Source organism: Calidris pugnax, unplaced genomic scaffold, assembly GCF_001431845.1.
Source record: "Calidris pugnax isolate Ruff unplaced genomic scaffold, ASM143184v1 scaffold197, whole genome shotgun sequence".
Classification (NCBI taxonomy): domain Eukaryota; kingdom Metazoa; phylum Chordata; class Aves; order Charadriiformes; family Scolopacidae; genus Calidris; species Calidris pugnax.
In genome coordinates this window covers 2,470,364-2,614,542 of record NW_015090936.1, presented here as the reverse complement: position 1 = coordinate 2,614,542, position 144,179 = coordinate 2,470,364, and the positions used below count along the sequence as shown (strand labels likewise).

Sequence of the window (144,179 nt, the reverse complement as noted above, 5' to 3'; positions counted from 1 at the left end):
AATTAATATATCAGGTGAGTAATGCTGAAGAGTTTCAGAAAAATTTGGTTTGTGAAAAGGAATATTTCTTTTTCTTGTATTTCTTACTTAGTATTTGACTTTAGGAGTGGTTTTAGGTTCTCTAGCCTTGAGAACAAAAGTATCACAGGACCTGTCTACCGACAAGCTAGATCTTGTGAGGCTAAATGAGCAATCTGAAGTCACTTTGTAAATTAAGACAGACACAAAATAAGAGACACAAAGGTCTGGTCTACACACCTGAAAGTGATCTGTAATCTGTCTGCCTAGATTACTCAAAGAAACTCTGATGCTCAGCAGGTCTCTCATTGAAGAAAGCTTTGAGAAAGTATCTGTGGGATGTGTATTGCTGTGTAACATTGGTGAAAATGCTGTTCCGTTTTACTTCCCAATCATGCAGCTATTTCCAGCTGTAGTTAGTAATAAGCATATGACAGATGTCATTGGCTTCAGTGCAAATATTTGCGTTTTTAAGATGAAATACAGGCCCAAGTAATTGTAAGATCAAGGCAACTGTGTGTGTGCATATATATATATATGTATGTATGAAGTCTGAGATTTTCCTTGTATACTCTGAACTGCTTTAAAGCTGATCACATACTCTGGAAACAATCTTGCAAACAGTCAAGGATGCTGTTTACTGCTTATGTAAATCATGTTGCATATCTAGGGGAAAGAAAATAACCAACATGTCTCCTGAGATTTTATTTTATGGCTAAAATTTTCCTGAGCAGGGTTATGACAAACAAAAAATGCTATGCAGAATTATGAATATATGAATTCCTATACTTCATAGACTTCAGCATTAGCCTCTTAATAAAACTTTTAAGTGCTAGTCACTCTCACTTCCATAATATTGTTTTGCATTTTTCTTGAAACCTCTCTGAACTACTACTAAAATCTGACTTTGGACAAGATATGAGGCTATGACCTTAGTCCATATGGTTGTTAGCAGCAATGTCATGCTGATTTTATTTGCCCCTGTGAGTTCCCAGGTATGAAGAAACCTGTGCACTGCACCAGTGTGTAACCAATGAAGTCAACAAAACGAAACATCATTTTTCATCAGAAGCAAGGTTATTGCATAACTTAGTTTCTTGCTTCTCCCTCCCATGCGAAAATGAAGTAAAACAAATGTTGCTATAGCCTGCAGTTCATAGGGCAGGAAACCAGAATCTGCTGAAGTGTATGAGTATAGGTGTGTGTAGGGAAGGGAGGGAGGAAAATAGATTCAAATCTACCCACTCAGTTACCTGGAGAGCTTAAAAACTCTGTGGACTTAGAATGGCAGGTATTGTGTGCCTTTTTTTGGTACTGTGCAAGTACAAGCCAGTGCTACTAGGAATTCAGTGGATGTGGATATACCAGTGCAGTCACTGTCTTTCATATCTCTCCGCTGGGCTCTACTCATCTACTAGTTGCGGGAGGTCAGTGTTGCAAAAATGCTGTGCTTAGTATCGAATTGTGTAGGTTTTGGCACCTGCTTTGATCCTGGGACTACTTAATTGGACTACCTTGAAATGCCTCCTCTGATAGTAGTATATAAATCATACAAAGAATTTGTTTTCTGCTTACTGCAAGGATACAAAGTGAACTTCTCTCTTTTTGCTTTTAGACTACATGATGGTAAGGATCATATAAACCACTGTTAGTGATATTCTTCTGACAGGGTGAATACAGAACATTTTTTTTTGTGTCTGCTGACAGTCTTCTAAACTTTGATAAGTTATTCTCAATATATAAAACTGAAATGGAACTCTCAGAAAAATAGATATATTCATGAGGCAGTTACAGGTTTGCAGATTGTGCTGAGATTTGTATGGGACAGATGCATTTGTTGCTATTTGGTTTTAATGTATTTTCAATTCTGTTTTTACTCTGTTGAAGAAAAAAGATGTCTTCATTATATGTACATTACATTTATTGTTTAAATATGATAATTAGATGTCAGATCTTCTGCAGAATTTCTGAATCAAAACAATTTAGCAAATATATTAGAGAAAATGGTAAATATCTGTTTTTCTCAGTTGCCAACTCATGCTGATGTCGAGGTCAGAAAATCCTAACAGACACATTTTCTCCCCCAGATCTGACTTGAATTACAGTTTTACTTGTTCGTATGTGTATAACATGTCCTCTAGCTACTTGCAGGGAAACTAAATTTTAAATGTATGATGAAGAAATACATGGAACTGAATGCAGAAATTGTGTACATAGTCTTCAGAACAGTTGCCCTCCCACCAGCACTGAATTGAACGCTGAGCTTTTTAATTATAAAAATAACGTTAGCTGTACTGAGAGTTATTGAATCAGACTGATCCTCAAATCAATCTTTTTAACTGTTGTAAAGAATGTAGTACTTGGATCCAAACTCTGAAACAAACCTGGATTTAATCACATTTATTTTGAAACCAGTGGTGGTGTGACTGTATTGACCTCAAAATGGAACATGTTGCAATGAGTTTCAAGAGAGATGGAAAATAGCAAACATGCAGAGATGCCACTTGGTTCAAAGTCAAAATCCTCGACCTGAGGTATATTAAAATCCATGAAAAAATTTAGTGCTTGGTCTTGCTTCACAGGATAAACTCTTTCTCCAGAAGAATATTCTTATGGCATCTCAGAATGAGTCTGTCATGTAGAGACATCCTGGATCATAATCTATTGATTTACTACACTTCCCATTTATTGGTACACGTTGGGGTTACCATCTGGAGCATATTCATTAGTTCTTTGCTTAAGTTACACTTAATGGCAAGGTCCCTCATTTTAAGGTTATTTTAGCTATTGAATTTTGGAATAGCTACAGCAAATCCACATAGTGAAGGAGAAGAAATGCTCTGACCTTGCTAGAAAATCACAGTTATGTGGCAGCCTTCTGTCTCTTTCAACTCTTAACTGATGTGAAAAAATGACTTTGAATGTGATCTTCAGGATGTGACTTTATCTGTTACTTGAAAGTAGTTGTTTTTATTTATTTGGGGGTGGTTCTTTTCTTGTTTTAACTGAAGGAGCTAAATGAGACTGGGTTTTTTTGGTTACTTGTGATGCCAGGATGAGCAGCTTTGCTGGTTTTAGTTAATTAGCTAAGTTGATAGTAGGTAAGGAATTGGCAACTGCGGCTACATGTTGGGGATAATTGTAATGCCAAAATAATTATGGTAGGAAAAGCTTGTATGTGACTATAAAGCATACTGCATATTGATGCTGCTTAGAGAATTTTCCCTATAAAAGCTAGATGAGCCCTGCAGCTGTTATATCATACTGTAAATTAATTTAACGTATAATTTGTGAAACACATTCAGATAAATGGTGGTTCTAAATTAGCATGTTTACACAGCATTAATTTTAATAACCATGAGGGACAAGTATGCAAAAATATGATACATATGAAAAAATGGTACATATTGAATCTTCGTTTGTTTAATACTTTAGATTTTTGAAATACCTAATGAGAAACTTACAGTATGTATATCATATTAAAAGAAATCAGATTCTTTAAAATATCTTAAAGTAAATGACTATGTGTTAACTCTGATAAGGTCTATTATGATGTTGCTTCATTTGTTGTTGGTTCTGGCCATTTGTCAGGATCAGTTAGCTGACATAGATTTATGGGGTGGATTTAAATGTTTTATTAATTGGCCAGTAACACAATGTAACAAGCAATATTTGGTTTTTTAAAAATTCATGTTATTTTCTTCACTTTTTTTTTTTTTTTACATGCTGAAAAGAGGATGCATATTTTTGAATAAGCCTATTGATGTGCTGAGTCTGTGACTTGTTTGTGTGTGACTTCTGCAAACCATCCCCACTGGACACATTTTATTAAATCATACTAACTTGACCTTTTGGCAGAGACCATGATTCACATGGCCTACTTAGAACTTGTTTTGAAACTAAATCTAGAAAATACTCAATCTTCTCTCACCCTAATTGCTTCATTAAAATGATAGATTGTCAAGGAAGACACTTGCAAAAAGATTAGACACTGCTTTCTGAAAGTGTACCAGCTGAAACAATTACGTTCCTAAACAGAATGTGGAATTGTTATCTCCCAGAGGACACATCATTTAAAAACTGGTTTATGTTTAAATCCAGTGAGATCTTTATTTCTACCTGCTGTTAACATCCAATCTAATACTTCTTGAAATCTTTATACTGATTGAATAGACTCAGACCCTGTTATCCTAGCAAATGCTGGGTTGATGATGACAAGATCCTCGTCAGCATCGCTGTTCCACACAGGTCTGAACACAGCAGGGTCTTCCACCTGGGAAAATCAGGGAGGGTTGTGAGGAACTGGAGGTCTGTGCCTATCTCTGGGCAGGTAGGGCTGTGAGTTCACATTAGGGAGACTGACTGTGAAACAAGAAGTAATTCTGAGGGTTTTTTTTGTTGTTTTGTGGTGGTTATTGTGTTTTGGTTTTGTTTTGGTTTGTTTTTTTTTAAATCTTGTGACGGTGCTCATTATTTTTCCTGTGTTTTTCTGTTATGGTGAGGAAAGCTTCCTATGATCTACAGGCAAATGTGAGAGTGGGTTTATTTGGTCCCCACCTGAATCCTTTATTATTTGTTCACAGTCTGGGCTGTTCAATGGCATGTCACTTCATTTACAGGCATCTGTTTGCAATGTGAGTTTCTGTCTGTATGCACGAATATGTGAGTGGAGTAATGCATGCATATATCTTTTATTTCGGTCTTTCACTGCACCCTTTGGAGGCTGTGTGACATTTTGTGTAAAAGTATGTATGAAGTAATTTGAATTCGGCATCAGTTTGCCCAGGCTATGGGTCTGGGCTATTCTTTGTCCTGAATGGCGGTATGAGTTGGTAAAAAGAAGTTCCTTTTTAAATTACTGTTAGATGAATATGACATCATTCAGCTATTGCACATTACAGTGAAACTGTGACGGTGATCAAAGAACTGACACAGATTGAATTGCTTTTGCGCTTTAGCTCAGTCCACTATATTGATGTCCTGTGTACCTGTTAGAAACAAACATTGGGCTAAATCCTGCTGATCCTGACTGTAGCTACAACTGTCCATACAGTCAGCTTTGCTGAATTCCATAGGGGAAAGCCTTATCTTAATGGGGGAAAAAATTAAAGTCTTATGCAGCAAGCAAAATGCAAACATTGTTGCTATTTCATGACATGTTTTTGGTCACTCTGAATGTAGCAGACACTGTAGTTTAAAAAAAAAAAAAAAGGAAAAAAGAAAGAGAAGGCCAATTTGGCAGCAGGGCTCAGACATGCTTTAGTTACATCAGCAGAAACCCTCTGATATTGGCTTCATTATACTTATAGTTACTATGGACACCTTCATTTAAACTACCAGTGTGCACCAAATATTTCTCACAGCAAGGAACTGAGTCTGAGGGACAGCAAGATCAAATATCAACTGTAATGAAACTAATACTCAGATAAATGCAAATGTGAAACAAACCTCTAAAACCGCCAGGAAAAATCTTCTGCTGAGTCATGTTGTTGATCCTCCAATAAATTCAGTGGAGCCACATGAATTTGTGCAAACTGAAGTTCTTGTGCACTTAGTATTATCTTTTTAAATAAACTTCCAAGCCACTAGAAAAGTAAGAGTTTAGTGGCCATGGAAAAAGTAAAAAAAGTAATCTGCCTCATGGCACCAAAGGAAGCCATTCCACTGGCTTGGAAAAGAAACAGACCTAACATTGTTTTGTAGTTCAGCTCTGGGTTACAACTGCCCACTATTTCAATGGGTAATGTGGGATATAAACTTTAAATGTTTGCTTTTGTCAAGCCCTACTGTCAGTAGGGTTTTCTGATCAAGGAATGGGAATGGTTTGCAAATGAAAGTGAGTCTTTTGAGAAGACTGGAAGAATGAGCTGTACTGTGAGTTTTCTTAAGACATTGATTTTTCCATGGATATCACTTGTGCAGGCCATGGTTCTGTGTAGAGGCATTGCCTCTGATTAGAGGCAAGAATATACCGTCACACAGGACCAATTGACAAAACTTTTACTGACTTCAGTGTTAAGCATTTTGGGGTATGTCCTAGCTTTTACTGTGACCCAAATGCCTGAGGGCCAAATCTGAAGATTAAGCAAAGGAGAATGAAGTAATCACATTCAGAGGTTTTCAACACAGAGGTTAGGAAAAGGGACTGAACAATTTAGGGCTCACTTCTAAAAAGACAGGACCCAGACACTGGTTCTGGTTTTTAAGGCCAGCTTCCAGAATCTGCCTGCAGGAATTAATTCTTTGTGTGAATATTTTGCTGTTTTGATGTCGATGGTAACATTTCTGTGAAGTTCAGTGGAGCCAAAATTTCACTCTATAGATTCTAGTAAATCTTTAATATAAATGTCACAACATCATTGGTGTATTCTAGGACCTTACTCACTTTACCACAATGAAATAGAGAATATTTGTTCTTACATTAAATGCATTGAGCTGAAGTTTGGCACATAACAGAAAAGCCATGTTTTTACAGCAGAATGTACTTCTTATCAGATTTATAGTACTGCTGACTGCAGAGGACTCTGTGCAACACTTATTTTAGCAAATACTCTATTTTTAGATCCTGTTTGTTTCAAAATCTAGGTCAGTTTGCTTGGCAAACTGGTAAGAAGGATATGCTGTAAGACTAGAAGGTGCAGTTCTTGCAGGCAATAAAGACATTGTATTTTCATACTGGTGATACCAGTTTTATTTCTGGATTAGAAATTTCTGAAAGCTTTTAGGATTTAAAGGTTATTACTTGAAAGATGGTAATTTGGTGGTGATGTGTCTCTGTTGAAAATATTTTCAATTAGTTACGTAAATTCCCAACTTCTTTTTTATATCAGAAAACATTGGAAAAATATTCCCAGAGGAATTTACTTCTATGAAAGATATGAAACAGTGAAAAGGAAAATTTGAAAGACCAGATTTTCAAAGAAATTTATGACTGTTAATGCAGACATCATCTGTTGAATAGAAAAGACATTGTATTTCATATGTTCAAGAAATTCTCATCTTTCACTTTTTCATACACTTAGTGTATATAACCTGCAAAAAATAGAACAGTAAGAAAAAAAAAATCTTTTTTTGTAAAAGTGGTAGCCAAAATTCCCATAAGACTTTCTGAGTGCTCCAAAAGCTTTGTAGATCAGGAGGAACAGTATTGTTCAGTACTCCTAACTTCTTACCAACTGATTTGAAGGAATCAAAGCTCTTTTTCTCTTGGCTGTATTTATTCAAATCACATAGTTTAACATAATATTGGGTTATGCCTCTCAAGAAAGAATATATTTTCCTCTGAAGTTAGAATCTTTTTTTCATCTAAGCAAACATTTTAGCAAGTATTTTCTTTTCGTAAACCCATGCCAATGGGCACAATGCAAATGCATTTGTAAAGAAATCCTAATCCCAACTATTCATAGAAACACGGAATTGTTTGGGTTGGAAAGCACCTTTAAAGAACATCTAGTTGAATCCTGAGCCATAAACAGGGACAGCTTTTACTATATCAGGTTGCTCAAAGCCCTGTCCAACTTGACTTTGAACATTTCCAATGATGGGGCATCCACTGCTTCTTTGGGGAACCTGTTCCAGTGTCTCACCACCCTAATGGTGAAAAAATCCTTCCTTATATCTACTCTAAATCTACCCTCTTCAAATTCAAAACCATTGCTCTTTGTCCTGTCTCTATAGGCCTTGGTAAACAGTCCTTCTCTATCTTTCTTGTAAGCCCCCCTTTTATATTGAAAGGCAACAATAAGGTCTCCCCAGAGCCCTCCCCTGGACCCACTCCAACAAGTCCATGTCTTCTTGTCCTGGGAGTCCTAGAGCTAGACACAGTATTCCAAGTGTAGCCTCACAAGAGCAGAATAGAGAAGGAGAGTCATCTTCCTTAAACTGCTGGTCATGCTTCTTTTTATGCAGCCCAGGATATGATTAGTTTTGGGGCTGCAAGCATACGTTGCCAGCTCATATGCAATTTTTTTACCACCAGTATCCCCAAGTCCTTCTCTGTAGGGCTACTCTAAATCTATTCATCACCCAGTCTGTACTGATACTGGGGGGTAACCCTGACCCAGCTGCAGGACCTTGTGCTTGGCTTTGTTGAACTTCATGAGGTTTGCATGGGCCCAGGCAGGGTCCCTCTGGATGGCATCCCTTCCCTCAAGCGAATCAACTGTGCCGCTCAGATTGATGTTGCTGAGATTACACTCAATCTGAGTATCTATGTCATTAATGAAGATATTAAATAGTATGGGTCTTAGTACAGACTCTTGAGGGACACCACTCGTCAGTGGACATTGAGCTGATGGCTGCGATTCTTTGCATACGACCATCCAACCAATTCCTTATCCATCTAATAGTCCATCTATCAAATCTGTATCTCTCCAATTGTTTGATTTATGCCTGCATTTTTGAACTAAATATTGTTTTGTTGCAAATGTATTCTTCAGTTCTCTTTGGAAGAGACTGTTCCCTTACACCTTCTTTGTTGGAAGTCAGTTGGTCCAGCTGCTTTTGCCTGTTGGAAAGGTTCTAATTTGTGCTGGATCTTTTAATTCTCAGTCATGTTTTCCTTTATTCTTTCTTTTCGGGTCTTTTGGATCAACATATATTCATAATAACAGGAATAACAGTAATTTGCAGAAACCAACTGTGGCTTCAAATGAGGCATAAGCAGAAGGAGCAGATGAGCAGTAAAGAAACATAGATCACATTTTCATGCAAATATGCCACTAATAAACTGAGGAAGCAGCCCTCCTCTTGAAAATAAACATAGTAGTTGGTGGAATTAGCATCTAAATTAAACCTCTTCCTAATTTTCTAGAAGGTTGTAATTTGTTTTTCAGCTCCTACCCTGTTACATAGTTTCATTTGTTTTAGGTACTGCAGCCTGATGTGGTTGATAGGTCTTCTTTCTTTTTGGAAAATACTATCAATCTTGACATATGAACCTGCTATCATAGGATCATAGAGTAATTCACCTTGAAAGGGACCTCAGGAGGTCTCTTGTCTAAACTCATGATCAATCAGCTATAAAATCAGACCAGATTACTCAGATTCAATCTGATCTTGAAAACCAAAAAGTATGGAGACCACACAGTCTCTCTGGTCAACATGTTCCACTCCTTGATTGTCTTTGAGGTGAAAAAAATTCTCCTCTCCTTATATTAAGCCTGAAATGCTCTTGTTTCAATTTGTATCTGTTGTCTCATCCTCCCATCATGCACCATTGTGAAAAGCCTGCCTCTGTATTCTTGATAAGGCTATCTGGAAGCATACTCTAGGGTCCTGCTCTTCTCCAGGCTTAACAAGCCAAGTTTCTTCAGCCTCTCACAGGCAAATGCTCCAGCCCTGAGCATCTTAGCTGACCCTCCACTGAACTCACTCTTGCTCAGTGAAGTCTTGTGCTGGTGGGCCTAAAACTTAATTACTATCTACAGCTCTAATTTTACAGAAATAATTTTGAACTCCTCTTTCAGCACTTTTGAGGTATGCAAACCCTGTAACTCAGAATTCAACTGCTCTAAGAACCACTACTACAGCTATTACAATGCAAAAAAACCCCATGTCTATACAGTATTGTAATTTAAGATTATGATTTTCATATGGCTTGCTGGGTGCTATTCCAAACAGCAAGTCCAATTCTGACATATAGGAAAACCCCTTACCAAGTTTTATATCCAACAAGATAATACAACTACAGTATGACAATTGCTGTGTCCGGAAGTCTCCTGAGAAAAAATACAATACATCTGCTCCCATGAGTTCATCAAGAAAGCTGGCCATATTCTGCTCCAGATTTTTTTTTTTTTTCCAGTGCTATTAGAAACATCATATTGATCCTTGTCAAGCCTAACTGAAGTCAATGATGGACTTGACTCAGACTTGAAATCTGTTATCCAGAAACTTATTTGCTGAGCTGCCTGGAAAAAAAAAAAAAAGCAATTGAACAGGGAGACTGGAAACTTCTCTGATTCTGTTTTCCTTCCTTCTCTTCCTTATCCTTACCTCCTACACTTATGCCTGACTGTTCTGAGAGCTGCTGGAGCTATAGAAAGTTCAGCAGAGTGTAGTGGGGCAGCTCAAAGAACGCCAGCCGTTGGGCACTTCTTGCATTGTGCATCCTCCTTTGCCAGCTCCCAGTTTTTAAAGTCCTACATACACAAGGAACTTGTGTTCTCCCATTTGTGCCTAGGACATTTTTGGGAAATGAATATCCCAAAATGATAATGTTACAATAATGCTTTATTTCTTCTCAGTTTGTTGACTTGGAACTTTTTTAGTCTCTGTCCAAAAATATTAGAAGTGAAATCGCAACTTGAATTTCTGCTTTGATTTTAAAAACCCTCTAAAGAAATTGCAAGCTACAAATCCCTATTGTGCCTCGGGTGTTGTATTCCGCCTTTGCTAATCAGACATACATGAAAGTCTTTCCAAATAGCCTTTGAAGACAGAACTGAAGGAACTGACGTATTCATTTCTTCCCCATGAAAATGACCTTTTGCAGGAGCTGAGACATTTCCATTAGTGGAGATTTTTCCAGTAAGTTGTTTCTTCTTTCTTTTTATTTTTAAAGGCTAACTTCTCATGTGCTTTGAAGTGCAGGTGAAAATGAAAACAAGTTTTCAGTATCTCCCTAAAATCATTCAAAATCTTGGAGGTAAACAGTATCTAATGATCTTCCCTACTTAAAACTCTCCAGGCTCTTCTGTAAGCTATTTTGATATTTCCTTACAATAACAAAGACTGTTTCTTTTTGTTGTTTTTTCCCTCTCCCCAGTGAAGGCAGAATGGAGTCTTACTAAGGAAAACTTATTTTGCTCCTTACAATCTGTTTGATGAACACATATTATTCCTTTAATTTGAAAGCAGTTTGCAGAATGGCAGTGACTGGGAAGTCCAATGACTGACAAGTTTTGTGGTTTTGACTTGTGCACTATGAAACCCATGTGTTCTTCTTCCAGACCCTAGGCTTCTGGTAGAGTTACTAAGGAAAAGGTTGCTGTAAGCAGCATGGAACCAGTTCTGATGTTGTCCCGTCCTGAGAGATGGTTTAGTTTAGTCTGATATCCTTGTGTGTATCTGTGTAACTGAGTCACGTATGTCAGTAGGTGTATCATTGTGGAAAATCAGTTTTACAAAGAGTTCAAGGATGTATGAAATCCTCATGGCAATAAGTAGTCTATAGAAGTAGTATTCAGCATGTTAATGCAAGTAAGAGATCAAAAATACTCATTGCCTTATTCAGTAAAAGCAAACCTCTTTCATCTGACAGGAAGAGAAAAACTGGTGTGGAAACATTCAGATGAAGATTTTCAAGGTGGAAAGTGAGGGTCCTTAAAAGTTGGTGGGATGATCTTACTTGAAAATTACATAGGCATTTTAGAAAACCGCTTCTTGATTAACAACATCTACATTGTACTGACATAACCAGAAATAAACTGTAAGGTTTCATATGTGTACTTTGTTGGCTGCACTTTCTTGTTGCCCAGCCATGAACTGACTGAATGCCAAGAACTACCACCAGCGTGAGCTGTCACCCATCAGTTCAGGCATATGAACAAAACCTCTGCTTTAACAATAGGAAATGAACTTTGGAATGCAGTATTCAGTATTGTAGAAATGCCATCCTTTTATTAAAAAAAAAATTAAAATGTTTCAATAATACTAGACCAGGCATAATGCTGTTCATCTATCAGGGGTCACAAACCACAGTTCAAGGACAGGCTGTGACGTTGGAGGATGTGCCCTTGGGATATACTGCCAGAAGAATATTGCCTTTCAGATATTTTTTCCTTGCTGTGTTCAGAGGGCAAGTATGATCAATGTATTGTAGGAAAGATAGCTTAAAATATTAATTTGGTTCTGATCAAGAAATATGACTGCTTAAAAAATGATGTGGCTTCCTAGAGCTTTCTGAACATCATTTTCCACCCATAAACCTGTCATTCCTTTCAAGTGATAATGCTTATTTCTCTGTTCAAGAGCCAAGATGATAATTTGGTTAGGAAGTTATATTTGGGTGTTTTGTTTTTGCTATAGAAAGTTAATGGGATTTATGCAAAAAATTCTTGATTGCTTGAATAAATGTTCTCCTAGGGCAATAAGCTTTGATCTTAATCTTCACATTTAGATATGTAATGCCCTTGGCAATGTACATCTACATGCATTTTTCATTCATTGTTTTATAATTGGAAGTTTAATTGAGAATTCTATGAGTCTGCAATGCATTCCTTTCAGGTGCACCTTGCAAAGCTTCCTTTCTCTATTTCATAATTATTCAAGGGTTAGCAAGTCCTACCTGCAACAAAGCAGAAATGAAGTTATGAACATATGCTGTATTTTATATTTATGAATAAATTACCTATAGGAACTACTTACTTTTAGGCTGCTAATTGCATGGCCTTACGGAAGCACAGCTGCGGTGCTTCAAGGTTAAGTGTGTGACCTCTTGAACTTCAGTGGTGGCAGAGGTAGTTGAACGCTGATCATGTGTGAAAATCCTACAGAGTATAGTGAAGGAAACAAGTAGTTAAGGAGAAATACACTATTGCTGCCAGTGTTGGATCAATGTGTCTGCATACCTCTCTCGGTTCCTTTATCCATAGGATGGCCTGGTTTTTTATACCAGAACCATCAATGTATAAATGGTAGATTATATTTTACACAAATTCTTGCACAGAAACAAGTCCAAAGTAGTTGTTAATTTCCTCTGTTACTAACTAGCAAAGTTTATTCCTTGGTTTTATGAGGTTAGATGAGAGTAGAATAAGCCAGGATTGGAGTTTTATCATCCTCCTTTAAAAATAAAAGCATTTGAAAAGAATGTTTGTAGTTTTAGGTTTTTATCTAGCAAACTGTTCCTTTTCTGCAAAGCACATATTCAAGTTTAACTTTTGAAATAATTTTATAGCAGTTATTGAGCAAATCTCATGTGAGGATGATTTAGGTTTTTGCTTCTTGGATAGCTCACCTTGCAGCAATTAAAAATGAAAATGTAGGTTTTTAACTTCAATCCATATTTGCTCACACGTCTAGAGCTCTTGGAGCCATCAACTGTACTTTAGCAATTCTGCTGAGAAAGGAAAAGTCCTGCTGAACTCAGTATTTATTAAATTTTATACTTTCATTATCAAAAGTCTGTAGCTTGTGAATTGTAATCAGAATAGCATTTTGATGCCCTGGCAGGCCTCAGTAAAATAAAAAAATACCTGTTTTGGCAAAATATTATTCACTTTATATCCTTCTATGTCACAATCCATAGCTTTTAAACCTTAATTTTTGAAGAGTATAATTTTTCTGCCTCTGGTTCGTTTTGGGTGTGCAATAAAAATAGGTAAATTCTGACTTTATGGTGGACTCTTTTAGATGTTTGCATTTCAGCGCAAAACTACATGCATCTGTTTGCAGAGCTTGTGGCAGAAACTAGTAGAGTGTAGTAGGGAGTGTTAGCAGCTATTCTTGTAGTGTGAGCTGGTAGAGTTGGGTCGTGTGCCTACTCTTCTCCTCCCTTTTCTCTGTCTGTCTGCTTTATGGTAGGTTGGCTTTATACAAACATAGTATCTTTTATCTGCTGTTAATGACATATATGCCAGTTAACATTAAGGATTTGCTCATTCCATCTGTTGCCTGGCACGATACCTAGTGTTACAGGAGCCTGCTTGGTTACTTGTCAGGAATGAGATGAGCCTTTTGTCTTCCTATCTGTCATGGCCTCAGAGCTGGTGCAGAAGGGCTTGGGACTCCAATGGACTAGGGCATAGCCTGAGGGAGTGTAAGGAGTGTTTGAAGGTGCAAGACTTGCTGGGATGCTGATGAACTACTGTGTAGAGCAAAGAGTGTTCAATCTGACAGAGCATCTTTTGCATACTGTCTATACAAAATGGTCCTTGAAACAAACTATCCCTGGATGAACTACAGCACTGAAAGGAAACAGGTTCATCCAACCCCAAAATAGGGCCCAAGTACAAACTAATATATGTAAAACGTACATGACCATAGAGGATCAGGGCATGGAATGAACTGAAGAGAGTAGTTATGACAAGGTAGATGTACCTTTTATCTTCAAGGAGTTTCTGTGTCTCCATCAACAGATCAGATGAATGTTCTTTTTCTCTGAGTGGCTGAAGATTTGTGTCTAATTTCTGGTTTGGCTTTCTTTGCCATCCAGACACCTCTTTCCCTATGATGCTGCTTGTTGGAGTAGAGACTCCTTTTGTACCTAACATTTTCCTCCTGTCTGACCTTTGTTCATTGGTGTGGTGACTTGATTACACCTTCTTTTTTTCTGATTAACATTTTTAGGTTACCACTTTGAAGGCATTTGCTATAACCCCTGGATTATCACTGTGACTGGTCTTTTGTTTCTTGTCCAATTCATTACTATCCTTCAAAAAGGGTGGCTGTATGTAGTTTTTCTGTATCTGTATACATGCCTGTGTTATGTGCAGTACACTCTAGTGGCTGACTGGCTAGAAAAAGGCTCTGCAGAAAAGTTTCTGGGGATCCTGAGGAATGCTGGATTGATCCTGAGCGAGCAATGTCCCTTTGTGGCAAACGTGGCTAACAACCTCCTGGACTACAATAAGAAGAGCATTGCCAGCAGGTCAAAAGAGGTGATCCTTATCCCTCTACTCACCACTGCTAAAACACATCTAGGGCGTCAGATATACTGGAGCAACAAAGGGTCATGAGGATGACTAAAAGCTTGGTTCATTTTTCAGGCAAATAGAGGTTGAGAGAACTGGGGTTGTTTAGCCTGGAGGGGTGTCTTATCCACGTGTAAAAATGTCTAACGGGAGGGTGTAAAAAGGATGGAGCCAAACTCTTCTTAAGAGTATTCAGAGACAGGACAAGAAGCAGTGGGTCCTATTTGAAATACAAGAAATTTCATTTAAGTGTAAGAAAAACTTTCCTGGACTTCTCTCTGCAAAGAAAACCACTTGAAAGTCCCAGTTGTATTGACAAGCAGTGTAGGAAAAGTTAATCTTTGATACTGTGAACCAAAGGAGAGTTTCTAAACATCAGAGGTGACTGACAATCTCTAAACAGCTTTTTGTACGTAAATTGGTATTAGTTATGGAGTGCAAGCACACAGCAATTAGTTTCTTCTGGAGAAGTTTGACAGTGGAGAGTACACAGCAAGAAGATATTTAGATAATTGCTTTCCTGTTCACGTAATTTGATGAGAAACCTGGAAAGGAGTGCTCAGATTCTGCTCACAGTAACACTGTAAATAGAGAAGAGCTTCTCTTGAATGCCTCTGTGTACCTTAGAACAGAACTTGCCACTTTTTCACCACTCTAAGGAGTTTAAGTGCTGGGTCTGTGCCTGTCTTCTCATGGGAATCTCTGGCAGAGAAAATATTTGTGTTCTGCAATTAAGCCTGCATCAAATTGTGTCTGCTAAAAGGGTTCAGCAAGAAGATGGGACTAACTTTACTCTGCCTGTGCAGATTTACCTAGGGATTGGAAGCTGATAGAGCTTTAATCCTGTCACTATAACAGGAAGGTAAGCGGTGACTACACACTGGACAATGCAGTTCCTCTTTCTGTACAGTCCATCCTGCAAACTATTTATAACTTCAAAATCCTTAGGGGATAGGGACTGTCTGTCTGGATGTACAATGTCCCTGGTAACTCTGGGACGCTCCATACAAGGTTCAGGCCAAGAATTTCAGCTGCCACCTGGACCTTTCCTCACACATCTCAGATACCTTTTCAAGATTTTCCAGTATGAACTTGCCTGAAAAATTTTCTCTGCAGCTAGTTCTAACTTTTGCATAAATTTCTGTAAGAGTTGCAGAAGGTCCTGCGTAATTGCTTGTTTTCCTGCCTCCATCTCCTAACAAACAGAACTGGAGTAACGAGAATCAAAGAGCAGGGTTGGGTCAATGATATGCTCTTTTTCTCAAATAAATTAAGGTGAAATGCACAGAAAGCTGGAACTACTCAGTGTGCTAAACATTCAGTAGAGCAATGTAGATGACTAAGTGCAAGAAGGTTAAGCTTTCTAAGCACTCCTGAAGATCAATTTGCCAGACACCTGCTGTTTGCTTTCTATTTTATGGAAGTAGGTCAGGAAGCAACTAACGGACATCTCACATGCTTGACATTTATTATTTTTAGTCATTTTTTGTTCCTTTTATTGATGGCTTTTACACACTGATCATGTTGAAAACTGCCCTAAGATATTTGCATTTGAATCGAAGTCTGGCTATTCAGGGAGAAAGCCAGGTCAGATAAAAGTCAAGATGTCCCCTCACAATGAGACAGTTTGCTCTCTGAAATAAGCCAATAACCCATTCACTTGACAGATTAAAATGACAGATAAAATGCCTGAGGCACAGTCTTATTATGTGAGTTCAACAGACTGCAGACATAAATGGTTTGCCTTTATACCTACATTTGCCCTCGGGACGCTTTGGTTTTCTTGAGCTATGAAGGTTGAAGCGATGATATTTATGTATCATTAATTCTAAAATAAAGGTGAGAACTTCAGGAAGGCTCCACTGGCATGCCCTCTTGGAATGACAGTGATACTGGCTAATTGGTGTTTTTAAGAACCATACAGATCTGTTGAATACATGTGGTCCATGAGCAAACATGGGGGTGGTGGTGGAGAAATGACTGCAAAACAGATCTGCATTAATACAACACATTAGTTGCCTTGCAGGGCAAAACAGAATTGATATGAAACTGTAAAATCAGCTGTTCATTGAGAATCGCTCAAACTCCTTGCTCACACCAGGAATCTATGCTGTAGCCCTCTGCAATAGATGCAAGGTAGGTAGAAAACCTAGGTGGTGGTATGCCAATGACTGTATCAAATATCTTTCTTAATGAGAAATCTTGAATTCCATTCAAAGCATTGGCAAAAGCTGAAGTTTTTTAACTTATGTAGGTAGACAATTAGACCTTTTATATTTAGCTCATTCCCATAGAGTACCTCTGGGATAAAGCAGTGTCATTTTTTCTTATCTGCATTAGTGTGTGATAACAACCTCATGTGGTATAGATGAAACTAATTGTACAATTTATCCATCATGCAGCAGACTAAAGATTGAGGAAAGACATTTGAAAATTCCCCCTGAAAAATCATAAAGAGAAATTCAGCATACCCAAACTCAACCATTTTTTCTAATATGTCCATATTGCATTGATGACAGAAGTGCTGTGGAATACTTAAAGATTGTCTCAAAGTCTAAATAAACAGTGTAACATATGTTTAGGTAGATAACCTTATTTTTTTGTTGAAATGGCATCATCATCATTGTGAATGAGTGGAATTGCTATGTGTGGTTTGCCACACCAGAATCTGGAATTCAAGGGCATCACGTCCAGGCTGATTTCTAAGCAGAAGCTTTGCAATGCCACTCTGAATCTCATTTATGGCCAGAGGAATGCAGGCTTCCCTGCTGGTCTGTCTCCTGTAGGTTCCATTTTAGGTTTCACAGGACAGGGTACTTCATAGAGAGACTACACTAGGATTTTTTTCTGCTTTTATCTTAATGTCAGGGAAAAAAAAAGTCAATCCATCAGGAGCTCTTTGAAGTAATTTTGGTAGGTTGGAAGAATAATATTCACTTTCTGTGTCAAGCATATTAACATTTCCAATTATGCTCCTTGACAGTGAGGATAAACAACCACTTTTACCTAAGAGTTTCTGCTTGCTACTGTAGAAGAGGATTCCTTGCTATAGGGATTCTTTTTTCCATGTCATTTCTGCCAATCTAAGCTAGAAACTTATTTCAGTGAGCATCATCTCCGTTTTGGGTGCAGACCTATCCCATTATTAACTCTTCTACTTCTCTGAGTAGCCATTAATCAGATTATATTTTTTAATAAAACACCCCTAGATTTTAAAATGAGAAAAATGTAGGTTTCTGATACTTTATAGGTAATTACTGTAATAATTAACGGAATTAAGACCTATTCTATAAGTTATCAAGTAATCCTAGTTAGCAATACTTGGTATATGTAGCCCTGAGTCATGAAGGCTTGAAAAATCATCAAATATCAGTCTTGACTACATAAGCACGTGACAATATATTTTTATTTTTAATTCTTTCAAGCTGTATCATGGCAATTGTATAACGCTAACAAAGGGTATAACCTGAATTAAAACCAGCTTTAGGCAGTAATAGAGTGCTGTCATAAGCTTTGTATGAATTGCGCTTTGAGGGAAAATGTGACTTTGGTTACTTTGTGGAACACATGGTATTTTTTCCTTTTAGTCAGTACAATACCACTAAGAAAGGGAGTTAAGCAGGTTCGTAGAAAATAAAGTGCAAAGATGGTGAGAGTAGCTTTGTTGAGAAAGACACTTTCCAAAGCTAGAAAGAGAGATGGTTAAGGAATAAGGGTGATTTGAAAATATCTGAATTATCCTGGATTGCCTTGGCTCACATGTATTTACTCCCAGATTGAAGGTGGCATCTTCAAATAGGAACAGAAGCCACATTTGTTGCTGTCCTATGGCCAGACGGCTATGTGTCCTAGGTTGGCTTTGAACCTGTCAAAATGTATAAGGATAATTTTATTTGGAAAAAATAGGTCAGGTGAGGTACTCACCATTCTGTTTCCTTCTGGCCTACCTTGTTTTTTAAGCTTTATAGCAAGGCAGTGTTGTGGCTGTAATGTAGCAATTACTGACCATATTCGAGATTTTATGTAGCATGTACTTATGCACTGCTCTAACATTGGCACTACTTTGTAGATTTACAGAGGGTAGTAGAATGAAAAGACAGTAACACAAGTTATGGGTTGTACCTGGACACAGAGTCAAAGCACGGCACATAAACCTTGGGTAAAAATAGGCATTGGAGTTCCTTCACCAGTGTTGCAGGAGAAGGGCAAGCAATTTGCAGAGATAAACTGAAGAGGTGGGCTCTGCTGTTTATGGTTTCTTGCTTCACACCTGAGCAGGTTCAGAGAAGCTACTTCAGAAACCTGGCTGTTTCTGAAAAGAGAGATTTGAGGATCTCTTCAGGGGGAGAATGAGGTGAAAACCATTCTGATCCTTCCATGGGCTACTCATGGAAGATCCTAATAATTTCTCAAGGTAACAAGCCTAGCATGTAGAATATTTTCTGGTTTTCCAGTGCTTCTTCTGATGTCATTCTAAGAGGCCCTACAACCATGTACAGTTCAGCCAGACTGATTGGATTATTACATAGCTGTAGAGTTTGCAACTATAGACATTGCTTTCAAAAGTAGCTTGAATAGACTTACAGTTCTATAGCTACATACCACGGCACTTGCTGATGTGCCGTCGTGTTGCTGCTAGTACTGGGTTGGTCCTCTTCAGTTTATGGCCCCATTCCCAGCACAACTTTCTGGGCATTTTTAGGCACATCACTCTCAGAACCAGCAAAATGTGGACAATATCACAACCTTGCTTGGTGTGGGAGGGAAAAGCATAGGTCTATAGATAATTAAGATGCGCTGTTTCTTCAGTTGATGGGGAAGCATTTGCTGGGAAAGAATTGCCCAGAGCGTTTTATGACTATTGTCTTTCTGAGCTGAAAGCAAGACTTTATCTTCAAATGAGAAATAATTGGTAGTTCGGTCTTTCAGAAGGTAGTTAAATGAATACCTCTTTTCCACCAAAGAGATAGTAAGGCATCATAGTCAACTCTGATCTTTCTCTGAGTTGTTACTAGCACTTATCCTCTGCTAAGGAGGAAAAAAACCTGAACAAACAGCGATAAAAAGTCAATGAGAAGTGGTAAGGTATATGCACGTTAGTTGTCTTCAGGAGAGAAACTTCTCTAGCAGGTTTTAATAAAATGTATAGACTGTCCTACAGTGGGTGGTAATACCTGCTTTTGTTACGGAAGGAAGGCTGTTACAGGAATGTGTTCTGAATAATGGTCTTAATATTAGGATAGAAACAGTCACTAGTTTCTTGCTCTCATTTTGAATGTGTGCTTAAATAAGTTTGAAGTTCCTTCTCCTCAGTTAAATCATATTTTATTCTTATTAAGAGACTAAATCTGTGGAGTCCTGTGTTCCTGCAGATTCTTCAGCACTGACAACAGTGATGCACATTAGAAACACTTCTCAGCACCTAGCAGGATAAGTCTTTAACTTTTCAGGCCTTTTTTTTTTTTTTCAATTTGACTTCAAGAGAAGTTTAGAAAGGCTTTGGTTGATGCTGTGTAGGACTTGTGGATAAGTGTCTATATGAAAGCAGACGGAAAGCAAGAGAAATGAAGCCCTGGAAATTGGAGATTCCTTCTTTTAAAATCCAATTATCTGCTTGGAAACAAGAAACAAGAGGAGAATAATTGAATGGGACAGTACAGAAAATCTATCTTTGTAGTGCATTGAGCAGGGCGTATTTCAGCTGCCTGGCTGTTACATGAGCATCGTTATTTATCTGTTAGTATCTTGCTTCTGACATTATCAATAAATTGGTACCACAGTCTGTTGTCCATCATCCACATTAATTTGAAGATGTGACATCTCCTACTTGGTCTATTTTACTTGAAGAGCACAACAAACCAAACAACCATAAGTTGTCTTGTAATATAACTCAGCTCCCAGAAATTAAACATGTATTTGCAAAATGTGTTTAATCATTTAAAGTTTTTATCTCAGAACAAAATACGTCTCAAATTGAATTGATTTTAAATGTCAGTTTTATTTTGGACAGTCAGGTCCCAGGTGAAAAGAGCAGCTCAGTGCTGGTCTGCCTTTGTAAAGGGTCTTTAGAGGAAGAAGGACTTCAGAGAGTCTGAAAGATATACTGTAAGGGCTGCTGTAAGAAAGCAGCAGAGAAATGGTGAAATCACCTAGTGTGTCAGTAGCACCCAGCATCCAGAGGGGCCATACTGAGTCTTAGTCAAACTTTACTCTTTTTGTTACATATCCATAAGCTGAAGTGGGGTTTGTGCTGAAGGAAGCATGCCGTTACTGGTTTGCTGTGTCTCTTCTCGCCATCTTCTTGTGTAGCCTATCAGGGGTTTGGAAATACCTGATGTAAATGTGACATTGACACCTGGATTGAAGACTTACTTAAATGTCACTGTGGAAACCATTAATAGCTTTTTGTTGTTGTTTTTTGTTGTGTGTCTCATAATGTTTGTTAAAGAGTTACCAGACACATTCACTATGTTTTACACCATCAGCAGCATTTTAGTGTGTGTTAAATGGTAGCAAAATGGGAGCAGTGTAGAATGATGCAGTAAAAGAGTCTCTTTGGAAGCTGAAAGAACAAGGAACAGCAGAATTTACAGGGCCATTCTTTAATAAGATGGATTACAGGTTTTTTGTGCCTGAGATACAGCACATGGAATACATCAGGAGTGCAGCAGCTGGATCTCCAGACGCAGCACAGCCATGTTGTTATGGCACAGAGTATGGCTAATCAGCCTTGTTGATACATTAATATATGCTGAGATATCTCCACCATGCTGATGGGGCTGAGTCAAAATATATTGTCAGTAGTCCAGATGGGCCTATTAGCTTGGTTTTAGCCCAATAACATTTGTTGGAGTCCTGAGTCTAGTAAGGCACAAGAGCAGGAAGGTCACGAAGATTTATGAAGTGATGTGCAAAGTGATACCAACTCATGAAGACCACTAATAATGCTGCTGAGCCAGACCTAATTAGTCTGCTCGGCATCTGAAGCACTGAGAAATAGCATGTGATGATATTATGGTGTGGTGTGCTGACACCAGCTGCCCCAGCACAGCCTCACTGCGAGCACTTCTCTGTACCCATGCATGGGTGCATGGCTCCTTAGAGCCATGCAGCTGTCTGCAGAACTGTGCAGGTGCAGGAGGCTCTTTAGGATGGTGTACCAGCTCTGTCTCTCCATTTGTTAAGGACATGAGAAGGTATTACAAGGTCAGGCCAGATGATCCCCTAACCTGCTGTCCTGTCTCCCAAGTGGTTACTCCCAGCTGGTCCAAGAGGGTTGGGAGGAGCAGAATAGGGTCTGTATTTGGCGATTCATCTCTGGGAAACTCTCTCAACTGAACCTTCAGAGAAGGTGGAGCAGTCTATACCTACTATAGAGTCCTAATTTGGATAGCTTATTCCCAGAGGGAAAAAAAAAAGGGATCAAGGCAACTATAAGCCTCTCTCATTCTCCCCATTGCCCTAGCTCTTGGGATATTGCAGGTGCATGAGTATTTTTGAAATCAGTTTTCTTATGTTTTACAAAGTTTACATTAAAATATATTTCACAGAACATTATTATGGTAGATTTATAATAGCAGCTTGTTTAGATAGATACTAAAATGTGACATTTAAATGTGAAGCAAAATATTGCTGCATAGTACGGTTGGCAATACTGTCTTTTTAATAGGGTAATACGTAAGGCTATTGCTGTCATCTTATTGCTGATGACTGGAAAATGGAGGGATGAGAATTGTCAACATTTTCAGCAAAGTTATTATTTTCATTGAATTGTAATGCATGTTCTGACCTTTGCTCCAGATGCAAATATAAAAGAAGATTACAAAAGATATGATACTGGCAGTGGTGTGGGGAGGGACTATAATCAGGTGGGTGTATTTGTTGCACATTACTTGGCATTTCAGTAAAAAAGAAAGTGTACAGATGGAAAATAAATTGGCAGTTGGTTAGTTGAGCAAAGTACTGGTAACAAATCTTCAGTCTGAGAATAGATTTAGCATAAATCTTTGCATTACTAGTAACATCACATTTTTGAAAATATATTGTTTCAAAGAAAGCACAGTGAGTCTTGAATAGATTCAGTGACACAAATTTCCTATCCCCTTATCTGTTTAGTTAAATGGATTTGACTGTAAAAAATAGTTTTGCTTTGAAGAGTGCTTTAAAACAAAATCTAGTGAGCGGAATTTATTTCCTATGAAGTATGAAGTTCTGAATACAAATCATCCATTTCTTAAACAGGAATTGACATTTTTAGTATTTATCTTTGGTATAATTATTAATACAAATCCTGATGTGCTCAAGGTTTAAACTACAGTATCAGGTGTGCATTATAAAGCATGTAAAAAAATGGGATAAGAGAAGGGTTAGAAAATCCAAGCCTGCGTGTGTTTATCTAAATTTTGATGTAGGATGACCTGTCTTGATCTGATGGTGTGAAAAGCAAAGAGTAACTTTAGTGGCTGACCACACTGGGCACAGCCCAACCCAACACTTGGGAGAGCTGGGAGGTGTAGAATGAGGAGCCCCAATGGCTCTGAAACACCAGAAAAGAAACGTTTTCTCTTTTGCAGCATAACCAGTCAGTATCACAACAGCATCTTGCATTTCAATTGTTTCTCTTTCTCTCTTTTCTTTTTTTCTTTTTAAATAATTGAAGTTGAAGAATGATGGAGGCAGAGCTACAGCATACTATGTAGGTTTTTTGTTCTAAAAATGTAAATTATTGTTTGCTTACATAAACACAAATAAATATGCATTACCTTTCAGTGTTTAATAAAATAATATCCTGGTTTGGCAAGCCCCCAGTGGCATGTCACCCCTGAGCAATGGAAACATACATCTAGAAAACTCCTTGGGTGAGCAAGAGTCTGCAAAATATGGCACTCAATCTTTATGCATAATCTCATCATCAAAGATAAAATGATTTTGTGAAGGACAAAATGCCTCTTGGGGTTTGCTGCTGTATTTACATTTCCATCTGGAATATAAATTGTGCTGAAGAGTGTGTTTGTTCAGTTCTTTATGAAGCTGCCAATGCTGAGCTCCTATCAGGCCAAGCAGCAGTTGACTCATCTGACCCTGGAGGAAAAATTGCCCAAAGCCTAGTGTACTTTTAATGCTCAGTCAAGGATTACATCTGTGCCAGCAACAGCATAGAGTCTTGGCTAGCTTATCAAAAGTGGAGACACTGGTAGGTTTCTTCTGGTATATTTTCCTCTTAAAGGTGTTACAATGATCTTTGGATTGCATTGACAGAATGAAGAACACTGCTACAGAAAGGGAAAACACTGAAGGGAGGTTTTTTTGCTTTTGTAATGGCTGATGAGATGCATGTACAAAGAATTTTATATTTGTACTGAAGGAACTGTATATGTGATTTGAGTGGAGAGGAAGGAAACTAGTTGGAATGAGATCAGAAATAATAAGCTGTAAAATATCATTTTGTAAAACCTTAGTATAAACTGATGTACAAACATTTTTATAGATATCTCACTTTACAAACTCAGAAACAATCAGGGTTACTTTAATGAAGAGCATAATTTTAATTTCTCTGCTTGAAAGAAAGATAAATCAGTCTAGTATGTATAATGGGGGAAAAAGGACTTTCAGGGTTGATTAGAGGATTGGACCACATAGTAAAAATTATCATCATAATGTGACAACATGAATGCACATATGCAATTCCATATAGAGACAAATAGACATTATGAAGAACAAATAAAAGAAATTCTGGATTTTTTAAAAAACATTCCTTAGCAAAATCTGGGAATCCTGGGCAGGAGAATAGGTACAGCCAGGAAAATGCTCTAGCTACAGTATCTACAAACATTTAAGCTCAGGCTGAAAAGGAGATGGCTGGGAATGGCACATATTTTAATGCTCACAGTGGAGAAAGCTTCATGTATTTAAATTAGTAGCCTCAGCTTGCAGATTTTAGAGTAAATTTGGAAATATAAGGACAGTGTGGTCCCAGAGCTTTTCCATGCATGCATTTTTGCATAGGCTGAAAGGAAGGCAGTAGATTCCCTAATATATCAAAAATGCACTGATATCCACCTTGATGCCCCACCCTGAAGCTATGGCATAGTGGCTAAGGCAGCCAGCTGAATCATTCAGTTTGAATAAATCTTCAAACCTCTCTCTATTTCCAGATCTCTTATAACAAAATCCTGTTCTTCTATGGATATATTTTCTGCTATTCACTTTTATTTACAAATTTACTTTTGAACATGTTTGTCAATTCCTATTTGGATAATAGCAATTGCCGCTTACATTTCTTGATAGCCTCCTGCTGGGAGAATTCATGGAACTTCTAAGCAGCAGAATAATGAAAGGTGAAAAGGTGATAGTAAGTAGTTAGTTTCTAGTCTGAATGATATGGTGGCCTTCCTGTTAAAATGCATTATTTTTTTTCCACTTAATATTCCTCTTGAAGAAATTCTACTTTAATGCAATAGTTGCACAAAACAAGAAGCTGTGGTTCTCTTTTCACCCCCTGAAGCTAACTTTTCATGTCCCCAGTCATGGGATACTTCTGAACCACTTGGCAACAAATCCATTTTTCAGAGAATCTTCTGTTGCTGGTGTTTCTGAGCAGCTGTGTGTTGGCTGCAACGTATGTGTGTGCGTACTCCTCTTTACAACCAACACACAGTTTTGCTTAAGAAATGAGGCACTTGTCTGCTTTGTATTTTAACACTGCTGGCAGCCTACAAAATGTTTATTCTGTAAGTTTCTACAAATCTGCTTGGAGAGGTATGTAATACTTCACAAGTGCTGATGTTGCCTCATAGTGACAGATTTCTTTTAGTCTTATGGCTCTTGCAGTGGTAGCAAATACAAAGTTCTCAGCTTCACTGCTCATCGTGTTTTTTCTTTAAATCTTACAGCAGAATAGATCTGCAATCCATTTGGTTGAATTTTACATTGCAGCTGACTAATATTTTTGCTGGTCTTGTGTATTCTCAACCATATCAGTGACGTTTCAGCCTGTTATGTCTGGTTACTTTTCCATTGCAAATACTTTCCTCTTAAAGACTAAAGGTTTGGTTTGTTTGTCTGTCAGAACTCAGTGATGACTTTGTTTTGCCTATATTTATTTTTCTTTTTTAATTTGGAGGTATGGACAAGAGGTGGCTTTACTATAACTTGTATAGCTTTAGTATGCACAAGGACTATTTCTGCCCAATGGATGAACTAAAATTCAGCTGCTTTGGAGTATTTGAAAGCTGTTTTGGTATTCATGGTTGTTTTGTTTCTCCTAACTGTATGCGAGACAATAAAAATGAACAGTTTAGTTTGTCAGTGTCAATTCCAGGACAAAGGTGTTCCATGTATGATGAAACTGTGCAGTTACTGTCACCTAATGAATTAATGTACAGCATTCACAGAGAATTTCAAGCAGCAGTAGCTCTAATTGCCTTGTTAATCTTACAAAATTATGTCCTTTTCTAAGTTTTGTTTAGAGTCAGTCAGCATAAAAGTATTCTTCCTGCTGAAATAACTCCATAGGCAAAGTTCAAGTGAGCAATTAGTGATGGCATCTGGTTTTGAGTTATTGTCCCAGCTTGTGGTAGTTCAGTTAATAACCTTTTAAAATTCTGAAATATATCCTCAGGCAGCTGTAGGTCTGTTTCCCAAATCTATTGCAATGTTCGAAGTGCTCGTCTTTCTGGGACCATCTGCTTCCTCCTCCAAAGACACTGTAAAATCCTTGGCAACCCCTTGAATGAACCTCATGCTTACTAACATGGAAGACTGCAGAGTGAATGCACAAACAGAAGAAATATGGGAAGACTCTAACTCTGATATTAAAGCTGGTTTGCATTCACTAACCAATGCAAGAATAAATTTTATGCCTGGAAGCACCTTAGTGAAGCATCACGTAAGTTTATCAGCAGAGGACAAAAAAATCCTTTCCAGGAACACTAGCAAACTTGTTAAAATTGGCATGCCATTGCAAAGTATCTATCACTATCCTGATTTTTTCACTTAACAGAGACATATAACAGCTAAACAGTATTGAGTCTACGCGTTTCTTAAATTATTCCATGAACATATCTATGGAATCATTCAAAAGCGTTTCTTTCTTCTCGTATCACTGTACTAATAACTCTTGGATGCAAGTCCTCTTGGTTGAATGATATTAGCCTTAATCTTGGGGTTTTCCCTAGATGTTGGCTACCTAGTGGTATTGTCAATCATAGATTTCTGGTTCTATATAATTTTTGAAGTTATGAGCATGATAAATCAAAACCACATTCGAATATACCAACACTAACTTAAAAAAATAGTGGAAAGAGACTCCAGTCCTGGTTAAAAAAAAAAAAAAATTGGATAGCAATTAATGCCTTTTAAAAGCTGTGTTATTTTTGCATACAAAAAAAATCAATGTTCAGAAACTAAGGATTTTCAATCACACAACAGTTTTAGTATGAGTTTCAAATCAGAGAGATGACTGTGTACTGTCTGTTTAAAGTTTAAAGTACTGGGATTACCCAGGTTTCTTCCTCTGTGTTCCAGAAAGCCGATGAGCAACTGTTTTCACTGAGATGGCCAGCTATCTATACAAATAGACTTACTCAAGGTTTTTTCTGGTTCTAAAAATAAGCTGACTGTTCACCATTGCCACCGTGAATTTTGTTAGGAAAAATGAGCTTTAGGATCAGCTTTTTTTTTCTTTTTTTCCCCCAGCACTTATTAAACTTTAGCTATGTACTCACTGAGTTGTGAAAGTAACATTTTTTCTGTCTCTGGGACCATTCTTGAATAACCATTCCTGCACTGCATTTGCTATTCCTAGGAATCCAGTTAACTTTAGATTCTTGAATTATATAATTTTATGCCTTTGGTTTGTTATTTCTTGTCTAAATCCACCATGAACACATGGAAGAATGCAGAGCACATTCCTGTTGTGTTTGATCTATTATACATCGATGCTAATGATGATTTCATGCCAGCATGTTCCCATAAACTGTGCTGAGTCTTTGAAGCACTAGGGTGGGGTGTGGGCATTTGCACCCTCAACATTAAATATTTGACTAAGATCCTAAGCGCTAGGCACCTAAGTTGCTGAGAAGGTTGATATCTCTAGCTATCATTCATGGCTTCTGCAGTGGGGCTAACACAGTAAATGTAGGCTTTTGATCCAAACTTTCACTGAATGTGTTTATCTCTGTTCAGTGATTATCCAAGGGAATTAAGGAGACTAGAATCCTAACTTAGCCCCACGTAGTGCAGTTATTTCCCTTATGCAACTGTGGTATAATATGATGGAAATACTTTTACCTCTGTTAATGCTTTTTAGCTTACGGATGTGTGTGTAATATCCGTAGACTAACCCAAGCTAGCGTGAAGCTAGCTGTTCTACGAGTCTGAGTCCTGACTGACAATATATCCTCAACTGACACCTCCTTTGTCACTGACTGACTTGGTGACATATTCCTCTTAAAATCTCACCATTGGAAACTGTCAAAGTGAGTTGTTTAGATCTGAAATTAAATCCTGTTGGTCATGTAATCTTTTGTTATCAGTAGTTTCTTGCATGCATAGACCTATGCAAATATATATATACGTGTGTATAGGTATAAAAATATGTAAGTATGTAAACAGAGTTTTGTGGTTTTTAACAAAGTATTCTTATGGCTGGTTTGCTCATGTAGCATCACCTAAGAATACATTATAGACTTGTGAATAAGCAGAGGTCAATTATATGGTGGGGTGTCCTGGCTGAGGTCCTTCTCTCCATATGTTTCAGCAGTACTTCTTGGAAAAGCTCTGCTTTCCAGCCAGGACTTCAGCCAGATCCTTTGTATGGTGTGTCTGTCTCAGACTGCAAACACCCTGTGGTAAGCCTTGCACAAGTGTGCTTTTGATTGAATATGCATTCCCACTGGTGGTATAATTTGGCTTTGAATTTGTGCAAACAGACATTTGTACTTCCTGTTCCTCCATGTTTCATTTCTGTGCTCGCTCAGGTGTGAGATCACATACCTCTCAGGGAGTCTACCTTTTTTAGTAACAGACCTTGTCATAGGCACTCTGCCTCTAGGGCAACTCACGAGTAGTTCTTCTGTTGGAAAACAGACTTTTGTAGACTTTGTTACATTTTACTCATAAAACTGACATCAATGAATGAAGGAGTTGCTTCAAACACAGATTCTGTCAAGCCTACCTCCCTGTAATTCATAGGAATCCTTCCACCTCACCTTTCATTCACTGCAATATTTCTTCTTCAGTTTTTAAAAAAATGTTGCCGTATTAAAATATTTATACAGTAATGCATTGTAGGAGATGTACTGGATGAAAAGGGACTAATTGGCACATACCATGTGTCTTAAAGATCTGATATCCTTCTTGCTTCGCTTCCCATTTTGGAAAACTTCCTTGAGTCTGCGTTTTGCACCCCTGGTGTTGAAAGTGGGTTAAGCCTTCTACCTCTCACTTCCTTTCTCCCTGATCACTTTTATAATGGAAGTGCAATTTTAGGAACAGAGATCAATTTTACCAAACACAGCTGTGATGGTCACTCTCCCCTTACCATTTACCTAACTCATTTGCTCCATGGAGTTGTGAGAAAATACAAATCCTTGGAGGTTTCTCTAAGTTGTCACACGATTTTTTAAAATCCTGTATCTTAAGAAGTGTTCATTTCATTTTACCTTCATTTTTACCAGCCAGGTAGGTTTCACAGCTGGGAGATGCCAGCACTACCATTTGCTATGCTTTTTCCAGTCATCTCCTTTCTACTTGTTATTACTTTGACAAATCAGGGAAGATTACATGAGAGTGCCCATCTTCCTTTGGGAGAAAAGAAACTGGTTAGAATAGCAACCCTAGTAGGTTGAGCTCCCTATGTTTTGAATCACATTCTTTGTTTAATAATGAAGAACCTGGATTATTGTGAAAGAGACAGTGCCCTTTTTTGCCCACTCACCAGATAAGACAAAAACTAAGAACTTCTAGATATCTTCATCCCTTGTACATTCTCTGTGAATTGGTATCCTGTGTTGAGAGATAGGGAAGTTTTTCACTTTAGGTTTCAAACATGCAATTACACTCATGAAAATGAATACCCATCTACAGATGCATGTCTTCTGAAATCAGCCCATTTTGATGAAGGACACATATTTCTGTTCCAGAATAGGCAGTGTGAGAGCCTTGGGAAGGAAATGTGACTTGGAACAAAGGATATTTTTTTTTCCCCCAGCATCATTTCAGATCTGACATAACTCTGCCACTTTCATAAACAGGCTTACTCATTTCTTTGATTTATCTGTATTATTCAGCCTCTAGACCTTGATTGTAGTTCCTTATGCAAAATTCAACACAATTGCTAAACTGGTGGACTTTGTGTTTTATTTTCATTAAAATACTTTTTTTTCGCTTCAGTCTTATAAAAGATTCTCAAAGGACAGAATTAATATTTCATGGGTATATTCAACTACAGCTAACATTACTGATCAGGAAAGTCTTTTTTTGATAGGAACTGTGTAACTCTGGTCAGCGTGTTCTTTATCCAAATCCTGTTGAGTAGAAAATGCCCAGGGACTTCATCAGTCTCTGACTCAGACTTTTATGTGGACATTTCTGTGTGTATCTAACAATCGAGCCTCGTTTAGCCTGTAATCTCTCTCTCACAGAAGATGAGAGCATAGAGAGTATATACACTTTTAGAGAGAAAGCGAAGGTTAGCTTAAGGAAAAAAATAGACAGAACCCTTGCTGATTATATATGATATTTGCAACAAAAAAAAACGCACTAGTTGTCTTCCTCCTCATACTGTTAGACCTAAAATAGTGATTATCACCTAGATCATTTTGTAATTTCAACATAGAAAGTGCAATTGCTGATTTCTGCCAAAATGTTTTTATTTGAAAACTAGGATTTTTTTCAATCTTATTCTATATGATTCATATTCATTTGTGACTGATAAGAGAATTAACTAAGACATATGTAAAAAATTTTATTAACTAGATGTGCTACAGGTCACATTTCTCTATAGAAGATCGAATTTTCTTTGAAAATTAGTTGATTAGCTAGGCTATTTGACTGGGAAGTTATAAGGACAAAGTAATATTTTTGTCTCCAAAATCTAATGTATATAATGGGGAGCATATGGATGATGGGTGAAGGCGCAGAAGGTATGAGAAGGCAGATAAGATAGAAACATAGCTGTTGATAAGCTTTACTTAGGTAGAAGTGGTCTAAACTTTCATGGGTGAAGACAGTTCATGTGAACAAAGCCGTTGGACTTTAGAAATAGTATGTCTTGAGTAGTGTAATGAAGGATGAAGGAAGTCAAGCCAAAAGTGACTTGATCTCAAAAGATGCAGTTGCCTCAATATTTATTAATATTTTTCAGGCTTATGATATGCTTTTTCCTAATGATTTCAAAAAAATAATCTTACATTTGTCTGCTAAATATTAAAAATCTTCTAGCTGTGAACACACTCAAGGCTCAGCCGGGATGGCTCTGGTTAGCTGATGGTTGGCAAATCTTATGATGACGAAGTATTTTCAATTTAGTAGAATTCTGATGTATGATAGGACACGTTTTGGACACTTAAATATTAATTGTTATTAGAGATGTTATTGACTTCTAGTGGTAACATGTAGGTCTGCTTCAGAATATGCCTTTTCACTATGGTCCTTACAAAAAGAAGCCCTCTGCCTCTTACTGCACAAATCTTTCCACGAAGTAAATTAGCACTGGCTAGACTAGTGTATCCTGCAAGTAAATACCTATTCCTACTTTGAGTCTGGTTGACTTCAGAACATCAGCCTGAGCAGAAGGGTTAGATCCTTGAAGAATGAACTTGTTTCATCTTTTAAGTTCAAATATTCTCATTCTTTCAACCAAAAATCTCTTCAGTTTAAGCTGTGTTGGCATAGCTTTTGATGCAAAGAATCTTAGGAAATGTGGACATCAAAAGAAAAATCAAAACAAAATATAACACAAAAATACAGTAATGATTGTTGATCCACATTTTCAAATTTTCTGCGTTTTGCTGCTGTTAAAAATCCCAGCCAAAGGCAACACTTAAGACTTTCTGAAGAACTTTGCTGACCAGTAGTTCCCGACTTTGCCTTTACTTAGCTAACAGGTGTCAGTGACACCCAAAGATTCTTTGAATGTAAAGAAAGAAAATGTCAGCTTTAAAAAAAACAAACAACTGTCTTTATCACAAAAGCCAAACTCCCACGCAGAAGCAGATGGTTAATTTTAAGGAAAATACTAAAATAAGAATCAGTGTCTCAGAGCTAAAATCTCTACACAAAACAAAAAAAAAGATGGTTCCTCTCTTGGGGATTTTCCTATTAAAGTCACTTTCAGGTTGTCGCCCAGTGAATACGTTATCCCTTGTGTTTCTGTGCCTACCATTTAAAACTTTTCAAATTTTGTGTGCAATGAAGCTTGTGTCAGTACAGCCTGTAATGCATCCCAACATGAACAGGAACAGAGTCCAATACACTGTTTCCCCATACCACTAAACAATCCAGGGTAGTCTTGGTGACTCATTCAGTGAGAGATTTTGCCAGCTAATCTCAGTGATGGAAAGTTTTAATTATAATAAGGTTGATTAAATCAAGCTCTGGAGAAGCTCCTCTGATCCTAGAATAGCAGCTGAACTGCATGAAGGGCTTTGGTTGCATAGGTCTTCTCTGTCTTTAAAACCACATCAACCTGGATGTGGTCCTCTCTTGCCTGATGAAAAACACTGTCCTTCAATGACTGTATGGTTTCATGTATTCACCATGGGCTGTCTTACTTCCACTGGCCTTGAAGTATTTGAAGCCTCTGGCTCATGTTCTCATGAAGCAGCTTCCAAGATTGTGCCATAATGATCTTCTGTAAGGTTTTATGTACCTTCTTGGGCCCGGTTCATATATGCTGTTACTGAAAGAAGGGTACTAGCTTTACCTGAAATATGGGTCTGGCCAAGATGGAAGGAAAGGATCCTGTGTGTCACATGATACTTTTCTCTAATGGAGGAAGTTGTTTGTCTTCTATTTGTGTTCAAAACGTATTTTGTAAATTGCTGTAGATACTCAGATGTATTTCTGAGAGTCTTATCTGCACTGACTATGATGGGTGTTTTTCAAGTGAGAAAAGATCTCCACAGAACTGAGATTCTGGAGCACTCTAAGCAAAAATTAATGACCAGCTATTCATTTTCTACAGAGGTTCTTCTTCTGGCATTATCCCTTCATTTGCGGACTGTCCATATAACTGATTATGGCTCCATTCTCCTTCATTATGTGCAATCTTCCTAGAAAATCTGTTAGATTGGAGGCATTATCATTGGGAAATACTTGAAGATTTTATTTAGCGCAGTCAAAAGTGTCAAAACAGCTAATTGAATGCTTTCATCTCCATGACTAATGAAAGATTAAGTTACTGCAGAAATATGTCACAGGATTCTTCAAATTGTAGCTAAAAATAACAACCTTGTTGAATTTAAAGATATTTAAATGTTAGCACAGGAAGTGTCTCACTGCAGAGAGCTTTGAAAATGCTTGAGAGCACCACAACTGTATACTTTGGTGTCTTAAAACATATAGACTAGTTCTAGGTAAATTCTTTGGATCTCAGACCAGAGCCTGTTTGTTTGCAGGTGTCCCAGTAGGTTTCCTGTAGGAACAAAGAATTGGGGATTAGGAGATTTTATCCAAGAAAAACAATTCTGTGCATGTCAGCTGGTAGTGAGTGTTGTTTAAGTGGTAGTATGCTCTTCTGTTGTTCTACGTGTACTTGTCCCTAATATTGGCACATAAGTTGGCAGGGCTTGTTGAAAGGGCTTTAAACTAGGCTTGAGGGGGGGCAAGAGTTAAATATAGGCGCACTAGAGGTGAGCCTAAGGACAGCCTCCAGCCTGCCATTTCACTTGAGGCGAGAAATGATGATACTATCAGAATGGTCTGTGGTAAGTGGCAGGATGACACATCAGGGCTCGAAGGATGGGATGACAGCAAGCACCTCCAACCTGTTGTACTGATGCATGCTGTGAACACTGCATCAAAGGCAAGGTCTTGCAGAACTGGACCAAGAGCCCCTGAGGTAATAGGAGACAGGAAGGCTGCTGCCATAAAGTGCCTTGGTTGATCAGTGGAGTGCCGAGAGCCCCTGAGATAATAGGAGACAGGAAGGCTGCTGCCACAAAGTGCCTTGGTTGATCAGTGGAGTGCCGTCTAAGAAGGTGACATGGCCAGCCGACCAGCTCAAGTGTCTCTACACCAATGCACACAGCACAAGCAACAAACAGGAGGAACTGGAAGCTATCCTGCTACAGGTAAGCTATGACATAGTAGCAATTATGGAAACTTGGTGGGATGATTCCTATGACTGGAGTGTGGCCATTGGTGGCTACAAGCTGTTCAGAGAGGAAGAAGATGTCAAAGTTGAAGGCAGCCTGGGCTGCAGCGATCATGCCCTAGTGCAGCTCACTGCCCTAAGGAGTTTGAAGCCCACAAGAAGCAAAGTTAGGACTTTACATTTTAAGAAAGCAAACTTGCAGCTCTTCAAGGAGTTAATAAATAGGACCGTGTGGAAAACAGCCCTCAGGGACAAGGGAGTGGAACAAAGTTGGCAGATCTTTAAGGATATTCTCTATAGAGCGCAAAAGATCTCAATCCCCCCATGTAGGAAAATGGGCAAAGAGGGCAAGAGACCACCATGGCTGAGCCATGAGCTGCTGGTCAAACTAAGGGGCAGGATGGGGCTACACAGGAAATGGAAGAAGGGACAGCATCCTGGGATGAGGATAGGGACGTTGCCAGGATGTGTAGGGATGAAGTCAGGAAGGCCAAGGCACAGCTAGAAATGAACTTGGCAAGGGATGTAAAGAAAAAGGTTTCTGCAGGTACATTAACCAGCAAAGGATGGTGAAATGCAGTGGAAGTTTTAAGCTTTTCAAAGAAATATGTCCATATGTGTAAACCAAATAGAAAATCTGTGGCATAAACCTATTTACTATGCTTAGCTGCTGCCTTAGTCTGTCATCCTAAACCCACTCTGAATAGCACCAATTCTCACAGCAAGACAAAATTTGATGAGCTGTTTATTCATTGTTGGCATCATTTTAGCTGTCCCTTGGAAAGTCACATTCTGATAATCAAGACAGAGGCATAGATTTTAATTGGAATTCCATTTTTTTCAGTGGGCTTTTACTGAAGGCCATTGTGAGATGAAACGTCTGGTGACACGGAAGATATAAAAATGGGTCAGAGGTGGAGATAAGAAGGGAAACCTTATTCTCCATTCCCAATCTACACAACTTTTCATATCTTACGAAAAGATAGACCTTCCTCATAGATTTCCTTTGTATTTCCTTTGTACTTTTCATCTTTAGGAAGATAAAGACTGAAAAGTTTGAAATAAATTTTTCAACAGCAGCTCTTTTAGCTACCGCTTGTTTGCAATAAGGGTATAAGCTTAGTTACTGTTTCTCAGTTACCATTTACTTAATTCTTCTTACTTTTCACCCAGGTAGTTTGTTCAACTGTTGTGGGAGGTATGACAAACATTTTTAATTGTTTTCTCTTAAAAAAGATGGTGGGGGGGCTTCCCTCAGAAGTCACCACTAATTTTAGTTCAATGTTTGATTCCTTTTTATTTGTCATTCTGTGTCTAATTTAGTTGCCTCACAGCTCAGGCGTGACATTTCTGGAATTATGTTAATGTATACTGGTATTCTCAAATCCACCCACAGACAATTTTGGTTTCTCTGCTTGATGGACAAAAATGCCTTCAGATTTGCTGATCTGGCAGAATTCAACTCAGATCATCAAGCAGTTTGGGACCATGTTATTGGGGCTCCACCTGACGGCAGATCAGAGCAGAATGGCAATGGCGTAACTTCAGCAGGTTACAAGTTAAGGAGAAGAAATAAGATTGATAGTTGATATGAGGAAACAGTAGCTTTTTTGATAACCATATTGCCTACTTTTTGTAAGGATATGAGTGCAGTGCATTTACTCTTGGAAATGCAACGCTCAGAGAAGAATATGGGAACTTAAATCTTTCAAGCCTCTTATGGACTAGTCTATTCACCATATCTTATTCTAAAATGTCTTCCTTCCATGGAAGAGGTCTCATTTACCAGAGTGGATTACAAAACAATATAAAGTATTTGTTGCTGAGAAGGAAGTAACTTTAAATTTAATTTCTGTTTAAAACTACAAGTTGACATAATCTCCGAGAAGAGATTGGTAGGAATCTCTTGAGGGCACTGTTTTAATTTCTGAGTAGAAATCAGAGGCATAATGTGTGTATCTGCATAAATGTGTGTGTAGATATATTTCCAGAAAAATGCAGGTTACTCCCTGAATTTGACTGAGCTTTGGGGTTTGGTTTGATGGGTTCTAAAGATTTAATAGATCAAAGTTTTCAATTTTTGCTGCAAGTAAATAATAATATTTAGGTCACAGAGGAGGGCTGTTAGGCTGTCCTAAAAGCCAGAATATTTCCTGTTACAGTGACAGCAGATCCACTGGCATTCCTTTGATGCATTCCTCATGTGACAGCTGATGACAGGAAAGTCTGAGAATGAGAAGTGTCCTGCATTCCCAGGCTGTTTACATCTCTTGTCTATGGTTTTTCAGTATTTCAGCTAACATTGAGTTTATAAGGTGCTCCTGAAAAATAGATTCATTTATAATTCAAGAAGAAAATAAAATATGTATAAAATTTGTGAGGTGACTTTTGGCCAAATTTTCTTCAGACTTAGTTATGTTGCAGATGAGCTTGAAAAAATCTGTAATATTTCAATAGTAAGTTTTGCCCTTCATAATATCACTTGGACCAGTTGCGATCAGCGTGGCAAATTCTCCACATAGCTACACCCCTAGTAAAAACCATATTTGTGCATTTACTTGAATTAAACCATAGTAAACAATTTTCATTTGCAGAATGCAATTTTGCTTTCTGCTCTAAGAATGAGTATTTGTAATAGTGCCCTTTTAAAAGCATCTTACATAATAGTGATTTATTTGGCCTGAACATCACTGTGCAGATAATTAACAAAAACCATCCCTTTTTAAAATATTTTGTAATCCATGGAAGATAGGAATGAGGTCTTGATTATTGCATTAGATATTTAAATGAAGAATAATGAACAAAGTAGATTCCAAAACATAATAGTAATGGCAGCTAGATATCTTTTGCATCATTACTTTCATGCTGGGTTCTTACTGAAGCTAAATCTCTGAGATTTTAAAGATTTTTCAGGCAATTATCATTATTGTTAATATTTGTAACTTCATATAGGCTCAAAAGGTCTGCTTTCCATTCTTCACCTACGTGAGCTCTATTTGGACACACAGTTACTGAATCCACAGTGTGAGTAGCCCAAGGTTGCAAGGAGCTTTGCAGTATCCCTGAAAACTGTGTGCCAGGGGTACAGATCTATGAATAAAGCCATCAAACAAACAGATAATGGCATAGAAAGCTGTAATTCCTTCTTGAAATATTGACTTTTTAAAATTTATTTTCTTGCTCTTCATTCATGCAGTTTTGTTCTACTCCTTAAATTGAGAATCATTTCCAGAAGACAGATTTCCCTAGCATTTTTGTAAAGAATACAAACAAGATTAAACTTCTCTTAGACTCAGAGGTTAAATCTAAACAAGTTAATGAAAATGGGTTTAAAAAGTTGATGGTTTAATTCTGTCTTCACATTTCTGAATGAGGCTCTTGGGACCCTCTGTAAGAGTGGTACAAATGTGGCTGTGCTCATAAATAGTTTTATCTTTCCTGCACATGTTCTCTGAGCATCTGCCTAACTTACGTACTTCATAGTGAAATACAGGACAACATTTGGTTCAAGTGAAAGGGCTAATATCACAGTATCACCAGCTTCATCTGAGAACTAATAATGACATTTATCATTTTGCTTAGAGTTTTAATTTCATTTTTATTAGATATTATATCTTTATTAGATATTATATCTTTTTTTTGGTCATCTTGATATAGTAGTATCTAAGAATTATGTCCACTGAAAAATCACCTTCTGTTGCCAACTTTAATCGTTGACTATAATGTAGGTAGCTATTGTTAGTATTCTGACAAGTGTATTAAAGAGCTTCCTTGCTTTCAGCCTCACTCTCCCCGCTCCCCTATTTCTTTACATTTATTTCTATTAAATTAATTAAAAGAAGTTGCTTAAAGATGCTGTAAGTCACTGTAACCTGCTCTATGTTGACCTCCCTTTGAGCAGTGGGTCAATCTAGGAGACCAATGACCTATATTGTGTTATAGTTCTGTGAGTTCAAGTTCACCAATGTTCCTGATATCCCACTTTATGATGCAATTGATTAAATTATGTTTGATTTAGTTTACTATGATCTGTTTCCTATGCTCCGGTGAAAAACCACCACCACATGCTAATACAAGGACCAGTCCAGCCTTGACAAGTCCACAAGAACAGGTGCTATAGGATATTAATTATTTTTTTTTCATGATATCACTTAGAAAAGAGAGGTCAACACTGAAACTACTCCTGGAACCCAATATAGGGCAGAAAAACAATTACACAATGAAAGATTTCTGCTAATAATTGTTCAAACTGAAAACAGCTGTGCCTGGTCTCTTGCCTACCCTCCAATTTGCTATTTGCACAGGTTAGGCATGCCATTTATTCAGTGCTTAGAGTAAATGAAAAAGTTGTCAGTGAATCTAGTCCTGACTAATGTTTGTGCTTTGTCTATTAGAGGAGCTCTCCTGTGCTTTTGAAATTGGAATAACTTTTTATTGAAAGGATTCTGCATGAGATTCTCTAAGAGTGAGGAAAGACATGTTTAGTTGTCTTTAACACTGATCCTGATAATATAGAGTATCACACGTACTGTGAATGATATTAAGTGCATATGTAACCAGTGAAATTGTACAGGCCCAAGGGAATACAAAGTTTCCAATCATCGTTTATGGTTTGCACTTAGGTTGAACTATGTCTTTTAATAGTTGCAAATTTTATAAATTCCTAAGGAAATAGAGATGCAAATTTTAAGATGTTTTTCTACTATTTCATATTGACAATAAACTCTGGGTATAAATGACTGCTAACATTCAGCTCGTAGGCATATATTTCAGAAATTTGGTGAATGAATTCACTTCTGACTCAAAAGGCTGTTGGAACACAAAACTCTATCTATTTATTTATTTATTTATCATTGTGTGGAGTTTTTCTGGGTGCTTGTGTTTTGCATCACATAATCTGTTTGAAGAAAAGCCTTGACTTTCAAAACACTGCACGGTTTAATGCTTTGGGGACTCTGCCTGAGTTCTGTGCAGCTCCTGCTGAGCACTTACTCAGACTGTGAGTAGGGGGAATGGGAATATCTCATTTTTCAATGGGATTATCTCAGATATGAAATCCAGCTCTTTAGTCATGCAATTGAATAGTTGGACAAGTTTTCACTATTGCTGTGCAATTTCAGTGTTTCTGGAGGATAAGCGTCCTCAATTCACCAGAAACAGCTTTCAAAGTTGCATCCAGGTTTGAAAAATTTCTGATGGAAAGGTGTGCCTTGAGAAATTTACTTCTCTATTTCCTTCAGGCTGAAGTAAACAAATATAATGATGTTTAATATGTAGTCTTCTGGACTACTTATGATCAAGCCCGTTGTGGGAATGCTAAACCAAGGAGGGCCTGCAAATGCCTGGGCATTCATTAGGAAGTGTTGATACTCATCCATCCTGTTGCTGAAGTGCTGAAGCTTGTACTTCACTGGAGCTGGCTCCTGGGACCGGGAGAGGTTTGCCAAAAGCCTGGAAACAGCTGAACTAATTGTATTGCAGGCAGCTCAGATGAGAGAGGTATTACATTTGCAGGAGACCAGTGCAGAACATCAGTTTTACTTTACTTTCTTTGCTAGTGAAATAGTCTTGTGACGAAATGCATGCTGTAGCTGTGTCTGCACATGGAAATACTATATATGTGGCTTGGTTTGCTCACCTGGCAATCATCTTCTATAAATGGAGATAGTTTCATAGTTTCAGTTTCACAGATTTATTTCTTTTTTTAGAATTTTTTTTTTACATTAACATACAAAATCAGTATCAATGGAGGAAGCATAATCTCCATGGAAGTCCTATATACATCTTTTCAGATCGGTAAATAAATACAGAAGCAGACACCATTCTTTTATAAGGTGCTGTGTATACTGGAGAAATCAGAGCAGATTCATATCCAGATGTATAGATATAGTTTACTTAATTTTCTCATCATCTTATTGATGTAAATTGAGAAATAGCAGAACTGTATTCTTTACTAGTGTTAGTATATGGTTTATTCCTGGAGTAAACTCTCTGTTTACCATCAGTTTCTTATCATGCTGCAGTACTATTCTTTTGTTTTGAGGTTGATTCAGTGCTTTTCTTGGGATGTTAATATAAAATATTCTTCTGGAATAGAAAAATGAGGATATAGCACACTGGTATAATAAATACCAAAGCTTTAATGCATTTTCTTAATGCTTTTATTTAATGCAAGGGAAAAAACACAGTCCAAGTTATTTAACTTTTTCATTATTTTCCCCCCCAAGGTTAGAGTCATCCTTCACAGAGGGGTTGAGGCTCACTTATCTATCTGAAATTTGGAAGTACCCTAAAAGTTATGCAGTAAAATATAAGTATTACTTCATATTACCTAAAGTAATAAAAATGAGAGAAATAAGATGAGACGCAGCTGTTAAGAGACTGGAATTTGTGTCTCTTGTGACTTTTGGTTGTTATTTTTGGCATTTTCCCTTGTCTCAGTTTCCTGCTGCTTCTGAGTCAATAGGGATTTGCACCTGCTATTGAAAGGGCACATTTATATCTTTCAGTCTTAGCTGACTACAGAGGCTGTGAAATCTTTGTCACCTACCTAATGGAGCAACCTCCTTTCCAGTTTGCATTCAGTTCTTGGTAGAGAGATGTACTGTTTGATCTCTCCAATCAAACGCATGTGATGCTTTTCAACAGTCATGCATTGCAGGGACAAATGTGCTGCTCACTGAGAACATAATGAACACTGTAGGAGGTGAGTGACTTTATTTGTATTCTTTTTTTTCCTGTCATTCATTTTTGTAACTCTAATGTCAGGCCATTTTAAAACCCTCATTTCTCCTAAAAATCGGGATATCCAGTATCTGCACAGAAGGTTAAAAGTGAACTCAAGTAAAGTCTTAATTTGTTTCCATAAACCACTGAACAGAGACTCTTCCAAAAAATTGCAAGATGCTGGAGAAACAATGTCTTGGGTTATATGATATAGTTTCCTGATGGCGGAAACTATGACATTTTAATTGTTAAAATGTTACAAAGTCAGTGAAAAGTTCTCTTAGAAACTGAGAAAAAAAACACTTAATACTAGCTTGTTATCCAGACAAGCTGAAAGCGGAGGGAGGTCCTTTACATTGATTCCTCTTCATTCTTCCAAAAAGCAGTATAAGTTGATGTTACAACAGTCTGAACAACCAAAACTAGAATGTCATCAAGGCTACACACCCAAGGCATAAGCAGAAGGAGACAATGCGTGGGGGGCACCCCTGACGCTAGAGCAGCAGCGAACGGCAGTCCCGCTCTCCTCATCTCTACCCGAGCCTCCAGCACACAGATGCCCTGGAGCATGTTTGTTCTTTGATGGGCAGGGGTGAACATTGAAGTGAAAATTGGTGAAACTTGAACAAGGTGAATGGGAGCTAGGAAGAGCTGCCAGGTGGAAATATGAAATTGTGGATCTTACTAAGAGAGCTGCCTGTTGCATGGAGGGGCAATCTGTTCTTCAGGAGTAACTGAGGCAGTTATCATTCCAGGATACTTGGGACCAATATTTGAATGTGACAGGTTACCTTTTTGCTTATGTTGTAGCTGTCAGCAGCAGATTGACACACAGAGCGTAGGATGAGATGCTTAATGCTTTTAACCCACATAGTTTCAAGTGTTCCTCTAATTTATTAAAGGTTTGGATACCAATTTAATGGTATTCCACACCATTGAGAGTGGAAAGAACTAAAGTACTAAACACTTTTTAAAAATTAAATGGGGTTTAAGTGCTTCATTCTTCTAGGATAAGGAAAGACTATCCAAAAAAGGCTGCCTGTGTCTTAATTTCTTGTAAGCTGCTTTTGCTATGAAATATTTGATAAGTATATCCATCCATTCATCATATGTGATTTCTGGTTGGAAGTCATCTTACTGCGAGAGGCTGGGATATTATTTTAGTTCATCCTTAAAATCTGTTATTGGTACAGAGATTTGCCCTGTTTGTTGGGTTTTTTTTAACCTGAGAGTACTCTAAAGCAAATAGGTGATGCCCTGTAAGTCCAGCAGGAACAGGATATACCTGAGAGCCGTTGAACCTGCAGCACCTGCTTTGCAGGTTTACTTTCCACTTGACAACTTCCAGCATCCTCCTTTTTTAAGCTACAACTGTTACTGCCATGCATTATATTTAATGCAGTGAATTCTTATGAGAGAAAGTACATCTGCAATTGTAGAACCAAGTTGTCGTGATAAAAAAATCAAGAAATTATATTTGCACATCACACTATTTGCTGTATTTGAAAGACCTGAACTTTTTGTCTCTCACATCTTCCTGTGATATACTACTACTCCCTTTCCTGTTTTCCAGAAAAAAACTCATATAAAGAGCTCTTGAAATTAATTCAAGGGGAAGTAGCCACAAACATGGTCTTGATGTTTCTGCTTTGTAGTTCCTGGATATTTGTCTGGCTTTTAAATTCCCCATGAAAAGAATAATCAATCTCTTCTATAGGCAACATATTTGCTATTAGTCATTCATTAGAATTCAGGGATGTTCACTCAGAATTTTAAATGTGATGTCTAGTCAGAGTTATAAAGGCACATAGCCAGGGGATGTAAAGCAAACATATGATAAGCGCAGAAGATCAGACTGGCTTGATCTATTCTGGTTATTTTAGTTTGGTTTTGGTTTTTTCTTTTAAGTCCTGCTATGCATGCTCTGTTAGCCTCCCATATAGGTTTTCTCTAGATATATGTAATACCATATGAAATAAATACATATAGGGTCAGTTGACAAAAAATGCTAAAAATGAGTGAGGTGAAAAATTGTTTTAAAGATCTTTATGGAGTTGTCTTTGGATTTTACAACTCACATCTGCTTCTTTATGTGTAGTTTTATATTGCTATGATTCTGAAATTCAGTGTTTTATAGTGTATGAGTCTTGAAAATACAGATTTATTCTTTAAGAATATACTGCACCCTGAATTTAAGAAGGTATGTAAATTACCATGCTTAGCAGCATCCTCTTCAGAATGCAGAATTTTTATATCTCCAAAGTAATCCCCACACTTTCTTCCAAGAAAGCTGTCACATTTCTTGGAAATAGTGTTACCAGTGTGTAGTCATATAAGCAAAATAGGTTATGGTGGAGAGACAATATCCTGTATTATAGGCAGTTTTTAAAAAAAGATAAGTTTTTTTCGCATAGTAAGTCTTTCCTTGCACTGAAAACATCAGTTAAATGTCTTCTATGCAATAAACTCCCTGTTTCCAAAGGTCATAGATTGTAAGGCATTTCCCTCTTTTCTGATTGAAAGTTTCTTCAGTAAGTAACCTGATTAAAACTTTTCTCCAGAGAATTTTGAAAAATAATGATATATTTGGGGAAGGAGTTCCAAAAATGTAAAGTGCAACCCTGGGCGAGCTGTAGTTTGGCTGGTGACACGTGAGATCAAAATCAAGCACTAGGTAGCCAGGGAATGGCAGGAAAGGTCCATATCTAGCAGGGGCTAGATGAACAGTACCAGATAGGCAACAGAACATAGTGAGCAAGTGGCCAAGGAAGCAGGAAAGCCACATCTGGCAGCCGATAGATGTGCAGGGCAGCTGCTATACCATTTTGATGTAATGTTTCCTTGGATAAAAGATTTTGTGGTACTACAGCCATACTTAAGACTCAGCACCCAGGATGGGGCCAAGGTTTTCAATTTGAACATAGGTGCAGCCATCACAGGTAATAATGAAGACAGAGTCATTGTGTTGCTGTGTCAGTAACATTTCATGAGCTTCTCATCAAGCTTTACCAATTTCTGCTGTTGCATCTCAGAACAATAAATATTATCTCTTGTTAGGGAGGTGAGATATCTGATCTGCTTTCAATTTCCCCACTGTAAATCATTGTTAAAGGCAAGAGAGATGGCTTAAAAAAGGAACTTCTGCTTTCTTGATGCTCTTAGAAGCTTCCACCTGAGGGCATCCCTCACCCTGTTCACCCAAATCTTATCTCCCTGTTGCTGTGTTTTAATCCCTGCCAGCACTTTGGCTGTCAGCAAATCACCAGTGGCCACTAGATCTCTTTTCAGAATTTCTAAATGAAGGCTTCTTCTGACAGCCCCAAATTATGGACCCATAGCTGAAAGCACTTCCTCTTCTTCTGAATAAATGCAATAGGCTCTGTTAAAATGCGTACACAACTCTCTCCCATCCCCAAACACTAGAGGAGGCTTTATTGAACACGGTGCACGAGGCAAACTGGAGAAAATGGAAGGAAGGTGAGTAGCTAAAGAGCTCTCCATAAGGTCTTGGTTGTGGAAAATATGCAAGATGGAGTGGAAATAATTGTTTCTTAGCCATTATGGGGTTCATTATGCATACCCTTTTCAATTTTTTTTGATGAAAGGAAAAGATTTTGTTCGCAATATTTAACTGTAGTTTTCTAGTCCATTGGGATTACAATTATTCATAGGCCTTGAGTATATAGAAATCAATGAATCTAATAGTGCCTTTATCCTGATATTTGTATATAGGTTCCCTGAAAATGGGCAGCAAAATGGTTAATATAATTCTATTTAACTCTACTGTAATAAAAATAAATGCCACCTTTTAGACATCTGGTAACGTACCTCTTTTTTCCTTCTTTCACCAAGACAACCAGAGGTATATTCAGGTAAACCATACACAATTTATTGTTTAAACCTTATATCACCACACTTTAATGCTGTTCTGCTGACAGGTTCCTTCTTGATAAAGTTTATCAGCCTTCATTTCCCTTTTTTTGCATTCTGATTAAATTATTTTTAGTTTTGAGTATACTTGGTACACCAGAACCCAGGAGCATAGATGATCAGTAATATTACAAGAACTTTTTATCTGTCAACCAATGATGCTCTCTGATTTCCTGCAGTTGGAAGGGACCTATTAGTATGACAAAATGCTGCATTTCTCAATAGGTTTTATTGGATGTGTGTTTCAAAGAGAATCTTTGGGATGAGTCACTCATAGATTGAGCACCATTTATCCTTTATTAACTCATCTGGAATACCACAGTGAGTAATTGGGATTTTCGGTGGTTTACGATATTGATATTCAGTGCAATGTGCAAGAGCTTAATTGTTTTTAATTGAGCAATAGTACAATAACCATTTCCTTTCAATTCAAAAGATCCTTTTGGGCCAAAAGCAATCAGAAATCCAAAATGCTTTTTATGATTCATTTTCCTCTGTTTATTTCAGTTTTGACAGTTGGAGCCTTTCTCTGTTGACAGGCTCCAAACTAAAGAATTTTGTTGTTCTCCTGTGAATTACATTTCTGAGCTCAGAGAAGGCATATGGATATGTCAGGATATCTACAGAACGAAGTAACTGTGGCAATACTTCTTAATATGTAATTTCAAGCACATGCTGTTTAAACCTTTACTTTGTACAGTCAAATGAGGTAGCAGAAAAATCAATGCAAACAGTGGAAAAACTATTTTGCCTATAACACTGTTAGGTAACAGCTAAGTAGTTTATAGATCCTGCGGGACCACCAGAATAAAATACCGAGAAGCAGAAAATCAGATGTTTTATTTCTAGCAAAGTAGTCTGTGCATTAAAGACAGGTAAATGTTAATCCTGGAGTCTCTGTAAAACACAACTGTGGGCAAGGAAAGAAAGTGAAAAGAACATTGCACTGAGACTTGCTAAAGGTGGGAGAGAGCATTAGCCTTCAAAGTGAAATATTTTGCAAGTTAACCAGCCAAGAACAATATTAAATGCCTGTACCAGGGTCTTAAGAAGCCATACAGATGGGCCAGTCATATATGGAAATGGAGGCAAAGCAGAAGCAGAGTGTGGATGTGCTCACAAGAATGTTTGTGTGCTATAAGGTGTGCCTAGATGGGCTGGTGTAGTAACTACCCACTACAATTAGACGATAAGCTTTGCCCTTGTTCTGCCGCTTATTGCTACTGGAGATGCTTTAAGCTGACAATGTTCAACCTGCCTGAGGGTTGGAAAACCAGATGTTTCCAGGGCACAAAGTTTAAGGAAGGGGACTACACCCTGGAAGAAAGGCTGTGACCTTCCTGAGTTTTGTCTGTTTATATGTTCTCCCTTTTTCTTGGATGTGGTTTCCTGGGCTAGGTGTCAGTCCATGCCTGTGCATGGTCCTGGATACACAGGCCTGCTCAAGTACTGGCCCATGGGACACCTTCAGGATGCTGCTACAGTGCATATTAGCGATGTGCTTAAGTCTTATAACAGAGTGTTTGAATTAGATTTTTTTTTTTCTGTCTTGCTTTCTGGTTCTTTAATTTCTTCACCTGTCAGCCATTTAAGAAGCGTCCCCTTTATAATTGAGATTTTTCCACTGTTTTTTACACACTGCTCTTAGAAACGGAGTTTCTGTTTGAAGAAGTGCAATCACTATCTAGTTTCAATCTAGCCACTGAGAGGGAAAAATGCATTAGTAAATTGTAGTGAAAACTGTTTCGAAAACGAATACTGTATCAGTCACTATGTGCATACAACATTCAGGAAAACTTCTCATTCCTTCAGTTGTGTCTGATAGTTGACTTATTATTTTAACACAATTACCTTTTTAAAAAGTTCGTTTGGATAATGAGGACTGCTTCCAATTTTACTGGCATGTGAATGTTCCAGCACTTACATCTGGACTTTCAGAGTCAGGTCTGTTTTGATGACTGCTTTTTTATGCTGTTCAAGAGATGTGTAGACCTGAAAAATAATTCATTTTACTTTCACCACATGACAGTCATTTAAGTTGAGCCCTTTCCCATGAACAAGGAAGGTGGGGTTTTTTTGTATTTGAAACTCTGTTTTTAAGAAAATGCTAATGTGTCTGACAGCAGTGAAAAATATAAGCTGCAAATGAACCAAATTTATTCCTCACAGAAGGGGGGAAGATGGAGGTTGTTACCATGGTCACAGGTGGAGCACAAGGGACAAGTTGGTTGTGTGCAAAAATACCTAGAAAAATATTCAGTCCTGCTCTTGGGCTCAGGTTCAGGATGTTGGGTAACTGAAGAGGAGGAAAACACAAGAAAGCAGGAGGAAAAGTGCAGTAGATGCATGAGGCTGTGGCCAGAAATTAGTTCAGTTTGAGGCTGGCTGGCTGAAGATGTTGATCTCCCCTTGGTGCACTGCTGCTGGAGCCACAGGCTCCTGCGGCAGCATGCTGTCTAGTAATCCATTTTAAACAAAGCTGTGGGTCTAATTCAAGCGGGCTGATTAAATTGTTTATATTGTTATACTAATTTATACTATTACACTAATTGCTGCTGGCTGCTTTGCCTGAAGGGCACTGGGGAGAGAACATGCAGCTGCTCATCTGAGGGAAACTGGTGACCTCTCACGGGTGAGCAGGACGGAATGGTCACAGGCAGCAGTGTCTTACCTCATGCCAGGCTACAGCTTTAGACAACAGGGAAGGGGCTGAATCACTAATTGATAACAAACTATTAATCATTATTATTATTATTATTGTAATGTTCAAAGGCTAATAGAAAGAAATCCTTGCTCCACTGGCCACTGAACCAACCAGAGAGGTAGCCAGTCTCTTCTGTAACCCATTAGCCACAGAGAGCGGTGGAAGCATTGGCACGACAGAAATGCAGTGAACTGCAAGTAGGATATTTGTCTGTGATCTTTATTCAGAGAGGTGTGGGTGTCTGCAGAAGAATGATCTGAGTAATACACTTGGATAAGTGAGATAATGGGCTAGTCTATTTTAAGAGGGTAGCTTTTCTTGTGTTGATTATTGCACCTACTCTTACTTTGAGCGGAACTTTGGCTTTATGGGAGGCCTAGAAGAGTTTATTTTAAAAACAAAGTTATGTTTAGGGTGAAATGTTTGTAATGGGGTCAGACTGAGACTGAAGATTTTTAAAATCAAGTATCTTCCTCAGCATAGGCGTTTTGTTCCACGATATTCATTAAATCCATATAATGCAAAATATCTACATATGCATCATGTGAGCCAAAGGACAGTACTATGGCAGTCCCTAATTCAGAGACTGAGGCAAGACACTAAAATATTGCAGCCTTTACTTGTATTACCATTTTGCATTATTTCTAAGAAGAGAAAAGTTCCTACAAATAAAAGGGTATAAATACAGTTTGCCATATTTGCAAGGCAGGGAGCTTAAGTATTAATTTGGATGGAGAATACATCCTTTGACAATAAAATTAATTTAAGTTAGAGTAGCAGAGTGGTGATAAAGGACACTATTTCATGTGAACTTGTCATGGGCAATGGTAACTGATTGGCTCCATGGGCAAGAGAGGATGATGGACCATGAGATGTTTTTGAATATTTTGCCAGCTGGGTCTTCTTTCGCAGCTACACTCAGCTTTGGGTTGCTTCAGTTTCTCAAGCTAAGAAGGATTGGGAGATGTGGGGTTTCAGCTATGGCTTTGTCAGGCTTTTTGTAGCTTTGAGAGATTGTATCATATCTCTATTTTTCAGAAACCTTCATACTGTGCAGTTGTAGTTACCCTAGAGTAGTGGCTTATGTTGTCAATTTGACTGGGCCAGACAAAATGGCCTAAATTTTTTTATCTCTTTTTCAAATAACCAAGCAAGCAAACTTCAATTGAAGAGTTTATTTCTGTATTTAAATGCTATATAGGATGGTGATTTTGAAAAATCCTGTTTATGTTCACACAGACTTCAGAGTCAGAATAGCTGGTTTTATTGCTTCCCAAATCTTGTAAGTGCATGTTTCTGTGTTCCCAGTGTTAAGAACGATGCAATCTTAGGCTTTTGTGGATTTCTGTGCAGAGAACTGTGATGAATATGGAATAAATCAATTTAATATGATCAGATATTAAGATAAACTCTACAGGACCCTCCACACAGTCCTGAATTGCACAAAAATTCTGCGATTCTGTGATTCTGTGAAAACTGGGTGAGATACTTTGGATTTCTGATTAGAAACTCATGCTAAGTGTCACAAAATCCCTGCTCCTGCAGATTGAATGTCACAACAGCTACACACAGAGCCCCCCAGAGCTGAGGGGACCTGCCAAATCCTTTGTCTGCCCATACAGGATACAGCAAACAGAGCAGTTTTTCCTTCCCAGGCTGTTTTTGTTCATAATCTCTTTATTGTGATGGGTATATCACGATATTTCTCATGATAGAGTGTTATTACTGTGCAAACTGAGTGCAAACCAATTTTTTCAGTTTTCCCATCAGACTAACAAAAGGATGCTATCAAGAGGCCAAGTGGGGACCAGGGGTGACACCGGGCAATTGCATTTTCTACTGCTCATTTCTATTTCTGAAAACTACATTTCAGCCAGAAAATGGAAATGATATTTGGCATTCTGAGAATCATCAGGAAGGAAACAGAAAGGAGAGAACAGTTTGTTTTGTAGGAAAATGAACAGGAACTATTCTAAGCCTCATTTGTTATGGCCAGAAGTTGATGTAATATCCAATATCAACAACGACAATGCTGTACATGCTCATAACTTCTGATGATGATCAGTACTAAGCAATGAGAAATAAAACTTGGCAGGGAAAGCAGCACAAGGAAAATAACCTCTATTTTAACCATGCAAACCCAGTTTTAAAATTACATATATATTGTGGGAGAAGCTAAATAATTTCCAAACCAGATAACGTACTTCTTTCTTCCAAGAACTGAGGGAATAAAGCTAGTTTTTCCTTGAAATCATTAGTTTACCCAATTTTCTGCATATTTTGCTCAAATGTCTTAGAACTGGATTTATATTTTATTCACAGGAAAGGACCAGAGCAGGATCTCAGGTCATTTCCTAGCTGTTTTGGTTAAAAGAACATTCAAAGATAAAACAAGCACGCTCAGGACAGAAATCTCAGAAGGTTAGGGGAATCTTAGACCAGATAGGATGAAAGACTTTTGAAAACTCAGATGCCTTATTTATTCTTCATTATTTATTCCTTTTGCTGGTAGCACCCAGACAACTGTATCAAGACCTGCACACTGCTATATATAGGCTCTGTGCAAGCATGTGGATGAGCAGTGAGTAAAGGCTTGCGTGGGTTGACGTCTGCATTGAAAAACAGTGCTGAAGGCTTTGCCAGACAGTGCCTGGGCCGCATCATAGGCTTTCATAGAAATCTCCAGAGAAGAAAGTAAGTCCTCAGACAAAAAAAACTAAAAAAAATCAGTTTCTATTATTTCTGTCTCATTAATAACCAAGAAAGGGACATGGAGCTGTGGAGAAGTTGTGCGATTTCTCTACCTACAGGTCTTCAGGGTTTCCAGAAAGAGGCAGATTCACTCTCCTCTGTCACTGTTCCCTCAAACAGCCCCATGTTCATTGCAACATATAATGTCAGTACACTTATGAATCTCCCTTCCCTCATAGAGGAAGGGATATGCAACATCAATCCTGTATAAGTTCTATGACATTATTAACATGATAAACTCAAGTTCTCCAAAGTCAGGCCATCTGCATGAAACTCTGAACTGGTACTCTTGTGTGTATACTATATGATATAATTCATTATTATAATCAAGCACAATTGTACTATGCTTTCATAGGTCTCCAGCTTCATTAAGTCACAAAATCAACAAAGCTATTAGTGCTTTATTTCCTTATTGTTCCATATGTGGCTCATTTACTAGTTGTGATTCTAACCCTAGTGTGAAGGAAAAATTGCTAGTAATTAATGGCCTTTCTGTGGTGCTACTCCCTGTCCCAGAGGGACAGATTCCTTTCCTGAATGCTGGATGAAGGAGTGTAGCATAAGATGTCTTTTATGCAGAAACAATACAAAGAGCATGTAAAGGCAATATACCCCTACACATTCATCATACAATTGGGATTTCTAGGGCCTGTTTTTTTTCCTTGTGTATCTAAATGTATGTATTTTTATGTACAAACTGCAGGTCCCAGGGATACCAGTCAGACAACAACTTTCAGACATGTCATAATATCAGGTTTGCTTTTATATTTATACCAGATTAAACAAAAACTCCTTATGTCTCTCTTTGTCACAAACACACTCCTTTACATGACTGGAATACTGTAGCTTTATATGCAAAATCCTCACAGACTATAGTGACTTGCAAAAAACCGCATGTTTCTTTTTTTTCTTTAAGAAGTTACACTTTTAATTTGTCTACTGAGTGTATTATTAGATTACTTTCAAATATCGAGGCTGAAACAAGCATAGGAATAGAGAGTTTTTCAGGAAGTGTCTAGGCTTTCAGGCGGTTATTCAGTCACATTGAAGGCAACAACTCAGTGCTTACTGTTATGAACACAATATTTATAATTTGGCCTTTTTTGGTATTATCTCTGAACTCTGTGTGCCTGGTCTGTAACTGCTCAACGCTGTAATTTAGGCCATTGAACAAAAAAAAAAAATTGAAGTAGTTCTTGTTTGAAAGCGATGGTTCTTCTGTCACAGGTTTTCAAGTGATGGAGTGTCATTGATTCTTTATTCTCCCTTGTGTGAACTCAGCTAGAAGATAACAGTTTTATGGTTCCAAATTTATTTCCCTTTTATTTTTAGTAGTGAGACAAGAAAAGTGATCATTTCAAGTCATAACATGTGAAAAGAAAATGTAGGGAGAATTTAAAAATCTGAGATTGTTCTGTGCCATCAGTCTAAATGTCCAAAATATGAAAAACAAATTGTGGCTTTTTTTCAAAAGAAACAAGTTTCCTTATGATTCTCCCTCCCATCCACCCACACTTTTCTGTTCAGTGTAGCCAGTCTTAATTAGTTATGGATTATTGTATTTACATGTAAAATTTTCTGTATTATTTAAGTCTGTAGTGGTTTGCCATTAAATCTAACATGAAATGATAAATGAAAAAACAATTCAATTAATTTTCTCCAATGAGCATGTTAGATTATGAAATGGAAACTATTTCTTCAGTCAATGACATTAAATACGAGATGGTGCAGATGAACACAATAGTCATTTCCACATTTTCCAAATATATCATAAATTAAATGTGAAAAAAACAGAGTAATCACATCTATGAGGAAAGAAAGACACGATATAGCATAAGTTCAGCAGCAAGAAACTATGGAGCTGAAAAGGTACATCTGAGAAAATGGGGAGAAAGTATCAGTACGTGCAAGACTTGCATTTCCTACATGCAAGAGTATAGAACAACCTCTGCTAGGCAGTACCTTTCCAGGTAGAGGTGACTCTGTCTTTTGCAACTTTGGTCAGCAGTTGGGTCTAGTCTCATTGTATTGGGTTTACTTGGCAAGGTTTTGGTAGCAGGAGGGTTACAGGGGTGGCTTCTGTGAGAAGCTTCCCCCATGTCTGATAGAGCCAATGTCAGCTGGCTCCAAGACAGACGCACGGCTGCCCAAGACCAGTGATAGTGGTAGAGCCTCTGGGACAACATACTTAAGAAGAAGGAGAAAAAAATAAACCCTATGCAACAGCAATCATAGCCAGAGAGGAGTGAGAATATGTGAGAGAAACAGCTCTCCAGACACCACGGTCAGTTAAGAAGGAGAGGCAGAAGGTGCTCCAGGCAACAGAGCAGAGATTCACCTGTAGCCAAGGTGAAGGCCATGGTGCAGCTGAAGGCTGTTGCCCTGCTGCCCATGGTGGTCCATAGTGGAACAGATATCCACCTGTAGCCCACAGAGGACCCCACACCAGAGCTGGTGGATGCGCCTGGAGAAGGCCGCCCTGGAGCAGTCTCCTGGCAGGACATATGGCCCCAGGGAGAGGACCAGACACTGGAGCAGGTTTGCTGCCAGGAATTGTCACCCCATGGGAGACCCACGCTGGAGCAGTTCATAAAGTACCCATGGGAAGGACTCATGCTGGAGATGTTAGTGGAAAACTGTGCCCCATGAGAGGGACTTCACACTGGAGCAGGGCAAGAGTGTGAGGAGTCCTCCTCCTGAGATGGAGGGAGTGGCAGAGACAATCTGTGATGAGCTGACAACAACCCCCATTCCCTTCCTTCCTGAGCTTCTTCAGGGTAGAGAAAGAAATAGAGAATTTGGGAGCAAAGTTAAGCTCGGGAAGAAGGGAAGGGTCGGGGAAAGGTCTTTTTAAGATCTGGTTTTATTTCTCATTATCTTAATCTGATATGATTGGTAATAAATTAAACTAATTTCCCCATGTCAAGTCTGTTTTGCCCGTGACAGTGATTGTTGAGTGATCCCTCCCTGCCCTTATCTCAAACTACAAGCCTTTCATTATATGCTCTCTCCCCCTGTCCGGTTGAGGAGGGGAGTGATTGACCTGCTTTGGTGGGTACCTGGCGCCCAGCTGGGGTCAACCCACCATTCTCATGTAATTTGTAACTGCACCAAACCCCCAGCCTTTCTTCTTGCTCGTGGGCCTGACCCTCAGAGACTGTAACTTCTGTATGCACACCCATGTGAAACCTCTCTGTGTGCTCCCTTTTGCACAAGAAATAACCCTAAATTGATGTGGAGACGGTAATGAGTTACCATCAGCCTTAGCTTCGCCTATTTTATGGTAATATATATATATATTTTGAATTGATGTGCTGTCATACATTGGAATAGTGAACTCTCTTAGGAAAACTATATTTTAACAAGATTGTTAAAGTTCTGTTGTTGTTTCCCAGTCTTTAATGGCACAAATATTAGTAAAGCTATTACTTAGTTACTTGGCACCATCTTCCCTGATGATTAATGTATTGCATGCAATGTCTCTGCCACAGGCACAGCACAGCTTTCCAAGTAGCAGCAGGGGGTTGAAGCAAGATGCTAAAAAACATTTATGCATGCAGCATTTAGTGACTATTTAGAAAAAAATCAGATTTTTTTATTGCAGAAAGTCCACTAAGGAGGAGGCCAGGAAATAAATGAAAGTAAGGATCGATCAATCATTTCATGAGCTGGAGGCCAATTATTCATTACTCTGACAGCATCTCTCATGTGCATTTGCAGGACTGTGTTTTAGTATGGTAGGTAATTAAGTCCATGCATTAAACATGAAAACAATTACCTACTCCTTTTTGTAAAGCATTCAGTGCAGGATAACTGCACTGCAATATTTTTTGGACTGAAAGAAGGAGGCTGTCATGGTGAGTTGGAGGAGATGGCTAGGAAACAAGATGTGGCTCACAGCTGGGGTAGGCTAGAGGGCAAGTAAAGGCAGCAGCATGGCGAGAGGCAGCATAACCCTGCTACAGCCTCAACACAGGAGCTGGGGACCAAACTAATCAGCTCCTAATCTCCCCTAGACTCCCTCTCTTTGCCTTCCTTGTACAGAGTGAGCTGTGAGCTGGGGCAAGAGGAGACTGCAGAATTCAGAAACTGCAGGCAGCTGCTTGAGGTGATCCTCACTGATAACAGCATTTGCGGAGTACAGCACATGAGTTTAGAACAATGTACTGAAAATACAAATACTGCATAAAAAAGAAATATAGCTGTTTCTAGATCTACTACTAAAGAAGTATGTCTACTATAAACCATGAAAAAACAAAAAGAAAGAAAGGAAGAAAAGGACAAGTGTATATGCTCCAAGACATTAAGGCTCTCTAGTAAGTGCCTGGCTATATAACATAAAAATGCACTCAGAGATACATTTTATTTAAGCCTTAAATATGATATTGCAAAGGAGTAAGGGTTTCATGGTGCACACAAGCCTGAAAGAATTCAGCTCTAGATAAACACCACCCTGTAGCACCACCATTTTATTACCTCATCTCAACCCAGAAATGCAGGCCAAAAACCCCCTACATTTGGAGGAAATACAAGCAAAAGGAATGCAGAAATAGAGTAAACCTTCAAGCACATAAGGCATGGGAATCTTGCCAGAAAGTCTGTAGGGCCAACAGATGATAGTGGCAGAAAGGCAACACCCGGAGAAGATAAAGTCACTGCAGAGAAGCTAAATGAATCTTCTGTTTTCATTGTGTAACAAACCAGAAGTTCCCTGTGGTGGAATCCTCAGGAATGAGATCTTCAGGCTGTGATAATTCAATAAAAACCTCCCATTGCTTGGCAGTGCTCAAAATGAAACCAAATGTTGAGGATCCTGAAGGAGGAATAGAAAACTTCTTTTTCCGTGCTCTCTGAAGCTAAGGTTTGTCTGTGTCTTGAATGCTGTTTACTTATTTTAAAAAGACAGATTAGAATTGGAGAAAGTGCAGAGAAAATGGAAGATGATTAAGAAAATTTACAAAATGGCTTCTGTATGAGAAACAACTAAATAAGATGAGACTGTCCTCAAGACATTGCAAAAGGATAAGCTCATTTCTTGCTTCCAACAGAAAAACTAGGGAGCATGACATGAAACTAGTAGCAACCAGTCTCAGAACAACCAGAAAGAGCGAGTTTTCATGGAAAAAAGGGTAGATAATAAGCTGTGAAGTTCACCCCCCAAAACAACTTCACAGAAAAGGTAACCACTGAGGCTTGCAAAATACATAGTGACTGCAGCAAGTCCAGAGCATCCCTCAGCTGAAATACCTGAAGCTGGGAAGAGTATTAGGAGAAATGTGATTTACACACAGTTCCTTTACTCTGGGCTAAGCACCTGCTCATGGCTACAACTGGACAAAAAACTCTGTGGAGGGCAGTACCATGCTCTGGCCCAGTTCAGCTCATCACAAGAGCTTTCTTAACGCAAACATAGTAAGAATTTACACATCAGCTTGTTCCCTGTGTGCGTATGAGCTAGGTACAAATGTAATCGAACATTATTCAGTGGCTTCCTGAACTAACGTGGTCTTGTGGTTTAAGTTTCAGATACGCAGTTTGATCTTCTTCTTGGTTTTCACCTGTGACCTCTTTTAATTTTTCTTTCTGTTTCCAGCCTGACCTGGGATAAGAAGCCTCAGCCTCCCTGCAAGGTATGTCCCCTACACGGGTATAAAGCATGTGAGGGACTACAGACAGGACTGCAGTCTGTTAACACTGCAGAGCAGGAGGCTTCTCTGTGCAGGTTTCTTATTTTCTTTCTAAAGCAAGAGAGTTACAGTTGGAGTCAGATAAGGGGAGGGTAGGGGAAATGGCGGGGGGGTGTGTTTTACGGTGTAATCAGGTCCTCGTTGGCATGTTTGGATAGCTGTGTCTCCTGTTGGAGCTACAGTCTTAGGTAGGACTAGGACTAGGGGAAAAAAGGTAAAACTGCTTCAACCATGAGGAAAAAATACCTACCAGTAATTCTTGGTTGCTATTTTCTCTCTAGATGGCTTCTGCTTCAGGTCAAATAGACCCAAAGGGTTCTGTCACCCAGGAAGAGAGGGTGGTTGGGGGGGCCGGCATTTTGTTGTGCTGGTCAGAAATTGAGGGGTGAATGTGGCTTCTGTTCAGCTCTCCAGGACCATCCCTTTATTGAGTGAAGAGCTACTAAGCTACAAGCCTCTAGCGTACATGTGGTACAGATGAGTGGTATGAAATTCCATCGTAGGGAGCTGCGAGTACATTCCACACCAAAAGTGCTCCTGTTTTTACTTCTGCTTGTTCATATTTCTTTTAAAAGCTTTTTTTCTGCTGGAAAACCCTTGCCAGCAGAGCAGATGGGAGCAGTGAGCCGTTGCCCTGGTGCCAGCACAGCAGCTTGGCTGCTCCACTGGGCAACCCTGCCCTTACTGCTGCAGCTGGCTCTGCAACTGCAAAGGTGCCTGTGAAGCACAAGGTGCCTGGTTCCGGAGGAGCAGGGAATGTTGTGGAAGGGCTTTGGCTTCTGTGAGCGACGTATACCAAGGAACGACAGCAGTCTCATACCTGCTGGATATAAGAGGCTAGAGGGAATTTCCAGAGGCTATTTGTGTCTTAACAAGAAAGAGGAAAACAAAGCAACCGAAAATTCAGTGCAACTAATGCACATTTGTAGGAGAATTTTTTTAATAATGCCTCTGAACAGCATAAAATCAAATGTATTATAATGAAATAACATATTTCACTCTTCAAATTATAGTGCTTGACCTTGATAAGCATTTCATAAAAAGCACATTAAAAATAAGTATTTTCATGTAAATTGCTCTGCTCCTTCAGAATTAGTGAATTGAAAAATGAGTTAATAGCAGATTTTAGTCATAAAAGATTCAGGTTTATAAAAAGACTTGATGAATAACAAATCTGTGGATTCCCTTTCTCTTACTCTACACTGTTTGAGAGCACTGGGTTAAAGTTAGCAAATCCATTTTAAATTGTAGATAAGCATTACCGTACCCTTTCAAGCCTGATTAATGACCAAGCTTGTTCAATATTATGAAAGGATTTCTTACTGATGTGAGCATTTCTTGTATGTTAACTTAGTGAACTGTTATACCTTACTCTCAATATGCATTTACTCGTCTTTAGCCTACTGATATACATGTATTCAGGGTTATTTTAGTAGCAAAGGATCAGTCATGGATGTGTAGATATGAAGAAATGGGAACTGTTAATAGCAAGAAAAAAAATCCCATAAATTCAACAGTATTCAGTATCCTTTTCAGTGTCCTCAGCAAACATTTCATATTAGAATTCTTTTTTTGCGAGGAGAGACTTGGGGTTCCTTGGATGGAAAAGTTTTCCATTAATATTTAAAATCTGGTGCTAGAGACAGATTCTACTTTGCAGAACTAACACAAACTTTTGCATAAACTTTTTATGGCATGACCTTAGACACAAAATTGTAAATATCAGCTAGAAAAGAGCTTCCTTGCTTTTCCAGTCAGACTGTTTCAAAGGGATGACGCAGAGGAACTGAACAGCAATTCTACAGCTCTGAATATGTTCATATGATGGAGGATTCAGCTTTGCTGTCTTGTCTGGAGATATTGTGACTCTGATTCAAATCATGCCTTCAGCATTTCTCATTTAAAAAATGAAAATGGCATTATTTTCAAACTAGCTCAAAAATGAACTCTTAGGAAAAAATTGTTTCAAAGGTAGCTGCTGAGATTTTCTGATTTTTTTTTTTCACGTTGGAGACAATTTAGAAGCTTCAGTAGAGTATAATGGATCATGAAGGTACTGCACAAATGGAAGTCGTTGTTTTAGGGCCTTCAGGACAAATACCTTGAGTTTATTCTTATGCACTTTGATAATTCCAACATTTGGCTTCACTCAGACTCTCAAAATGAACTGAGCTGCTGAATTTTATTGTGTTTTATTTTCAGCCTAAATTGTGCAATGCCAGTAGTAAAGGATTTCTACCTACGTGAAAAAAGAAAAAATATTCCCTTGAAGTGAGGCCTGATTTTCTGGATATATTTAAGAACTTTTGCAAAATGAGTCAGGGATGAATCAGCCACAATCCACTGATTTAATTGGAAAAATGCTGTACAGTTCTAGCCATGACACAGAAAGACAAAAGTTCTGCATTAAAACTGTAGTATTAAAAATGAATATAATAAAGATTTAAAAAGCAGAATGAGAAGTACTTTCCACAGAAAATGATACTACTGCTTATTTCCAGAAGCATTTTGCAAATGTAGCCGCTGAATTCTTGAGACAATTTTGTATCCTTTAAATTATTGCAGTTTTTGATGGGTACACAAAAGGTGAAGAGATAGGACAAACCTAGTCTTTGTCTAGTCTGGGGCAACAACATAGCTTTCTGTATCCGTGCCTTTTCTTCTGTGCAAGTGCAAGGTCTGAGTGTTTGACATCCAAAGCAAGTTAGTGTGACAATAACTCAGTATTGGCATACACACGCTTGCTATAGCACAACTGTCATGTAGAAACATATTATTGCTAGAGGCTGTTTATTATTTCTTAATATAATTGAAATGCCAGTACATTCCAGGGCCTTTTTTGCAGAGTCATCCTGGTTTATCATCAGCCTTGTGAAACTTTCTTGTCTGTGGTTGAAAATAATCTAATCTTGGTCATTGATTCTCTTTCTATGATGTTCGTTGACATCAGCAGTTTGGTAGTCAAAACAATGCTCTAAATAAACTTCAGTTATTTTTAGGTACAAAAATAGCAGTGGTTAGAGATCAGAGCTGATGCTGCAAACAAACCCAAGTTATTTTAATGCACACTGGAAATAGATACACAAGATGGAAATAGAGCTAGGGAAAATGCTTTGACGAGAGCCCTGCTCAGTAACAGCTCTCATTTATATCTGAACTGTAAAGTACAAAGGGAAAATAAATGCAGCTTTTCTGCATAATCACTGAGCCATTCGGTGTGAGCCTGCCTCTTTCCTTCACTTATTTCCCTTTCTTGTTTGTGGATTTGAGGGTTGCTGTGTGTCTGATGCTCACTAAGAGGAGTGCAACAAAACTAATAAGTTTGGTCCAGCGAGCTGTGAGCAGAATCACAGCTGCTTTTCTCAGGGAGCTCCCAAGCTGATGGGGGTGTCAGCCCACTGCTCCAGCTTGTCTGCTCCTCTTATATTAATATAAAAAAACTTCTCTCTCTCATTTTTCTAAGATTTTAAAATAAAAGGTCTCAAGTGTATCTAGTTTAATGGTTTCTACTGGGTTTTAACCTGCTGAAGCAGGATGGGCAGCAATCACTTGGACCCCATGGACAGAAGGCTATTTCACTCAATCTACCCAACTAATCAACTGTTCAGTATGACAGTAAGTGCCTCTTCACTACATGTCTTCAGGGTTTGTCTCATTTATTTCAATAGGCACAGATGTTAGTGACCCTTAGTGTCATAGTTACTATTTCATTGCTGGCAGTACTATAAATTACACCTATAGCTAAGTGGCTCCTCTTGTTCTGGAACTGAAGAGGTGGACCACTTGATTCGACATCAGTGGAAATCGGCTGAGTGTCGTTGGCTGCTGCGCAGTCGATGCTGACAGCTCCCCAGCTGCACAACCTGACACCAGGGGCTGCTTTGATGTGCTGGTTGTAGAGCCAGGAGAAGCTCTGATCTCAGTGCAGCCCTGGGTATGGCTGGCAACAGAAGCTGAGTCCCAGGTTATAAATATCTTTCATATAACCACTTTTCTAATTCTGCTGGAAAAGTCTACATTTTCCAGTAACGTTCTTAGTCCCTTCAGCATTATCTTCTGATTTACTTCCTTAAGCATAGACTGCATGATGTTAGAGTTGCTAAAATGTAACAGACCAGTTTATTTAGGATATGCTAACAGACAGCTCCAATTTTCCCAATGTCACTTGTAACGAAGCTTCTGGGAGTGAAATGTCTATAAACGTGCAGCAGTGTAGGGCTCTTGCCTCAGTGTGATGAAGTTTTCCCCAGTAGACTGTTGGTTCCAAGAGACTTAATAAAAGATAGATGCCGAACCTCATGTCCTCATAGGAAAAGTTTGGCAGTGGTTTACTTGTGACTTTGGAAAGACAGATAATGTGAAGGAAAGATGAGATGGTTTATGTTAATAGTATCTAAGGGAAGAATCTTCCTACGAAATATTCTTTTACAGAGCTAAAGATTATGTGAATTGCTAAAATTAAACCTCTGCTTTGAGCGTTTTTTCTGTTCTAAATGGTTTGAAACCTTTCCTGTTTCCATAGAAAATAACAGTCTTTTCTCAATTACTTTAATTTTCAAGCCATGAAGAAAGTTACTGAAATGTCTTTTGCTTTGTACAATTTTTGATGGGCTCATGTTGATGTTTTAGAATATTTTCAACAGAAAGGCTAAAGAGTATTCTGTCATTAGGATTTTTGTTCTTTGTTTTGTTGAGGTATTAGGTTTTCTTTTTAACATCAGGTGAGAAGAAATAGGTAAGTAAAAGAAGGGGGGAAGAGTTATTTTCTTACCTACTGAGAAGCAATGTTGCAACGTCGGGAACCACTGCAAGTGGTAATTTCAAAACACTGTCATTCCTCACAGTAGTTGTGGCAAATAACACATTTAATTATCTTGGTCTAATCTTGCTTACTGAGGTAGTAGAACTTCAGACCTGGGAAATTGTTCTTGAGTTTAAATGCCACATCAGTTTCTTTCTTTCTTACATATAGTTATTGAAGAAAAAGCTAAAACTAAATCAGCAACAAAACGTTGTGAGTTTTCAGAAGCTGCCCATCCCCTATCCACTTAATGTTGTGTGGTTTATATTTAGTTACACCTTCTTTTTTTTTTCCCCATTTCATTTGAGGCTTAAAAGTCTAAGAATTTGTTCAGTTGTGATGGCCATTATTTGCAATGATGGTAAAAGATTATAAAAAGTAGGAAATAACAAAGAAATGCTAATTGGTATTGGTGGGAGGACAAATGTATTGAACTAGCATATTCCATATGCCAGAGATTTTGATTCCAGCTTTCTCTGAAAGTAAAATGATAAAGTTAAAAGAGATGTAAGCACCGGTAGTAATGAAAAAAATCTTCAGAGCTTGTGTCTGCTACTTTTCATATAAGGACTTTTCTTACAATGAAATTGCAATTTTATACATTTTTTACTAAGTCTATGGCTACCTGTCTACCTGCAAATTGTAGATCAGTTCTGAAAAGTTTGTGCTAAAGGATAGTTGCTTTCTTGTTTCAGCAAGCGGAGAACATTTTCTTTACGCTTAGCAGTCCATCCAGTGTAGGAGATGTTTGGAATACAGTCAGCGTTCTCTGAAGATGTACAAGTCAGTACCATCTTACTTAAGTTCCTCATGATATCAATTTTTCCTGTGTAAAAATAGTTGTATTTGAAAAACCAAATGGAGTGATTGCTGCTTGGTTTTAGTTGGAATCAATGTGCATTTGAACTGGAACTCTTGAAGGGTTTTTGTAAGACCCACTCAGACTATAACAACAGGTTCCACTTGGGGTTCCTCTTCATGGAAGGGAACTGATGTTGATGTATCTATTTAATATGCTGTATGTTTGCAAGAGATATTCAGCTGATGCTATTTTTAAAGTGCCTATGTATGTGGAAGACTGGACGGCAAAGTGGCAGGCATGTCATATAAATCTTTACATTTCATGCTGGGAAAAGGAACGTTGCTCTTTGCATTTGAACTCAATCCCACCTGCCGGAAAGTTGAAATGTATGGAGAGTCAGGTTTTTATTTAGTATTATCTTGTCCATGGTAAAGTTAAGGACAGGACTACAGTGAAAATGGTGAATTGTCACGTGGAAAGCTGATGTGGTAACTCTGGCACAACTAAAAGACAGAAAACCTAGAGGATGGGGATTTTTTAGTTTTTCCTTTCGGAACAGTTTGTCTTATTCCAGTGTAGCCCCACAGGTACAGCCTCATGCCACCTCCTCAAGCACACAGTGAGACAACGTGTTGGGTGTTTGCTGTGTTCAGGGAGAAGTCTGAAGCCACAGTTACCCTGGCAGGGACGTCCCTTTGGCTCAGGCTCTTCCCTTCCTGCCTGCAGAGGTGTCTTCCCACCTGCAAAGGTGTCTTCCCACCTGCAAAGGAGCCTTCCCACTGAAGACCAGACTGACTGTGTTGGGAAGCTGTGTCAGAAGGACCGTACTAAAAGGCCCACTTAAAAAAGAAAAAAAAAAAGATAAAAAGAAAAGAAAGCCCTATTATTTCTCCAAGTTTCTGCAGGATAGGAGTAAGACAGACTGTTTAACTGAAATGTCCTCAATAGGTTTTTCCCCAAAGGGCTTGATATGGAGCTTCCAGAGGAGAAACTGCATGAATAAATGGTTGGGAATTTTATCCACCAGTCTCTGTAGAATTTTAAATATTTATTCATTGCCGGCTGTACTATTTGCTGTATACTACTAACTGTAACGTCTGTAGTTTTATATCCGGACCTGGAAGTAACTTTTATTTTATAATTTTTTTTTATTTTTATTAGAGTTCCAGTCATCCAAAATCTGATCTGTTCAAGTTAGCTATTGAGCTCAATGAGTAGCAAGTCTAGGAAGGGAATAGTTCATTACGAGCTCATTGTCTGAAACTCTTTCAAATAAATTGCTTGGCAAATATTTATGAGTGAACTATCCCTTTGATTTACTCAACAAAATGTGGATGTTGATCTTGAGCGAGAATTTGAAGATTCTGCTGAAATATTGGTTACACAAGCTATCACTGAAATCAACAACATTATTTCCAAGAAAAGTCAAAGTCCCTAGCACTTTATTTGAGAGCCAAAAATGAACAAGAATCATCTGTGCAGATACAGGGAAGGATTTATTATTTAGTTTCAATTTTGTTTTTTGACAAGGCACAGGCCTTCAATTCATTTTTCTTGTGAACATTAAAGAGTAAGATAACCTCCTTCAAAGAGCTTAAATTGAATATATGTAGATTTCTGAAAAGCATAACAATCTCCAAAACATTTACATTCATTATTAATAAAGGAAAGTGCTTCATGCTTTTGTGATGGCAGTAGGGATTTTGAATATGAGATTTTTCTGAGTTTCTGTGCTTATGTTAGACCATAATATGCTTAATAGTTTTGGCTAATTCTTTAATTTGCTTTAAATTAGCTTCTTATATGAGGATATTTTTCCAATCCTTTACTTTTCGTTTATTGTAGTAAATAACAGTGAAAAATTTTACTTTAATCCCTTTGACACAAGATAACTTCATTGACAGATTGTTTTATAACATTAGGAAGTTTAGTAAAGGGATTAAATTATCCCCTCTAGTAATTGCTGAGGATAACAATACTCTTCTGACCCAGCAGTTCCAAAAGCACGTAATTGAGTCTCCTTGGGCACTGCGCAAGTTTTATATGCTGTCTGTTAATGGTATTTTTGGAATAATTACACTACTGGGTGATAATGCTATGCAATTTTACTTGTCTACTAAGAATCTTTAAATCTTCCAAAGCTCTCCTTTCACTTCTAGAAACCCTTTCTCATTATATTATAACAGAAAGAAGGATAGTATAGAAAACTGAGCAAAGCAGCATTTTGCTTTCCTAGTGTTAGAATAATTTGATTTTAGCTACTGAATTATTGCCTGCCTTATTTATGGTACAGGCAAAACCTGTAATACCTATGCGATAAACAAAAAGGCATTTAAAATTTGTAATAGACTTCAGTTGCACCAACCCTAGTGGTAATCATAGTGGATTTAAGTGGGACCAGATAGAGACTGTCCAGAAGGCTCACAACACTTGCTCTCACAGTGTTGTTACACCTTTTGTCTATCCCCGTCATATTTTGTACATTAAATTCAAATGCTTCTTCCCTGGCAACAATCAGCTCACTTGTAGAATGGAACGGTAGAAAATAAGAGGCAAGAATGTTTCTGACCTGATCAAAAATGTGGGCTAATTACTTGTATAAACCAAATATTATATGATTAATTTAAACCTAAATATAAGTTTGGGGTCTTTTGTATCAAGTATGAAATAACTGGATTTAATGAAAGCCAAGTTGCAGAAGAAGTTTAGAGCCCTGAATTTTGACTTGCATAAAACATAATGGTGTTAATGTTAGTGCAAACATCTGTGTTTTACAGGTGAATCATTCAATTTCCTGCTGGAGCTGCAGCCCAGATTGCAGAAGACTTGAGTTCTTACCAGCAGTTGCAGGGTAGAAGCTTATATTTGCATGTAACTGAGTGCTCTGCTTCCATTTCCCTATCTGTTATGTGCTGCTTCCTAAAAATATTTTTTTTAAAAACTTAGGAACATCAGCTTTTTGTTTATCTTTCTCTACCTGCCTTTCTTTCTGTCTTTCTGTCTGTCTCTCATGAATCTCTACCATCTGTCAGTTGGTAAGGAGCACCATAGGGCCGCTCACCTATAAATGATAAAAGCAGAAATACTTTAGTCCTACTTGGTAACTCTTTGAAAAAATAAATTCATAATGACTTTCAAAAGAAAATTTGTTTTCTGCAGGTAAAAGATATAATTTTTCCCCACTATGTAATTTTTCTTTAATCATAAGAGATTAACTTAAGGCTGATGCATGTAACCTAATATCCCTATCAAAATTGCTATTATTCATTACCTTTTTTTCCATGTGATCAAGACTGAGAGGTAATAGAGGCACAGCATGGTAGTGCTAAGCTGGAAAAAGATCTTACACTGAAAGCAGAAATCTACAGGTAGCAGAAGAATGTTGTTGCTATATATATAAATCAGGTTAGAAGAAAGGTGTACTAGAAGAGTTTAAAATTCCCTTGTCTTGCATCAAGCTTAGTATTTGTTATAATCGATCTTTCTTTAATTCACTGCTGCACTCAGATGAAAATGTCGTGTATTTATTTCTATATCTTGATTCTGTTTAGTTTAGTAAGCCAAATAACTGAAATTCCTATGATTAGTTCTGGTAATAATAAATGTTTTGGTCAAACAAAAATATGACATATGTTAGCAGCATCAAAAAATACCAATTGCATATTATATTCTGTTTTTTCAGTTAAAAAGGGACACTTTGTTCATGTCAAGGCATTTACAAGGTGCTGTGTCATTTCCAAATGCTATTGACTGTGTTGCTCATTTCCTCAGTGTTGCGGTACTGCGCCCATGCCATCTTCTTGTCTAGACAGTAGTAGCCTCCTATGACAGATTTTCAAACAGATTTCGTCTGTGCTCCATTAAAAGGACATAAATATTTACCTGTAATGTCAAGTCTAAATTAAGAATACATTTCTCCTTTCATTATGAATTCAGAGTGTAAAAAAGAAAATATGACAGGCTGATATTTCACCTAGAATTTGTATATTTGTAAGGACGCTGCCTTTCCTCAGGGGTCTTGTGCCCTTTCTTTACCCGTTCTTGCCTGTCTTCCAGGACATTGATGTGATAAGCACTGTGCAGATTTTGAAGAAAAACAGCCACTGTGCCCTCAAACACCTGACAAGCTAATTGCAAAGCTGAGAGACACCTGCTAAATCCCTGAAAATGCCAAGCAAACCAGTGAAGAGTAAACCAGCTGCTTTTAAAAAGGTATGATGACATTCAGCACGCTTCCAACTCACGGGCATTACAATTTAGAGGATGGGAGCTGGAGTCTGGGGGAGTCTTTCCAGTCATGTCATCATGGTCTGATGGAACTCTGGTTAGACTCTTCAGCCCTTAACGCCTCTTGCACTAATGCATTCTGTCGATGGCGCAGTAACAAATAAGTCAAAATCTTTAAGGAGTATATTTGAAGAGAAGTGGTGGTAGATGGCACATGAGTAACCTCCTGTTGGGGAGGAGTGGACAAAGCAAGGAGGGAGGGAAGTTCCCTGTTGCTCTTAATGTCAGCTCCTGTTTTTTCTGCTCGTGTTTCTGTTCTAGAGATCAAGTGCTGTGATAATGAACACAGCAGTTTTGCAGGGCTATTGTAAACATCAGTCCACTAAGTTCTCCTGCTTGTGAATGGGAAAAATTATAAATTATAAGAAATGTTCTTTCTCTTAAGTAATACAACTTTGATAAAGGCTGGGGTAATGATCAAATGCTTACAATCCAGTCAAATATTTTTAGTGAATTCTACTCATTCAAACATTTTTAAGGGAGAAAGCATGCCTCTGGACTCCTATGTGAAGTGTTTCTCAAAGCCTGGCATGTCTCAGAGGAGACTTCTACCTTGCTTTTGCACTTATTGCTTTTAAAAACAAAATTTCCTTTGGCTCCGGTGGTATAAAATCAGTCTGTCAGATTTCCTCCATCAAAACTGTTCTAGATTCATATATTCCTCAACAAATTAACACTAACAAAAAGTTTAGGATTCACAGTACTGGGAATGGGAGAGAGAAAAATAGATGACAAAAAAGGCTAAATTTAACAGGCTTTAGCACATAACATTCCTGTTGAGATAAACACAGATTCTAAATTCAAAACAGTAGAATTTGGCCTAGTGAGACAAATTGATTTCTGATTCTTCTCAGAGAGCAGTGAAATGAGAAATCCAATTTATATTTGCTATATGGCTTTTTCATCAATGTTGGGAGCACAAACCGTTTTTAAAAGTGGACTGCAATTGCCCTTGGCTATATACATTAGTCCTCAAAAGGAAAAAAGATCTGTGTCCCACTTCTAAATTGTTAGTTTCTTGTACTGGCAGAAACAGGTTCATAAAAGCATCAGATTAATTATGTTTAATGACTGAAATGAAGAAGCGCTTGTGCTTATTTACCTGCAGTCTATTTAAATAGAAATACGGCTTCGTAAGTTACAGTTAGTTGCAAGGGACAACATCATGTTGATAAAATTGCAGAAATCTTCTCAAACTCTGTAGTTATAGAAATGTGATCGTAACACGGTAATCTTGTGTATTTTTATGTGCTGGTTTTGGTTGTGTTTGGTTTTGTTGTCTGCTTAATTAACTATTTTTTAACTGTGGATCTTTAAAAATAGGTATATAAAAGTATTTTCTAAGTCAGAAATACCGTTATATTGAAGATTAAATTAAAATAAACCTTCTGCTATTTTTATCAATAATTTTTTTATTAATTGCCATGCTGATCTAAGGAGAAGGAAGGTTGTTGTCAAGATTCCTTGAAGCTATTCCAGAAATTTCAGTATATTTGAGAGTCAACGTGTTGAAGAAATAAATGTTATGACAAAATATTTACAACAGAGTCGTCAGCACAGATGATAGAGCCCTGATAACCTTTACTGTTCCCAGTAAATGACCCATACGCAGTAATGCAAATGAGTGTTCATAGAGGCTTTCTAGTGGAAGAGAAAGATGCAAGTTCCCGCTGTTTGTATTTGGAATGGTCTATTAGTAAGCCTGTGTCGATTCAGAAGTTTCAGGCTGATATTGCCACAAGAAAGTCACCAGTAACACACTGTTTGGCTAGCGCTGACTGCTGATGTGGTTTTCCACAGTCAGAACAGCACCTAGGGGCTAAATGGGTTTTTTAAGCTAATATTACTTAAATGACAAATTTCCAGAGTCCCACACACTTTCGGCATCCCCACGCCTCTTAGCCTTTACTTTATTTCCAGCCTCCCACCACCTTTCAGCCTGTGACTGAAAGAGGGTGGGAGGCTGAAAGGTCATGTGAGACCAGAAATAAGCTAGTCTTAAAGTGGGTGGGAGGCTGAAAAGGGGTAGGAGGCCTAGAAACGAAGTAAAGGCAAAAGTGGGTGGTAGATCAAAATGGGTTTGGAGCTTGCTAATTAAGTAGAGGCCAAAAGGTCTTGAGAGGGTGAGAAGAGGGTGGGAGACCAGAAAAAAATGTAGTGGTAGAAAGGTGTGGGAGGCTGGAAGTTTGTGTGAGGCTGGAAATAAAGTCGAGAAGAAAGGGGGTGGTGGGCCAAAATGTTGCTGGAGTCCCAAAAAAAAATATAGGACAGAAGACAGCAGAGGACAAAAGTAAGTCAGAAGCAGAAAAAAAGTAAAGGCTGAAAGTGGGTTGGTGTCCCCAAAAGGGTAGGCTGCTGTAAATAAACTAGAGGCCAAAGGGTGTTGGAGGCTGTAAACAGAGGCTAAAAGGGGTGGAAGGCCCGGTGTTTGCAGAAATTTGTTTCTGCAAAAACTTTCCTCTGGGTAGTCTCCCAGTGTTGGATGGCAGCTTGTCTTCTTAATTCCTTTTCCTGAATAACTGCATGAAACTAATCTACATTAATTCGTCCACTTGCAACTATTGCTCGCCTTATCCTTCACACTCCTACTTTGGAAGTCATGCTGGAGAAGCCTCTGCTTGCAAACTACTAGTATTTTTATGTCCCTAGAGAAAATTAATTCCACTTACTCTTTAGCTTTGTAATGGACCTGTAGCAGTGGTTTTGATTTTTTGAAAAGGTCTTTAATATATATATATTTTACTAGAGTAGAAGTGATCTTGGCCTTCCTCTAAGCCCAGAAGTTGTGGATCTGAGCAGCCATTGTAAAAACCATGCAACTTGAGCGTGCTAGGAATGGCTGGGATCAGGTTAACTTTCTCCCTAACAGCCCATATGGTGCTGTGTTTTGGATTTGTGGCTAAAAGTGTTTATAAAACACCAGTGTTCTGTGTATTGTTGAACACTGCTTGAACAGTGTCCAGGCTTTTCTTGCACCAGCTGGGGTATCACTGTAGAGATTTGCATGCCATATGTAAGAAAAACAAGATAGTAGACATTATATTAAGTTGCCTTTGACAACACTGGGACTTATTGTATGTTGATGGTGTCAATGCCCTGGACAGAGCCTGTGTCAGCAGTAACCACCACTCAGTGTAGTACTTCTGAGTTATTTCATATCTAAGTTTTAGATTATAATGGATAATCTCTCTTCTGAACTGCAGAAGGGGAAAGGACGAGAATGCAGCTTGGGGCAGGTTGAACATGACTGAAAGCACTGTATCATGAAGCAGATGTACAGAAGGGGACGTTGCCCCTCACATACCCTTTAGCATTTAGTAGTGAAGGTTCTTGCACTGTTGATTCCACCCAAAGAATGAATACTGTTACTAACCTACTATCACTGCCGCTTCATATTAAGCGCACTGATCCCCATTTATTGAATGACTAATGTGTTCTTGAGAGTCCAGAGAAAATGGAATGAGTGACAAACAAGAGGGCATCTCGGGTAGGTGGTATGGATCGGAGGCTCCCTTATGTGTGTGAAAAGGATGAGAGCAGAGGCTGTTTAAGGAAAGTGCACAGAGTTGTCATGATACCTTCCTCTCTGAATTGTTAAGACTCAGAGCATCTGTTCTGAAGGAAGGATGCAGATTTTCCAAATTTAGAAGTCCATATAGAGTACATTTTCCTCTCAATGCTTTCCTGTGGCAGTCAATTTAATTCCAGCTGACAGCAGGAAGAAATGATATGTGCTGAATAAACCTTATTATATGAGAAGTTTTCTCTTTTAATCTGCAATGTCTGCATTTCTGGGAAAAAAACAAAAAGCACAAACAGCCAAATTTAAAATAAACCATAAAATTGTAATGTTTTGCAAGAAGTAATGCCATACGAAAACATTCAGAACCTTCCACACTATATAGAAAGGTGCAGAAAATTAGTTTTATTTTAGACAATTAAAGATGGGCTAATCAGTCCATCTCTAGGTTGTTTTCATTTTTAACCTCTTATTTTCTACTATGGAGAGGACACAAACAAAATATTTTCTTTAATGTTTTTAATGGATGCACAGTAAGCCCCTCAGCTCTACCAGAACTGCCACTTCTATTTAAACAAAAGACAGATTTAAGAAAGAAACAAAGGATAACAGTGACAGTTTTAACTCATTTCCAAGTCATCTTGCTTGTCAAATCAAAAGTGGATCAGTGTTTTCATTTTTAAAATGTGTTAAAAATATGGCAGGCTGGAAGTAAAAATAATCCTTATCCTATGCCCAAGGCGTATTAGCCTCTCCCTTCTTAGGCTCAGAAAACCAGGGAACAGAAATGTAACTAGTTGCCTGCTTTAAACACATGAGCTGTCCACTCAGCATCCTCGGGCAAAAGTAGCTGTACATCTTACATAAGCCCATAAACAGGCCAGGGAGCCATCAAGCTGAAGAGTGGCTAGATAGACACTCTTAAGAACCTGAGAAGTCTTTAAAAGATTTTTCTGTGGCAGCTGTGAACAGCAAGCATGTTCATGGAGACTTTCAAGCAATTTGTAAAGAGAAGAAAGGATCGAGTTAACGATACATGTTATCGCTCAGCTATTTTGACTGGGACGGTCCCTGAAGTAATAGCCAGGCCTGTGCAAAGCAACCATGAAATACAAAAGTGAGTAGAGTGCTGAAGCATTTTCTTTGATCTTCTAGAAGCACATATTTCATGTTTTCTTATATCGAAAGGTCTCTTTCTATGGCAGTTATTTCAGTTGGTTATTCAAGAGGCTTGAGTACTGAGGAGCACAGGGGCATACTGAAAACTGGCTATGTTTTTAGATAGGAACTTGAGAAGTATAAACAACTTTTCAAATAATGTCCATTGTTATTAAACTTACAGCCAAAGGCTGTGCTGATTATTGTCATAATAAATGTACAAAAGCTAATGTCAGAGGTAGAGTTCAGATCAAGGACGAGCACCTTGTTATTGCATGTTTTAACTGGAATAGGCGACCAATGAAGGGAAGAAAGGACTTGCTGGCATAACCATTTTTCTCTTTAATATACGTTTGCTTGGCATGTGATGCTAACACATTATTCTATAAAAATCTCACATGGGACTGACTGGCTCTAAGCCAGCTTGGATTCACAGTACGTCTTTACATGCTTACCTGTTCTTTGAACTTAAAGGTTCTCCTCTTCTGCTGAAGTTGTCATACATCCAGTAAAATCTTATTGCATCTAGAGAAAAGAGTGCAGTGCCTTTTTTTATTTCAAAGGTATTCTTCATTACAAACATGGCTGCCAAACAGAGTGGAATATATTGGCTCGAAGGTAAACATTTAACTCCATTTTATCTCACTTAGACTTTTCTCATTAAGATTCAATATTGATCTTAGCAAAAGTCACCAACTGCTTGTGTTTTGTAGTTTACAGAATTGTAGGGAATAAAGATGGATGGGACTTATTTTTGTCTTTTCTTTTCCACCATTTTGAAGGTATCAAGATTCAACTTGCTGCTGTAAGTCTGTTGTCCCTGAGTTCTGAGAAAACACACCTGCTTCAACTGGAATATTTTTCATGAAAAGTCAATAAAAACCATGCAGTAGAAGCACCAAGAACAGAACCAATTAATACATAACTGTAAGTATTGGAAGTACCTTTGGAGATATGAAATGATAGTAATTTTGTTTGGTAGTGTGGCTTTCTCTTTACTGCTAGGTTACCTTGAGTGATGTTTTAGAGCCTCCTAACTTGAAGTCTTTCTACACTCAAAAGCCATTAACCTGAGTACTTCAGTGACATTTTTCATTTGGATTGGCTGCTACAGGGAAGGCTGAATCTTGAATCAGCACCAACTGTCACCCATTTCCGTGAGTAGCCAAAGGCAGACACTAGTTGAATGCCTTTAATCCTCTACTCTCTCCTCCCCACAAATGACCAGCCATTTCTCTAATGATTAAAGGGGAAAGAGTATATATCAATTTTACTAGAATATAAAGAGAGATGTAGCACTTGAATTGTCATGAGAGTTGTAAATAATTCCCATACTAATGCTGACCTTTATGTCACCTTACTGTATGGCTTTTTACTGAAGTTAACCTTACTGAAGAGAAATACCCTGAGTATCTGGCTTTGGTTAACTGTGTAGTGAAAGGCAATGATATGAAATTACCTCGTTCCAAGGCCAGGCACTGAAAGAAAATCTACTGTACTACACATTTTTAAGTATTCATTTAGGAAAAGTGGTATCCTCAGACCTTAAAACAGATATTCAGCTTTCAGAAAATTGTGTTTAAAACCCTATCTAATGGCAAAGCTTGCAATAAAAGGAAAGATGTGTTAGATTAGACCTTTGCTGATGCAATACCATATTTTGTTAGCTATTGTTTCCTTAAATTCAGCCAAAAGCTGTTGATCTATATTAATTAGCTGTAACTACATCCTTAATACTCCATACCATATACACATTTTTATGCAGCTCAAAGATCTGTAATAGTTTTCAGGCCTGCAGTGCAGTTCTGTAGTAGGTTTCTTTATGAATTTTCTTTCATTTGTGAAAATGAAACCCAGTAAAAGCATGACTAAAAATAACTAGTTTTTCCCATCTAGGTCTTAGTATGTGGATTCTATTTTATAGCAGTTTTCTAATGCTACAGTTTAAACATTCATTTTCTTTTTTCTACTATTCTCTCTCTCAAATAAACAAGTGGAATAGAAATGAGCCTAAACCAACCACACAGTAAATTAAAGCCAACAATAATGGAAACTGAAGCTGAAGCACATTCCAGGTATTTCTCCTCATTGATTTACAGCTCATCACTCAGCTCTGTCTACCTGAAAGGAGGTTGTAGAGAGGTGGGGGTCGATCTCTCCTCCCAAGTCACAGGCGACAGGACTAGAGGAAATGGTCTGAAGTTACACCAGGGGAGGTTCAGGCTGGATATTAGGAAAAATTTTTTCACCAAAAGGGTTATCAGACATTGGAATGGGCTGCCCAGGGAGGTGGTTGAGGCACCATCCCTGGAAGTGTTCAAAAGACGAGTTGATGTGGTGCTGGGAGATATGGTTTAGTGATGGTGTTGCTTTTTGTTGTTGTGTGGGTCTGCTTCTAAGCCTTAATGTACAAGTCACTATCAGAGCAATGTGTGATTAATTTTGGAGTGAACAGTTTCCGTTGCAATATTCAATAGAAACAGCTCCTAGGAACCTATGACTTTTTCCATACATGCAGCATATTCGGAGACTGTATTGGGACAATACCTTAATGCCCTTTTGCAGACAGTGTAAAAATAGCTTTAATTACTCTATTGAACATCTAGATGCTGTGACAAGGGTTCTTATAGATATATAGAGAGACAGCATATAACTTTAGATTGTGAAGGAAATATTCTAGTGAAAGGAAATATCTGTCCCTACCCAACTCACAAAGACTACGAAGAAAAATCAAGATATGAAAAACAAAGAAAAAATTATCAGATGTAAACACTAGTTGCTTTCCTTATCCTTTGAAGAAAGAAAAAAAAATTATATCCTTCAAGCTAAGTTCAACAGAAACAAGGTACAGAGTGTGTATAAGTGATAATCATCCTCTCTGTTCCCTGTTGTTTCTTGTTGCTTTGGACCGAGCACTTTCACTTTGGCTTCCATTCTTTAGGACCTCTGCTCTATTTTAGGATCCTAGAGGCCTCCAGTAATGTGTTTGCAAAGCTAGAAACAAAACAGAGACACCAGAGGGGAGTAAGGATTTTGACTAGAGTTTTATTTAGAAAGACAATATGGATTGTATTAAGGTAAGGGAAGGGCCATATAATTAGAAAGATGCTGCTTGCCTGGGACCTCAGCAAACTTCAGCAATTGCAGTGATGGTGGTCTGACCTTAGAGGGGAACTAAAGAAATATCTTATTTGTTTTATGATTGAATGCCCAGCACCTTCTTCTCATTAACAGTAATTGTGTTTCTCAATTATGCTTATATACTTTTCTTGGGTTTGCAATATCTCATTAGTTGACTTTTGTTTGCTTTAATTATTAAGAAGTAGCTTTGAAATGGAATGTCCTCTTTGCAAATGTGACCTTACATGGGTATGAGCTAGAAACTACTGCTATCTGAACTGTCATTTACCACCACAACAGGAACTCTGCCTGCTGGGTTCTGTAATTCAGGAAGCAGAAACTTTCCAGACACAAAATTTGAGTTGAGCAATGGCTCATTCAGGTTCCCAGCTATATAATTTGCAACATATAAGTGCATATTTCTGTGTAAAAAGAAAAAAACAGAAGGAAAAATGGATAAAATTAAATGGAGTAGAAATGAAACATTTCAATAAATGTTTTTCTTTTTATATTACCAGATTTTATTTGCTTATGGCTGTTCAATAGTGGATAAAAAACATACCCAAATAACAACAGACTGTAAAAAATTGCGAAGTCTTAGTGTTTTGTTAACTGCTTTATAGTTGCAGTATATTTGTGTAGAGGTCAACTTTATTCAAACCAGAAGTACTAAATTTCATGGCTATGTAAGCAGAAAAAAGTACTTCTTAATAGATAAAAATAAATTTTGCTCCTAACATACACAATATCTTTAACTTACTCTAAGTTCCAAAACTCAGTGATTATAAGAAGATTGCAATAGTTTCAAACAGGGCTTCAGTGAACCCATATAATTCACAGTGAGGAGAGTTCTGACAAGCCAGCAGTAAATTCCTTTGATTTAGAATAATTTTTTGTTGTTTGGGGTTTTTTTGGCTTTTAAGGAGTAAAAGAAATTGATCTCTTCAATTATCATCCATGTAAAATTGTTACACAGGTTCTGAGTTTATTATCATAGCACTGAAATAAGTGGGACTGTAAAGCTAAGCAAAGACACAGCTCATGTTTTCATGGTTTCTTGAGTCAGGTCTCCGCTATGAATGGAACAATTCTTCTAAAACAAAACCTTTCTCACTGAGATCAGATAAAAATTATTATAAGACTTGCATTAATAACTTTTTGCACCATGCCACAAACAGATGAAACATACAGGCCTTCAGATCAACACTGTAGCCAAACACCATGATTCATGGTAGAAGACCAGATAACCCACAAAATCTATCCTAAAAATAAAATAAAAGAAATAACTGCATCTTTTCTGTTTGCATGTTACAAGAGACCTTTAAAAAACATTTTAACTAAGTATAATTAAAATATTCTTAGTGACAGTTCATTAAAACTAATTTTGTCTAGTAACATAAAATATTGTGAAACTATTAATGCAGATATTAGTGGCAAATTTAAAGGAAAATCAGATAAAATATGCATCACACTTACAGATAAATAATCTTTCAGAACTCTTATTCCAGGATATTATCACATCTGCAGCTTAAATTAATTTCTGTTGCTACAGAAACATATTTTTGTGTGGCACTGCGTGAATCATAAAGCTGTGTGTTTTACATGTGTATTAAGCTGTGAATCTCATTGACATTGACTTCACTCAAATATTGCCACAAGAGATAATAGTACAAGTCCTGTGAGTTTCCTTATACATAATGCAATTTGCTTAATATACACAGATTAAGGACCTGATCATCCAGGTATTTTAATGCAAGAGTAGTCTCATTTGAAGCAAGCAGGACAATCTAAATTGTTTAAATAAAGCAAAGTACTTAATAGCTGAAATTGTGACCTAAAATAGGAATCTGGAGATAGATCTGAAACTGCAGACTTAAACCTCTGTTATACCACCAGAATTTGCCTTAATTTGGAATTAACATTGCTATTTGAATCTCACAATTTCTATCTGCCTTTTTTTTTTTTTTTTGGATAGTTGGTACTGGTGTTGCTATGCATATTTTAAAATGCAAATCAAAATCAAATTTTAGGTAGAGGAAATGCCAGCTCAGCACCTGTCTCCTAGTGCCAACTGCACAGAGCCCTGGGGAAAGGGCAAAGCGAAGACCCACTGGTCATGCAGAGGAATTAGAGCTGCAGAACATATGGTTTCTGTTTATATTACTTTCCTACAAAATTGCAGATTACTTTCAGAGGGTAAGTGATGCAAATATTACAAATTTTTGTCCCTCAGAGTCCCTAGAATGGACAAGTTATAAAATGAAAACTTCCTAAAAAATGGTATATTTGTAGAAGGAGATACCGCAATAGGATAGATTATGGTTTCAATCTGAAATTTAATCTTGGTTTTAATCTGAAAAATAAAAAAGGAATCTTTCCTGCCCCATAAATCTGCCTGAAATGCTGCTGTGAAGTCCTACTTATCTTTAAGTTTTCCTTTTTCTATAGCCTCATTTGGAGCATATCTTCTCTGGGAAATCAGTGGAGAACCACCATATGAACCTCCAGTGTTTATGCAGTGCATTTTAAGCTCGCTTAGACATGGATGAACCCAATTGGGCACTAGGGACCCTTCATGAAAGACAAATGAAAATGCTCATGAAATCCATACAGAATAGCTGATGTACTTTTTTTTTTTTTCATTTCACAGTTTATTTACATTATCTTTTATCCCAGTACTTGTCTCTGCACATCAAGAGTTCCCAAGATGGTACAGTGGGAAGCATAATTCCCACTTGTTTGGATTGTTGATTTCTTTAAAAAAAATATTTTTCTTTCCAGCACATCATGAGAGAATCAGTCAGACTCCAATGTGGTGTTCAATGCAACGATGCCCTCATATCGACGCTGAATGTATGCAGCTCTCAAAATCCTTAAAAAACAGAAGTGCACTGTTCCATTCTGGAGGAACATTTTCTGTGACTGGGAAGTCTTGGCATGTGGTAAGTACTTCAAGCCTGGTTTTCCCTGGGCAAGTTCCCCTGCTGTGACCTTTCCTTCCATTCCCAAACCATGTCTCATGTGAAGATGTGACCTCAGTAGATAAGGCAATTATTTTTTTAATCATTTTTAGAGTGCCTCTAATGGTGCAGCCATGATGCTACATTGATACTCATTTTCTGAGGATTTAAAACTTCATTACCACTGATACAGCACCAGAGCAACCATCAAATTCACTTAGTGAATATTCTGCTTCTGGGAAAACTATGAATTCCTTTTAGGTTTTTTTGAGTATTTGTAAGCATGCTGAGATTCAGTAATCCCAGATCCTGTATGTTTTGTACAAATACTGCCATTTTATTATTCAGAATTGATGGTGGTTTTGAAAAAAAAAAAAAATCCAGAAAATGAAAATAGCAGTGAGGCCAGTCAGCTGAGCCACTGATTAAATCTGTGTTTAGATACAGCAAGATATCCTTTTAATTTTGTAATAATTTGGTAAGGAAATTGACAATCAATATTAAAGCATACTGTAGAACATATGGCCATCAGGCTCCAGCATATGGCTGAGCCCTGACTTTACCCTATTAGCCATCTATCCAGAGGCTAAATCAGGGCTGGAGTAATTTGCCATGCTCAGTGTTGAAGAGTTTGCAACCCAGACCAGATCTCTTTATGTCATTCTGCAGTTGTTGAGCTGAAGTTTATCTCCTTCCTGAGCCGTGCTACAATTAGCAGCTGTTCTAATAGGGAACACTGCTGGTTAGGGAAGAAGCAGAGCTCTACCTAGCCGAATGTGCAGAGGTTGTCAGGAAGCAGAATTTATTCTGAAGCCCATGAAAGAAACATCATTTTGTTTTCTAGAGATTACTTAGGAAACACATTTGACAATTTTCTGAAAGGAAGAAATGCAAATGGGGAGTTGAATCATCTCAGATTTTAAAAAATTTGAAACTTATGAAAGCATAAATGTAACTGATAGTTCTGGTTCATTTGCACAACTATTCCTGAAAAAATTAAGTGTACACAGACTTCTCTTTCCCCAAAACAAATAGGCTGGAGCTGAGAGTTTCAAAAAAACACATTTAACTTCAACCCTGCTATTCTATCCTTATCTGTTTGTAAATGAGAAATAGCTGTTGAGCTATCTTTAAAAAACAATGTCTTCACTCATCCCAAACTCATCAGATCAGTCTTAGACATTGAAGGCATTTGTAAGGGAGAGTAATTGGTCACAGCTGAGGAGTACAGACTCTTTTTGTAGTTGTAATATTGCTATGTGTGCTCAGGGTATCAATTTCCTCTGGTTAAAGCACAAAATACAGCCTATTTAGCTATTAGCGCTATTGTAACAAGAAACATATAAAGGCCACCATTCTTACCTCAGGTGAAAGTCCTCATTCTGTATTTCCTAAAAACCTTTTTTGTTCAAATAGAGACAAAACTGAATAGAACAATAAGTGGGAACATTTGTTTTATGAATATATTAAAAAAACTAAAATAGGAAGTTTAAGGCAAGCAAACGAGAAGAAAGCATTCCTGTCAAAGCACCTTTTGTGGGCTTGCAAATGCAAGCTTATTCAGCTATTTCTTCTCCAATTAAATATATGAAGTTTCCATAGCAACAGCCATTTTGTAAGATGCATATATTTCATGATGTTCCAGATAGTGAGCAGCTAACTAAAGGAGAAATGCCATAACACAGGACTTCTTAGAGTACTTTCTAGGGAAAGAAGCATTACCTACTGCCACAGAGCAACAATTTTCCTGACAGTAAAGTTAATTTTAAAAGTTTGGGTTTTGTTGGGTTTTTTTTTTCTTTTTAAGAATATGCATTACCTTCTTAATTTTTGTTCTGCTGTGTTGTGTGATGAGACATGACTTTTAGAAGAGAATTTTACCCCTAAAATTAAAATTAAATTTAATTTTATATTTTTGCGAGTCATGATGTTACAAAGCTAAATGTGCAGCAGGTCGAAGTCCTTTTCCAGTCACTGAAGTCACTGCAGAGATACCAGGTTATACGAGCTGAGGCTCTGCAGTCAATCTGTTGTCAACACACTTGTAAAAGCAGTTGAAAAATATAGTTGTAGCACAGCTGTTTGTCACAGCTCAGTAAATGCTGTGCCAGGGGAAGAATGCAACAGCTACCCAGAAAAGATTTAAACACTTATTTGGGTAATTATGTTTGTCGTCAGTCATATGAGGACTAAATGCTATGCCTTTTCTACACAGTGCTTATGCATAACTGGCATAGCAGATAGCAGACAGCAGTAAGAGTAGAGTTGATCCAAGCCCCACAGTTACGGGGAGATGGGTTTTGACACAAACCTTGGTACTATATCTGTATTTATAATTCAAACTCCACGCAATATTTTATCATAGATTCACAAAATAGTTTGCGTTGGATTGGAAGGTTCATCTAGTCCTTTGTGAGAGCCTGACCCTCTAAATCTAGTGGCAATATAACTCCTGATACCGATCTGCAGCAGTGTAGAGAGGGAACACTAGAGCATGGATTTTGGTTAGCTTTTCTGCAGGCAGTTTTCTTTGACAGTCTTTTCTCCAAATGCTCTACAGCATTAGGTTGATGTATGCTGCAATATGCAGTTTGTCTTCCAGATTCCTCCAAACAGCTGCATTTTACCTTTTAGAGTTTCTGAACACGACATGGGGAAGTACACCCAGTGGTAGGGAACTATTAGTGCTGCTCTTCAAGGCCCTTTTGAAACATTGGTGCTCGCCATGCATTCCTGACCAGCTGTGTTAGAGAGCAATGGGTATAAACTGAAACAAGTGAAGAAAAGTGTTTCTGAGATGACCAGGAAAGTGAGAGCTGATTTGGCAGGAAGATTGTGATAAGCTTAGCTTGTGTAGCCTGCCAAAACAGAAGCTAGGGGAGGACAGGCTTGCTTGCTAAAAATATTAGATACATGGCAGGCTGAGGGAATGGCTGCTTAAGCGGGAGGGCAATGCTGAGCACAGAAGCACATTTTTAAAAGCAGAATATAAGTGCATCTGGAAGGAAAACTGGAATTAGAATTCAAGGTTACCATAAATCTGAGTCTCTGGAGATGCTTTCCAGCAGGAATATCAGATTAAAAAAAAAATCTGATTAGCTTTAAGGTGCAGCTGGCTAAACTGATGACAAGTGCCAGAAGGTAAAAGAATGAAAAATTTTTGTTGATAAAGAGATAATGTAAACTCTGTGCTATGTTACCTTTCAGTGTCTACAAAAGCAGCCTTATCCTTTTTCTCCTGGTGCTGGGTGATCAGGGTAGCTTTGGAAGGTCACCCTTACTGCCAGGGTGAAGCTAATGTTAAGGTGCTGTTATCAGCAGTTTTTTGCATGTGTGTGAAGTTGCTTTAGAAGCGGACAGAATCGGTGCCCGCACCGTTGGGGTATGAAGCAGCCACTGCTGGATGCATGCCTCGATGTGTCTGCAAAAAGGGACTTTCCTTGGAGCTGAACCCTCCACTGCATTTTTATTCTCACACAACAAACCATGAGGTCCTGCACATTTTTTTTCCCCCTCATACTATTAATTTTTCTCATAGACAGCCCAGGTAGCAGCCTTGATTGTTCAATTGTAGTAGCTCAGTGTATTTCTCTGTGGTACATCGTGTTCTCCGTAATAATGTTATGTCCTTTTTCCTCTCCTGCATGGACTACAGGCCATCTTCTGCTCTATTTTGACTACAACTTCAGCAACAAAGTTTAACCAGGGAGAGACCTGTTTAGCATCGGTAAGACAACTGAAGCACAACTTTCTTTGAAATGAAGCAATTTAAAATGTGTCTTCCCTAGGGGAGCTCTGTTATTTTATTTTTTCCTTAAGTTCATTTGAGGTTTGTTTTTCTTTGTCTCAGCATGACAGTTTGTGTGCTAATCCTATCAGCCAGGTCCCATAAATTCCAACAAGTACATACCACACCTGAAAATGCCAAGTATGCCAAGTGCTGTGAGTGATATTTCTGTTGGAATTCGTGCTTCACACAACTAACCAGCTAAATACAGGGGATTCAAACAGAGGATTAAAGTGTCCTTTCTGCCAGGAATTGCCACAGGCACTTGTATTAACTGGATTATTAATCTCCCTGAAGTACTTAATAGCTAAATAGGGTTTTCTATGTTTTCAGATATAGTATTCTCAAAGTGTGTGTGTATATCAGATTTTCCAAAGGGCACATAAAATATCACCAAAGCATTTCCATTAAGGACCCCCAGGGTGTTAATCCAGCTCTTTGAGAGGCTGAAAATCTCTGGCAATGAGCATAACACAAGCCACTTCCCAACTTCTGGAACTTCATTTTCTTTTTTCTCCTTCACTGCATGTTGGGGCTGAGGGTGAGGGACAAGCAATAGTCTGGTCTCAGACAGCTCAGGATGAAGTTGTGGACCTCACACTTTCTCCTGGCTGGAGAAAGACCTTGCTATTAACAGCACTTTACTCCTGAGAAAGGAAGCAAGCCTGAGCTGGCTGGCAGGAGGCACCCAGCTAATCTCTAGCTCTTAAAGCTTTTGGCTTACTGAAATTCTAGCATGTGGTAGTATTTTATAGAGACAGGGTTCTTCTTTGATAGTTTCAATAACATTTTATGCATCCTTCTTTTCTTCAGAAGCCCTGAACTTTCAGATATTCTTGAGGGAATTTTCTGCTTGAGTAATACCTTTAATCTTAAATTATGCCCACTGTTCTTTTTTCTACCCTGCTCCTTCAGTGCTTGGAAAAATGAAATACCATTAAACGTCTCCCCAGTATTTAGGATATTTGGACATGACATGTAGGTTCTGACTAATTTTTGCTTCATGGTACTTCTAGTCTGTGATTACATCTTTCTTTCTAAGAAGGAGCCTGTTTGTTACTTTGGCAAATGTGTCAGTGCAGAAGAGTGGAGGTTTCTTGAACTTCTAAATTCATCTTAATTCAGTACCATACAGCAAGATTACTTGACATAAGGATCATTTAATAACACAGCAGGTTGTAGAGCAAACTACAGGTCAGAAGTGTCAGATGAATTTAGACAACTAGAAACCGTGGTCGTTTTCTCTAGAGAAAATTGCATTAGCCAACTCTCTTCCTGAATCAGTTGTGATGCTAAAATTCTTTAACGTTAACTGTAACCATGGCAATTTTTATGGCCTTACAGGGTACTACTCTTGCTCTTACAGGGTACTACTCTTGCTGTGTTTTGTAAACGAATGAAATTTAACATGTTTGGATCACATTAATTTTACAATTACATAGACTAAATAAAAAGACACTCCTTTAAAGCATAAAATTATGTTACTGTAATTTGTAACACGACCAACTGCTCTGAGCCTGTTCCTGTGTACTGTCAGTCTATGTATGGGAACAATAGCTTCATAAAAGAATGATAGATCTGAGTATTTCGAGTTCAGAGAATGGGTGCACACTTTTTCTAGGCTCATAGCATAATAAATTCCATACCACATTTCACTGAGAATGCATTGTTAGCAAAAAATATGCAATTGCTGTTGCAGTCTTTTACCTTGGTATTATTGCCCTTCAGCTTGGTCATTTATGACAACTGGCTCAAAAGTGGAGTCCTGTTAGCAAGTGTTAACAGATGGGCCCTATTTCACCATCCTTGCCTCTCCTCAGTAATCCAAGCTAAACCAAAGGCATGTTCCCTTATACATATACTGTGTCTTTATTGTTAGCTTGATCTTTACATGAGTTCCACCACCCTCTACTGTGCCAAAGCCTTTGTGGAAAACAACTGTTCTTACTTGATTATCACTTCAGTACAGCTTTATTCCATAGTTTGTGCTACAACTGAGAGAATACTAAATCAAAGTTTTGACTTTTAACATAACTCAGTCAGTTTAGACAAATCAGTACTCTGCCAGGTCTGGAATAGCCCCTTCTTAAGGTGTGGTTTATGGGCATCTTAAAAATAATAGCGTTCTTCAGCTTAAACATTGTAAAGTTGGGTCCACAACTTGTAAAGACCATGAGCAGAAGACATGAGTGGTGGGGTGGGTACCACATACTTGGATTGTATACGGAGAATTATCTACAGTTATATCTGTGTTGGTTTTGTGATATTGTTTTTCCATTTTCCTAACCCAGCTATTGATTACATGAATGTTATTTTAATGGTCATCTTCAAAACAACAAAATAACCATTAACTATATTTGTGTTAGTCTTTATTATTTATGATGAGTTTCTACAACCCTTACCTTTAAAAGTGATTTATTTATTCAAAAAAATACTTTTAGTGATCTTTGGGCTACCTGAGACATTAGACAGCTTTATCTGTAACTACAATATAAAAAAGAGTGGCACTAGCCAGTAAATTCACATCTAGATGAAGACAATTTTTTAAGGATTCCTGCAACACTCATCGTAAAGGAACCTTGGCCTACCTTTGCAATGCTTCCTCATCTGGGTTTCCTTTATGGAATATACTTACTCACCAGTTTGCAAAACTTGAGTAAGGGCTCTAGGATCTGGATTTTTAACCATGGAAGCTGCCTTATTTATAGCCTTGTTGCTTCTTCAAATTGTTGAAAGAGTTGTTACAATGACAAATATACCCATTCTGTAACTATTAACATTTAGGTTAAAGAAAGCAGCCTGCAGAGCCACCTGTTCTGTTGATGCTATCTGATCGGCAATACGTTGCGTACAAGCTGTGTCAGACAACATGTACGTGATTTAGAAAGATTTGCACAACGTAGTCAGAATTTTGACAGGATTTCCAGCTGTCCAGAAGCATATATCTAATAATCTCAGAGTGTCTTTAAAAGCAGAAAGGCAGTTTATCGCTACTGAAACCCACTCGCACAGCAGAATCACTTGTGCAGGAGGTCACAGCTCCCAAAGTCAGCATAACAGCACTTCCATTTCTAAATGAAACTAATAAACTTTCCATATTTTTACTTTACCAGGAACGATTTTTGAGCAAATACACGATCCTCCATCCTTGTGCTTTTGTTCTGCTCAGACACTGTGGGAAAGAACAAGGGAACGCTATCAAGCTTTACTTTCTGAAGGTCTCATCTGCATGGTGAGGAGTGACCTGTTACCAAACCCATTAAGATTTACTCATATGGAGAACTGAAATTCTAAACAGGAAGAAAACTATGGCAAAGAAAGTGCAGCAGTGGGGTTGTACTAGGCACACAAGGATGTTTCGCTTCGAAAGGCAGGTCATGCAAGGTAATTGAGAGTATGAATGGACACAGAACAGCTTAGAGTCAAATTTGATTAGTGCAAAGGCTGTCAATAAACAAGATCTGAGGACAGGAAAAGGAGGAGAATTAACATGAGGAAACAAAGTCTTCTTAAATAAACAGAAAGGTATGGTATTGTGAGCAAAATGAAGCAATAATCAAATCAATGCTTTTAGAAAAAGTTCTCGTGATTATTAAATACACAGCATAAATCACATGTGACAGGAGTCCCTTCTGGACCCACAATCTCTGCTATAATTTCTCATTAATACCATCTTAGATTATTTACTTTTCCAGTAATATTATTAGAAACAACAGTAAAAACAATAACATACAGCCTCAGGGTCGGTGCAGGACTCAGACCTTTAAAGATATTTGTTTGAAGCACTTTTAATTACTGTCATAGTATTTGCACCCCTTTCAGCTAACCAAAGTTATAAGAATATTACTTTTATCTTTCTAGCTGTGGTTTGGTCACCTTCTGGCAGATTCAACTTCTTGTAGACAAAGTAAAGAAGGTTTGATCTCTCCATCTCCTGCAATCCTGTTTCTTTGGGCTAAAACTCCAACATTCCATGCATTATGAAAAAGGTGTGCCTCTGCCTATATCTTGCCTCCCTGTTGCTTTTTTTGTTTTTTTAACTTCACAAGTTATCAGCTACAACCCCAACTTGTCAATAAAAATGCACTCAGTAAGCTGAATCATAACGAAATCTATAGGATATTATAAATAAGCATAGATCTAGGCAAATACTGTATCAGGATTTCAATCCAGCAACTCGAGATTATGAACCTCCAGGGCTCTCACTTAATTAAGCGGAATAAAATAAAATAAAAGGTTATATGTTGTTGCACTACTTTGAATCTATGTAAGACAAGCTTCCTAAATTGCTGCTAGTAACTGGCCCAGCTCTCAGTCCCACCCAGGCAATTTCTCAGAGATCAGTGCAGTCAGGAGCATCAGAATTAGGAAATCAGAAGGAAACAATTCAGGCTGTTGCAGTTGTCCTTAACATTTTGTGATGCAATTCCATGTTTTGCCACACTTAATTTTATTATTGCATAACCATTTCTTTTGTGCACCTAGACCTCTGGAACAACACTGGAATTTTTGCAAACAACTACCAAAGATGTCATGCTTGCTTCAAACTGCTTGTAGGTGAAACAACAGCTGGATGAGAAGTACAGTAAACAGGTAAGTAATGGAGAGATTATCCTTTATGTAATAAGCAATACTCACAGCCAAGTGAGTGCTTTGTTAAAGGAAGAGCAGTGGTGCTTTACAACAAATGTTCCTTTGTATTGCAAACTCCAGCCAGTCTTCTGTGTCAACAAGACCTATTTCCTCTGCCTTGGGACAGAAGCCGAATGACATGTGAGCTAGCAGATACACGGGGTAAGACAAGGTTGGCTTTATTTTGCTCTGACAGTGATTTTTACCAATTTCTTGCCTGGGTCAATATATATCCTCAGTTTTATTGTTGGATCTCAATGCTTTCTCTTCTGCACTAAGGAACAGTTTGACCTGTTAGCTTCCCCCTTCAATAGATGTTTATGTGAAAACCTCAAAATACTAGCTGCACAGCATTCTGAGATAAAATATCCTCTCCATGAAAAAAGAGGTATAATAATTAGACCTGATAAAGCCTAATCAGTTCCAGTACCAGCGACATCAGTTTTGGTATGCATCCTATTCTCTGTGAAGCCTTCTCCTTATCTGGATCTTGTTTTATCTGGCTGCAGACTGACCTAATTTTGGTTTGTAAGTAGAAAGAAGAAAAAGGGAGTAAAGTGATTGTGCCGGTGATAACTTGCAATCCGTGCCTGATTAGCCAGTCCTTTGGAGTTGTTACTGTTGTAGATAAGGAAGAATATTGTAGGTAATGGAGCAGGGTTTTGTGCTCCTGTGGTTTTTTGGTTTGTTTGATGCAAGTTGAATGCTGGTCCCTTCATACCTGAAGTCCATCTACAGTCTGTCTGTCCCAGTGGGGAGAAGTGACAGTGCAAAGATCTGTTTTTAACATTGTTTTGTAATTCATTAAAGGTGAGAAATGGAGCCTCTAGGAATGAAATCATTCTGAAGCTAAATATGCTCCAGCACTTTAGAAACTGGTCCCTTAGGGTTTGAATGTTAGCCAAAAGAGAACAAGCATTTGTTTTTACGTTGATTTCATAGATTCCCAGAAAAAATAAAACAAATAAGTTCTTTCTTTCTGCATCATGATTCTTCAAAGAAGAAAATATCCATGTCATTTGTACCAATATTGCCTGATTGCCTATTGAGGTGGTATGATATTCAGTAATTGCCCTTGTCTCTATGCTGCCGAGTAATTAAAATCATCTTTCTTTATTGATGGATGGTTCAAGGCCTGAGAAAAATATCATTGTGCTACATCTGAGTTTTTTATAAATAAATTACAGAAAGTGGGCAAATGATAATGATTCTTACAATAATTACATCAATTAAAATAATGAAACACTGTGGGAGCTTCATCTCTAAAGTTCTTCTTTTGGGTCCTGAAGGAATTCACCCCAGGTCTAAGGCTCTTTCAAAATGGTCTACATAAAGTTGAAACATGGTAGGGTTTCAAGGCAGTTATACAACAGTAGTTTGGTATTTAACTGCTCTCTTCTATTAGATCCTGTTGTTAAATGCACTTTATATGAGGAGCGTTCTTCATAACTCATACACATAGTGGTATTAAAACAAAACCAGCAGATTTAAAAAAGAAAAAAGGAAAGACATCCCTTCAGTGTTATTTCTAATTTATTCACTGGTATGTCATTACTTTTTGAAAGAAAGCACAAGGATCTCAGCTGAATTTTTAATAGCAGAATAGTTATGGTTCTCCACAGATTAAAAAGAAGGTTTATGAAATTAAGTTTAACAGGAGATACTGGCTAGACGTTAGTAGCATTCCTGTGTGTGCAAATCTGAATCAAAATCTTAGAGCATTTCAAAGCTACTGTCATGCAATTCATGGGATGTTAAAACCTAACAACCATAACCCACAACCTACTCCTAATCCAATTCTTAACCAAGGGCTAATGAGCATTTAGGTGCCCAAGAGGAAATGCTCTATCCTGGGCTACAAAGGCAGCAACCTCAAACCAAGCCAGACCAAGTAACTTGCTCAGGCAGAGGTCGTTAACTGTAATAATGAACCCCTGTAGTGTATATATAGAGGTAATATATACGCTATAGTAATGATCCCCTGAGGAAAAATGAGGGTGTTGGATGCTCTGCAGCCGTAAGATCTGCTCCACAAAGCCCTGCAACTCATCTGTTATTACATGCATTAAGTCTTGATTTCATGACAGTCAGGCAACTGGCCCTATCAGGCTTCCAAAGCGGGGTGCAAAGGTGGATTATGCCACTTGTAAAAATAACCTCTGACTTTGAAGAGACCACCGGAAATATATCACCTTTACTTCTGCAGGATAAAATCCTAACCTTTAGCCAAGCTCTAACATGGTTTTTCACCTGAGGCCACTAACAATGTGACTCTCAAAAGTTAATATACTGACCTGAACCACTAACTAAATTTTTAACGGAGTATTAACTGGAATCTGGAAATCTATGTTCAGCAAATGAGGTTTGTATTGAATAAAATGGCTGACATGGAAGTAGCATGAATTTCTTAGTGAGTTTGCTTTAAATGTGCCTTAGGATCTCAGTAACATAAATCACAGCACTTCTATTATTTAATTTTTAATCTCAGCTCTTAATAGCTGCATAATTCACTGCTGCTTTTAATTACCATTTATATCTCCAACAACAACAAAAAAATAGACTCAGAGAAAAAAGAATTAAACATCAGAACCTGGTTTTGATTTAGAAATATAATATTAAAATAGAAATGTTGCTTCTAGCTATACTGTTTGAATTATACATTAACTCATTTCATCTTGTTTCTGTGGTGCTATTTTGGATTATTTTTTCAATCGTTGATTTACATTTAATGTGCAAGCTGAAATTCCAGTTTTCATATTCAAAGATATTAGGTCAGTTTATAATTCATTAGTTCATCAAAGTAAACATCATAGTCTACCAAAAGTGCTTTGTGTTGTATTGGCTGCTCACTGACTAGAAAGTGCCATAGGGACAGTGAATCAGAACATTTCCAAAGGGGTTGCAGAAATCTAAGATTCAGAAAAGCAAATGTAAACCCTACTGCACTGTGGGTGACAGTCAGCCAGAAGGCATGTCAAAATCCAAACAGCCTCTTGAGGCAAATATGCATGCTGTTAATTATGCCATTTCAGTTTATACGAAGAAGTAAACTCATAATAATAATGCTTGGTCAGTAATTCATTTTTTCCTGATCTGAACTGCAGCTGATGTGTCTTGCATTGCTATAGGATCTGGACTGCATTGGAAAAATTCTTGATCCACTTCAGTGTGAGTACAGCCAAGACAAATTGTTCACTGCAGAGGAACAACTTGATTTAAACTTCCCATTTCTTTAAGTCTAGTAATGATACACCTGCTTTCAGTTCACCCTTTTATATTTTACAAGTAGGGAGAGGCAAGGAGGAGTTGCCATTTAATTTGTTGTCACAACTAGATTTCCCTCCACCCTGTCTCCCTGCTTTCCTGCTCTGGAGCTGGCTGGAAACCAGCAAGGAGAATGGGGAGGGAAGGAAGGCCACCCCACGCACCCACAGGAGTCCCTAGGGCAAGAACACCTGAGCACCATTTCCACCCAGTCTGCATCAGCCCTCCCTTGCAATGCTGACTGCAGTTGTCTTTGGATCAGACTGTCAGCAGAGACTAAACACCACTGCTAGGTCAGGAGTTAATCATGATGGATTAATTAATTAGAAATTAAACTTCTGTCATCACCCTTCCTTCCTTCCCATCAGAACTTCTTCTTTATTCATTTGCAAAAGAGTTCTGCCCAGGCACAGCAGAGCAGAATGCAGACATGTAGCTTGCATGACTACAGTGAGAAGTAGATGTGGGTATCTATGTATATAGACAAAGACATATGTTTTTAAATATATGTATATACATAGCTATATATACACTGAATAGATGTCACTATAAATAAATACTGTAAGGAAATTCAATGTTTGCATATAAATTTTAAATCACAAGCTCTTGCTTTCCAGAAACTAAAACAACAGCTTTTCTGTCAAATTCAGAGGAAAAAGTACAAGAAAAAATGAGGATTTATCGCCATCTGGAGGGTGAGTGTGTCCTTTACCTGCTCATAGTTGTCATTCTGGGCTCCACATTACAGGGTGTGTATGGTGTCCTCAAGGAGAAGGGTTTCAACTTAGATGCATGAAGTTTCTGATATTGGGGCTATCATTAGGGGTAATTTGAACCATCTAATAGAGTAGTTATGCTTTTTGTCAGTCTTTGGACCAGGATAAACAATTCTAAAGCCTGGATGGTTAGCTGTTTACTATTGTACTCTGCAGATCACATATCTGTACCTTCAGAAGAAACTCCTGTATTGTCTTGCTTAAGGGAGGAGACAGGAGGGATGGCATTGGCAGTGGAGGGGGTCAGAATTCAATGCTTCTTTTCAGCTTTTTTCCTTTAAATTTGGGTTGCAGTTTTAGGAGTCTTCTAGGGGTTACACTTAGAGAGTTTTGAAGGGAGCTCAACTTCAAAACAGAAAATTAATGCTAAAATTGGACCCTTTTTATTCACCCTGAAGAGTTATGAAAACCAAAAATAAAATTCAGTCAAAGCCATTAAGTATCCTCCCTCAGGCTGACAACTCTTCCCCTTCCTCCCCACTGCCAGGGAACTCACAGGAGAAGAAATGGTCCCTGCAGTAGAAATGACCCAAGCATGAGGTCAAATATTCTTTGGAGTATACAAGCATGGTCATCCCAGCATGGGCTGCACACGATGCACTTATCTTCCAACTGTATATTTACAGGGATCTCAGCGGTGCTGCCCTGCAAGTGCATCAGGATGCTGCAGCAATGGCATTACTGCGGTCTCCAGAATGTCTGTAAGGGACACAGCCCTCATCGTGCTGCTCTCCCCACAGCTTTTTCTGTTCCTCTGGCACCCAATGAAGATCTGCCATGAGGATGGTTTCACTGAGCACCAGGGACCACCGGTGAAGACCTGTAGACATCCTCTCTTTACCAGGTATGAAATGGGGATTTTTAGTTGAGGAGGCTCTTTAATAGAGGCAATACCAGAAAAACTTGTAAAAAAACACGGTACACCTTGAGCCTTTCCCAGTCAAGGAAAGAAATTACTGCCATTTCCCAAAGCAGGCGTTAGGCTTTGTAGGGCTGCCAAAACTGTCACCAGGTACCACTGACCCAGCAAGAAACATGTTAGTAGAAGCACTCAGTCATGCACATCAGACAGGTACACCTGGAAGAGCCAGTGCTGTCTTGCCAGGGGCTCAAAGCAAATATCCACGGCTGGGGACAGATAACTCATATAGAGAAGCAGAGCATAGCATAAATAATGCTGCCTATCAGCTATGCATAGAGGAAGAGAAAGGAGAGAGAAGATGAGCAGTGGCTTTGCAGCTGTGCACCCCTCTGCCTCTCGCCCCAGTGAGGAAGGCACACCTGGCCAGTGGTCTACTGGAACCAGGCCGCTGTGGTGGGTCAGAGACTCCGAGTCCGTGGGGTCAGGGTGAACAGCAGGCGCCGCAGGGTGTTGCAGTGATATGCATCAGTCAGAGCATTAAGGTGCATGGTAATTTATTTTGTCAGGCTCCCAACCCTCCCACCTGAGCAAAGTCCTGCCTCAAAACCACCAAACGCGTAGTGCAGTTCTACGTGATTGCTGGTCTCCTGTGCCACTGCATGGCCACATGTAGAAATGCAGGTCTGAGGAGTAAGCATCTTTTGTGTTCTTTCCCTGTGACAATCACCAGGAAAAATAAATAGAATGAAGCAGGCCGTGACAGTGACAGCAAAATGATGTGCACGCACAACTTAAAATGAACTATAAAAATTTCTAAGCACACATGTGCTCAAGTGTATGTGTGAGTCTTCCCATTATAATCTTACTGTTGACCATGATACGCTCTTGCTTAGGGAAATGAGACTTTTAACCTAAATCTCTTCATAAGGAGTAGTAATTTTTTTCCTTATCACTATTGAAACCTTTATTTTATTTATTTTTGTGTCTGGACAGATGGCAACCGTTCCTAAATATGTCTTTACAGTACTAAAATAATAATTTAAGAATAATGTTAGCTGAAGATAATACTACATAAAGCAATATTACATATTGTTGCATTTTATTTCCCCAGAAAAGAGATGCCAACAGCTGCAGGACAGTAGCTGAAGCATGTGTTAACCTAGTCATTGCAAGGGGGCAGCCAGCCACAAAAGGTGCTTCCCTGCAATTATTGTACTTCTCTAGGAAATAATCTGAATACTTTTATCTGAATACTTTTTTTTTTTTTTACTACAGAACACAACTAATGATGGCCCTGTAATTGGGACTGGGAAGAAAATTGGAACTGGGAAGACCCTACTAGGAAGAAAACCAGCAAAATTATGAGCTGCGTGCTGCAGTTGATAAGGTAACGCCGATAATGATGGCACAAATGACCTTCCAATGTAGCTGACAATGATGGCAATGAAAATAAAATACACCACTCTGTGCAGAAAACTTGGGTTGGAGAGAAAAAGTGACAAAAAAGTGGGAGGAAGACTAAATCTTTTTCTTTACATTATGCCTTCATGTTCCTATTCTCACATTTGGTTTTGTTTTCTCTCTTTTTTCCAGCTCTTAATTGGCAACAGTTCACTAGCATATGTGTTGTAGTTCAGCATGTAAGTTACCTCACAGAATTCAAAGGGACTCTTGTGGCACCTGCTTTAGTTGCTTGCTAAGAAAAGCCATTAGCACTGTCTTTTAACTGGTTCCCTGTTTTGCTAGCTTTCTCTAGGGTCATAGGTTTCTGCCACTGACTGCTCTTCCAACAGTTCTCATTTAACTAAGACAGTATATTTTAAATTAACAGTGTATCTATGGTGGCGTCTTAAGACAATTATTTGTGCAGTGATATTCCACAGTGTGAGAACTTACTGTTGTCTGTCTCACGTTGGCTGCCCTTTGCTTTCACCCTTGAAGCTTTTTTCTACGCCATGAGGAAAGCAGAGGTTTCCTGTGGGCATAGGGGTTGCCTCTTCTATTTTTTCTAACCAGAGAGCAACCATGAGCAAGAAAAGGGTGTTCACTCTCTCTCCCATGGGTAGTGCCCGCACTCATGTGTTCAGCTGGTGCAGATAGCTAAGGACTCAGTCAAAATTTTCTATAAACAGGTCCAGATCTTAGATCAAATTCTCTCACCAGCAAATAGAATACCACAAGATTCTTCCTTTTTCTGCTTGCCCACTGCCCTCTCTGTTTGACTACCACTAGGTCAACTCCTAACCAAGATGCTCAGTTTAATCTCTTGAGCTCAATGGCCACTCAGCAGACATCATGCTATAAATAAGAATATTAATTCCCATTCTCCCAGCCTGAAGCACATACTGAGAATACAATCTAGCTCAAGCATAGTAGTGCTCAACAAAAATAATTGTCTTGTATTTGTTAGTATCAATACAGAAATTTTCAGATAGCCATATAGATGTTGTGTAGAAAAAATTTCCCTGAAAAAGATTATAGCTGGAATGAAGAAGTGCCCACACAGGATATATTCACAGCTATCTTCCCAGTTGCAGTGAGTACCTGTAGTGAATATGGCTTGAGTTTTACTGCCCTTTCTCTTTGCTGTGAATGATGGTAGCAAAACCACTGGTCAGTATCAGGGCAAATATCAGTATGGTGGGCAAAGTAGCTGCTGAAATTATGGTCAGTTTGTAGAGAGTTTAAAAGTATACAACTGAGACAAATTCATCAGGCAAATAAATAATTAACACATCAGAGAATGATGCAAGAAGAAATTCTTGGCAGGAAAGGGTCTGTAAGGAATCCGAGGGTTTCACTTCACAGGGTTGTCCCCTGTAGCTGTTTGCCTTTATGGAACCACAAGTTTCTCAACAAGGGTCTCCCACAGGGGAAAAAAAATCTTCCTTTTGTAACCGACCTCAAAATAATTCAAGCTGTCTGCCAGTAATTAAATCCATTATATTAGCAACAGGTGGTGAAGCTGTAATTTTTTCACATCTGTTATCATTTTCATGAGTCAGTATGTATTCATTGCAAGAGCTGTGTAAACCACAGAGCAGAGAGAGCTGGGCTGATGGCTGTCATCCAGCCAGCCACTGTGCTCACTCCTGTAGTTATCTGAAGAGCAGAGCAGAGGGGATGTGAGAATATGTGGCAGGCAGGAAGGGGTTTGGGCAGGATCCCAAAGGGTAGGAAGGCGGGAATTTAAAAGAGAGTGAGATTTCATAGGTTCTTATTAGACTGATAGAGGAAGGGAAGAATAAGAAAGAATGAGGAAACTTGGGTTGGGTTTAGAGTGTTACCTTGATATCTGTTTCAATTCCCTGAGGTATACTGAGGTTCTTTGTGGCCTGGAGCATGTTTCTTGGCCACCCTGGTTCAGTAAATTTACAAATTAAAATTCCTGGGAAATTTCATAGTTGCTGAGGACAACAGGTATAGAATAGCTCACATGTGTGTTACTGAATTTCTCTCTGTCTCCAAAACACAATGCGTTTGTGCAAACTGGTTGTTGGGAATGGTGTACCATGGTGAAGGGGGCTCTGTAAGTTCTGAGATGAATTCTGGATGTCGAAGAGCTTGCTGGGACAGAAAGCTTTATTTACTGCAAAAAACATGTGGAATGGCCACAGTTCTGGGTTGATCTGTACTACAGCTGGTCATATATGTCACTTTTACATTGGCATTCTGTTGCCGAGATGTGTTGCGTCCTTGTATCAGCTTTGGAGAGCTTTGGAGAGCTGCCGAGATATGCTGTGTCCTTGTATCAGCTTTGGAGAGCAGCTGCAGCTCATTTTGCAGTGCTTCAGGATGTTGGACTTCCCAAGAACATTTTCCATGTCTTTTCCACCTTCCTCCAAACCCCACTTCTCCTTTGACTCAGAGGAGAGAAGTTCTGTAATTTCACAGAGCAGTCTTTTCCTGTTCTGAATACTGAGAATATGTATGGAGAGAGGAGGGAAATTCACAATCAATTTACTTCACTATCAATAGTGACACAAGGTTTCAATTTAGGTTTAGGACATGCTGCCTTTCCTTAAAGAATGGTTTTTTTCTCCCATAACTCCTTGCATGGCAATATTGAGGATACTTATTATTGTGTTGAGCTACTGTTTTGTGATTAATAACTTATTGTTCACTTAAGGAATCTTTAAAAAAAAACAAACCAAAACTGTTTAGAACAAAAAGTATATAACATCGAATTATTTTGGGGGGAATTTTTTTAACTGTGTCTTGTTCCATGACAATGAATAGATTACCGTAATTCTTTCCAAAGAATCATCATTTAACTCTGCCAAACTTTGAACCAACAAAACTTTGCAGGTTGGTTAATGTTAATGACTGTCATTAAGCTGAGGTTACTTGACTGAGTTCCATTGTGAGGGGCAGGGTCTACCCAACAGGTCGTGGCCTTGTTGGAAACTCTCCTGTGGTCAGGGCTGCACATCCATCAATTCCTACCTGCATCCTGGTGGAGATGTGTCACTGGAGACTCCCATGTGGTCAAAAGCCCTTCAGGGACCATGTCTTTTTCTCAAGGAACATAATTAAACAAACACCAGAAATTAATAACCTTTAAACTGTCTAAACCTCAAAACAACTATTGTGGAGTTCTATCTAGAGATAGAAATGGGTGAGACCCAGTCAGTCCAGGCATCCTTTCTGCCCTCCTCCTTCTCCATTTCATATCATCCTTAATTTTGCCTGATCTTGGAGCTGGGCTTGCAGGATATTGTTATACTTGTAGAGGACGGCCGAGGCACCGTCACAGTCTCGTCTGAACTTGAGAGGCCTCACTGTGCAAAAAAATTCTCATATCTGTTCTCCTTCTGTTCAGCTCCCTTGGATACACCAACAACTCAGCCAGCCTCTGCCATCACTGCAGTCAAACTCACAACTCAGCCATTGTTGCCCAAAGGCATCCAAGGTCTCCACGAACTCCAGAGCATCACCCCAGCTCCTGGTGTGTCATCTCTAGCAGTGGCTCACACTGACTCGTCTTCCAGGGCTGAAGCAAGGCCTCCAAGCATCCTCCTACTGTTATTCCAAGCGGAAAATGAGCAGGAGAAAGGTGGGACTGCCTAATGCCAATTCTTCTCTTTTCCAAAAACTGGATAACTAGCCCTTAATTTGTGGGACAGTATTTGCTCACAGGAAGCCTAAGTCATGATTCAATACCATTTTTCACTGAAATCATTAGCTTCAGAGTTTCATGTGATTGACATTTCATGCCATTGACTGATACAGGGAGTCTCTAGTTTTGCAAGGGAATGAACCAAACAGATTCAATGTTTTTTGGGGAAGGGTAATTTATTTGCGAAGTTAGCAGTGTTATTTGATTATTTGTTTTCAAGGGTCATGTGGTGGAGGCAGTCTTCCTGGGAAATCATTAGATGTATTTCAGTGATTCAGTGAATGCTGACTAGAGCACTGTTTGATTTATCTGAATCCTTTGCAAATCCTTCCCTCTATGAACATTTCAGCAGTTTCCTTCCTTTGTAAATTCCTGGTAGTTATGTGTTACTCAGGACGATTGTATGAAAATGGTTTCAAACACAATGATTACATATTGAGCAGATGAGCTGTCTCGGGTTTATGTCACGGCCCATCTGCCTGCTTTAAGTAGGCTTCCTGCATCGTGCCACTTCCTCTTCATTGGGTAGATGGTAAAAAAAAAAACTGCTTGCATGTAGCATCTTCATTCCGTTTGACCTTTCCAGAGTGTTATTTCACATACATACCTCAAAGCTGGCATTTCCTTTTGCAAATAAAATTTGAAACTCATTGTATTTTGGCAGCAGGTGCCGTTACAACAAAAGCTGTTCCTTCTTTATCCCACTACCTTTAGTGTGGAGGCTGAAGTACAACATGTCAGCCAGAGATGCTGCAGTCTGAGGTAAGTTCAGGACACATATTCTGGATCCCACAGAGATCTGAATTGGAGTGGAAGTGGGAAGTGTGTATGTCTTGGTCCTATGTTCAGCACTGAAGGACATATATTCTTGAATTTGGATTGGGATCAGACTAAAAGTTAAAATTGAGTTTGATCTAGACACTGTATCAGGCTCCCATCCACTGTGAGTACTCAAAATGAAAATATTTTCTCTACAGGTTTTATATTATAGTCCCTCATAGTTACGGTAGTCTGGATGAATACATTGCATCATGATGAACCAGCCACAAGGTGTCAATATAGTGTAGCAGATTCTTAGTAGGGTTTTGCTACTACAGCATCACTTGGCTGTTAATTCAATTAAAACCTGCTTTCTGGTGAGTTGTTTGAATAGCTATTTGCAAAAATTAAGAGCTGATCATATCTTCTGTATGTGATTTATTTAATCAATTAAGTCTTTTCATGCTAAGGGGTGGGGGAGGGATTAGTATAAATGACTGAAGTAAAAAATGTGACAAAACACAATCTACAAATCCTGTAGCATCGTGTTTTAGAAGGAAAGGCTTACAAAGTGGGATGTTATACTAGTGGGGGTGAATCAATTGTTGTCAAAATATGAGAAGTGACCATAAGCAAGAAACACAATGTATGAATTAATTAACTCTTCACAGCAAGGAGTCAAAATATGTAGATGAACTGGTGCCTGTGCTCATTTATAAGAGGCATAATGACTGGTGAGACAAAGGTGGAAAAGCAATATTAAAGAGTTTAATTTTGTTTCTTTTAGACAGATCTTTGTGTGTCATTAAATACAAAAACAAATGCCTCAAAAGAGTAAGAGCTAAAGCTGAGGTCTGAATTACAAAGGACATGGAAGCAATTTGGTTTTGTACCCCATCAGGGGGTTAGGATCTAGGGAAAAAGGGCCTATTAGAAATGAGAATGAAAGGTTGTTAGAAAAATGACTCCTAGAATTGTGAATATTATCTCTTTGAAGTATGCATTAATGGGTTTTGGCTAAGAATTTTCAAAGGGGTTAAGGACTTAGCTCCCATTGAATGTCAGTGGCTTTTGGACACTTCACTGGTATAGTCTGCTTTGAAAATCCCAGCTTAGAATATTAATTTTAATGTATCTTTTCCACTGCAGTAGAAGAGAGCTGATCCATGACACAGATGAACAGAGACACTACAAAAGAAAGTAAGTTTCTTTGTATTACAGTCTTTCTTTATAAAATATTGTACTTTACTTTACCTAATCTACTCAGTCAAGTACAAAAGTATATATAATAGGTGGCTGAGCAGAGGATATTACATTACATGACATCCTTCACTTGTGTTAATGACTCCGTATTGTGTTTTGCACAAAGTGGAGAGCAGTGGATAGCAGATAATACCATTAAAAATATATATTATTGGCTACATTTCTTAAAAGGACAAAGGGAAGATAGAGCCTGTTTATGCAAAGAGCTGGTTTTCTCAGGTTCTAAATGAGCTGTGACAACATGTCGTCCTTTGGGAGATATTTTATTGGGCAACAGATCAGTGTTGGAGGTCAAAAGAGCAACAGCAATAGATGCATCATGTTCCCTGGAGCTCCCTGGGGGCAGATTGGGACAATAGTTAGAAAACTGCAAAGTCTGTGGGAATAAAACACTTGCTGTTATTGTGCTTCTCTCTTTTGTGTTTCTTTTTCATATCATATATCTTAATGAGAGAAGGACCCATACACGATACTGGTGGGATGGTGAATAAAATGGTACAGGACAGCTTTAAGCTCTTCAGAATGAAAATATATTGAAAAGGTGGGTTTGCATATCAACAATGGCAACTAAAATTGATGGAAAAGCCAGCAGAGAAATAGCACTGCTATTCCCACTTCAGACCTCACTGTCAGAGACTTGATCTTCAAGTGGAGATGAGAAAATATCCTTGCTCCACTTTAGTGGTTTAGTGAAACTGTGGGTTTTAAATACTCTTTTTGTTTTAAGGAAAACAAGTCTGAGCATTTTCTGTCTTGGAATAAGCTGGGCACACACTAAAACAAGTTACCTGTGATGTGGTGGTATTAAATTTATCATACAGTGTTTGGGTTTTGGTTTTTTTAATTGCTGTTATGCTGAAGACAAGATAAATAGGTGTGTTCTTAGCAGGATTTAAGTAAAGAATTGAGGTTGACTGGCAGCTCATTTTAGGAATGGGAGAATGAACGTTAAAAAAACCCCACATACAGAAGATGGAATGTAAGAGACTTCTAGTGAATACATGATTTCCAACAGAAGTTTGTCACTTCCAGATTTTCACCATCACTACTGGTGTAAACAACAAAAGGGCTTTTTTAACTAAGAAATTTCAGGTGTACAATTGCCGAGCATAATTAGTTACTGTGACTAGACTGCTAATTACTAGACAGGAGCCCGAATCAAAGGCTTAGATCTGTACAAAACCAATGAATTCGTCTCGTGACAGATGCACAGGTTTCACTGTGTGTATCCTAGTCAACCTGTCACCAACCCCATCTGTTCTATCTGCCTCTGAAAAATGAACAACACTCAGCACATAGCACCGCTTGTTTGAGTTTTACTAGTTTTATCCAGCCTGGACTAAGGAAGCCCTTTTGTGAGATGATAAGGCTGAGTTTCCTTCTCTTACAGTAACGCTGTAATATGCCCAGGACACAGAAACTCTGTTACCTGAGCATCAGTAAGGGGTTTACAACACCAGAGAAGTACATGAGAACAGTTCTTGACATAAAGAACCTGAGAATCTAGTGGTGTGCCTTAATTACCATTTGTATCCAACCTAGTTTGCTTCCTGCCAGCTTGAGGCATGGATAAAATTTTCTCGTGTTTGTTTACAAAAAAGATTTATCCTGCAGGATGTTGATCAGTCTCCTCCAGATCCTCCAGGGCTGCTCGGTATGTTCTTATTGTTACTACGTCAGCATTAGTAGTTTTATTACTATTACGCCTGGGAGCTATTTCCTGGAAAATTATTTTATTTTCTTGGCTGTGAACAGAAAGTTTGAGTTCCTGCCACATTGCATTTACTGTCTCAGAGATAACACATGGGTCCATGCAGCTGGGGAACCACATGGAAATCACGAGCCAACATTTGATCAGCATGGATAGCAACCTACCAGCCCTAGTGCAAGGGCAAGCTTAACTGCTATCAAACCTCTGGTAGGGAAAGCAGAGCTTTAGGGAAGGATTGGAGGGAAGATGTTGTTATGGCTTTGTTGCTTCATTGAGTCACAGCAGCCATATGGAAGCAAAGCACAAGGATACCTGTGAGAAAACGTAACAGCTAAGCAGAAAGCACACTGGATCTACCATCCATGAGGTGTGTTGGTGCTTTGCTGCCTCAGGACCCAGGTCTTTTGCATTTTGAAGTAACAGACTTTCTATTGAAACAATAGATTATGAAGTGGAGAATGTCCCAACTTCTGTGTCCTCTGCTACTACAGATACTAACTTTGTGCCTATTAGTGTTTAACAGAAGTCAACAATGAGAAAATCATTTAACTTCCACCATAACTAGCCACTCCAGACTTCAAATTATCCTGGGCTTCTCCCAGCTTGGAGTGTTTGTCCTAAGAATGTGCTGTCTCAAAGCAAGCCACCCACTTTAAATTCAGTAGGCTGCATTTTTTCACAGATTTTAATGTTTTGGCAGGTCAGCCAAACACAGATTAGATGTGAGTGGCACTATTCACTGTGTGAATCACAGAAGGAAATTTATAAGTACGCTGTCTTCACGCACGCTTCTGCTTAATGATGTTACCCAAATTGTAACCTTAAGATCTCAGAGGCTTTCTTCCAGACTTTGTGTCTGTCAGCATCTACAGACAAACTTCATGAGAGAGGGGCTGCTTATGATTTCTGTCTGTTCATACTCCTTCACAGATACTTTCTACAATGCCTGACTGAAACCTTCATTTATAATTTCAGTGTGGTGTAGTCTTTAGCGAGACCTGTGAATCATTCCCGTGTCTACTGTTGTAAAGGTAAGTAAACATAAAATCAGAACTAGGGAATGAGTATTTGCTGTTTGTTGGCTACCAACACAGCCTTTGATAGCATTGGGTATGGCATAATTCCTTTCAAATTAGCAAGGGGACTGTGAAGGTAACTCAAAGACTTCTTTAATTTGGCTATGTTACAAATAGTTCACTTACTTTTTTCCTCTTAGCCTGAGGTTCTTCCAAGGCGTATTCTGAGTACCAACAGTTAGAAGTCATTATTCCTTAGTTTCCTTGCTTACAAATTCCATTTTTCTCGGTTTTCCTTCTTCTTCCTGTTAAAAAAGTCTTTGCTTCAAGAAGCCTGAATCCCCAGTGCCTTGCTGCTAGTGCAGCCATTGCTGGCTGTGCAGCACAGATCTGAAGCATTATCATTTGGCCAGTCTTGCAGCTCCTGCCAGTCACGTATCACTGAAGCATGTAGGGATGCAAGTCAGTGTATGTAGGCGGGATATAGGCCAAGATGTTGCTGGAAAGGGTAGGAGAGTTCTAACTGGTGCTGCCTCCCTGCCTCTATGTACACTGGGAATAGAGGAGACAGGGATAAAAAACATTTTTATAGTTATCTGCAATAATATATATATAATATATATATATTAAAGTTTTGAAGGAAACTCATTTTGAAATTCTTGCTACAGTTTGGAACAAACAGCTGGTGAAAGTTAGGGAGAATAGCTCTTTGCAAGTGCTTTTGGAACACAGCACTTCCTTTGCAACATGCTGGTTGTACTGCAGGAACACAGCACTGTGACCTGAGCGCATACCACCTTGACCTCATGACCATAAGAAAAGTCATCAAAAGTTGTTGTTCCTGAAAGCATCGTTCAGAACACTGCCAGACTTGGTGTCATTGACCATGAGTCACAAATCTGATAATGCAATTTAAGATATTGAATCATATCCTCAACTTGTGATTCATTACGGGATTTAAATGCCACAAATGGTGTTCTGGACTCTATTCCAATATATATGTGTTCAGATACCCTTCCAAAATAAGCAAGTGACTAAGAGCCATAAATTCAGCTCACCTCAACCACTAATAGTGCCCAGAAAGATTATGCTTTAGCTTTTCTGGCAAGGGCAAGGCAATAAACATTCCAGTACGTACTGCCCCCCCTCAGATCGCCTTGCTATTTCACTCTGAGGATGCCAAAACTAAATTTTCAGCATTTCCAAGGAGGTTAATTCTGTTTCAGGCAAAGACAGGTAAAGTGACCTTACAGCTTTCATTAACCAGTGTGGTAAGACTCCATTTCTTGAGACACAGCCTGTAGATAATTGTGTTTGTGGTAAAGGATATGGGAGAACGCAAGTGATCTGCCCCACATCTGCTCTGAAGGGAGCGTGCAGCACCTGAAGAAAGAGGATTTCAGAGCAGATCTGACAGAGCACACTGCTTATGCACACGGTCAATGTACTGCCTTCATCTCCTGGGAGTAAAATACTGTTTTCTGGAAAGCGAACATTGCCTGTCAGATGCAATGTCTCTTCCAGAGCAATATTTTTCTAAGTTTTCTTTATCGGTGCACACCAACACACACTATCTCCCATCAGGAAGTCATTCATGGTTTGGAGTTGGTAGAACCATAATTTTGAATGGACCATTCAACAACTTTTGGGCCTGTGTTCAACAATAGATAAACTAAAAATCATGCCTTGTTGAGTCTGCCACTGTCACTGAATACCATCTGCTGCATAAACTATTGTACCTACTCCATGCGGTTCCTGTGAGCTGTGTTGTTTCTATTTAAACTTGTTTATTTTCTATAGACTCTCTGAGCACTGTATGCCCTCAGGACATAGATTCCCACATTGCTGTTTCCTCTTTTAACAGTTCCAGTAATGGCTCCCAATTACTCAGCCTTGCATACAGATGTGGAATGCAAGCATTCAGCTAATTTCAGCAAGTCATTTTGACGGATGACCCATTTATCAAACAGCAAACAAGCAGAAGGTCCAAATGCTAAAGGTGGACACTCACATCAGAAATGAGGTCTCCTGTACACACCAAGTCACAAAGAACATTTATAAGCTGGGGAGAAGATACTACTTGAGATCAGAAACTCACACTTCTTAACACATACTACTCCAACTGTGATAGCTGCAGAGTGGCTTTAAGTGGCCTCAGCACTGTTGTATTATAATAACATGGGGGTTTTTTTAGAATTGGAAATTGACCTATACTGACATAGAAAGATTTGGTAGATGAAATCTGAGCAAAATTGTATGGGATTTTATTGTGAAGCCACAAAATATTCTTGGTAAAAGAAGATTTTTTTTCTATGACTACTATTTGTAATTTGTTCTGTGCATCTGTTTACATCACTGTGTTATATTAATTGGTTATTAATGCAGTAGTTGATATAAAGAGCCAAATCTGCTAGATGTGAATGTGACTAAAGACTAGACCTCGAAGCTGCAGCTACTCCTCCTCTTACAACTGAATCTAAGCTACAATTTTATTGGCTTCACAATAGTTACTCTAAATTTCCACATGTGGGTGTGACTGGAGAGTCAAGCACAGCAAATATTAAGCACAACTTAAATAAAACTAAATAAACCTAACAGACATCCAAAACACAGTATGAAGATTAAGAGGGAGAACTGCTTGAATTGGAGTAAAATTTCATTTCGGTCCAACTGGCACATTTCATGTTATCGAACTACATACAACTCCTGATCATTTTGAAATGGGAAGTAAAGGTATGATGAGAGTTTATAGTGCGTATTAACAAGGAGAAAACAAATTCATAGGTGTCAACATCAAAGCAGCTTAGTAAAAAATGCTTGAATACATTTGCTTTTGAACTACTGCAGACAAAATAGTCTGTCAGTCCCTGACTGAAATGCACTGGTTGCAGCGTGTATCATCACAGTAGGTGCTGGACTTATATCAGATATGATATTTTGCGAAAAACTGCAGAGATAGTGGAATTGCCAGAAGATCTGTCTAGCAAGAGGTTCCAGTGTGAGGGGGATGACTAATCACCATGTCATGTGCAGGACCTAAATGGAAAGGATCACAGTACACTCTCAAAAATCTAGCATCAGTACCAAGAGGAATTTGGGGAATACAGACAGTATTGATAACGAAATCACATCAACCAAGTGCAGCTCCAGCAAAAATGCCATTTAAGGAGCAGAGTTTGACTGGTATAAAATAGGTGAGTCGGCACAGAGTATCAAAGTTCCCAGGAAAACTCCCTGGAAAAGAAGGGAGTTGAAGGCATTTCTGTTTCTCGATAATGTTCTGAAAACACACCAGGAGGACACTAACATTACACCTGATTTAATGAGAGATAGCGACATGCACCAAGGGTCCTAGCGGAGCAGCCTTTCCCTGGAGCCAAGAGCAGAGCTGCCTGATTTGGGACTAGGTTGGAAATTGTCCCCATGATTCAACATGTCCGAGAGTAGCACATCAAAGAGATCTAGTAATTAAAATAATCACACTATGAGCAATAACCATTTAGTTGCCTTTCCAGGAGTGTTACCTGCAATTATCTTGCTGAAATGTTGAGCTATAAATAGCTGTCAGAAGGAGCTTGCTGACGAAGAGTCCCAAAGCGCTGAACGGCAGGCGAATGGAAGTTGATTTAGACTGTCCTTACGCACTGCTGACGGATGATATATTTCAGAAGAAAAAAAGAAATTACACAGTGAAATACAGACACTTCAAAATGTTTGAGCTAAATTTACATTCATTTCTCAAATTAGTTATACAACACTATGCAGCTCTTAAAATACAGAGCTCCTGTTCATGATAAAGTTTGTGTAAAATTAATGTCACTAAGTGAGAGAGTGAGTGACCTGGAGTGCAGTGTGCTGGTGGCCAATCCCCCCTTTCTCCATGAAGTATGTGGTCCAGGTCTAATGCAGTGCTGCTGATTCCTTTCTGGTTCCTTTCCCCTCTCCTTTTAGTTAATTTCCTTTTCTGCTTGAATTAATTAACATTATTGTTCTGAGAAGAGAGTCTAGGGAAAATGTATTGTGTTATATCACATATTTTCTTAAATTTAATCCAAAGTTTATTTCAGCAAACCAAAGTAGTTCTTTTTCCTTGTGATTCTCATTTTCAGGGAGTGTAACAGGACTTCATTCAACTTGTGTTTGATCTACAGATTTTTCTGTGCCTTCCCAGAAGTATTATGAATATGGCACAAAACCCCAAATCACTATTTTCAATATTTATGATGTGTTCTGGCATTCTGGTGCAATGTATGTGAAAGCCTCAGCTAAGCTTTGCTCTCTGGTATATGCTCAGTTTTAACCAGAGGATTAAGCTGAGGCTATCAAGAGAGAGTTAAGCAAATGCTGACTATTGGCTCAGGTGGTGCCAAGGCACAGACCATGCAGCGATACAAAATGTGCACAAAGAAAAACTGAACTGCAGAATCTCATGCACAAGTCTGAGCTGTGCTGTTATGACTTTTGAAGTTAGAAGTTAGCCAGGCAGGATATCACTTGTCTCTTGTACTTTCAAACATTTCATTTTGCTTACTTTTAGATTAGCTACTTCATTTCAAAGGATACATGGATTCAATTACAAATTAAATTTTTTTGCACCTCTAACTTGACAGACCAATTCTCAGTTTCAGTATTGACAAGCTTTTCTGCCTAACAAAATAATTCACTGCAAATTATTTAATATGACCTGAGAGAACATTGTAAGACAGTAAAAATGGTTTACAAAATACAGTGTAGCATTCTGTTCTCCCAAAAGATTACAACAGGATGTGTTTGACAGCCTTGGTTTGTAAAATCATTCTGGTAACATTTATATGTACAAGAATTGTCAAACAGTGTTACTAGAAGTCAATTTTCATGTTCTCGCTTAATACAAGTGTAAAATATAGGTGACAAATTTCATTGTAGCCTGACAATTTTAGATATGCAATAGATATAATATCAAAAGTATGTCTTAAGCTAGAAGTGGCATTTTTAACAATTCTCAGCTGCCTCACATCCTTCACAATGTTTTGATCTTTTTGTAGCAGGACATGAAAAAGGTACACCAGAAAGCTGCCTCATGCTCTAACAAGCTATTTCCTATGAGCCAAACTTTTTAAATGCTGCATTCTTTGTTATTTCAAATCAGACCTGTGATAGAATAAACCTCACGAGAGTTCTGGTATATTCTAGGACAAAGAAAATTTCAAGGAACTGTCAAATTTCATAGTTTTCTATATTAGTAGTACTAGGCTCTCCCCTTTTTTTCCTCCTACATTGTCTTCTACCCTGTTAAATGTTCAAATGGTTACAATTTCTTATTCTGATCCTAGCAGTTGCCAAGGATGGGCTCAACTCTACCTCTATTCATCTTCATGATGGTGCTCTAGTTACCTGCAGAATCATGAAATCTGCTAAATTCTCACATAAAAAACAAACTAAATAGTTGGCCTCATGTAGTCCTTGCATGCCATATCTACATAAGCTCCCCAAGACCTGTGAAAATACTAATGGTGAATAGATATCTTCCCTTTGAGCCTCTTTCAAGACAATGCCATTGTATGAGGCTAAGGGAAACTGCATAGCCAGCAGCAGACACTAAGAGATAAGATTCAGTAACTTCATCTCTACTGTATATAAAATACACAAACATGTATGTATTTAATCACACAGAAGAAGTTTTTCTGCATGTTCAAACAGAACTTCCTGTGTTCCACCTTGTCTGTTGCCCTTTGTTCTGCCACCAGGCTCTACTGGGAAGAGCCTGACCCCATCCTCTTGACACCTGCCCTTTAGATATTTATAAATGTTGATAAGATCCCCTTTTCAGTCTTCTCCAGGTTAAAGAGACTCAGGTCCCTCAGTCTTTCCTCATAAGAGAGGTGCTCCATTCCCTTGATCATCTTTGTAGTCCTTTGCTCTACCCCCTAGAAGCTGTTTCCTGTCCTTCTTGAATCGGGGGCCCCAGAACTGGACACAGTAGTCCAGTAGTCTACTCACCAGGGCAGAGTAAAGGGGGAGGATGACCTCCCTCGATCTCTGGCCATGCTCTTTTTAATGCACACCCATATATACATATATAATTTTTGATACAATGAATTACCTACCTTATTCTGAGTTATCATGACTTGGACAATAATACTTTTCCTGCAGAAGTTTAGTGTGGGAGCGAAGAATCTATTTCCAGGGACAGGTAAGGAGGTTTGATATTTCACCTAATGGCTAGATGAAAATGATGCTGGTGCCCAATTTCCACAATCTTTTGAAAGTTCTGAAAGGACAGAAATGTAAAATCAGTTATACAGCAACGTGGTACTCCATTATATCCCACATATTATATTATTACTAACAAACTGTGATTTTTCATTTTTTGGTGGTGTTTTTGCATCTTTCCCCCACACACACCTCCCATGAATATATTCCAAAAATATAAGAAAAAGTTTTGATTCTATTAAAATAAAATGAAATGCCTGAGTTTGTATTGAGGGGAAATTACATCATAAAAAATATTTTATTGGCTGTGCAATCAAACTTTTACAGTTCATAAGGATTTGTGATGGTTCATGGCAACCCTGAGAAGGGACATCTCTTTGTACCAATGATCATTAGGAAGGCTTAAGACGCCTTTTTCTTACCTGCCATCCCCTGCCTGTGTGGATATTGCAGTTGAGTCAATTAAAATTCAGTTGCTTTGGAGACAGAGGCTGAAATGTTGTTATCCTTGTAGGGGGACAGAAAGGACGAAGGAGCTATACTTCACGTGCTCTGGACAGTCAAACTTGCTTTCCATCTGGCTAATGAAAATTAGACAGGAAAGGATGAGGGAAGGGGTTTCTGTCTTGAAAGAAAAGGTGAATACAGTGAGTACCTTCCAAAGAGGCATGTGACTCAGTGGAGACTTCAGTCCTGCAGTGACAGAGGATTACTGCAGCCTTAATGGAGCAGTTATATCAGGAGGTTTAGCAACTGGGTCTGAGCGGCAAAGGAAGACCTGGAGGCAGATATACCTGCAAGTGTTTGTGCTGCAAGGCAGCAGTTATAAACAAAATAACTCTCTTGTCTAGATTATTGCTGGAGATCGGTAAAAAATCCCCCAGAATTAAGCGTTTCCTAGTCTAGTGGGAGGTGTCCCTGCCCATGGCAGGCGGTTTGGAATTCAATGATCTTTAAGGTCCCTTCCAACTCTAACCATTCTATGATTCTATAAGTTGGTTTTGTTTTTTTTTTTTAAATTATCTTTTTTAACTGCAGTTTGAAGTTGCCCATTAAAACTTTACACCTATGCTATTAATTACAGTATGTGGTAACAATATTTTGACCATGTTACATAGATTTTTTAGAGGGGAAAAGAAGCCAGATGATCCAACAGAGTGGTGCAGTCATCTCCCCAGCAAGCATCAGTGCCTCAAGATTGTCTGTCTTGACAGAATATTAGTGATGATCATTCAAGAGTAAGGCAGTGGCTAAGCAAAATCTTTTAGTTATGACTCTTACATGATCAAAACAAACTTTTCAAGTTAATATTTATAACTAGCATCTTTACAGATGAGGAAAAAGTGACAAGGTCATACTAGCATTTCTTCAATATGCATTTGCCAAATGAATAATTTATTTTCACACTACTTTAAAAAAGACTGTCATTACTGCATCCTATTTTCACATTTGAAGAAAAAGAATCATAGAAACTTCTCTTTTACAGTGCTTAAATGGGCTATTAATACTGTTTTTCTGTTTTGCTGGAAAGTTATTTATATTAATTATCAGTTTTTCTTAAAAGAAAATAAGTTCCTTGGTTATTCACTGAGAAAAGTACCTCACCAAGGTGCAACACCAAGGAGAGCCTTTTTGCCAGGAAACCTTCTCCCACATTAGCCACTGAAGCAGCTAAAAACTACTCCTTCCCAGCAGCCCATTTTATTCCTTACTATCAGCTGAAGACGGCTACATGCACTAGACTAAGAAGTTCATTGCACTTTTCAGTGTGAGCATTTTTTTTCTGGTTCTGTGCAGCTGCCAACCTGTCTGCTCTCCCGAACGTTATGGGACTCTGACAATTTCTAGTGATGACAAAGTAATTCAGCACTGTCTGTGTTTATTCCTCCAGGAATACGCCGCTTTAGCAGAAGCATATTTGCAATGTGCGTGACCTTTGCTCTCCTTAATAATTCTTTTTGACAAAATAGAGAGAAAGGGTAGCATTTTTAATGGAAGCTGTATTAACTGCTACATCTTCCTGATTTAGAAACGGGTAAAAAACCCCCTCAGATTTATTTAATCCCATCTAAAATGCATGCTTTTCATAAAGTTACCGAGCAAATCAGAGAAGCCCAAGAGGGCTAATTTGTTCTAAAGTTGATAGCTAAAGGTGGAGCTGGTTTGTTGGAATTGTGGGTCTGAGCTGCTCTCAAAGGAAACACAATCACTAGTACAAAGCCAATGCTTCTAGAAATCTTGGCTCAGATCCGTTGGACCACCATGCCTACACCAGGAGAGGAAGAAAATTTTCTTTAACATTCTATTTGTCTTTCTGAACTTCTAGGGCTGAGCAGTTCATTACTGAGGTAGTCCCAGGACAGTTCTGCCTCCATGCTCCCCTAGAAGTTATGAGCAGCCAAGAACAACTGAAGAACTATCAACCAGCATTAGCTGCACAATAAAGTTGGATGAAGATGCAGGCTAAAAAAAAATATCTCATACTACTGAGTGGTACATGCTAGCAAATAATGACATTTTAATAGTGGCCACCTGCCATTAAGATACAGTCTGGTTTAAGTGTTTTTTACATGCCCACCTTTGCCACAGTAGGACAAGAATACGGCTGTTGTCATGAGAGTGTAGGGCAGCTTCTCTGATCTGAGTGGAAGTTCAACCCCATTCCCTGAAGGTTTCTGTCATCGTTCTAAACAGCTACCTTTATATCTTTCTATTGAAAAACTGGAATGCTAAAAAAAAGAAATCATTTTTCTTATTTCTGCATTTTCAAATTCAGTGAGCGTCTCTTTCCACTGTTCCTAATGGACCATAGGCTGAAATTACTATCATCTGTTTATTCATCCAAGCAGCAGCATCATTCATTCTTTGAGCACAAATGTAGCCTCCTGCACCAAAGCAATACAATTGTCTTGCTCTGCATCACAGAAGAGATTCATTTTTATTCAGATTCTTATCTATCTAGTTAGTTAGGCAAATTTTGGTCAAACTAAGAGAATCAAATACAGATCTAGAGCCTGCAAAGCACTCCCTAATCAATAAGATTGTGTTTAAACGTGGTTTTTAAATTATTTGTTAAGGAATTGTTTTTAAACAGAGATAAAAACTGAAAAATTACTCCTAAGCATATTTCTGGCTTTAGGGGAGCCTTGACTGAAAACCCAAGATTTTGTGGCCTGTCAGACCCTGTGTCCTTAAAACACTCTGAGAAGATTTCAGTATAAAAGCACTTGCAAGTTTGGGGACTTAAGTACTGAGTTCTGAGCTGAACTTCTGTGTGTGGACTTATCACTATTTGCCATACTGGTAGTTGGTTTTGGAACAAAACGGGGAAAAATCCCCCCCAAGTCTTGAAAAATCAAGTGTTTTTTTGTTCAAAAGGAACTGCAGTTTTTTAGCAACTAATGCTGTTTAAATAAGCATGGGCTAACAGTGAAAATAATGTCTACGGTCTGGTTACACAAGTAAGCTATTTTAATTGTTGCTATTGGAAGACAAGTATCAGCATACTACATCTTAAATCATCTGGAAAAATGTATTCCTTGGCTTTTTTTCCATTGAATGAAATGTTGTTTAAAACAGAGAAAACAGTTCGACTTCCTTATATGTTTTTAGTGTGTCTTCAGGGCATTGCTATTTATTTTGCAAGGTCAGAGTAACTGTATGCTATTCATTTCACTGAATTTTTGAAATATGGCCTAGCAACTATCTATTAAAGTGACTGATTGACTAAAGTGCATAGTAGTTTTGTCTATTGTAGGCTACAGCCGGTGATATTTTAGAACTATTTGCTTTTACATTTACATTAGTTCTCTACTTGGCTATTTTGCCTAATTATAGCTTTAGAGGCATTCTAAAAGGCGAAAAAGGGTCCATATTAAAAAGTAACAGATGAGTAAGAATGATTATAAAAATAAATAATGACAACAACTAAAGGGTAAAATGTCCCATTGTGGTTTTCCCTAATTGCCAAATAGCACTGACGAAGTAGATTTCTCAGTTAAAACATCTTTAGGTTTTTGGTACCTGAGCATAATCTTGATGGCTGCACTTTGATAAATGGATTTAGATAGTTTTTTGGTCAGGTTGTATATATACTGGAGAACTACTGAGCCAATTTGTAATAGAAGGCGGCTGGGAAGGTCATGTAATCTTCACTTCATATTTTTATATATTTTCTCTTGCTTTGATTGCTATCACAGATGTATTCAGAATGCCATCTTCATATATTCGTTCATCCAAACCTGCATCCAAGTTACTATATTCAGGCTCACTACCTCAGAATTATGACTAATAGAGGACAAGGAGCCAAACAGGAGACTGTGACTTGCTGGGGCATTTCTGGGTAAGCAGGCTCAGCATAATTTTATACTGCACATTTGGCAGATGTGGTCACTGCCTACCCTGCGGCAAGTTCCCCTTTCACATCCTCTGATGTGGATAGTTTGAACCATTCTTTTAAGATCTATTTCCATGTCTCTTCCCCATCCCCACTGCCAACAGACTCCTACTCTTCATAGTGCCTGAGAAGCTCATAAAATTACATGAAGTACGCTTATGTATACAGATGTATGTATATAGGTGTATAAGGATGGATCATGGTCATGTCTCAACATGAGCCATGGTCTGTGCTCTGTTTTGCCTGGGATAACAGCAGCCCATCTCTGCCCCAGAGCCAACAGAGGTACATTACACAGGCTCTCAATTCCTCTAAGACACACAGCCCATATTACAACCATAAGCTACTGTATTACTGCAGATTGCTAAGCCTTAGGGTCTGTATGTCCTATTCAACCCTGTAAAACTGGATTATGTATGACACCCAAACTGGCTGCTTGAGCTAGCATTGCCCTGATCAACAGACACAATAAGCCTGGTCTACAGTTATGGTCTCCTTCCATACATCTGTACAGACACTGTATTTTAAGGTATATACTTTTTGAAAAGATGAAACAGAGTACATTTGAAATAAGACCTTTTTCATAAAATGAACTCACATTATTAGCTGCACCAGACTCTCTGCAATATCTGGCAACTCCCTTCCTGCCACTGCAGTGGGCGGCCAGCAAGGACAAATGAGCTGGAAGAAATTAGAATCTGTACCGATGTAGACCCATTAGCCTCTTGAATAACAGCCTTGCAGCAGTCCTGCCTTCTCCTGAGAAATTCAGCCCAGCCAGGATGTTTGAAAAGTATATCCAGTCTAAAGCTAGTTTTAGAACTTCTGTGGTTCTGTTTGCCAGTCTCATAACTAACTGTGCTATCGTTTATGCTGAACACTTAATTAAAAGCAATTTCAGATTATTTACTACTACATCTAGAATGGGTAGAGGAACAGAATAGATGTCAGGAGAGCAGGAAAAATCCATGAACAGCCAGATGCTGCAAATTTTAGTGTGAATAACATAGTAGAAAAAGAGGCAGACTAATAGGAATAGAATAATGGAAGGGAGCTAGTACAAAGTACAGAGCAAAAAAACCTGTACCAAACCCAAGACTAAGTTGTTCTAAAAGATGCACTGTGTCTATTCGACAGTAGAGCTACTCAAATGTCATAAGATATGGAAAGTATCTATGTGTAGCTGTTGGTACTACTCCCTGCATTGTAATGTCAAAACAGATTTTTTAAGCATGCATTAGTTTTATTCTGAGGCTCATAGCATCTACCCAGTGCATGGCTAAATAAGTATTCACATGTTATTTAAAAATAATTGTACTCTCTTGGGTAGTCTCTGCCCTGTATTATCGTATGAATTTAAAACAGCTGCTATTGTGATCTATTGGAAGCAGCTTTCTTAGACATTCCTAATGATGCATTTATTATATATTTAGTTATGTTTACTATTTGAAAAGATTTTCACTGTTGTGCTGGATTTCTAGATAGCCAAACAAGTAAGTAGCAAAACAAGTTTGGAAAAAATAGTCCATAAAAACCTGAAGACTTTAAAGGACTGCAACCTATCAAATAAAAATACTGATTTCATATGCATTGCAAAACAAAGGTTCTGCGGTTATTTTTTTTCTAGATTTTGTTCCTCTATCAGCTGAAAGAGAATGAAATTTCTATGCAGGTTTAAAAGCTGCACATCTTTCACAGAACATATAATTTCAGGAATGTGGGGATCCTCTTCATTTTCACAAAAATGATGGGCATTTACAGTTGATTTCAGTGGCAAATAGGAATACTCTGCCTCTCTGAAACTCAAGCTAACACTAGCGATAACTCTAGTAGCACCAGTGGGAAGTAATAGTGTTGGATACGCAGCCCAAAGCAATTAGTGCTGGGGACCTAACACCATGCTTTACATGTCTCAGGGGTTTTACTTACAGTTAACTGCAGTTCGTCCTGTGGACTGAATGCCAATTAGCTGTTGGAATGCATCAGGTGCCCTCCTGGAGCGGCTTTCTCCTTTATCTGTATTCAGAAGGAACCAGGCCATGCACTCCAAGACCTCTGTGCAAAGAGAACCAGAATACAGTAGATCAAGGTGATCAGAAGACCTGCTTCAAGAGCACATTCTTGAGCCAAACTGAAATATTCTTGTAGATGCATCTGATGTCTCTGAAAAGCTGGACTGACTGTAAATTTGAGATTTTTTCAGACTTGTCAGAACTTAGAACAGCCTTGCTTTGGCCCTTTTAGTTTGCATTTACACACAGCAAACCTGCCCTGTAGTATTCACACCTAAATCCTTGTGGTTCTGAGGCCTCTCAGTTCCCACCTATTCCAGCAAGAATTGATACTCAATATCTCACAAAACCAGCCACTTTACGCCCGGGGAAAAAATGATGCAGTAACTTAATGCTCTTAACATTTCATAAATGGTAACAATGGACTGTGCTAGGGAGTTGGTACATTTGTAAAACTTTTCCTTAGTGCAATATTTAAATTGAGAGTTACTACAAAAAACACGGCTGGGCTGGCAATTGTGCAGTACTTTGAGGGGTTTAGATTTAGAGAGATCAAACAAGGAAAAGATGCCCATGTAGTTTAAATTGTGATTGCTGAGCACAACAACATCCCAGCAGTAAAGCTGTAAGAGGAAAAACAAAGTTTGAATTTTTTCCCTCACTAGAAACACCAGTAGCATTGGACTGCAGCAGGGCAAGAAACGAAACAACCAATTCAATATCCACACACAGAACAAAAAAAAAGTTTTCTTTTCATGACATGGAGCAAAATTCCATGACAAACATGCTTGTATCATCTTGAACTTCTTTGAAATAATAAGATTCATGTTATGAAGATGAAAGTTACCTCTAGGACAGCCTGTAGTGGGATTATGACTCTGTCCAGACTTGTGCCATTGTCCCTCGCTGCTCCTTGTGGCCTGCAGTCAAGCACAGACAGCCTGGCCAGAGTATCTGCATGAAATGGTAGTGAGAACAAAAGCCAACTCAGGCAGAGGAATTTTGCAGGTTATAGCATGGTGTCAGCAGTCTAAGCACATAGCAACTGTTGTTGCTTGCTGGCCTGGGAATCATCAATCACTATGTTCCTCAACACTATAGAAGGCCATTGCTAGCCTGGATAAATAGATCCACCTGCAGTTTCCATGAGCCACATCCTCTGCTCCAGCTGAGGCAAACACATATGCTGGAGCTGGAGTTCCATCAACAGCAGCCATGGTTGTACAGTAATGCAAAGGAGGCTGAAGAACAATAAAACTCACCCCAATGTCAGTTCCCCAGACTCTGATCCACAGGAGTCATCGTTTGCAGCAGGATTCACAAAAGAGCAGAAGTTCTTGGCAGATGTAGACTTGCAGTCCAATTTAGAGAGTTTTTTTTTTCTCTGATTGCACACAGATAAAATGTCCAAGACACAAACTACCACCACAATGGTGAAACCTCCATAACTCAGCAAGTGATATCCTAATAGTGAACAGAAAAACAAAGAAATAAAGTCTATAACTACACAGCATCTTTACACAAACAGCTGCATAAAGGACCAACTTACCAAACTGCAATGGATCCTAACTTTTCCCTTAGCTGCTTGGAAAGAAGTTTGCTGGTATACATGCCATGTCATAGACTGGCTGTATGCAGGCACCCCAGCTATTAAAGGAAATTCTCATACAGAGAAATCAACAGCTTCAAGCTGTTGGGACCAGTCACACTTTGAGTCTACACTGCTTGACAATGTGAACCATACAACAGCAATTTATTGTCACAGGAAATTCTGACTCCATGTCTCTGTCATTAAATAACTTCTTTTGTCATTATTTCTAGCTAGAAAAGCAAGCGAGCATCAAGCTAAAAAACTTCTGAGCCAAAAATTCCCACTTAAGTATATATTTTTTTTGGAAAGTCTGGAAATCTCCAGTGAAAAACAACTATTTGTCAGTCCAGCATCTTCTAAAGAAGATCACTTTCCAGCCTATGCCAAACCAGCTAAAACAGTGAGGATCTGATGAACCCTAAAAGAACAGAATGTCTCGTTCATTTACATACAGTAAACACATGTTTCATCCAAACACAATTGTGAAATAGTTTTGAAATCCTTCTTTCATTGCAGTTTGGAGACTGTTGGCTAACGAGAGTCCCAGAAGGTTGTATTGTCTCTTGTTTATATGGGAGGATCAAATTACAAAAAAAAAAATGTTTTGGAAAGATCATTTGTCTTTTGTTTCCTGAGCACTTTATTTCCATTGAACTACTATTTCTAAGATTAAGCATCAGGCACCTTCTGCATCCATCCAGTATAAACTCATGCTTTAAAGGAAGACATGCATAAAGTCTGGCACACAGAATCATAGTCTGTCTTTATCACCACAGGCTAGATAAAATTTAGAAGCTGGAAACATGGCTGTCTAGCAGTCATAATTCTGTCTGTATTTATCTGGCACCAACTTCCCTTGCTTTTTCTTTTGATTCATTCCTTATTTTCTTCTCCAAATATTTTCTTAGATTGAGTACCTGTAGTAATAAAGGATGACATGCTGTGTAATTCTAATTTTGGCCACTTATGGGAGTAGGTGTTGAGGCTGTGCAAGACTTCACAGAATCACATCCAGAAGACAAAACTGGTACAGATTGTAAGGTCATTATAGCAACAGTAAACTAAGCTTCTAGGAAAAGCTATCTTGGAGAAAAAATTGCGTATGTCAGGGAGCACATCTCAAAGTTTTCCAGGGACGGATGCTGTAGAACAGTCCAGGTGACAAGGCATGGCCAAAGGGGAAAAAAACAAACAAACAAACAAACAAACAAACAAAAACCCAACAAACAAATCAGAGCTGAGCTTTTACTTCAAAACTGGAGTTCAATTTTGAAATAACTGTAAGTGTAACAAGCTTGGTGGTCTCTCCTCAGTCCCTGATGGTTAGGGGAATCCACACCATAAAACCACCGCACAGCATCTGACACAATTGGCAGTCATGGCATAAGAGAGGCCCCCAGCCGGAGCCACCACAGCTGTAGTGCACCTTCACTGACATAAAATAGCAAAGAAAACTGTGTGCTCTGATCAAACAGAGCTGGTTGGTTAGAAAAACGTCTCTGTTCACAGGAAGTAAATTATACACCTGACCCAATGTCCATTCAAGCAGCTCTCACAATCTTTAATGTTACCTATTCTCAATGAATTGCTTTGATGGCAGCCTGCATGAAAACCCATGGACACTGATAAACACAAGTGAATGGGCCCCATGCAGGACCTGGTCAGTCAGAGACCAGCTCTCGTGCACCCTTCGAAAAATATGACAGCACAAATACAGTAAATCTGAAAAGGAGGCAAGAAGGGACACCAAACAGCAGGAGATGCAACCAGGCACAGCATTTTTCATCTTCAGAAGTAATGCTTTGTAATTTCTGTAATGGGTTTCAATGATGAGCTTAAAGAGATCTGTTAATGAATTACTTAATTCACATAACATCCTTGAGGCATAGCAGTATTAAATTGATCTAAAAATGAGTAAACCGAGGGGCTGCAAAAACCCATGACCGGGCCAAGTGTGCACAGCCTATTGGGGAACAAGGGCAGAACCTGCAGGTGCAGTAGCACCTCCCAGCCCACAGCATCCACTTCAGGGGTGCACACACCACAGTGCCACCAGGAGAAAGACAACATGACAAGTGCTTTCCTCTTCCCTTCCACACCTCTCCTGCTCATTTGTTCCCTTCAGGTCCTGCAAAGTTCCAGCTTTTGGTTTTGGTAAGTTGTAAAACAGAATAGGTCAGAGCTACTACCATTGGGTTTAGTGAAAGTGGCACCAAACCTTTGATCATCAATGGTCCCTTAACTATGGCATAGAAGAAAATCTAACCCAGTCTAGCTCAATGGCCAAACCAGCCAGTTATCAAAATCAGTAGTCATCAATAGATCTAATATTAGAAGAGTAGAAAAATAAATAATTTTACGATTTACCTTTACTAAGAGAACTTGTCTTATAAAATAGGCACCAAATGTCATTTGTTTCTACTTAAATTGTACTTGTGTGCTTCCTTTTTCTGAATAAAATGTCCAGTAAGTATTTATGGAACGGCATGAGTCAGAGGAAGCTTGCACGGCATTCATAGTGTGCAGTAGAGTACTATTGCTTTAAAGTCATCAGCTTGGGAATGCTGTCAGCCCATTAAAAATGACCTGCCAGACCACAAAGAAAAAAAAAAGATTTTTCGGTCATGAATAGCCCTCTCTACCTACTCAGAATAATTGCAAGATGAACTTTTTATTGTATGAGTAATCAGGAACCACAGAAATGTTGATGAAAGCAATAGTGTAGTGCTGCTCAGTTATGGTGTATGCATAGTCATTGATGGAGCAGCTCTGAAAATTCTTCTGATCATTAAAGGCAAGTGGGAGCCAAGCAAATGAAAAAGAAATACATAGAAATTTTCAGCACTTAATCTGAATGTGCAGGTCCTCACAGAAGAAGAGCAATTTTAACATCTGTTACTGTCTGCTACAATTTCCATCTTGAGAAATCAGTGTCATAAATTTCTTCAGGAATGGAGCTTGTGTTGTGACTCAGTAGTTGGTTCAAGCTGTACTTAATTAGAGTAAATCAGCACTGCAAATGTCACTTAGTTCTAATTCAGATAGAAATAATGGAGCTCCAATGTAATTTGATTTACAGCTGACAATCACCTTGGGATGTACTTTCTGTAAGAGGTCTTTCCAGAAAGTTCTTAAGCAAGTACTGGGGTTAAAAGTAGTCTGAGAGAATTATAAGGGAATTCTTACTGGCAAGAGGCAGAAAGATCAAATCAAAGAGGGTATTTTTCATAGAAAGATTCTCAATATAAAGGCTGTATTCAAGGAAAATAGTATGATCCTGTACTCACTCCCTAGCAGACTATATGTATGAAACTGGTCCTATTACTAGTAAAAATCTGGTTTCAAAACAATGGCTGCAGTTCACTTCTTCTCATAGCCAAGATGCCACATGGCCAGAGGGACAGCTACTCCACAGAGACCAGCCTGTGGGCTGGCCGAGCTCTACAGACTTAGACTTTGAAAGTCTACAGACTTTCAAATTATTATTTTCCCATACCTACATTAAACATCTCAAAAATTTCAACTTTGGTTTAAATGACCTTTCACAGATGACTTTTAGACCCAAAATTTGGAAAGATTTTCAAGGGAAATAAAAGTTGAGAGGTTTTTTTTTAAAACCTCTCTTGCTTTACCTGTCAGACAATACCCTTGTGTTAGCACTGTACATCTGCTTGGTTGAATCCTGGACTCAAAGCAAAGCAGCAACTCCACAGCAACTCATTTCTGCTTTGCTTAATTTTTTTTTTTTAATTTTTTTTTTTTAACAGGACAGAAATAGAGCCTCATTCTGCTTCAGAAGTGTTAACAGAAAAGGCCACTCATTACACATGCTTTACAGACTGGCTGCTTTTGACTGGCAGCTCTAATGCTGTGCAGATCTAGGCTTTTTCTCTCCCCTATTGGGACAATTTCAGATGCGCCTTTGGCTGATCTCTACCACTACTGTAGCTTAGCTATGCAGATAATTGTATCACATGAAGAGATTGAAAAAAAATAAAACTATATTCAAAGCAAACCACAATATGAAAGCAAACCTTCAACTTGACTTACCTTCTCTGTGCCACATTGGAATACCTTAGCTCTGAAGGGTATCTGATGCACATTTTGCCTGTCAAAGCCAAAGACTGGTCACCTAGAAGGTACTGAAAGGAAAGAAGTACCATATCACTTCTGAGTGCTCATGGCGAACCCACAAAAATCTCTGCTCATGGCTCAATTTTAACACTTTTCTATTTGTATGCAAAAGAGAGCATTGAACAGGCAGTACTTACAATATCTCAGCTGGGAACCAACATCGCTGTGGGTGCTCACACTCACCCAAGCCTGAACTTTCCCCAGTAACCCCAGCAAAATTCTTACCCAATCCTGTTATATAGCAAAGTTCAGTTCCTTCCCTGTCTTTTTAAACTTGTTTTGTTTTGTTTAGTATCCGTCCACCCTGTGCAGTCTCCATGGGTTAGGTCGGGGCGGCTGCATTTCACACCTCCGAGAGAATCGCAGAATTGTTGGGTGAGAGGAGCAGGGAGGAACCAGCCAGAGCAGATGTGGGTGATTGCTCTGCGCCTCTGCCCTGAACTGTGGGAGGCAGCCAGGGAGCAGAGAGCACAAAGCAGGCTTTGCCCCGGCCTAAGACCTACCCCACGTTTAAGAGTCAACCAAAGCTCTCACACAAAGGAACTGAGAGAATTGTTTGTCTTTCTACATGACACTTGCTTCTTGTGTTTCTTGGGTTCAATACTTATGCACAATCTGATATAGTAACATCTGAATTCTCAAGTTTTTGGGGGGTTTTATTACTTTTTCCTCTTACTCATGTTGCCTTTTCTCTTTGATGTTATGTTTTTCAGTGTTTCTGTTACTGCGTTGCAGGCGTCGCCCAGAAATTACAGTGTCTCACACGGGCATTACATAACAGTTGCAGCAGATATTACTGATATTTCCCACTGTTTGCAAACCAAACTTGGTTTCCCCTTCATGTTTTCCAGTACACAATTGTCAGTTTACAAATGAGCACAGGCTGAGTCATTTTTGCCAAGCCATCGTCTTTCCACTCGCTGTATCCAAGTCCCAAGCGACAGGGAGCACACAGCAAGAACAGTAATACCAAAAAGGGCAGATAATCTGCTGCTGTAGAAGAGAGAAGTTATTTTGACTTGATTTAAAAGGTTATGAGGTCATTGGAATACTAATAATAAGTCTTTTAATTTGGCAGCGTTGATTCAGGATTATTATTTTTAACTGGTTGTTTTTCTTTCAATTTCCAACATTCATTACTAGGAGCTAAATCTTTGGCCACAATAAACTGACACTGATTTCCTTAAAATTACACTGACCCCTGAGCGTCCCCTGCCCCGTATCTGCAGCAATGTATTTTGAAGGGGTGCTAGCACTCACTAGAGTTTAAAACTGAAAAAAAAGGTGTTTTGGTTTTGCCTCCTGTGTTGTAATCTCAAGGTGTGACAGACCATATGCAGCCTCGTCACACGTTAGGCAGCTGCACTATTCTGCTCCCATGGCCCTGAGCTAGTCCAGGATGCAGAGTAGTGATCCTGAGCAATCCATAGCTAGCTTTTGTGCCAAATTCTCACAATTTTCACTGAAGTTTTATCTCTTTTAGTATGTCACTTTCCAGCCCTGGCATAGCCCTTTTGTATGCACATGTTTTGGAAAAGGGGCGAGGTGACATACAGGGGAAGAAATGTGGGCTATGCAGAGTCGTGTCAGTATTTCCTAGCGTATGCTATAAAGACAAGTGGATCTGTTTCTCACATACCATATGAACAATAATTGTCTTACGCAATGCTTTTCCAGGCTATGAAAGAAAATTCAGTCCAAAAAGCCAAGTATGCTAATCTGCTTTCAGACAGCTCTCCACTCCACTCTCGTGCATTTCTAATAGGCACAGTAATGAAGCAGTACCAAAAACACTACTCTGCCCTTTTGGTGATGGATGTTAAGAGTCACAAATAATCACTAAATCCATGCTAACTAAGAGGAACTCATTCCTTTGCAGTCCCCAGTAGTGTGTCACACCATGATCCATTGCCATGTCCCATAGAAATGAATTGGTCTTTTCTCTTATTGTTCCTGCACATTAGAAGCCATTTGCATTTCCCTCCAATGAATTTTATAACCAAGTTCAGTGACAGATTCTTTACAGAAATGGTTTCAGATTTTTCAAGGCACAGTGGAGGAGGAAGGATGTCACACAGAGGGCTTCACTATTGCCTTCTGAGTTGCAGTGAACTGAAAATGTTTTCATTCTAAAGGCTCAGCTTTGAAAGAGTGATTTCACCTTCTGAGTTGCTGATGAAATAACTACATTCATACCAAACTGAGACTGGTATTGCACACTAAAAAGTGACATGGAACAGCTGTGTTTGGCATTATGGCTTCCACTCACAAAAGGGTTTCCTCCTCAGTTCCTAGAAATTTGCATGGAATATGCAAAGGCGCAGTTGCGTATCTCTGAGAGTCCCAGTGTCCTTGTCTATTACACATTTTTCTCACAGTTTGTTCTCAGGCTGGATGGATGAAAAGTAAATAAGTTGAAGATTGAAATAGGTGTCCTAATTAACACTGTTCCCTCAGTATTCTGTTCTTAGCTGATGACCAGACATTTGAACTTAAGTGAGACCAGTCCAGGCACACTGAACATTCCCTCAACCTGGCTGCTTTGATTGGTTATTTTTATTAATTTTCAAGATCTCTTGGATGACTTCATAGGATGTTTTTTTTAAAAAATAAAAATCAGAAGTAATAAACTAGCTCCGGCTTACATGTGAGTAATTATAACTATATTAATGACATGGTTTCTTTTTCTACTGTGATAAAAGAGCATCCAGCATCTGAGTAGTATTACTATATTTTAGTATTTTGTCATTAAAAACATTTCATAATGTTCATAATTCACTTCAGTCTCCCTTACACACACTTCACTCTCTTTTGTACTTGAGCAGAACTGTTAAATGGGACACTATTTTTTGCAAAAGACTTTTAACATTTCATTATGTATTTTTCCTATCCCTCATTACTGTCCATTTAATGCAGTTTCAAATTATTTCCTCTCACACATACTCCGTGAGCTTTTGGTTTCTGAGTCCATCAGTGACACACATGGCTGAAACACACCCATCTGACACACTGCCCTTAACGCTTCCAGCCAATAAAATCAGCCATACCCTGCTGCACGCAATTGCTGGAAGATGATTAAATTGCATTGTGTAATTTTTTCTTACAATCCCTATTACAACTTTCTTTAAGGCACAGCCTTCCCTCCAGCACCACCACCTTCCTAGCAATCCAATTTGCCATTACTCCAAAACTGCAGAGACAGCAAAGTTTGAGTGTTATAGCAGGTAAGGAAAGTTGTTCCTGTCTTGCTCACTTCTGTCTCAGTGTCAGCAATATGCCTACCCTCTTACAGCTTCGTCTAACACCAGATTGCTTGCACTGAGACATGGTCAGTGTTTGTAGGTGGTCCACCAGGACTTTAGTTGACATGACGCCAGCCCTTTCTTGTTCTCAGACAGTTTGACCTCTGCATTTGTGGCAGTAAGCCAGCAGAAAGGCGCAGCCAAAGGGTCTAGCTGTGTCACAAGCAGCTGTTACACAGGGTCAGAGGCGGCAACAGGAATTGCTTTCATGTTCCATGAATTGTAGTCAAGCTGTTTGCAAGATGGGAGAGGTGAGCCAGCACTGGGTACTATTCCCTTAGGAATAGGCAGGAACCCTAATATGCTTGGATTAAATGACAGTCATGTGGGCATTTGATGCAGTTTATCATCCAGAACTGAACCTGTGATCTCCTAGCAAATGGCTTTCGACTTTATCTTCTCATTAACTCTTATGAACTCGTTCACTGATGGTGTTTCCTGGCTCCTTGCCAGCTTTGAAGAAGAAGTGGTTCAGTCTAATGGAGCAGACATTTTTGGCAGGAAAAAATATGCTACTCTTTTTGCAATGGGTTATTTGTCCCTTTACCTGCTTTCTTTAGGTACAATGGTGGTCTGCAGAGAGGGGGAGTGCCAACCCCAGATTTAGCAGAGAAGGCAGCAAATATAGCCCATGGCTTCCTTAGACAAACCGTACTGGGAGCTGGGAATCAAAGCTGACTGTCTATTCAGCCTAGCGGGCAGATCCCACCTCCACATTGTTCACCGTATTGAGCCCATGTGGAGTAGTCTATTTGATGTACAAAAAATTGAAGCCTTTTTTGAGTTCTGAACCTGATCTGTAAGTCTGCAGTTAAGTACTTTTCTTTTACAGAAAAAGTAAGTTTTGCCTGAAGGTTGTTGGATTTGCTTCATAGTAAAGTGGTTTTCATTTAAGATGTCTTTGTGTGTTAACAACCTTGTCTGAAGGTTATTTCATTGTATTCTCCTTGATCAAATGCTATTCACAATAGAGTGGATGTCATGACCCAGTAATCCCATTTAATGAAATTCAATGTCTCCTGACTAGCTGTCAAAGGGAGGTCCCATTCAAACAATTATCAGACCTTAGCATTCAACTTGTGACTAATAGCAAATCAGAAATGACTCTTGCTTTCCTCCTGTTCACCTTGAGTGAACCTTACATTGATTAATAGATCTAGATATCATCAAAGTCTTAAGAATCTGCACACACACTATCATAAAGGCAAGAAATAATTTCTGATGGGCACATTTAATCCACCTCATAAAGCATCCTGTTAATTCTCTTGTACCTTGGACTATCTAAAACTGATGTTGCACATTTGTCTCCCCAAAATAATTAACTCTTATCAAAATCCACTATGCTTCATTTACTCAACCATAACAAGCATTTACTCACAACACACAGCTTCTTTTTGAAACCAGAAACATTAAAATAATGTGAAAGAAGGAGGCTCTGGAACTCTAAGAAAAATTTCATCTCAGCCTTGCAATACCTGTGTCTTGGTATCTTCCTACCTTGCTACCATAGCCTTGAGGGAGTTTCCAGACATGGAACAGTAACACGCCTAACAACATGGTGCACAAAAAAAGCAGTATCATATGTCAGCTTCTGTTTGGAATACTAAAGGAAGCATCTGGCTGGAGCCTACATCCAGGACAGAGAGAAACATGACCTTCCATGCAGGACCCACAGCTACCAAACCACTCCAAAATATGGGACCATGAGTCAGACTAACGGTCTCATAGGAAGAGGTGTTGAAACTTTTTTCTTTCCATTTCTCAGCCCACTGAAGCTCTTTGTCAGCACTGACACTCTCCCACTCAGAACCCTTAACTAGGATATGGAAAATCCTATTCTGAGTGCTTTTGATATAGAATTTGGCATGGGAATTTGGACTGGTAATTCATATTTCCCAGGGGAATGACTTCAGCTTGTGCAGTTGTCAAAGAGCCTGGGTGGTGAAGCTGCTTACTATGGCCTGTGCAAGACTAGCCTGAGTATATTGGGAAAAAAGGAGCAGCTCCAGCAGAAGACTACCTGTAAGGAGACACTCTTCTTTTGAAGCTGCTCCACTTTTCCAAATATTAAATATTCATGGAGGTATGGAGAAAAATACAGCTGATATATGAGCTGTTAAGCCCTCTGCAAGGCTGGACATGGGAGAAACTACCTGATCAGTGAGATACTTTCTAGACTTGAGTAATCATATATCCTCTATAAAAGAGAAATTGAGATGCCCAGGCATCTTTTTTTTTTTTAATGGGAATTTAAGCATCCCAAGAGGTGTTTTTTTCAGTGTGAATTGCATACTTGCACAGTTAAGACCTGGCATGGGTGAACCACCTAACAACTAAGGAGGTGGTCAGCTTTATTGTCAATCCACCAATACAGCAAGAAAGGTTATGAGGTTGCTGATGTTGCAGTGCCCGAAATGAACAAAGGCAATTGGCTTTATTGCCAACAAAGTCTCCAAGAATTTTTTGGACAGGGAAGATTATTAACGTCTGTGCAATGATGACAGCACAACATGGGTAATTTAATGCAACCCACCTTAAATGCCCTAGAAAGTTAAAAGAAAAGGCATTCTGAACTAACTTTTCTCAAGGATCACATGCAGCTGTTCTATGTTTGCAAACAGCTGCAACATTTGACCGAGGAAGATGCAGTAATCTGTTTAGTGTCTGCATATTTGTCTGAAGAGTGCTTAACAAACCATTGTGATGATCAGCACTTTTAAAATGTACCAAGCTATGGGCCTATTCCTCCTCCATGTCTCACACCGCAGAGACCTCAAACCTGTCTAGTATAATTTAAACCTGAATATGCAGTGACGATAACATACACAAATATTCAGTAATACCCAGAAAGGTACTCACCACTGTGGTAAAAAGTGCTAAAGCAATAAAGCTTCCATGGGTTCCAATGCACAGAGGTCACAATTCAGCACTTTTGAAAATTTCCTTCTCCAAAGTCTATTAATACTTGCAATTACCATCCAACTGTTCTTCAATGGTGACTTATAACAGCCTTATTTGTATTCACATGGAGAATTTCAGGTACGAAGTTCATTGCTGCATGCTATCCCAGATCTGAGTCTCTGAGGTTGAACATCAGTCAACCGGTCTTTGTAGCCGCAGGGAAGTTTACAACTGGCAGCTCCCTGCCAAAGTAGAGAAATGATCCACCACTCCTGGTGTCAGTGATGCCAGTGATGCCTATTACTCTTTCTCGCAGGGTTGGTGCCCAAGTGTCCCAGCAGAGAGGAAGGCAGCCTGGTCACTCAGACCCATTTCCACGCTTCAGTGTGATGTCCCAGCATCAGGTTAACCTCAGGCACCTTATGTCAGCACCCTGGCTGGCTCAGAACTTTTCCACCAAGCTTTTGCTCCAGGACTTTGTACCCACCTATCTCCATCTGTCCTTTCCTAGGGGGATGGGCTCTGAAATAAGCTTCAGCCCTTTTCTTGCGACTCATCCTTGGTGGGACAAGGCATGGCACCCACTTCAGTACTTCCGTCAGCTTGTTTGCAGGGTCCAGGATGTATTTAGTGCCAGGACTAGAGATCATGTCACACAAGCTCAAGGACAGACCACTTGTACAAGCACAGAGGGAAAGTCAAGCACAGGCTTGACTAGAGAGCTGAGACAAGGGTGGTCCTCCCAATCACAGCACGGGGCAGTTCAATGCTTCAGTTTGAATGAAAGTTGTTGCATTTGGCTCTGCAAAATACTTGGCACATACACAATGGTGAAACAGTAAACATTACGATAAACAGAATTTCTTAGGCATTCAAGAAAAATCCCAACTGATTGCAGGAATCTAAGACAGATACTACAAAAAGCAGTAGTTTGTGAAAACACTCAAATAAAAGGTGAATATAATGGCTGAAATACAGATTGTGGTAACTGTAGGGGTAAGAACAGGGAAAAAATATCAGCAAAGTAAACTATTCTTTTAAATGTTAAATAAATCTAAATGTGAGTGAATGAAATATTTAAATGACAATTTCAAACAAATTAGTGTCTTTTACCTTTTGGGTTATGTAAATGCCATGTATATTTTACAACTTTAAGAAACTTTACAATTTTGTGGTACTGCATAAATGCAGCACATGTTGAAGCTAATGAAATAATTGTCCATACGCATATGTAAACCACCCTAGAACAGCTAAAGCAATCAATGAAGATATTAAAGGTAGAAACAACAACATTCAAAAAACCCAAAGAAATAAGGTTATTTATAGATATTAAGTATTAGTAATTTTTTGCTACAAGTTCCAAACCACTTAGTTAGAAAGCCACTCTGCAACTGTTATACAGATTTATTGCTGCTCTCCTTCCTTCAGCATCACCAGAAAATCAATAGACACTTGCCTGATATCATATAACTTTTCTTGGAAGAAAGTCTGTATATTACTGAATCTAGCAGAATGGATGGGGTATGATTTCTTCAGTTCCTTGTTTACTTCAGTAAATTATTCAGTTCCTTATTTAAAACTGCAAAGACAGTTTTATCCACAATGAATTTGTATTGACAAGATTGTGACCATATATTTCAACCATTCTCTAGCTGTTATAGATCACTGACTCCAAAAGCAAGTAAACAAAAAAAAATAAAATAGCCCAAACCTCAAAATGTGGATGTTAAGACTGTTTGTTGTCTTTTGCAGGAAACAGCAGAAAGTAACCTCATATAAAATTTTGCCTTTTTTTTGGTTGTGATGGATGTGAATGTCATTGTGCTATGAAGAGAAAGGAAGAACCTGAAAATAACAGTGAGCATTAGCACATCTTTGGACACATAATCTCAGCCTTAAGGCTGAGTTGCAGTAATTAAATAAACAGGATTTCAATATGGGATTTGCTGTGGAGTCATGTTTCTACCCTGACCCTAAAGAAAAGGAATGTGTTTTGTTGTTTTTTTTTTCTAATGGATTCATGTTGGACTTCAATGCTGCAAAGCAGATTATTAGTTTTGTTATTCAGCAAAGTATTCTATTAAATGCTCCTTTAGGCCTTTTTCCTTACCAAGCCTCACGTCCTCACCAGCTGGCTCGGAAGCTGCAGCGAGCAATCCCAGTTGGACACTGGGAGCAATGCTAGTTACTATCCCACTGATACTCATGGCATTCATTCCTTCCAGAGCTCCCTGGAGACAGCCACTGCTGATAACAATGTCAATATGATTGACTTATAGTTGTTGTTGGCCCAGGGTGGAATAGAGGGGCCAAATTAACTGGTATGTAAGCCAAGAGAGGTCAGACAAAACCAACTGAGCCCTTTCGGCTTAGTCCTAAAACATGGCACTGAACTAATGAGACCAGTGTAGCAGCTGTACATGGGATTTCGTGCCACAGCCTCTTGGCCATCCATCACCACCATTTAAGGGTGTAATGAGGGCTCACAGCTGGGCTGGAGGCAGGGAAAAACCAGGACAGAGTACTTGTCCAGGCCAACAAACTCTGTTCCTTGAACTGCTCTAACTGGAGCCAGTCCCGCAGGCAAAGTATCTCAACCATCCCAGCTGGCAAACATTATTTGTTTCCTTTCGAGGAATAAAGGAAAATACCATTAATTAAAGAATATTTAAAATATCATTCAGTATTTGTTTGGGCTGATTGTTATAACAGCATCGTGTGGCTGATGGATCCCTGGAGTAAATGAGCCATTTACTGCTGTAGAAAGGTATTTCTGCCCTGCCATTCTCCTCCTACTCTCTTGACTGCACTGGCAGATCTAATCAGATACTTAATTGTGTTCTTTCAAAATTGAACAGGAAAGGCATTCAATGACCAGTGAAGACATTTCCAAAGGAAAACACTCACTTTCTCCTGAAAAAAAAAAAAAAAGAAAGAAAGAAAGAAGGATTAGCTGTCTTTTTGGGACCATTTTTGAGAATGAATGGCTGTAAATGTGGATCACAGATGATGTACTCTATATCCCAGGATTTTGGGGTTGAGTCATATTATTGTACCAGACAATAGCTGGACAAATAAAAAAAATCTGCTTCCATTAGGAGAAAGAAATATATAGCAGAAAAAAAGAGTTCTTCAGTACACTGGGAAAAACAAATACATATTTGAAAGAATTATAGAGCTATATTTGTTCATAGCACAAAAAAAGAAAATGTTTTCATGTCTATTTTTTTCATACTTGTTTTGTAGCAATTATTAATTAAGTACACACTATTTTTGCATTTTATATATCTGCATGCCTACATAAAAACTCTACTTTTTTAAAAAAACTAAGTACTGATGTCTGGCATGTCCTCAAGTCCTGGATCACTTCTGGACAGAAAGAAGGCAAACCCTAGAAATCTGCTTACTTTGGATCTGGCTTCTGACACTCCTTGATGGCTAACAGACAACAGTGTCGTTTTTAAGAGGCCTTCAGCTGAGATTAAAAAACTATATTAACTGCCGTTTTTCTGTGCTATATCAGAGAATGTAAGAGACAGGGTTTAGACCGAAAAAAAATGACCCCCTTGGCATGTGCTGATATCAAGGAATATTAAGTATTTTCTTCCAGCTCACCGAGCCCTCTCAGATTTAAGGCAGACTAGTATAGCTGTCCGCAGCAATGTAATACATAGTACAGGCTCTTTCTGGAAAAAAATCTAGGAGATAGCCGGCCTGAGGAAAAATGAGGAAATATTATTGTTCATTTCTCTACTCATTGAAACAGGTTTTAGGAAAGGAGAGCAAATTTAAGCTCTACAGTGTGTGAAGTATATATTTGATAAGAGGTTGAATCAGGTGACTATTTATTAGAAAGCACAGCAGATGCTGAGTAACATCATCTGTCCTAAAACAAGCCTGAGTTGTAGGAATGCCAATCCACACAGCCACTAAAAGCAAGACTTAGGAATTGCATTTTTAAATGGGAAATCAGGAAAAAAAGCCATCCCCACCCCCCCCACACTTTTGTTAGTGTGGTCCTTAGTATGAAACTACTTGAATAAATTTTCCCCAGTCTGAAAAGTGTCATGTCATTAAAAGTAATACAGATTTGTGGACAACTGCCAGCCATACTTTGCTCAGGATAAAGAAAAGCAGTGCAGAATCATACTCCATCATTCACCAGACTGCTTAAACTCCTTTTACTTAAATAGAAGTCCATCGTAATATTACAGAACACTTTAAAAATGTCCTGTAATTAGTTTCCAGAAATAAATTAGCTAACAGTAGATGAATCCCAGACTTTTTTTCTGCACACCCCAGGCTGATCAACCCTCAGAGATACTTGAATCTGGAAAAGTCACAATCAAATGCAGTGTTATAACCTTGCCAGCCCTGTACAACTTTCTCATAATCAGGTTCTGGCTTTCATTCCTTCATCTTGCTGTCTCCAAAGACATCCACTCCAGTTGGCATGATACTTGTCTTGCTTTTTCAGAAGTGATGTGGAAGTATAGCAGGGTTGTGCATGGCTGAACTCAGCTTCCAGCTCCCTTTGAAGTCAAGAGAATGGCAGACTGTGCATGTTAGAGTAGTTCTCTCACTGCATTTCCCAAAACAGTGCTGCTTGCGAGCTTGCCAACACTAAGCAGTTACTAGTGTAGAGTAGAGGACAGCAGCAACTGCTGGGCACGTGCCAATTTTTCTATTAAATATCAACAGCATTGCTACCTGAAGCCACCAAGAACATGGTGGAACTAAGAGAAAAATGCTACAAACTCATCTATAAATTTATATCCTGTGTTGCTGTTGGCAGGCTGGAATAATCACATAACCAGCCATTCAAAGCAGGACTGATTAGAAAGCAACTCCAAATAAAATGCAGCTAGTAGGAGTAGAGGTGAATGCAAATTTCCAAATGGCTGTCCCCCTTCGGGGTTTGTTGCCGGTTTTCTACTTTACTTCTCAAATAATTTACTGGTGCTTTGAAAGCCTCTGATGGTGTTACAGCTGAAGTATTAATCAGCAGTTTACTGTTCCTGATTTGGGCCAACAGTGGAAACGCTAACTGGTTAATTTCTGACAAAGGTTGTAAAGAAAGGGCTCTGGAATGGGGAGCACAGAGAACTTCAGCTTTGCTTTTGGAGAGCAGTGAAGATTGCCTTGATGTACAACTGCTTTCATTACCAATTGGCAATGGGCCTTCAGCATACAAAGCTGAATCCATGAGTATGGAAGTAAAGCCATAATCTTGGATATGGGTATAGTCCTTGGGTATAGGACTTCGGCAACATATATGAATTAGTTAATTCAAGTTCTCCCACCTCCATTACTGTCCAGTGGCTGCAGATCTCTGCATTCGCTATTTACCTCGATACATATTGGGGCCACAATCTCATTATCACATGAGATTCTGAAAGATTTGCAGAAATTAGATTTATTCTTTCTTTCTCTTTTCTTTATATCATCTACAGTAACGAAGTCATGAAATCCTTACTTTAATCCCACTCTCATTTTGTCCCATCTTGCAAAATGAAGAAAAGCAAGTGGGACATCTCACGCTACAGCATATTTCCTGCTACCTTGCACCAACGCTCCAGTCTTCATCCTCAACACACTGCCCACCGCCATTTTTCAGTATGAAGAGCTCCAGTCTTTCTGTCCAAAGCCAGGCCTCCATATACTGTAGAAATTGAAGGCATTTAGCATGGCCTCCTCTACCTGCAATCAGGCAAGGAGTCAATGCTGAAGGTGGAGGTGCAAGGCCAGCCTCCAAGGCAGAGTCCTCTCTGGTTCCTAAATGTCTCTGCAAGACCTTTGTACCATCAGCCCTTACAGAACAAGAGTAAACATGTTTGCAGCAGCAGAGCTCTTTCACACTGCAAGAACTTGTCATAAGAAGTCACCTGAGGCACTGACACCTGAGAATAGCTACTTGTGCCCGACCTGACCCCCTGAGACCTGCACCAGCCTTCAGTACAAGAAGCATGGGGCTGCCCATGGGACACCAGAGCCTCTGCGAGCTGCTGGCGTGCATAAGACATTTCTGAGTCAGCCTTGTCTCTTGGGAACAAATGCTGCCTGCTGGAGCGTTCTGCAGAACTTCCTCCTTCTCATGGTAGGAAATATCCAAGACCATAGGATCTCCATTTGGACAAATGCGAGGAGCGACCTGTTCAAACGTAGCCGGCGAAAGCCAAGGCCAAGCATTTCAATGGCAACTATTTTCCTGGAGCACTGGCAGTGGCTGTTGGACCAGCACAGCTGTACTCTCAGAAATCAGGCATTTCGGATTTAGGTGCTAAACAAAGAACTTAAAAGCTTGAAGATGACTGGGGGAGGGAGAGGAGACAAGAGAGATTTCAGAAGGCATTTATGAGCTTGAAGTTAAAGATGGGAAAATGCTATTCATCAGGGACATGCAATTCTTGGAAAAATCCAGACTTAGTTATCTTACTTTTACCGAGCCTGCAGATGTTATTCTGACTACTTTTTTTTTTTTTTTTTTATTTAGAAATAGGATCGCATCTTCTGTAAGAATTTAAATTATTTATGTGTCTAATTTGTATTGTTTATCTGTGTTATGCTGTAAAAAATGGATTACACATTCAAAACTCACCAGAGTGCCTGCAGAGTTTAATGAAGGCGCAACAGATATGCTGCTGCAAATGCCAGCTGGTTTCCACAATAAAAGATGAGCTGAGATGGAAAAAAAAAAAAGTCTTCTCAAGCTCATGCCTATTTTGAAATTATTATTAAAAGGCAGTGCCAAAACTAGGAAAGTGGACAGATGAGTACCAAAGAGATTTTCCTGTCCTTATGAATGCCTGTTAATAAAGGACAATTTAAAAAAAAATTAACTATATTACAACCAAAAGAATATTTTCACATAGAAAAATTGTTTCAAACTTACAGACAGGCACTGAGGTGAGGTAGGCTTGGTATGTGGATGTCATGATGGTACAAAAGAAATGCTAAGAGGGGTGGGTAACCCATAGGTTAAGTCACAGTAAGTTCATTGTAAGTCATTCATTGAATGAGAATTAAAAATTGGAGTTGAAGATGATATAGGGAAAAAGTGGGCAGGAGAGGGTAGAAATACCACAGGATAAGAGAGGGCAGCAACCCACCAGGAGCAGAGCATTGATGCACTATGTATCACTGGCAGAACAGAGGCAGAGTACTGGACTCCTAACCTGGGGTGTAGTTAGTTATGCAGAACAGAAGTGGTACGAGTGAGGAGTGGGTCCATTAATAATTGCAGCAGAGCCTAGACAGCAAAGTTTGTAAATAAAGTAAAAGTTTGTAATTAAACAGCCTTTGAAAAGCTGGGGTACAACGCTGGGCAATGTGATGTGTGCCCGCAGGCTGTGCCCCCTCCCTCATCCTCCTCCCAGGGATGCTCTGGTCCAGTCTGGGAGGTGAGTCAGTGCTGGGTGTCCCCAGCTGCAGCCCCAGGATGCAAAGACACAGCTGGCCCAGCCAACATGCTCACCTTGTTCCCAGTCAGGGAGAGAGAGCCCTCATGGAGCCACTAACCCAGGAGAGAGAAGGAAAACATGCCTCTGCATCCTGTCCCCCAGCCTCTTTCATCCTGCTCTAGGTTATTTCAGCCACAAATGTCAAACTAATTAAGAGAAAACAAGCCGTGATTTGAATCCCCAAGCTGAGACTGCAGGCTTGTCAAATTTCGTCTGTTGCCAGTAATTTATGTTTTCTTTGGGGATTTTTTCGTTCTTCTATCTGGTTTGAGCTGTCTGCAAGAGGGGAAATAAGCCCACTCAGTGGATATTTCTGAAGTATTACCTCTAATGGGCCAGCATTAAAGTCTGCCTGTTTACATTAAAAAGCACCTGATCTTGTTAAAAAGACTAGTATGTGCAGCAGATAAAATCCTAACTAAACCTCTTCACTCTTTGGATGTTTACCTAATGTGGTGTTGAATTCAGTGTGTAATGTCTGAGCTGTGCTGCCAATGATGGATTCAGGTTGCAATCTCTGCAGGAGAGGAAGCTGAGTCTTTTTCTGTATGCAAATTGCTGACGATGTTAATGGCCATCAGCACAGAAAAAATAATCCTACTAATAATGCCAACACTAGTTTCTTGTCTGTATGAAAGAGTTGTAACTGAGTGTAACATCTTTTGAGTTTGGTAGGGTTTTTTTAATTTATGTAGAAATATTCATCTTGCAGGCTTTAATCCAATTAAAAGCTTTTTTTCTTTCTTTGCAGAGGCATCCAAAGAATAAGATGTTCTACCCAGGGACACGTGTATGTTAGAAGACCTGCATATTTGCATGTCTTTGTTCTTCTTTTATTTCAAAAAAAATGTTATTCCATTTGAAGAAGAATTTTAGGCAGCGGAAATACAATTTACACAGATAGTTGAACTGCAGAAATCCTGACCATGTGGTCGGATACACAGCTTGACAGCTTCTTGTCTCTCAACATTCAACCTGCTCACTAGCTGTGAACGCTTAAGTCCTTATCCGTCATGAACACTCCTGAGCTTGTGTCACTGATCTGTTGTAGTACAAAGGCTCACTGTCTCCCTTCATGGTCCATCAAATTTGAAGGGACTTACTGATACTACTGGGAAAAAAAACCCTGCACCAATCCTACTCACTTACTGGAGGTGGGTGCTCTCCTGGATGGGTTTAAAACTGCTGTGGAAAATGTCCAGTTTATACTGGCCAAGTTTGTTGGCATTGGGATTATGCAGCTAAATGAGTAAACCCCTCCTTGCTTTTATCATAAGCAAATGAGTTATATGAACCTGGTGTGATGCATCATCAGCCAGGAGAAGGATGAGCTCTGCAGACTGGGAAGGAACCTTCATCAGCTCGGCTTCAAGCAGCCCAGTGTCATCCTTGCCTCCCAGCAACAGACAAAATCCTGCTGGGAGCATGCTGCACTGGTGGCAAGGAGAGTCCAAGATCAGAAGGCATTGCCCAGGAAATCCTTGGAAGAAATCACCTGTGCAATATTTAAACTGCTTTCAACACCAGGTCTGTTTGCATCAAGAGAATATTGTTTATGTGTACCTACACCTTGCTACAGAAATAGAAAACTAAAATGCACTCAGGAAGAATAAAGAGCTTCAAATTGTTTGATTTGACCCACTGGTTTTAGTTATTCCCTCTGTTTTCAGCATTATCATCTATAAATGATCAAACTCCTAGGATACAGTACAGACATTTCATTTAAGCATTAACCTATCACAGAAGAATCTAACACTGGCTGTGCTATGCAGCCACATTTCTAAGAGCAGAATGTCATTACTTTAAGACATAAAATTGCATAATTGTGTGCTTACTGCTCTAGTTACAACATTTACAAACATTATATTTTATCTTAAAAAAAAAAAAAACAGAGAAAAGTGTTCATAAATGACCCCATCAAATCAGGTAATGAGCAGCAGGAGACAAAGCAAAGAGTTTTGTACAGTAGTGAGGGAAAAGCAAGGATTCCCATGACCAGCCAAATGCTATGGATGATGAATGCAGGTAATTCTGGGGCAGGTACCCAACAAGCCAAGCACAGGGGTGAAAAGGGTATTCCAAAAGAATCAATTTAGTGTTTAATTGCGCCTTATTTCATACATACCTTTCCTGTTGCCTTTCAGTACTTTTCCTTTCAATTTTCATTTTGTCTTTCTGCTCTTTCCCTTGCCTCGATGAGCTGCTGAGTGTGAAAAGTGAGTAAAGTTTGTTGACCACCTTGAGGAATTCACATTCATTCAGTAAATTAAGCACTTTCCTTCTGTATAGGGTCTGGGGACTTCCAGGTTACCATAGATGACACATCTTGCTTTACTCATGCAAAGCTTTACTATGCTTAGAACTAGGAACGCTTTTGTTGTACACATCCAAAGCCATTACTTGAGAAGCTGTTCAGAAAGAACAGTATTAAACTACAAACCAAACAACACGTTGCTTTCCTATGTTTAATGAGAGCTTCATTTTTCTTACCTTGCCAAGTCTGGGATGCTTTCAAAATTAAATGTCATTCCTGAGGCCCAGAGACTTTCAGGTTGGGTTAGAGCCAGACCTGAGTGAATCAGAAATTAAAATATTTATTGAATTGTAGAACTAGCAGTAGAAATATATAAATGCTTCCAAAACCCATCAAAAGTCTATCCAAATGGTGCATCATGCTGTAGCAACCAGTGGCAGATTGTGGCCAGAGTGTATTTAAACAAAATGCAGAACAAGCTATAGAGGAAAAATCAAAGCTTTCCTTGAAAAAGTGCTCATTTGATTAAAAGCACAGCATGGTTTTTGGCTTTAATTCATTGCGATGTTCAGATCTGTGGGGTTTAAACCTTAATGCAGGCTTCCCACTGCTGTGTGTTTACGGAGTGGCTTACACCTTTGAGAAGTATTTTCAGGGAGACTACAAAGCCACCTCAGATTCAAACGGTTTTGTTACTTCACCTTCTCCGTTGGCAAGCGCAAGATATGCAATTGGCATATGTGTGGTCTTCTCCATGCTTTGCTGACGAGGGCTATGAGGGAGCATGCACCAGAAACCAACCTCCAGTTATAGTCCCTGCTGCGGCAGCAGATGCCGGGAAGGGTCAGTCCCCTGCCATGCTCATGGGTGCTGAGTCTGCATCTCCCTGAACCAGAGAGGTGCGAGTCAGCACACTCCTCTGCCGTGCAGCAGAACAAATACCAGCAGGAAAGAAAATAGGAAGGAGGACAGAAGCAGCTGGGAACACTCACCTTTTCTTGTGTCTTTTCACTGCGTCGGGGACAAACCCACAGATCCGTGAGAAGACAGAGCTCACCAATGAGATGCAAAAATGTTGATATTTTCTGCAGGTAAAACATTTCTAAAACTAGCTGGAGTCCTGCAGAGGATGCTGTGGTCACTGGCACGTGTGTGTGGTGTCTCTGCAGGGGCTACTGCACAGCCAGGGGGGCTGGCACCCCCAGAGCTCCCTCATCTGGGCTCCAAGAGGCTCATTGGTGGTATAGATACACTTGGAGGCTTTTGTCTCGTATCTGTGCCTGCACTGGCTGAAATGAGTTTACAAGGTTTGGAAGCTTCTGCATAAACTTTATGCACAAAATGGGTGACAAACATCCTCAAACCCAGCAAACCCATATATTATTCCCTTCAATATTTAGAAGGAGTCAGCTAGAGGCACTGTCTCTGCTTTCTGCTACACTGACTGCTTGATGCGCTCAGGACCATGCAGCTCCTTGATGCTGCCCTACAAGGCAATACAAAACCATGGGTTATGCTTAGAAGACACTAATCTAAAGAGAAAAGAGACATTATTGATCACCACAGGAGTACAGTAGTTTTAGCTCTCTGTTCTCTCACCCTGTGTCTCTCAGGATGTCCTGGCTCTGCAGCAGCAGTTGAGGAAGAGCAGCCCACAGCAGCTGCAAAGCTTCAGCAGGCACGGGAGCTGCCAGTGCTCTTTCCCCTTTCTGTTTTACGGCAGGATGCATAGTTGTGCAGTGAGAAAGCGGGACGTTCATCCAACTACTTTTTCAGAAGAATGGAGACAGTTCTCAGACAAACACTTTAACATCCAAATATTAGCAGCAGCCCCATAACCACTTCTCAGGCATCTGTCTCAGAAATATTATTTTGATATTAAAGTTTTAAAAGAAAAGTTTCTGGTCTTTCTGTCACAAAAGCAACATCTTTCAGAAGTGCATAGAGATCAAATAACATGTACTCTAACACATGGGGAGGGTCCCCGGTGCTCCTGGGCAGAGCAGGAGGATGATCAGTCTCTGCCAAGTTATACATAACACAGTCATTGCCATTAAACTCATCTGTGTTGAGGTAGTGTCCCAAAACCCCAGATGAGATTGAGAACCAGTGCACCAGATATAATGCAAACCAAAGGGTAGTTCCTACCCTGAAATTTTGCCAGATTAGATAGCAGTGAAAGTAGGCAACGCAAGTCCAAGTATCACTGTCCTTGACCAACAGGTAAGGAACCGAGACAGGGAGAAGGTGATGGCAAACTCTTCTTTCCTACATGGCTAAATGAAGCAAAGCATGCTACCGAGGCTTACAGAGAATAAAATCTGTGACAGAGCTCAAAAATATAATCCCATCTCTGAAATCTCAGCCCTGAGCTGGAAGTAGCCACCCTCAAGGTCTGACTTTCACAAGCGAGCACAAAGGGACAGAAACTACTGCTTCTTGTTCAGAGCTGCTGGTTTAGATCCGCCACTTAATTTGTTCTCAAAACCTGAAATTGCTGTCAGGAAGAATTAGCTATTGAATAGAGAAAGGTTGATGTGGCATCCAACACCTTCTGGAACCTGAAGAACAATTTCTTTTTTCTTTTTTCTTTTTTTTTTTTTTTTTTTTTTTTTTTTTTTTTTTTTTTTTTTTTTTTTTATAGGATGAGGAGTGATGGTTTTAAACTGAAAGAGGGGAGATTTAGATGACATCTCAGGAAGAAATTTTTTTCCTGTGAACATGATGAGGCACTGGAAGAGGTTGCCAGAGAAGCTGTGGCTGCCCCATCCCTGGAGGGGTTCAAGGCCAGGCTGGATGGGGCTTGGAGCAACCTGGTCTGGTGGGAGGTGTTCCTGCTCATGGCACGGGGCTGGAACTGGATGATCTTTAAGGTCCCTTCCAACCCAAATCATTCTATGATTCTATGATTTATCATTTACCAGGTGGAGGTACTGAGACATGGCTGGGGTTCTTGATGATGTTAACGAGTTTGTGGCAGCTGGCTACTCTTTAAAAGAGGAAAATAGAGCTAAGCTTACTGCTGACATGAGCTTGTGCAGCAATTTCTATGCTCCTGCTCTATTCATCTGACATTCATAGAGTAACTGTAGTATAAATTAATATTCTGGGTGCTCCTTCTCACCCTCCGCTTTCTAGGAACCCCCCTGCATGGATGAGTTCCTGTTGCCACTTTATACAAATCATGTTTTTTCTTCCTTGGCCTCTGACTCTCATACAAAAGAAGCTTCCTTTATCCCCACTTAAAAATAAAGAACACTAACAAAATGCACTGATCAAAGTGATTCATTCATCAGCAGAACAATTTTTTTTTTTTTTTTTTTTTTTTTTTTTTTTTTTGTTTTGTTTGTTTGTTGCTGTTGTTGTTTTTAAATTACCCTGTCATTATTGCTCCCCGAAGACTTACTGCTAAATGTTCAAGACTCAATCCTTAGACTAGATTCAAATATCTCTCTTATTCGTGCAAGACATTGAAAAACATTGGCCAAATTCCCTCAGTTGACTTAGAGGGAGTTACTCACACTTTATAGTAACATAAATGAGAGGAGATTCAGGTTCAATGCTTCATTTTCCATCTGCATCAGAAGTTAACTAACAGCTTCATTCCCTGATTCTGCTGAAAGAGCTGATGATGGTGGTACACAAAGGCGCCTTCACATGCAAAGAGTTGTGTATGTTGTTGTTGTTAAACAAACATGCCCATGTTAACTTCAGCCTCATTAAAAATACAAGAAAAACATTCATCCCAGGATCCCAGACAGGCAATTGGTACAAAAGGATGTGTTCTAAGCATTAAAAAGCCCCACAAAACACTCCAAAACAAACAGGAAAAAAACCCACTGTAAACCCAGACTAGGTAAATACCCAAAATTATAAACCTTAGGAAAAAAAAAATGTTTTCTGTGTCCTAACTACTATGTCTTGAATCATGGATAAAAGGATTTAACATTTTTTTTACTCTATCCACTTTTAATAGGAAAATCCAGGTGCAGATGTGGGCTTGGTTCCAGTGCCAAGCTGCCTGCTCTGTTTAATAAAGAGTTTAATGCAATTTAATCCAAAGAAGCAAAGAGCCCTAAGACACCAGCACTAGAGATTCAGAATCCTAATTAATTTTCTGTTGGTCACAGTTGTCACAGAGATTCCCTTGCTCGTGCTTCTACTAATATGGTTAAAAAAAATAAAAAATAAATCCAATAAACTACATTTGCACTCAGTTGCAACTACGCTTGAAACGATTAATATTTATATAAGAAAATAGAATGTTACCAACCAGAATTATTCGGTTATCTCCTCCTTCCCCTTGCTTCTTCCCTGTCCATGAGATTGTTCTGTTATTAATGAAGGGATAAGCATAAATGCATGGAAATACCACTGGCTGAGCTTGCCTCATCGTAGACTGGTGCTTAGGAGCAGCAGCAGATGTTCTCACCTCCACCAGCAAACCTTCAGGGACACACGACACAAGAACCTTTCCACCACATGTGGAGAAACAATTTCAGGCTTGTGAAGACGACCAGGTTATTTAAATTTCATGGGTTACTGATACCATTTTGCAAGAAGCAAGTGTGTGCCATGCTCTCCTTGATCTAGAAGAAGTCATTGAGAGAAAAACCATTAATTACTGCACCTGCAGCAGCCACTGCCCTTCCACCATGCGGCACAGCCAGGCCCACACACCCAGACTACCCACAGGCTCCAAACCTAAATGAATCAGGAAGACTAGCAGCAGCAAAAAGGCCTTAGTGGGACATGTAGTTGCAGCATCAAGAAATTCATCAACCCAACAGCCACAAAGAGGAAAAAGCTGACCAGCATATTAAACAGTGCGGCTGACTGGAGGTCCACTTTTATATAGGCAAATGCAAACCATAGGGAAAAAGAATCTTTCTGGGGAGGCTGTGGAAGAGGCTTTCCCAAAGTGACAGACATGCCTGTAAGTCCTGCAGGCCATGTCTCTCACCCATTTACGACACACAAACTATTGTCCCCAGGGGGCAGGCGTGGGGCTGACCATGTTGTTAGGGCACTTGGAGCAGCCTTTGTGTCCAGAACCCACACAGAGTGACATGGACATTTTAAGTAGTTTGTTTCTAGGAACATAGAGCACATACTGGTTGCATTTCATTCTGGACTAGGGTGAAATTCTGATTGAGAAAAACACTGGCAGGGACTCAAATAATGTATCACAAATTCAATATACTCAATACAAATGAACAAACACCAGGATTTCTGACCTGCAGCCATAATATCACTTTTGTAGTATGATGACACCAGACCATTTTATTTCCTCTTGATTCAAGAGCCAAATGCTGTTTGCTGAAAGCCAGTTCAGTTTGTCTGAACTTAATAAAATATCCTTCTGCAACAAAGGATAAGGATTTTCTTCTGAAAGAAAAGAATAAACATTTGACAATTTAAACAAGCTGAACCCTGTTGAAACCCTTTGAGGCTCAAATATATTGCTTTTTTTTCCTTCCCCCCAAATCACAGATTTTAATAAATGACCGAAGTAGACCATGTTATACAAGAGATTGTTATTAAGCAGATTGGGAAAAATACTAAATGTTCAGTGTCTGCCTGTTCGCTGAAAAGAGTTTCACTGCATTGATCGGTCTCACCTTTATCATTATTTCTCTCATTTATAGGTACCTGAAACAAAATGAGTTCCCATGAGAACACAAGTACTGATAAACGACATCTGTTCCTGTTCAGTGGAAAGTGATTCCATGGTATTCCAAACCATGAGCAAAGCAAGAGATTTTATGTGAGGGAAGCCCTCAGAGCTGGAGAAAACAGCTGAGGCAGAGGCGGTCCTGCTGCCCACGAGTGCAGCCGTTCTCTGCCCCAGGGGTCTGGAACTCCATTGAAAATTCTCAGCTCTTGCATTTGCTCCATTCTCTGCTCTCTAGCTTCCCCAGAAGGCTGAAGAGAAAGTTACTGCAAAGATCATGAGACTATCAATAGTGCTTCCTGTCCTAGGAAATGCAGCAATAAAAATAAAACTATTACAACCTGGTTTTAAAAGCAGCTTTTTATAACCCTTTTCCACGTGAAGACAGAACCACTAACCAAGCACAAGGCAATCTCTATACAAACTGCTTTCCACTACTGCAGCAAAGGACACTATCAAAGGTTTCTCTTTGTCCAACTCCCTCTTTTTAATTTATGTACAATAAATAACGCAGTCAAGAAACTAATAATAAATAAATAATTACAAAGCCTATTGCATAATTAATTTAACAAATGATGCTGGGTTGTCTTGTGTTTTTTTTTAATAATGCAGTGATGAACATTTTTTTGAGAGCTATAGATCTGGTCACATGCAGAAAATTTAATTATTTTTTAAATTATTTAAAGGGCAGTAGCATTCTTCACCAGATAACACACCTGTAGATTATCTCCTTTGGAGGTTTGAGTTCTTTCAGTCTAGAGTTCATAACAAACTGGAAACCTTCAGGGCTGATCTTTCATGGCAAGCACAAGGTCACCACACATGGGCAAGGAGCGATGATGAACCATTGCACGAGGCTGGACGTCCTTCTCCACTGCACCCGACATTACTGAAAACATTGGCAGTGCTGGTCGCACTATCAGAAAGCAGCGAAGTCAGGGCAATACACAGGGTTTGCCTATGGAGACCTGGTGAAGGTAATCTGCCATCACCTTCTTATGGAGTCCATTACATCAGGATGCTGGTGAGGGAGTCTTTTGGGTATATTACCACAGCATTTAATATGCCATGAGAATATCCAAGTCCATATTTTGCTGTAAAGCCCCAAACCCACAGAGGAGCATCATGCAAAACAAGCAAACCAGACTATTTCACAGCAGATGAGTTTTAACCAAGCTACACATAAACGTTGAGCTGTTTTTCAATGACCACCTAGAAACAGTGGAAGGGCAGCTCCTGAGTAGGTGACACCTAAGTGCAGTTGGACTGCTCAGGAGTTACTCAGCATCTAGAAAGATTACACAAACCACTTAGAAAAATGCCTTTGAGACTTCCTTTTTCCAAAAAGAATGGCACCCCTGCAGACTATGAACATCGATTCTCTCCCTGTCAAAGGGGAAAATGATTTATTGTCCAGAACGACAGTGACAGAAATAAATGTTTTCAGATTACGGAGCAAGTTATACACAAGAAGAATTCAATTTGAGGTTTTACTTAAAAGGCAAAACCCATTAAACCCTGGTCTTTTTCCCACTGATATCTACAGCCCTTTGCCAGTGCTTTCAATGTCAGCAGGACTGCGCCTCTCTTACTTGTAAGGAAAGACTCACTCTGTGATGGTTACAAATGGAAAGAAGAATGTATGCTGCTGAGAAAGTGTCATGACTGGGGAAAATTCCTTACATCTCCTGCTGCTGCTTTCACCATCACACTTGGGTTATTTGATCTTGCGGTAGCGCTTGCAGGGCCAGTCAGTGCTGCAGGGGCCAGTTCTGATGCTCCCAGTTCCAGGTCCAGTGCCATAACTGGAAAGAGAAGAGCAGGTTACGACAAACCCCATCAGAATGAGGAGATAAAAGGCAGCAAGAGACAAACCCTTGCACTGATGGAGTTATCACAGCTTGACTATTTCCAGCTTGAAATTTCCTGCAGACATACAGGAAGAGCGGGGAAAAACAACTCACACGTGTTTCAATTAAAACCACTGTCCTTATCTTTATGCCTTTCAAAATGAAAAAATAAATCTCAGAGTACCTGTATCTGAATCCGGGAATGCATTTTCATTCTAATTTCCCAAGACCTCCATAGCTGCAATTAGCTACTGAGACCATCTATCTTCTCTTAGTGAGTGATTTGACTGGCTCTCAGGGGACAGGTGTAAAAACACCAGCAATAAAATGCTAGCGGAATAAAAGAGAGTACTGAAAATTCAACTGCCTCAACATGTGGGCAAGGATGACTAAAATGTCTTCTTTCATTTTGATGCCATTTTTCTGGGCAAATGGTCTTTATATTTTTAGGAACAGAAGAGACATAAAAGAATTAAAATACTGATTTTTCTCAGGAGGAAACAGGAGTCTACCCCACAACAGAAATCTTTCTCTGTATTTTCACCGTAGTGGAAAAGTGACTCCTCTTTCTTCATTGACAATATTGTACTTGCCAAGCAAAAGCCAAGTCAATAGCTAATACCTTCTTGAAACACAGAGTCTTGACGTGTCAGGTCTTTCCTTTCAGTTAATGGAAACAGGCCATCACAGAACTCCTCCACTGTACCCTCCTGGTCTAATCCATCTCAGAAACTGCCGAAAGACAGTAGTTGAGGTGAGTGGGAGCGGAGTATGGCTGTCTGCAGCCAGGCTTGGTCCCTATGATTTTGCAGGACAGAAGATAGAGCGTTCTTGCAATTTTATTTGTAATATTTTGTCTCCTCTCCATAAATTTGCTTTAGCACATTCACACTCACCCACTAGTAGCCTAGTCATCACTCAACCATAAAATTTATCACCAAGACTTACGCGAAGGTTTGCTGCAGAAAGCTAAGGGGGAAAAAAAGACCTTTTCTTCCATTACTACAGATATCCCATGCTAGTGCTTCTGACCAAAAGCCACTTTCAGGCTTATCAAAATGGAATAGAGATGGTTTCATTGGTGTGCTACTGTTCCCTCAGCCACGCTCTGACCTTGGGCAGGTAATTTATCTGGTCTGTGCATCAGTTTTCCCTTCTACAGAAAGGGGGAATTGAATTTTACCTTATAGGGGCATGCTGTGAAGCTGCAGAGTTTTAAGGCTGACAGCAGCAGACCTAATAAAGGGAGAAGATACAAGTCCCTGAGGCAGACTCAGGTGCATTTCCCCGGACTTTGCCCTTATAGTGCATTTTACAAACAAGACCAGAAGGATTCAATTTGAGAAAACAAAAAACAAAACAAAACAAACAAACTAAAACAGAAGAAAGAAAGAAATAAAGAACAAATAAAAGGTAAGTCTTAGTAAAAATTAAACATGAGATTAGCTACCTCCCAAAGTCATAAAATTAAACTTAAAACTTCTAAATTATGAGAGCTTTCAGGTCAAAGTGCTACACAATAGCTCAAACAGAACAGAAATAAAAAAGCATATCTAGTCAACTGCCCTCCTGCCAACTACTTCTTGCCAGCCAGGCTCAGCTTCCAGTTAACAGTTGCAGCAAACATGAGGATTTTCTAAGTTGCAACCAACTCTGCTCAGGAACCTCCCAGCACCTGAGAAGGTCCTGTGGTATTTCCCCCCCACTACAGCCGTGCTGCTGTCCCAGCAGAGCAGCAGCTCCTGCCCCGTGCATGGCTTCCCTGGATCACTCACGTCCTGCAGGAATCATGACTGATAACTGTCAGCCCATTAATAACCCTCTTGCCAGGCTGGTTCTGCTCATTGATGGACATGGGCAAATCAATGCACTCCTAATAGGAAAGGAGAGGGACAAGAAATATGAACTGAGTTTGAGCCAGAGAATCTTTCCCACTGGCAGATGCTGATTTGGGCTCATACCTCCATCAGAAGCATGTGCATACATCTACAGCCCTGCTCTGCAGCCACAGAAGCAAAATGTCTCTGGGACGTCTGTCAAATCTCTGTCCTCTTAGTTGGTTTTCTGGAGGACTTTTTTGGTGGGTGTTTTTGGGCTTGGCTTTTATTTTTTTTTTTAAATTATTAAAGTCTAAAATGGCTAAACACCTTTTTTATTTTTTGTCTAAACACTCAGACTGATTATCAAAATCTGCAGTTTAAAAGGCGTGAGAACCTCAAGATGGGCGCTGCAGGAGTGAGGTGTGTTTCCTGACAAGGGAAAAGGGCAGCAAAGGGTGGCTGCACGCCGCCAAACCACGTGTGGCTAGGGGACAAAGCAGCTAGTGAGACTATACAGATTTGTTGCAGTGAAGGCTCCCTGAAGGATCCACTGATAACGGCTGTTTCGACATACAAAATCGTAAATCCATGCTGTTTTTTGTTCTTCTCGCCATACCACTCCTCTTGGCTCTCTGGTGACCGAGTGGTCCCTCTGAAAAGTCTTGTCCCAGAACATTCATTTATGGCAGTTTCTCGAGCAGCAATTGCTTGCCAGATAGTATTTTTTTTAGTTAGGCCTTTGGCTGCTTGATATGCCAGAAAATTCACATTTTTTCTACTCTTTTTCTCCTGGTTTTGAGTTGTTGTATTTATTCAAGATGAAAGCCAGATGTTATATTAATAAGAACTGCCTTTCCTAAAGGGAAACATTCATCAGTGCAGAAGCAGGCGTTGTAGCTTTGCTGTGAATTACTTGAATTCCTCCTTTTTTTTTCTTCTGAACAGGAAATCCAAGAAGATGTATTTGAAAGCAATAGTATTGTGAC

General features: G+C 38.9%; 4 long non-coding RNA genes across 6 annotated transcripts; 3 read left to right on the top strand and 1 right to left on the bottom strand.

Annotated features, from left to right (window-relative positions):
* The first annotated feature begins 64,148 nt into the window (after positions 1–64,148).
* On the top strand, positions 64,149–71,259 carry LOC106893609. The gene is made up of 3 exons (XR_001413116.1): positions 64,149–64,224; positions 65,430–65,585; positions 71,121–71,259. It is a non-coding gene; the product is annotated as an uncharacterized LOC106893609 (long non-coding RNA).
* Positions 71,260–71,349: 90 nt separating this feature from the next.
* Positions 71,350–75,597, top strand: LOC106893610. Its single transcript, XR_001413117.1, has 3 exons — positions 71,350–71,495; positions 72,333–72,413; positions 75,489–75,597. It is a non-coding gene; the product is annotated as an uncharacterized LOC106893610 (long non-coding RNA).
* A 673-nt stretch (positions 75,598–76,270) lies between these two features.
* On the top strand, positions 76,271–98,253 carry LOC106893608. The gene is made up of 13 exons (XR_001413115.1): positions 76,271–76,400; positions 80,074–80,145; positions 83,319–83,437; positions 84,067–84,194; positions 84,691–84,798; positions 84,919–84,999; positions 87,942–88,005; positions 88,719–88,796; positions 89,504–89,721; positions 91,015–91,126; positions 94,562–94,795; positions 95,523–95,620; positions 96,767–98,253. It is a non-coding gene; the product is annotated as an uncharacterized LOC106893608 (long non-coding RNA).
* On the bottom strand, positions 93,235–125,651 carry LOC106893607. 3 transcript variants are annotated; one of them, XR_001413112.1, is made up of 10 exons: positions 124,094–125,651; positions 117,849–117,940; positions 113,470–113,671; positions 113,055–113,161; positions 112,125–112,250; positions 106,222–106,380; positions 105,694–105,857; positions 103,132–103,254; positions 99,794–100,159; positions 93,235–93,657 (listed from the first exon to the last, which is right to left on the bottom strand). It is a non-coding gene; the product is annotated as an uncharacterized LOC106893607 (long non-coding RNA). The 3 variants fall into 3 exon arrangements; XR_001413113.1 differs by having other exon boundaries at positions 103,132–103,251; XR_001413114.1 differs by lacking the exons at positions 117,849–117,940; positions 124,094–125,651 and adding an exon at positions 113,757–114,006.
* Positions 125,652–144,179: the final 18,528 nt, after the last annotated feature.